General features: G+C 45.9%; 2 protein-coding genes across 3 annotated transcripts; one reads left to right on the top strand and one right to left on the bottom strand.

Annotated features, from left to right (window-relative positions):
* Positions 1–4,474: 4,474 nt before the first annotated feature.
* On the top strand, positions 4,475–93,153 carry LOC140467963 (C-type lectin domain family 10 member A-like). 2 transcript variants are annotated; one of them, XM_072564056.1, is made up of 11 exons: positions 4,484–4,879; positions 20,065–20,148; positions 29,556–29,600; positions 38,051–38,167; positions 42,903–42,974; positions 57,408–57,476; positions 63,748–63,801; positions 68,229–68,303; positions 80,254–80,405; positions 82,741–82,853; positions 92,221–93,153. In XM_072564056.1, the coding sequence occupies exons 2-11, from the start codon at positions 20,091–20,093 to the stop codon at positions 92,363–92,365; spliced, it is 900 nt and encodes a 299-aa protein (XP_072420157.1). In that variant the 5' UTR covers positions 4,484–4,879; positions 20,065–20,090; the 3' UTR covers positions 92,366–93,153. The 2 variants fall into 2 exon arrangements, with proteins under 2 accessions (XP_072420158.1, XP_072420157.1); XM_072564057.1 differs by lacking the exon at positions 29,556–29,600 and having other exon boundaries at positions 4,475–4,879.
* Positions 93,154–103,542: 10,389 nt separating this feature from the next.
* On the bottom strand, positions 103,543–106,814 carry LOC140468093 (zona pellucida sperm-binding protein 3-like). Its single transcript, XM_072564276.1, has 10 exons — positions 106,559–106,814; positions 106,097–106,443; positions 104,989–105,104; positions 104,798–104,901; positions 104,529–104,706; positions 104,319–104,445; positions 104,150–104,238; positions 103,942–104,063; positions 103,734–103,865; positions 103,543–103,658 (listed from the first exon to the last, which is right to left on the bottom strand). Exons 1-10 carry the CDS (start codon positions 106,812–106,814, stop codon positions 103,543–103,545), a joined length of 1,587 nt encoding a protein of 528 aa, XP_072420377.1.
* Between the last annotated feature and the right edge of the window lie 15,082 nt (positions 106,815–121,896).

Here is a 121,896-nt window from a genome sequence, read left to right as displayed (position 1 = left end):
CCTCTCACTCACTCTCTCACTTCCCCACACAGTCACCTCACCCTCTCACTCACCCTCTCCCTTTCCCACACACTCACTTCACCCTCTCACTCACTCTCTCACTTCCCCACACACTCACCTCACCCTCTCACTTCCCCACACACTCACCTCACCCTCTCACTTCCCCACACACTCACCTCACCCTCTCATTCACTCTCTCACTTCCCCACACACTCACCTCAACCTCTCACTTTCCCACACAGTCACCTCACCCTCTCACTCACTCTCTCACTTCCCCACACACTCACCTCAACCTCTCACTCACTCTCTCACTTCCCCACACAGTCACTTCACCCTCTCACTCACTCTCTCACTTCCCCAGACAGTCACCTCACCCTCTCACTCACCCTCTCACTTCCCCAGACAGTCACCTCACCCTCTCACTCACCCTCTCACTTCCCCACACAGTCACTTCACCCTCTCACTCACTCTCTCACTTCCCCAGACAGTCACCTCACCCTCTCACTCACCCTCTCACTTCCCCAGACAGTCACCTTGCCCTCTCACTCACCCTCTCACTTCCCCAGACAGTCACCTCACCCTCTCACTCACTCTCTCACTTCCCTACACACTCACCTCACCCTCTCACTCCCCCACACACTCACCTCACCCTCTCACTGACTCTCTCATGTCCCCACACACTCACCTCACCCTCTCACTCACCCTCTCCCTTCCCCACACAGTCACTTCACCCTCTCACTCACTCTCTCCCTTCCCCACACAGTCACTTCACCCTCTCACTCACCCTCTCACTTCCCCGCACACTCACCTCACCCTCTCACTTCCCCACACACTCACCTCACCCTCTCACTTCCCCACACACTCACCTCACTCTCTCACTTCCCCACACACTCACCTCACCCTCTCACTTCCCCACACACTCACCTCACCCTCTCACTCACTCTCTCACTTCCCCACACACTCACCTCAACCTCTCACTTTCCCACACACTCACCTCACCCTCTCACTCACCCTCTCACTTCCCCACACACTCACCTCACTCTCTCACTTCCCCACACACTCACCTCACCCTCTCACTTCCCCACACACTCACCTCACTCTCTCACTTCCCCACACACTCACCTCACCCTCTCACTTCCACACACACTCACCTCACCCTCTCACTTCCCCACACACTCACCTCACTCTCTCACTTCCCCACACACTCACCTCACTCTCTCACTTCCCCACACACTCACCTCACCCTCTCACTTCCCCACACACTCACCTCACCCTCTCACTTCCCCACACACTCACCTCACCCTCTCACTCACTCTCTCACTTCCCCACACACTCACCTCAACCTCTCACTTTCCCACACAGTCACCTCACCCTCTCACTCACTCTCTCACTTCCCCACACACTCACCTCAACCTCTCACTTTCCCACACAGTCACCTCACCCTCTCACTCACTCTCTCACTTCCCCACACACTCACCTCACCCTCTCACTTCCCCACACACTCACCTCACCCTCTCATTCACTCTCTCACTTCCCCACACACTCACCTCACCCTCTCACTTCCCCACACACTCACCTCACCCTTTCATTCACTCTCTCACTTCCCCACACACTCACCTCAACCTCTCTTTCCCACACACTCACCTCACCCTCTCATTCACTCTCTCACTTCCCCACACACTCACCTCACCCTCTCACTCACCCTCTCACTTCTCCACACAGTCACCTGACCCTCTCACTCACCCTCTCACTCCCCCACACACTCACCTCACCCTCTCACTCACTCTCTCACCTCCCCACACAGTCACCTCACTCTCTCACCTCCCCACACACTCACCTCACCCTCTCACTTCCCCACGCACTCACCTCACCCTCTCACTCACCCTCTCACTTCCCCACACACTCACCTCACCCTCTCACTCCCCCACACACTCACCTCACCCTCTCACTCACCCTCTCACTTCCCCACACACTCACCTCACCCTCTCACTTCCCCACACACTCACCTCACTCTCTCACTTCCCCACACACTCACCTCACCCTCTCACTTCCCCACGCACTCACCTCCCCCTCTCACTCACCCTCTCACTTCCCCACACACTCACCCTCTCACGCATCCTCTCACCTCCCCACACAGTCACCTCACCCTCTCACTTCCCCACACAGTCACCTCACCCTCTCACTCACCCTCACTTCCCCACACAGTCACCTCACCTTCTCACTCAACTGGTCATTCACCTCAGCCACTCACCCACCTACTCACTAACCTCACCACCACCACTCACCCGCCTGCCACCCCTGATTCTGGAACGTTCTCTATAGCCGTGCAAGATTCACAGATAAACCTTCTGATTCTGAATCGTTCTCTGTGCATTCCCAGGTAAGAGGAGATGCTGTTTATCACTGGGAAAAGGGAACTGCTGGGTGTGAGAACTGGAAGCCCTGAACACTCGATTGGTGGATTCTTTGTGCACTTTAGAACTTAGAAGAAAACATGCATCCTTAGTGTCACATCTGGCTGTGTGCAGTTCAACTAATTCCAGAATTTAACATTATTTCTGAAGTTACCCTGTTCCTTTTAATTTAATCTCAGGATATGGACATCTCTGGAAAGGCCCATTCCCAGTTACCTTGAGAAGGTGATGGGATACCTTCTTCCTTGTCAGGGAGGGAGGTTTTTTTAGTGTATCTGTTATGAGGGCATCGCTGACAAGGTCAACATTTGTTGCCCAACCTTAAGAGGGAGTGTAGCAGACGTTCACAAAGCTGATCCCAGGAATGGTAGGACTGTCCTATGAGGATAGATTGGTTCGGCTGTGCCTTTTTGCACTAACTTTTAAAAGGGTGAAAGGGGATCTGATTGAAACGTGTAAAATTCTAACCGGACTTGATAGACTAGATGTAGGGAGGCGTTTTTTCAAGGTTGAGAGATCTAGAACCAGGGAAGGATTGGGATGCGAAAACATCACTCAGGGAGTAGTGAACCTGTGTACTCTCTATCAGAGGAGAAAGTGAGGACTGCAGATGCTGGAGATCAGAGCTGAAAAAGTGTTGCTGGAAAAGTGTAGCAGGTCAGGCAGCATCCAAGGAGCAGGAGAATTGACATTTTGGGCATGAGCCTGAAGAAGGGCTCATGCCCGAAACGTCGATTTTCCTGCTCCTTGGATGCTGCCTGACCTGCTGCGCTTTTTCAGCTCTTATTCGCTACCATAGAAGGCTATGATGGCCAAGTCACTTGAGAAAGATTTTTTTTTAATTTTAAAGGCATCAAATGCTATGTGGTGAAAGTGGATGTATGTCATTGAGAAAAATGAGTCATGATGCTATTGATTAGCAAAGTAGGCTTGAAGAGTTGAATGGCCTAATGAGCTGGTCGGTAGGGAGAGGGAGGAGTGAGCTGGTCGGTAGGGAGAGGGAGGAGTGAGCTGATATGTCAAGGCATAGCCCAGAAGACGTATTCCTGCTGCTAGATTTGATGTATCTAATTTCCCTTGAATTGATTGGCCTGGTAGGCTATCTGAGAGGGCAGTTATGAGCCAACCAAAATTACTGGAGTCACATGTAGGCCAGACTGGGAGATTTCCCGGATTAGTGGTGCTGGAAGAGCACAGGAGTCCAGGCGGCATCCAAGGAGCAGTCAAATCGACATTTCTGGCAAAATCAGGAATAAAGGCAGAGAGCCTGAAGGGTGGAGAGACAAGCTAGAGGAGGGTGGGGGTGGGGAGAAAGTAGCATGGAGTGCAATAGGTGAGTGAGGGAAGGGATGAAGGTGATAGGTCAGAGAGGAGGGTAGAGTGGATAGGTAGAAAAAAATATAGGCAGGTAGGACAAGTCTTGGGGACAGTGTTGAGCTGGAAGTTAGGAACTGCAGTGAGGTGGGGGAAGGGGAAATGAGGAAACTGTTGAAGTCCACATTGATGCCCGGGGTTGAAGCGTTCCGAGGCGGAAGATGAGGCGTTCTTCCTCCAAGCGTCTGGTGGTGAGGGAGCGGCAGTGAAGGAGGACCAGGACCTCCATGTCCTCAGCAGAGTGGGAGGGGGAGTTGAAACGTTGGGCCACAGGGCGGTTTGGTTGATTGGTGCAGGTGTCCCAGAGATGTTCCCTAAAGTGCTCTGCTAGGAGGCGTCCAGTCTCCCCAATGTAGAGGAAACCGCACGGGAGCAACGGATTTCCTAATGAACATTAGTAAACAAACTGAGATTTTACAACAATTGCTAGTGGTTACATGGTCACCATCACTTAGAATAGCTTTATATTCTAAACTTGTAGCTTAGGACCAAAAGCGAAATTTGTCTGGTGGTGATCCATGACAGTGCTGTCTTGACAGTAGCAGTTGTGAGTTGCAGAGGAGCTATCAAATTAACTTCTGTGAGTCACTGGGGTCTGCGATGGCAGACATTGCAGTTGCTGTGAAGGGAGAGGCTGAATGCAGACTCAAGGTAAATTGTGACTGTGAAAGAATCCAGTTCTGCTTCCAAAGTTGCTCATGAAAACTGGAAAGCTGAGCCAGTAACAGCTAGCAGGAGTTGTCAAAAACTCCAAGGATTTATTAAGTTGGTGCGAAGTAGTGGGACTGTACAACAGGCGGGGAAATGCTCAGTGGGTGTGGCAGAGGCAGAAAGTGGGAAACAAAGGAGGAACGGGGCTTGGTGATTCAGTGTGGACTGACAGACAGATCGGAACAAGCTTGTATGAAATGCATTGTTAATGGTTGAACAGAACATGCTCATGTGTGAAAAAGTAATAATTGCCTGAAGAACTTTCCAATCTGACTAGCTCCTGTTAATTCAGACGAGAGAGAGAGAGAGAAGGAGAAAGTGACTTGGGACCTATTGGAAAACTCTTTGGTGTGGCAACCCTCACACACCAGGGTAAATCTGTAAGTATAAGATCATTTCATACAAAACTTACAACAATGCAAAGTTTTTCAAAAGATTGCAGTAAATTGTCAATGCATTTCAAAAGTCCTTCATTGAGACAGGAGTCTTTAAGCATGCTTTCATCAGGGGTAGTGGGGTGCCAAAGAGGGAACATTAAAAGATATTTTATGGCTTCCTGATTATACAATAGCATTTATATTAGCAGTATGAGGTAATGCTAGAAAATCTGCTACAGTTTACATCAGCTAGCATCTGAGAAAATAGTTTTTTTTAACATAAGGACTGGGATAATCAATTTTTCTGGTGGCAGCACTTAAAACAATCAAATGCTTTCAGTCGTATCTAACTGAACAGTTACTGAGCACGAGCAGGAATAATTTGCCTCATCCAGAGTTGATGTTGCTGGGTGTCTTTCATAAATGTGACTTTTTAAGGAGCTATCTGACACATTGCCTGAGGTATTCTCATCTGCACTGGTACAGGGAGGGGCATCTGACACAAACACAGAAGTAGCTGGAGAAACCCAGCAGCTGAGACAGCATCTATGGAGAGAAAGCACAGTCAGCGTTTCAGGTCCAGTGACCCTCTTTCTGAACTGATTATAGCCACAAAAAGATGAAGAATATGCTGAAAATGGGGTGGAGGGAGGTAAATGTGTAAATGATAGGTGGAGGTGGAACTTTGCTGGGTGATATTCCAGTCTGCGCAGTAGAGAAGAGATTCTGATATATTGCCAATGGTTTTTCAATCTGTGCTGGTATAGGGAGGGATACCTGGCATGTTGCCCATGATATTCTGATCAATGCTGGTACAAACCTGGCACATTTCCTGTAATATTCCAATTCATGTAAATGATGGAGATAGTGGAGATATTGCATTTGAGCTCTCAGAAAGGTTCGACACTGTTCTCCGAAGGAAGACAGTGATGGCATTGGCAGTCGAATTGCCACTTGTGTTGATTGGATAGATGGATGAAAAGTGTGCAATCAGTGGTGGGGGATGTTGTTCATTTTGTTTAGAATTAATTGCACATGTGAAAGGTAAATGCTTATATGGGCTGGTTGTGGCAATTGCGCTGTTCCATGTTGTAACTCCAATATAAAAGGAGTTGAGATAAGAGAGAAGTGAAATAACAGACTTTGAGGGACAGTGGACAGCACACCAGCTGCCATATTCACTGAAAATATGTGAGAGTGCATCTCGTTCTAACTTGAGAAGTGGGAAGAGTTCTGGCTGCCAGACGCTGTGTGGATCAGAGAGATCCTATGTCAGCTGAATGACTTCAAAGGGGCCTTTAAAGGGACAAGAGTTTCTTAAAACTTCCTAACCACTAGCCCCCATCCCACTGATACACAAGAAACGCAGAAGCACTTTGTCATATCTCTAACAGAAGCGAGAGGAAGCACCCTTACCATTCCCCACCATGAAATGCACTTCATCCAATACCTTTAAATTACCGTCACTCCCCAAGATGGAAGTGAGTGTGGGGGGCACTCACTGATGTGAACTCTTTCGGAGCAGGAGTCTTGCAAAGATGTAGCTGTTGGAGAAAATTCTCTTCTAATTGTGAGTAAAAATGAACAAATTGTATGGGAGCAGAGAAGGTAAGAGCAGAAGTAGATCATTCAACCCTTTGAGCCTGCTCTGTTGTTGAATATGATCGTGACTGATCATTCAAATTAGTCCCCATTTCTACCTTCTCCCATACCCTTTGATCCCTTTAGTCCTGAAAACTATATCTTGCTCCTCCCATCTCCAGTATTGTCTGTTCTTCCTAACTGAGCCCATCAGTTTTCAAAGAGTTTTCTCAGTGGAGTGTGACATCACGCAGCTACAGAATCAATTAACAGGAGTTGAAGATACATCACTGTCAGAACTCAGTTCTCCTTCCACAGTAAATCATAGAATCCCTACAGTGTGGAAACAGGCCCTTCACCACAAGTTCTCACCGGTCCTCCGAAGAGTATATCCCACCCAAACTCGTTCCCCTATTCTATTATATTTTACCCCTAGGCGAAAGTGAGGACTGCAGACGCTAGAGATTAGAGTCAAGAGTGTGGTGCTGGAAAAGCACAGCAGGTCAGGCAGCATCTGAGGAGCAGGAAAATTGATGTTTCGGGCAAAAGCCCTTTATCAGGACCTCTGACTAATGTACCTAATCTACACATTCCTGAACACAATGGGTAATTTAGCATAGCCAACGCACCTAATCTACACATTGTTGCATTGCGGGAGGATGCTGGAGCAACTGGAGGAAACCCACGCAGACACGGGGAGAATGTGCAAACTCCACACAGACAGTTGTCCAAGACTGGAATTGAACCTGCGTCCCTGGCACTGTGAGACAGCAGTGCTGACCACTGTGCCATCCAAATCTATGTTAAGTTACTTTAACACTTAAAGGTTGTGGACAGAAATCTTCCTTTTTAAATTCACTAGTGATCTTTTGGCAAGTTCTGTCTTAAGTGTTCCTCTCAAGCATGGCTGTCAGTCATCCTCCAAGATGTGCATGTCACAACAGACAGTGGGAGATACTGCTGTGTTAACTTATACATCACAGTGGGAACTGTACATTATTCAAATAGGCGTTTGTAGACCGCTGTATTGTACCGACCAGTGTTGTTATCCATATATGCAGTCTTTTCTTAAACCAGCCAAGTCTTAGTGAGCTCAGAGCCACTCCTGTCATCTTGAAGACCATGTGATATATTTCTTACAATTTGGAGAAGTAAATAATGACAGCAAGTGTCCGTGCATACTTCCATGTTTTGGTTGAGATCACAGGATTGTTATGGTGCAAAGGAGCCTTTCAGCCCATTGTGCTTGCACCAGCTCTATCACCTAGTTCCAATCTCCTGACTTTTCCCCATATCCCTGCACACTCTTTCTGTATCATCTCTCTTGAATGCCGCAATTGAACCTGCCTCCGTCACACCTCTGGAAAATATATTCTGTCATACTACAATATTCTTCTCTCTCTCTCTCTCTCTCTGTCCCTCCCCCCCCCCACCCGGGGAAATATCTTCTCAAAAACGAACTAAACTCAGCACCAATTTGAAGGAGAAGTCAAAAACTGCAGTTAGCTCAAGTATTACAGCAGCGGCCCAGCATAAGAGCCAAAGCTAGAATCAGGTCAATAAACATTCACCTCCTGGGTTAGGTACCGAGCAAGAATTCAACACAGCTGCCAGAGAACCACAACGTGTCCCCACCCTGGAGATATCACAAGTTTTGATGCAGATGTGGTCAGAGCTTGTGGTCTATTTAAACTAAAAAGGCAGATAGATGTAAAAAGTGGTATTGGGCACAACATGAGAGAGGATCAGTGGTGCGCTGGGGTATGAGGGGCTTAGGGAGATGTCAAGCTCATAATTTAGGCTGTCCAACATCACCAAAGCTACTCGTGAACTCAGTGGCTCGTTTTATAGAAGATTCATTATAGACACCCAAATTCAACATTCAGACCTCATGATCTTTTTCCATTCCTGCAGGGGGGAATCAAACTTAGCTGCCACTTTGTTCTTTTTTCCTTCTTTCTGCCTTTCACCTTCGGGGATCAATCTGATCTCCTCCCACTCCATGTAGAAATTCCAGTCATAACACCTCAAGCATTTGGATACCTCGCTCCCCATTCTCCAAACTCCTCCACAGCACCCCACATCCCTGAGGTAGGTTTCCCGTGCTAACCCTCTCACCCATCTCACTGTCAAAGAGACCCATCAAACTATCCTTCACTAGCAAAGAATTAGGGCTGAAGGAGGCCATTCAACCCCTCTAGCCTGTGGTTCCATTTAATTAGATCAAGGCTAATCTGATCGTTGTTTCAGCTCCACTTTCCTATCTACACCTTAACTTCCTCATCCATCAAAAACCATATTAATGCAGTCTTGAGTATATTCAATGATCCAGGCACCGTTGCTCTCTGCTGCAAGGAATTCCAAAGTCTCATGACCCTTTGGGACAGGCAATTCCTCCTTATCTCCATCTTAAATGGGAGAACTCATATTTTAACTGTATCAACAAATTCTAGACCCGCCAACAAGAGTAGACATGCTTACCACACCTACCCAGTTAAGCCCCACAGGATCTTGTGTTTTCAATAATTGTTCATTCTTCCAAATTCCATTGAGTACAGGTGTAGAAGACGTGACTGCCAGAACTCAGTGCTTCCTGCACAGTCAATTTACCACACTTACAATTCTAATATATTCAACCTTTCCTCAAAAGATAAAATATCTCATCCCCAGGAGTGACCTGAGCCAACCTTTTCTGAAATACTTCTAATTAAAGTGCACCTGTCCTTGAGTGAAGTGATCAAGACAGTACACAGTATACTAATGCAATCTCGTCAAGATACAGTACAGGACAAACTGATTTTTATAATCCATCCCCATACAGGAACAGTTAGCGTTCCCTTTGTATTCTGTTTGGTCTTCTCGTGGCTGGGAAAATATTTATAGCTCGATGTTCATGTTTGCAGTCCATTCAAAGGTTTCAGGGTAGGTGTATTATGAAGGTTGAAGTGTCATGGGGAATGGATCTCTCAGGGCAGGAGCTTGGTGAGTGGATGTTGGCCTCACCTGACTGTACATTGCTCACGATTTGAGCCATTCCACCACCACACTTCCAACACTCCACCATTACGACAGGGATGGAGCAAGTACTCACAGCTTCGCTAGCCCTGTTCTCATGCTTCAGAGGGCAGTCTAGAATTTCCTGTCAAAGGTTCAGAGCCTAGGACCTCACCACTTCAGCCAGTTGCCAGGTTACACTTGGCATTGTTTATCATTCAATGGGCATTATGCCAATGAGAGGTGAGACAAGAAAAAACTTGCAGATGCTGGAATCCAAGATTGACAAACAGGAGGCTGGAAAAACACAGCAAACCAAGCAGCATTGGGAGGTGAAGAAGTCAACGTTTCGGAGTGTCCTGAAGAAGGGTTATGCCTGAAACATTGACTTCTCCACCTCCTGATGCTGCCTGGCTTGCTGTGTTCTTCCAGCCTCCTGCTTGTCTACCTCTAATGTGGAAGTTGAGGCACATCCTCCAGTCAGGGATGTCAGAAAAATGCATGAGTTTTTTTTTGAGTACCACCAGGTAAAGAGAGCCTCCAAAATCTTGCGAACACTTTTTGAAATACAGCCACTATTTTAATGTAGGGAACACAGGAAGCAATCTGTCCACAGCAGGCTCCCACAAACAGCACCAAGATAAGTGTTTTGTTGGTTGATAATTATTGCCAGTTTTTTTTATTCATTCATAGGATGTTGGATGCTGCTGGCAAGATGAGTCTTTATTGCCCATCCCTAATTGCCCAGAGGGTAGTTTAGACCAGACCTGCATAGTTATGAAGTACATTGAGAGTTTAGTCATGACTCACATCAACTCTAGCCTCCCAGTCTGCCTTGATCCCTTGCAACTTTCCTGGTGCAACAGGTCCATGGTAGATGCCATTTCCCTCGCCCTACATTCATCCCTGCAATATTTGGATAATAAAGATACCTACACCAAGCTTCTACTTATTGACTACACTACAATCCCAAGCAAACTAATCTTCAAACTCCAAGACCTAGGTCTCAACTCCACTCTCTGCAACTTTGTGACCCATAGACCGCAATCAGTGAAGGTAGACAACAACACCTCCTCCACGATAATGCTCAACATCAGTGCACTGCAACATCAGCCCCCTATTGTACTCCCTGTACACTCCCTGTACACTCATGACTGTAGCCAAATTTTGTCCAAATGCTACCTACAAGTTCACTAAAGACACCACCATTGTCGGCCAGATATCAAACAATGACGGGTCAGAATAGAAGAAGGAGAATGCTTGATGTCGTGGTATAAGAATAACAATCTCTCTCTCAATGTCAGCAAAATGACAGAACTGATCATTGACTTCAAAAAGAAATCCATAACTCCATCAGTAGAGTTGAAGTGGAGAGGGTTGAGAGTGTCAAGTTCCAACAATCTGTCCTGTCACTTGGATGCAATGGTCAAGAAGGCACGACAATGCCTCTTCTTTCTCAGGAGGCTAAGAAAATGCGACATGTCCATAAGGGTCCTCACCAACCTTTGCAATGCACCATTGAAGGCCTTCTATCTTGGTGCATCATGGCTTGGTATAGCGGCTGCTGTGCCAAGGACCGTAAGAAACTACAGAAAATTGTGAACAGAGCCCAGACCATCACCCAAGCTCACCTCCCATCCATGGACTTCATCTACACTTCTCATTGACACAGAAAGGCAGCCACCATCATCAAAGACCCCTCCTACCTCGGTTATACTCTTTACCAAACTCTTCCGTCAGGCAGAAGATACAAAAGCTCAAACATACGTACCAACAAGTTCAAGAACACTTTCCTCCATGTTCTTAGTCAACTGCTGAATGGACCTTCCTAATTTCAAATCTAATGTTGATCTTGCTTTTGTGACCTCCTATGTGACTTCGTATGCCTTGCTCTGTTTAAGCGCCCTATGATCTGTATGTTCTTGTATGTTATGATCTGCCTGCACTGCTCACAAAATAGAACTTTAAACTACTTCAGCACATATGACAACAATAAATGAAATGAAATAAAAAATCAAAACTAAGTAAGGATGGAAGTTCCTTCTCCTAAAGGATATAAGTGAAACAGATTTTCTAACTATCATTTCATGATAATCATTAGACTCTTAATTCAAGACTTTTGTTACATTCAAATGCCATTGGCTGAAATGGTAGGTTTCACCCTCAATCTACAGAATGTTATCTGGGTAAAAACTAATAGGCAAGTGAGAATATCACCAGGCCATCACTTCCAAACGTATCGGTCACGGAATAGGTCTCTTTCAGAAAATGTGCAGAAGTGAGAGCAAAAATCAAATACCCACACAAAGAGGTTATTGTGAAAGAACAGCCTAGAACAAAAAAAAAGAGTTCTTAGGAAAAGTTAGTGAGTCAGACTTTGGCAAACTGTGTCAGTGGTCAACTTATAACTTTCAAATTCGACTCTGGGGTGTATGTCACTTAATTATCAGATAGTGAGTCATGTTTGCAAAAAGACTATTTATAACCAACACCAGTGCAACTGCATGGTTCAGGAGGAAAAACACTCAAGCTTAAAGTTTTTCAAATGAGAATGCTACAAGCAACAATGCAGTTTAGGAGCTGCCAAATAGCAGAACACTCCTGCATGCTTTACGCTCAAGCATTTTCACTATTCAGTTGGAAGACATGTCTTGATTTCAGTAATCTTTAAATGCCAGAGAGAATAAAACTATATAAAGTCATAGAACAGGTTGATGAATAACCACCCAATGGAAGATTTCACAGGGCTTTCTAGATTCATGGTGGAATCCAAGTAAAACACAGGTCACGTTGAGATTTTGTTGGCATTTGGAATGTGTTTCATACTGTCAATAAGATGAGAATCTATGACTATACTGGATAGTCAGGAATGTTTTCAACTACTGTCAACACCACAGTGAGTTCAGACTGCAAGAGCCAGTAAAGTTTGTGAGGAAACATAAGCAATGAGCCAGCCAATGAGCAGTATAACCCACTTACTGTTATATCTGATGTACATCAGATCTAATGTTGGATGCTGAGGTGGATTGGAAGAGACAGATTCAAGCAGAATACTTCACTTCTTGCGACTGCAGTACATGTTAAATAGAACAAAGGACCCGATACCCAACATGAGCAAAACCAATGTAGTGTACAAAATCCCATGCAAGGACTGCACAAAACACTACATCGGACAAACAGGAAGACAGCTAACAATCCGTATCCATGAACACCAACTAGCCACGAAACAACACGACCAGCTATCCTTAGTAGCCACACACACAGAGGACAAGCAACATGAATTCGACTGGGACAACACTACCATTATAGGGCAAGCCAAACAGAGAACAGCCAGGGAATTCCTAGAGGCATGGCACTCATCCACAGACTCTATAAACAAACACATCGACCTGGACCCAATATACCGGCCACTACAGCGGACAGCTGGAACTGACAACCGGAAACGGCAGAGACAGGCCACTATAAATGCCGGAGGAAACAGCACAGAAGCGCTTCACAGGAGGCTCCCAAGCACTGAGGATGTCACCTAGACAGGGGACGAAACGTTTGCAAGACAAATTCCCAGCTCGGCAAACAGAACCACAACAACATGTTAAATACCAAAAATTGTAGTGAGTGTTTTTGAATCTTTATTATCCATGTCCAGTTCCTATGTTAGGGGAGTTAACATAAACATTTCCTCATATTAGAGGCTGCCAGAGGCAAAAGCTCATATTGCCTCCATTAAAAGATCACAATTCAGGTTTCACCATCTGTCTGCACAATCTCAGCTCGTATTAATGCATTATTGAGGAAGTGTTTTTCAGTTGAGGCCTTTGGCTGTGAACTCCCAAAGCAAAATAGCACAGAGAGATGCATATACCTGTGCTTTCTGATAACTACCTAGCTTACCAATATATCTTATCTTCCCGAACCACTCCATCAAAACCCCTCACAATTGTAGATATCCATGTTAGCTCTCAACAGAACAATCCAGCTTTTATCATCAAATTCCTTGGAGGCAAAATTGGAATGGGTAAGAAACTAGAGTCAAGAGTGTGGTGCTGGAAAAGCACAGCAGGTCAGGCAGCATCCGAGGAACAGGAAAATTGTCGGTTTAGGCAAAAGCCCTTCATCAGGAATGAGGCTTGGAGCCTCAGGGTGGGGAGATAAAAGTGGGGGGGGGCTGGGGATAAGGTAGCTGAGAGTGCAATAGGTGGATGGAGGTGGGGGTAAAGGTGATAGGTCGGAGGGAAGGGTGGCACAGATAGGTGGGAAGGAAGATAGACAGATAGGATGGGTCATGAGGATGGTGCTGAGCTGGAAGGTTGGAACTGGGGTAAGGAGGGGGGAGGGGAAATGAGGAAACTGGGGGTGAAATCATCATTGATACCCTGGGCGGAAGATGAGGCATTCTTCCTCTAGGTGTCGGGTGGTAAGGGAGCAGTGATGGAGGAGGCCCAAGACCTGCAAGTTCTCGGCAGAGTGGGAGGGAGAGTTCATGGAGCAGTTGGGTTGGTTGGTACGAGTGTCCTGGAGATGTTCTCTGAAGCGCTGTGCGAGTAGGCATCCTGTCTCCCCATTGGAGAAGAGACTGCATCGGGAGCAACAGATACAGTAAATGACGTGTGGAAGTTTAGGTGAAACTTTGATGGTTGTAGAAGGCTCCTTTGGGGCCTTGAAAGGAGATGAGGGGGGAGGTGTGGGCGCAGTTTTTGCAATTCCTGTGGTGACATGCAAAGGTGCCAGTAAGGGAGGGTTTGTTGTTGAGGGGTGTGGACCTGGCGAGGTAGTTGGGAAGGATATGGTCTTTACAGAAAGCGGATAGGGGTGATGAGGGGGATATATCTCTGGTGGTGGTGGGGTCCATTTGTAGGTGGAGGAAATGGCAGAGGGTGATGCAATGTATACAGAGGTTGGTGGGGTGGAAGGTGAGGACCTTGTTGCGGTTGGAGGGGTGGGGTTCGAGGGCAGAGGTGTGGGAAGTGGATTAGATACACGGGAGGGTATCATCAACCACGTGGGAGGGGAAATTGTGGTCTTTAAAAGAAGGAGGCTATCTAGTGTATTCTGTGTTGGAATTAGTCCTCCAGGGAGCAGATGCGATGAAGGCGGAGGAATTGGGAATAAGGGATAGTATTTTTGCAGGAGGCAGGATGGGAGGAGGTGTAATCCAAGTACCTGTGGGGATCGGTGGGTTTGTAGCAAATGTCAGTGTTGAGTCAGTCACCGTTGACGGAGATGGAGAAGTCCAGGAAGGGGAGAGAGGTGTCAGAAATGGTCCAGGTGAATTTAAGGTCAGGGTGTTGGTGAAATTGATGAACTGTTCAACCTCCTTGTGGGAGCACAAGGTGACACCAATGCAGTCATCAATGTAGGGGAGGAAAAAGTGGGGAGTGATGCCAGTGTAACTGCTGAAGATAGACTGTTCCACATAGAAGTCCTTGGTTTGCGCCATGCTTCCCTGCCCCCCAAAAACCTACAGGTACCTTCCCCTGCAACTGCAAAAGATGTAAAACCTGATGGTACACTACCCCCCTCACCTCCATCCAGGGCCCCAGATAGCCCTTTCAGGTGAGACAGAGGTTCACCTGCCTCCCTTCCAACCTAGTTTACTGCATCAGGTGCTCCTGATGTGGTCTTCTCTACATCGGGCAGACCGAATGTAAACTTAGGGAACGGTTCACTGAGCATAGCAGCCAGGCCTGACCGGACCTGCCAGTCACCGCCCATTTCAATTCCCCCAACCACTCCCTTTCCAACATAACCATCCTTGGCCTCCTCCATCGCCACAACAACCACACCTCAGCTTGGAGGAATAGCACCTCACCTTCTGCCTGGGCAGCCTATACTCCGAATCTCCAATTTCAAATCTCCCTTCCTGGCCCCTCCCCCTCCCTTCCACTACTCCCTGCCACCAACTGGATTCATTCCACCCCTTGACCAACCAGGTCATACCCTCTACCTGTCTTCACCTATCCCCACTTCACCATCCTGCCCCCGTCACCCCCTTTATCTGCAGCTCTCCCCACACCCACCCCAGTCTTGAAGAAGGGCTACACCCGAAACGTCGATGTCTCCACCTTCTGGTGCTGCCTGGCTTGCTAGGTTCCTCTAGCCTCCTGCCTGTCTATTTTAGACTGTGACTGTGAAAGCGTTTTTCAGTTTGACCCTGTAATTGCAGATGGACAACAGACTGTAGCATGTAGCAAACAGAGAGAAAAATGGGAGACTGAAGAAAGTGATAATAAGACATGAGGGAGCCAACACGTAAAATATTTACTGATAAATCCAACAGGGATTCAGGCGAAACTTCTTTATTCAACCTCTGGTCAGAATTTGGCACTCGCTATTGCATAATGAATTAAGTTGAAGTGAACAAGTACATTTACAGGGAAACTGGACAGCGCATGAGGGCAAAAAGGACAGAAAGAAAGGATAGTAGGGGAAGATAAAGGAGAGGCAAGGTGAGGCTGATGTGGAGCAGCAAAAACTAGTTAGATCGAATAGCCTTTTCTAAGCTGGAACTGCTAGGTAAAAGGCTGGCCACATGAGAGTCGGCAGAAATGGAGAAGCTGAGGTGTGAGGGCAAATTACTCTCAATATCATATAGCATGCAGGTTCACCAGAGAGAATAAGCCCCACCTTTCCCATTTCCCATCCCTGCAGACTGGCTTTTAAAGCACACTGCTTTGTTCTAGCAAATACAATGTGTGGGCAGACTGAATAATCCCAGCCAGAGATAACAATCTGTCATCTAATAGGGAACTTAGAGGTCAGGAGAGACTAGAAATGTCTGGAGGTAGCTGCATCGGGGGCATTTTGCCCGAAACGTCGATTTTCCTGCTCCTCAGATGCTACCTGGCCTACTGTGCTTTTCCAGCACCACTCTAATCTTGCATTAGGGGCATAGTTAACTGATGGAATCGGCATCCCATAGCAAAGACTGTCACTTCAAGTAATCAGACCCTGTAAAGTTGGATTGAATACTGCACAACGCTTTGTTTTCAATAACTAAATTTTCATTTTCGTTACCTAAAAGCCATCCAGGGGTTAATGATTTTTCGATTCAGATGGTTGAATTGCTGCAAACAAGATATTCCAGATGGATGCTGCAGTTACATTGCAAGATTGAATGAGTGAGCTTTCTGGATGTGACTGTGTGCGTTAACTCACTGTGTCTGTGTGGGTGTGTCTACATGTTAACTCTGCATCTATGTCTTCATGTCTGTGTGTGTGTGTATCTGTCGGTTTCTGTGTGTGTGTGTGTGTGTAATTCACTGAGGTGAATACGGTCTTTTATTAATTGGCGCCATGAGAACCTTACTATCCACATTAACACAGTCAGAAGTCACACAAGATCAGGTTATAGTCCAACAGGTTTATTTGAAATCACAAGCTTTTGGAGCACTGCCCCAAATCACTTTACCTGATGAAAGAGCAGTGCTCTGAAAGTTTGTGATCTCAAATAAACCTGTTGGACTATAACCTGTTGTTGTGTGACTTCTGACTTTGAACACCCCAGTCCAACACCAGCACCCCCACACCATGGCTCACATTAACACAGGGCTCTGATCTTGTCTGAGTGCCACTCCCTCAGGATTGCACTGGAAACTTCAACCTGCAATTTGTGCTCAAATCTGGAATGGGGTTTAAACCCACAACCTTCCATCTGAAAGGCAAAAGTTCTGCCCAATGAGGCAATTTAGTATATCGCCTGCAGTGGGCTCCTTTTCAAGGGCAATTTTACCCATTCTGTGTTAATGGAGAGTAATTTTGGGGTGTGGTGTAAAACTTAGAATCTGCCTGGTTGGTTAGTTTACAGAATCTCCAGCATGGACAATGACTGAGGGAATAGTGGAGTAAAGAGTGATGGAGGTAGGGGTAAATGTGTGATAGAGAGAGGGGCAGTGGGTAAAGGAGTGAAAGTTGGAAAAAGATTGATGGAAGAAGGGAGAATGGGGTGAAGTGACTGAGGGAGGGAGAGTGGAGCAATGAGTGATGGAGCGAGGAGAGTGTGGGAATGAGTATGCAGAACTATGAGGTAAGATTTTGTGGAGGAGGCCACAGCTCACCAATAAGACAGAGTGTAAGTTCTCACTTAAATGGGACTGAGTTACTAAGCAAAACTGGGAGGAGACACTAAACTGGTAGGGGACAGAGGGTGGTGGTGGAGGGTGGCTTTTCACACTGGAAGCCTGTTACCATTGGTGTGCCACAAGGACAGGTGCTAGGTCCACTGCTTTTTGTCATTTACATAAATGATTTGGATGTGAACAAAGGAAGTACAGTTAGTAAGTTTGCAGATCACACCAAGATTGGTGCTGTCATGGCCAACAAAGAGGGTTACCTCAGAGTACAACAGGACCTTGATCAGATGGGCCAATGGGCTGAGGAGTGGCAGATGGAGTTTAATTTAGATAAATGCGAGGTGTTGTATTTTGGGAAAGCAAATCTTAGCAGGACTTATACACTTAATGGTAAGGTCCTAGGGAGTGTTGCTGAACAAAGACACCACGGGGTGCAGGTTCATAGCTCCTTGAAAGTGGAGTCGCAAGTAGATAGGATAGTGAAGAAGGCGTTTTGGTACGCAAACCTTTATTGGTCAGTGCATTGAATAAAGGAGTGAGGAGGTCATGTTGTGATTGTACAGGACATTGGTTAGGCCACTTTTGGAATATTGTGTTCAATTCTGGTCTCCCTCCTCAAGGAAAGGTGCTGTGAAACTTGAAAGGCTGAAGAAAAGGTTTACAAGGACGTTGCCAGGGTTGGAGGATTTGAGCTGTGGGGACAGGCTGAACAGGCTGGGGCTGTTTTCCCTGGAGCAACGGAGGCTGAGAGGTGACTTTATAGTGGTTTATAAAATCATGTGGGGCATGGATAGGGTGAGTAGACAAGGTCTTTCCCGTAGGGCAGGAGAGTCCAAAACTGGAAAGCGTAGGTTTATGGTGAGAGGGGAAAGATTTAAAAGGAACCTAAGGGGCAACTTTTTCATGCATGTGAAACGAGCTGCCAGTTGAGGTAGAATCTGGTACAACTACAGCATTTAAAAGACATCTGGATGGGTACGTGCATAGAAATGGCAAAGAGAGATATGGGCCAAATACTGGCAAATGGGACTAGATTAATTTAGGATATCTGGTCAACTTGTGAAAATGAGTCCAAAGCTTTCCTGAACAAATCCAACATATTTAGCAAAGGCCAGGTGATGTTCCATCTTTAGTGAGAGAACATTGATGACTACTGTTTGGGAGCGTGAGCCTCGACATTGGTGCTGGCCTGGAGCTACTGGTTGCACTCTGAAGCTGGGCTTTACAGTTTGCTTACTTGGTTTGGTGTGGGGAGCAATCTCACATCTGCCCTGAACCCTCGCTGAAGTGAATGCTTCCCTCTGAAGTGAACACTGGCCCAGTGCTCTCTGCTTCTGCACAAACTCTAAATTTTTCCCTCCCGCAGGCGGCGGATTCATTTCCTAATTAACAACTGGGGTCATTTGCAAATGTTTGGCCAAACCAAGGAGATTATTTGGCACCGGTGGGCGAAAGAATTTCCCCTATCTCCACTGTTGTTACAAATCACCAAGTGTTGCTGCAGAGTGTAAACGCTGGGGGAATTTTAACTGGTGGCAATGGGCATGGGATGGGGCAGAGCAGACAAGGAGGTTGATGGTCATTTTGGATGTCATGGCATGGCTTGGGGACAGGGGCTTCAGTGGCATTTCTCTCTAAACTGAAAGCACCGACATCCAAGAGCACAGATGTCAAGTCACGTTGTCCAAATGAATGCCAACCAAGTACAGAGTATGGGTTCTCTGGCCCCAACTAGATGATTAAAAGTGTGAAAGCAGGGCATAGAGCAGAGTGATGGGGTTGGAACAGAGCTGGTTGCTGGGGAAGAATGGAGTAGGGCAAGGTCATGGGGCTGGAGGAATGGCAGTGGGTCAGCAAGAGATCTAAATTCACAGTGTGACAGTAATAGAATGATGGTGTGAGTGACAATGTGATGGTGTGACGGTGATAATGTGATGGTGACAGGATGATAGTGACACTATAATGGTGACAGAGTGTCGGTGACACTATGGTGGTTACAGTATGATGTGCTGGTAACTGACAGTGAGACTGACAATGACAGTAATTGAGTGGTGGTGTGATGTGACATTAACAGTGGCACAATGATGTTGACAGTGACATTATGTTGGTGACAGTGTTATGATGAAGGTGTGACTGTCGATACTAGGATGGTGACAGTGTGACAGTGACAGCATGATCGTGACAGCATGATGGTAATGGTGTGACAGTAATACTATGATGTTAACAGTGATGACGTGATGGTAACAGTATGATGGTGAGGGTGTGACAGTAACACAATGATATTGACTGTGATAACATGATGTTAACAGGGTGATGGTGACAGTGACAGACTGACAGTGCTACTATGATGGTGACAGTGTGGTGGTGACAATGACAGTGACACCATGGTGGTGACAGTGTGGTGGTAAAATGTGACAGTAACACTATAATGTTGACAATGATGACGTGATATTACCACTGTGATGGTGTAGTGCCAGTGTGATAATGTCAGGAGAGAATGCAGGCTGTTGAGTGTAACTTACATCCCTTTCTTCTGTCATGGAGGGTCATCAATTCCTGTCACAAGTGAGATGGTGAAAGACGCTGGAGATCATCAGGAAGACATCAAGATGAAAGTCAGGAACTCAGGTAAGTGTCCATACTTCAAAGAAACATCACGGGAGGGATTGATGTCACACCAGGATGGGGCAATGACAGAAGAGTTGTAAATGTTTTAATTTGGAGGAATGTGGAGGTTTGGGTGTGGAGAATGGGAAAATCAATGTTAAATCTGGTAAAAAAAAATGTGCCAAACCATCTGCCTTACTATTTACTTCAGTGCAACAGACTGTGTGCCCATTACACTCTATGGAGAGAAGAGCTCTCTTTACCATGTAGTAATCATCCACTGAGGTTTAGAGGTAATTTGAGGAAAAGCATTTTCACCCAGAGGGTGGTAGCAGTCTGGTATCCACTGCCTGAAAGGGTAGTACAGGCAGGAAACCTCACAATCTTTAAAAAGCACTTGGATGAACATCTGAAATGTCATAACATTCATGCATGTGAGCCAAGTGCTGGAAGTGAAATTCATTTTTTGATTTGCTTTGATTTATTGTCACACGTACCTAGGTCCAGTGAAAAGTTTTGTTTTGCTTGCAATACAGGCAGATCATACCATACAAGGATCATAGGATTATAGAACATAGTGATGAATGCAGAATAAAAGCTGGAAGAACGGCAGATGCTGTAAATCAGAAAGAAAGACAGAAAATACTGGAAAAATTCGGCAGGTCTGGCAGCATCTGTGGGAGAGAAATCAGAGTTCACGTTTCGTGTCCATGACCCTTCCTCAGAACTTCCTCAGAATACAAAGTTATGCCTGCAAAGAAGGGGTACAAAAAGCAAGATCAGCACTGGATTTGAAAGTTGAGAGGTCCATTGAAAAGTCTAATAGTGGAGAAGAACCTGTTCTTGAACCTTTTGTAACTTGTGTTTCAGCTTTTGTATCTTCTGCCTGATGAAAGAGGTTGGAAGAGATTATGATCGGATGGGAGGAGGTCTTTGATGATGATGGCCACCTTTCTGAGGCAGTGAGAGTGTAGATGGCGTCAATAGATGGAAGGTTGGCTTGTGTGGTGGACTGGGTTGAGTTCACAACTCTCCATAGTTTCTTACGCCAGAGCTGTACCAAGTTGTGATGCATCCAGATAGAATGTTTTCTATGTTGCAGTACAGGCAACATCTGTAAAAGTTGGTGAGAGTTGGTGGGTTAGTGTGGATAGGTCAGTGCATACCCAATGGGCTAAAGGGCCTCTTCTGTGTTAAAGGACTCTATGACTCTCTAGCTTCTTACTTGATGATGGAGGGCTCAAGGATGGTCTGTTTGATTCCCTGAAGTGTATGGCCATGGGAAAGGCTCTGTGTTTGGGGAAACCACTGAGGAATTTGATTTGGAAGTTGCTAAATTCATAAATTTTCAACATCAACCCTTCAGGTTTCCCCTTTACCACTATCCTAACTCTAGCTGGAGGCAAGTCTCATTGGCACACAACTACCACACCCAAGTGACTCTCAAGCCTGCACAATGAGATTGCTTGTCGGATATTCAGCCACAAAACCAAGTCTTACTCAGGGGGTTACAGTCTGCCAACCACTCCCCATGCTTGTGCCACAGCCTGGGCCCTGAGCTCCCTTTCCCCTCCGTTTAAGGCTCATTCCTCCTTTTTAAGTAAGGCCTGGAAGTCTAAACACACAAACACACAGGGGAGGTACATCGTTCTTGGAAAAAGAAAAAAACAAATTTAAATACTTGCCAAAATGTTATTGGCAGGAGGCTCAAGAAACATAGAGGACACAAATTAGACACAATTGCCAAAATGTCTGTGGGAGAGAGGGATGAGGAGAAACTGACTTCACACAGTGAGATTTTAGGATCTGGAATGCAGTGCCAGAAAGGAAAATAAATGCAACAGTGGCTTGCAAAGAGGGAATTGGATTAATATGTAGAGAAACAGTTGCTGGGGAGGGAGAAAAGGCTGGGGCTAAGGAGCGGATTTTATTACATTGATCTTTCAAAGAGCTAGCAGAGGCTCAGTGGGATGAACAATCATTTCCTGAACAGAATAATTCTATAAGATCTATGCCTCACTCTGAACCAGGGTAATGACTAGGGCTGACAAAAGCTCCTTGATCTTCCAAAGGGTTCTGAGGTGGATTCTAGTCCATTCAACCAAAGCTCAGTGACAAACAGTTCAGCATCGTGTATGTCAAACTGAAGGAGCAAGGGTTAACCAAACTTCTCCTCCTGAGAAAATAGCAAGGTCTGGGTGACCATTGTAAGACTGGTGAGTGTGGGCTGGCAGTGCAGGAGTCCCCTGTGGCTGTACCCTTTCTCAAAAGAAGGTACATTGTTGATACTGTTGGGGAATGGCCTCAGGGAAAACAAGAAATGCAGGCAGGTCGATGAAACTAAATTAGTTCTGTGCACAGCAGGGAGGATTAAAGTGTAGGTGATAGAGGACATTTTATTCAGGGGCACAGATGGGCATTTCTGTGGCCGTAGGTGAGACTACAGGATGGTACATTGCCTCCCTGGTGCCAGGGTCAAGGATCACTTTGAGTGGGCACAGGACATTCAAAAGGGAGAGCGTGAGCAGCGAGGGATTATGATCCATTTTGGTACAAATGACAAAAGCAGAAAGAGAAATGGGAAATTAGGGATTTGTAGGAATTTGAAAAACAGAACGTCTGCAGTTATAATCTCAGGATTATTCCCTGTGCCACGTAACAATTAGGTCAGAAATAAGAAGGCAGTGCAGTTGAAAGTGTGACTACAGAGGGAATGATTCAGATATCTAGACCATTGAGGTCTCTCCCAGGGCAAGAAGGTTGCACTAAATTTTATAACTAGGAGAGAGCTCTTATGGTTAGTAGTAGTGTCACTATCTCTGGTCAGAAGATCTTGGTTCAAGTCCCATCTGCTCCAGAGATGTGTTATAACATTTCTAAACAGATTGGATAAAAACAATTTTAAATTTAAAAATTCACAATTAGTGCTGAATGGCAACTTGTAATAATCTACAGTTGTAACCTTAGAGTTTTGCAGGCAATTCCCACAATCTGCAGACTGATTAAGTGAAAGCTTGTCGAAAGCTTATGATAGAATCGTAGAGTAGATTCAAATACTGAGGAGGTCATTCAGCCCATTACATTTGTGCCAGCTCTCTGCAAAGACAATTCAGTCCCACTGCTCCATCTCTCACAGCAGATGGGAGTTAGATTCAGTAGTTCCCAGGTCTATGGGTGCAGGGGGCAGACAAAGCAGTCCATATTCTCTGGATAACAGACCACTGTGCTCTCACATTGGCCCAGTGTCTGTGGGTCAGCTGCACAATTTTTTTCTGAGACTCTGGCACCATTTCATTTTGGGTTGTTCTATTCTTCACTGTCTCATAGGAGCTCACTGCTTAACCTGATAGGTTGTGAATCCCTTTTAGTATTTTATATTCCTTAAATAGATCTCCTCTCGTTTTCCCTAAACTTGAGTGCCTACTACATCGTTCGTCATTATCCACAACTCCACCGACCTTAGTGTCGTCTGCAAATTTACTAACCCACCCTTCTAAGCCTTTATCCAGGTAATTTATATTGGCCTAAACTGCTCAACGTTTCTTCATAAAACACGTCTTTCATCTCTGAAATCAATCTGATGAACCTTCTCTGAACAATGCAAATATGTCCTGTACTATTTCGAGTTTGAGGGGGTGGGGCTGAAGACACTCAAAATCCCTCTGATGGTCACTTGTAGACATGTGGTCTGAGTTGGCATTCTGGTCAGTGGTGAAAGGGTTGTGACTTGCACATTATGGTGCTTATCTCCAAACCTTGACGAGAATCCCCATCCTTAATATCACAGCCAAGAACCAACAATCACCAAGGAGCGTTAAAACAGAATCAAATTAAAGAGTCCCCAGTTTGGACTGAAGTGAGGAGGAATTTCCTCCTGTCAGAGGCCAATTAATCTTCAAAATTCTTCTTTCTAGAAAAGTATGAGGGTGAGATGTTTGAATATGTTGGAGGCTGGATTGACAAAGAAGCTAGGGATTACTGGAGATTAGACAAATCAGATCAGCCATGATCTTCTATAATGCCAGCACAGGTTGAATGGGCTGAATGGTCAGCTCCTTCTCCTATTTCTTATGAGAAGAACATAATGGTTTAAACTGAAACACACATTCAGGATGATCAATATGAGAGGTGGACTCTTGGAGTTCTGTTTAGTTTAGTTCTAATAAACCATGTTTTGTATTCTGTGGAATCTTCTTTGTTTTATTAACCCGTACTCAGGAAGGTAAAGGACGTTGGTGCTGAAGATTTATCTTGTGTGGCGTGCGGTCTTTGCATTTTTATCCTACTCCTCTCTGAGTGGGCATGGCAGTTAGTGTAGGATTTGGTAAAGTGGGAGGTTGGAGTCCTGTGACTAGTAGTCTCTCGGTCAGGGCTGCTGAAATTCAATGCGGATAGAGGCCCAAAACACAACACCAGACACTCTCAGAGAACATGGTGGCCCAGATTCAGGACAGTGCTGAACATATGCTCCAACTCCCCCATAAATCTATCCATCATTACCCCACTACACTCCTGCATCCATCCCTTTCCCCCACCTACTCCCCTTCTCCTCCACCTATTTCCCCCTCCACTCATTCTTCTCTCTCTGACCCACTCTCCCTTTCCCCCACCTAAACACCCTTCCTACCACCTACTTATAGAAACTTTTAAAAGAGCAGGAGTAGGCCATTCAGCCCTTCAAGCCTGCCTGACCATTTAGTATGATCATAGCTGATCATGCAATTCCACTGTTCAACTCCCACTTTATCTCTATAACCTTTGATCCCATTAGCCGCAAGGGCCACACTCAGCGCCCTCTTGAGTATATCTAACGAACTGGCCTCAACAGATCCCTATAGTAAGAATTCCTCAAGTTCACAACTCTCCGAGTAAGGAAATTCTTCCTCATCTCAATCCCTAGTTCTGGACTTCCACCAACATTGGAAATATTCCTCCCGCATCTAGCTTGTCCCATCCTACAGTTCCCATCTCTGCTCTCCTACTCACCACCTACTCCTCGTCTCCACTCATCCTGCTCCCCACCTAATCTCCCTCTCTCCTATTAACTCCCTCTCTATGTTCATCCCTTTCCCCTCACTCTTGCCATGGACAATTTTCTCATGCAGCCTCTTTCCACTCCCCTCCCCAATGCACTATTATCCCTCCCCCTTTCAGCTCCCTATCTCTCACCCCCTCACCTCCTCCTCTCCACTTAACCTTCCCCTCCTTCCACATCTTCTTGCTCATCTCTACACTTCCCCCCTCTCTTGCCCCGCCTACTTTTCCCCCACCCAATATCTGAGCCCTTGCCCCTATATATTCGCCACTCTCACCATGCCACCTACACTTTCTCCATCAAACCCTCTCGCCACTTCCCGACTCCAGTCCCCTCCCCCCCCAGTTTTCTTCCTCCCCCTACCCACTCCTTTCCAACTCCTCCCACTCACATCCCCACTTCCCCTCCTCCACCTCTGCTCACCAACTTTACGGGAGCACTTTGAATAAAACAGCGGAAGCCTGTGTGACTCACTGAGAGGAGTCAGGAGTTATATATATTTTAAAAATGTTTCTCATTGTTCAGAATCCTGCCTTAACCATCTGGAACTCATTAAACACACAGGCCCACAGAGAGCTTCCCGGTTGGAGCTGAACCTAAATAAATGAGCAACAATACAACTGAGAGATTTCTGAACCAGGCGTTGTAAAACCAGCAGTTCATCGAGGAGGGGGTGGGGGGGGGGGGGGGGGAGGGGGTAGGATTTTGAAGTAATAACCTCCAAGTCTGAAGAATAATGGGGAGAATTTGAGCACAACTTCCAACATAGCAGTGTGTTTATTTAAAGTCCACTTAACTTTTGAAAGTGGATTTGAAATTCTCACACTGTCCTGTTGCATGTTGAGCCCAAATTCTCTTGTTTAAATGAAAGGCGTGATGAGAATGTTCTCCTTTCAGGAAGAGAGTTAACCATCCTTAACAAGTCCAGCTTGTATGTGGTCCGACCTTTGTCTTCAGCAGGGTGGCAAAGCCAAAGTTAACTCCCATAGTATAAGAAACTGGGCATTGAAGAGTCCAACAGAAATTTCTCACAAAGAACTATTTTGTGCAAATATAACATTTCTCAGACAAACAAGTGTTTGGAGTAATGTTAACTTATGATGTTACAACACAGCAGAGTACTTATAGTAGAATGTAATGCTCCAAGCAATTTCAGGTAAGATGAAATCTTTATATCATCAGGCCACATGCTGTGAACTGATGATGATGCCAGGAGCATAGAGTCATAGAGATAGACAGCACGGAAACAGACCCTTCAGTCCAAGTCATCCATGCTGACCAGCTATCCTAACCCAATCTAGTCTCACCTGCCAGCACCCGGCCCATATCCCTCCAAACCCTTCCTATTCATATACCCTTCCAAATGCCTCTTAAATGTTGCAATTGTACCAGCCTTCACCACTTCCTCTGGCAGCTCATTCCATACACGTACCACCCTCTGTGTGAAAAAGTTGCCCCTTAGGTCTCTTTTATGTCTTTCCCCTCTCACCCTAAACCTATGCCCTCTAGTTCTGGACTTCCCCACCCCAGGGAAAAGACTTTGTCTATTTACCTTATCTATCCTCCTCATGATTTTGTAAACCTCTATAAGGTCACCCTTTAGCCTATGATGTGCCAGGGAAAACAGAACTAGCCTATTCAACCTCTCCCTGTACCTCAAATCTTCCAATCCTGGCAACATTCTTGTAACTCTTTTCTGAACCCTTTCAAGTTTCTTAACATCTTTCCAAAAGGAAGGAGACCAGAATTGCGCGCAATATTCCAACAGTGGCCTAACCAATGTCCTGTACAGCTGCAACATGACCTCCCAACTCCTGTACTCAATGCTCTGACCAATAAAGGAAAGCATACCAAACGCTTCCTTTACTATTCTATCTATCTGTGACTCCACTTGTAAGGAGCTATGAACCTGCACTCCAAGGTCTCTTTGTTCAGCAACACTCCCGAGGACCTTACCATTAAGTGTATAAATCCTGCTAAGATTTGCTTTCCCAAAATGTAGCATTTCACATTGATCTAAATTAAACTCCATCTGCCACTTCTCAGCCCATTGGCCCATCTGATCAAGATTCCATTGTAATCTGGGATAACCTTCCTCGCTATCCACTACACCTCCAATTTTGGTGTCATATGCAAACTTACTAACTGTACTTCTTATGCTCACATCCAAATCATTTATATAAATGATGAAAAGTAGTTGAGTCCTTGTTGACAAAAAGTAGAGGACCCAGCACCGATCCTTATGGCACTCCACTGGTCACAGGCCTCCAGTCTGAAAAACAACCCTCTACCACCACCTTTGAGCCAGGTCTTCTACCTTTGAGCCAGTTCTGTATCCAAATGGCTAGTTCTCCCTGTATTCTGTGAAATCCAACCTTGCTCACCAGTCTCCCATGGGGAACCTTGTCGAATGCCTTACTGAAGTCCATATAGATCACATCTACCACTCTGCCCTCATCAATCCTCTTTGTTACTTCTTCAAAATACTCAATCAAGTTTGTGAGACATGAGTTCCTATGCACAAAGCCATATTGACTATCCCTAATCTGTCCTTGCCTTTCCAAATACATGTACATCCTGTCCCTCAGGATTCCCTCCAACAGCTTGCCCACCACTGAGGTCAGGCTCACTGGTCTACAGTTCCCTGGCTTGACCTTACAACCCTTCTTAAACAGTGGCACTACGTTAGCCAATCTCCAGTCTCCTAGCACCTCACCTGTGACTATCATATCTGTTAAAGGTAGACTGACTCACTGACCACGAAACATAGCATGATAGCAGGTGACTCCAATCCCAAACTGACTTGCCTTACTGAAGAAGAGATCAAGCAAGATGGTAAACTGCAGCAAACTCTGCCCCCAATGCAGTGGGATCGTATGGATTGAATGTTCTGTTCTTAAACAGCTATGACTCTGTGGTTCCATGGCCTTTCATAGTTTCATGGTAAGATTTGAACCCACGTCCCCAGAGCATTGACCTGGGCCTCTCAGAATCACAGAATTGTGATGATGCAGGAAGATGCCAGTCGGCCCATCAAGCGGAAGCTGACTATTTGAATGAGCATCATGACTCAGCATCATTCTCCAACCCTGAACCCAGAACCCTGCAAGTGGTCTATCCAAATAATCATCCAATGCTGTCTTTGAATGCCTCAATTGAACCTTCCTCTATCACATTTCCAGGCAGTGTATCCCATATCCTGACTACTCATGGGGTGACAACGTTTTTTTTTCTCACCTCACATTTGCTTCTTATACAAAACACCTTAACACTGCACATTTATTTTCGAACCTTTTACGAGTGGGAACAGCTTCTCCCTCCTTACTTTTGTTTACTAGTGACACTGGAGGTGGCACAATGTTATATTTGGGGAGATTGAGGGTGGCTCAGTGGCTAACACTGCTGCCTTACTGCGCCATGGACCTGGGTTCAATTCCCACCTCGGGCGACTGTCTTTGTGGAGTTTGCATATTCTCCCCTATGTCAATGTGTGGGATTCCTCCACGTGCTCTGGTTTCCTCCCTCAGTCCAAGGATGTGTAGATCATGTGGATTGGCCATGGGAAATGCAGGTTTACCAGGGATAGAGTAGTGGAGTCTGGGTGGGGTGCGCTTCGGAGGCTCGGTATGGACTTGATGGTGAGAATGGCCTATTTCCACACTATAGGGATTCTATGATTCTAATTTCCCACCTGTCTGTGAAGCTCTGGGCTTGTAATATACAAGTGACAATTACAGGTTTGCCAAATGTGTCTGAGCTCTGTCAAATCTCCCCCTCACTCGACCCCCTCCCTGTAAGAATAGATCAGAAAAAGTCTCCAGCCCAGGAGTCTGAGTTAGATTATAGCAATAACAGAATTTCTATTTCGGAAAATATCATTCCTGGGCCAATGATTATAAGAATAATATCAACATGTGGGGTGATGAGAAAAGGCAGAAGAATGTGGTTAGGTCATGATGCTGATCTGGAGCACCATTGCAGACAGAATGGGCTAAATCGGCTCCTTCAGCTCTCCAACGGTTCGCTGTCAAATTCTGTTTTTGTTACAGAATCAAAAATCTGGGAAAGTTCAGCAGGACCTCATTTCTGATGAAAAGTCATAGACCAAAGCGTTAACTCAGTCTCTTCCTCCATAGATGCTGCCTGACCTGCTGGGCATTTCAATTTGTTTTTCTCCTGTTCTTATTTCAGATTTCCAGCATCTGTCATAGTTTGGTTTACCATTTTGATCACATTTCACTCAAAGGTTGCTCCTGTTGCTGCGAGGATTGATTTAAAGTAGCCCATCAGTGACTCTGTGGGATGAGTGTGGAAGTGATGATCAATGGGTTTGTCTTTATCTCCATTCCTCAACTTACATCTTTTCCGTTCTTACCCCCACTTACCCCCACAGCTGACGATGCACAGCAGGAAGGAACACAAGATGCATCGGCTGGAGGTAAATCCATGGGATTTGTACTGGGCAGCAGTGGGAGGAGGGATGGTGCTGGACAGAGATAACAATGAGCGGAAAAGTGAGATGGGTGGGAATGAAGCTGGATTGGGGTAGGGACGAGACTGGGAGGGGTGAAGATGGGAAGAGTCGTAACAGGAAATGAAGAGCTGGGAGTGGGAGGAGCAAGGATGGGGAGGATGGGAGAGTGGTGAAATGGGAAGTGGTCCAACAGAATGCGACCAGGAGAGGGAGAGATGGGAGAGACAGGAATAGGAGTGTGAGGGGCAGGGAAGGGGAGGATGGGAATGAGAGATGGAAGGATGGGAGAGGGAAGGATGGGGGAAAATATGTTGGAAAGAAAGTGGAAGGAATTGGAGAGGAAGGGACAGAAATAAGAGTGGGAAGGAGTTAATGGGAGAGTAGAGTGGGAAGGGTGGGGAAATAGGGAAGATAGGATTCAGAAAAGAAGTGGGATGGAATTGGATAGGCAGGTATGGGAGAGAGCGATGGGAATGGGAGACTGAGCACAGGGAATGCAAGTGGGAAGGTCAGTATGGGATGGATTGGAATGGAAAAAGAAGGGGAAGGTATGGGAGAGATGGGAAAGGTGGGAATGGTAGTGGAAGGGATTTTGGAAGAGGAATAGGGCAGATGAGAAAAGGAAGGGGTAGGAATAGGTATAGAGGGAGGGGATGGGGTATTGAGGAGACAGGAATGAGTAAGAGGGGTACAGGAGACAAGTGGGTTGGAATACTGGAAGTAAAAGAGGGAGCAATTGGCAATGGGAGGAGTACTGGAAGTGTGAGTAGGTCAGGGAAGAGATATAGAAATGAAGGGGCAGAGAATAGGTTAAAGGTGGCACTGAGATGGGGTGTATAATTGAGAATGACTTAGCTTTGTTCTGACTGATGGCTCTGGAACTTTGGAGAACATTGAAAATGGCTTCATTCAGGGCCAAAGTCAAGAGAGTAGCAATTGTAAAACTTAATCCTTAGAATGTGGAGCAAGGATCAGTTGATGTTCCCCAGTTCCCCAATCATTACACTTCATCCAAGCACCTCCCAATCCAATCCCTACAACCATTCTGGGTTACCAACTCCTTTGAATGACTCCCCCTCCTCTCTCCACACCCTGTCGCAGAGGCTTCTTGAGGGCTCGAGTCTTGAATTGTAAATTTAAGTTTGTCCTGGCTGGGCTGACCTACTTCCCTCTGCCGGATTTAGGTTAAGAAGTAACATCCTGGGGACCTCAGAAAGAGGCCAAGGTTGACGATCCCTCTGTAAAGCACTGGATTGGTTAGGATTGTACTCACGAGAGTTTAGAAAAATGAATGGAAGTCTCATAGAAACTTATAAAATTCTAACAGGATTAGGCAGAATAAGTGCAGGAAGGATGTTCCCAGTGACCAGAGAGTCCAGAACCAGAGGGGTTGAGTTTAAGGTTTTGGGAAGGCCTTTTAGGACTGAGATGAGCAGAAATTCCTTCACCCAGGGAGTGGTGAGCCTGTGGAATTCTCTATCACAGTTGAGCTCAAAACATTGAAAGTTTTTAGGAAGGAGATAGATAATGTTCTTAGGGCTAAAGGGATGAAGAGCTATAGGGGGAAAACAGGAACAGGGGACTGAGTTGGATGATCAGCTGTGATCATTTTGGAAGATGGACCAGACTCAGCCTTCTTCTGCTCCTGTTTTCTATGTTACTCTGAGTCAAACTTGCTCAAAACAGGAGCTTAGTGGTTAATCCTTAATTCTAGGACATTGCAGGATTGTCCTGGTGGATTGGCAGTTTCTTGGTGCACACAATTTAGCCTGATATATCGCTGTAAAGGAGTAGGGAATGAGGCACTGCTATGTGGAATGTGAGCTCATTCAACGTCTTTTCCTCTATAAGGAATCATAAAGTAAACCTAAATCAGGATGGAGTCCAGGACTAAAATCTTAGTTCAGCCTGAATGGCTGCCAAAATACTTTTTTTTCTCTCTTCTGTTTTGGAAAGGCAAGAATTTGTTTCATTCTGTTATGATGAGGTCATAGAGGTGTACAATAATAAATCTGAGAGAAGCTCCCTGGCGTCTGCAACCCTTTCTTTCAGTGCTGAAGGATGTAATGTGATTGAGGCTTATAAGGGGTTACATTTCACACTAGGCCTCAACTTGAGAACGCTGTGTATGTGACTTAGGACACCAGCAAAGAGCAAAAGAGACCAATTCTCCTCCATATTTGTGTGAAAAACCAAACTGACACAAAAAAAGTGCAGAGGAAATGAATAATAGGAATATGAGTTGGAGAGATAGGTTTTAATAAATATGTAGACAAGCTTCTGAGGTATGCAATGAAGTAAGTGTCACCTTGGTAGTCATATCATTGAGACTCCGTTAGAAAGTTGGACCGAGAGCAGCAGAGGGCTGAGGGTTCTACTGCACATTCCTCTTGAATCCAAGTGGGTCAAAAATAGATTTGTGGTACGTTACCCTAACCCTTTCTTAACATTTACCCAGGAAAGGGGCAGTGAATGGAAAGGTGGGATTGATAAGGTAAAACAAAAGTAGATCTTCTTATTGAAGCAACAGAGCTGGCTGAGGTAAGAAAGGAGTATTTTTAAAAATGTATCCTCTTATGTTATGAGGCTCACTGGCTGGGCCATCATTTGTTGCCCATTCCTGATTGCCCTGGAGGAGTTGAAGCACTGCAGTCCTTTGTGTGTAGGTATACCACAATCACACTAGGAAGGGAGCTCCAAGATTTTGACCTCGTGACAGTGAAGGAACAGTACCCAGTCCTTAAGTTTGTCACTTCCTCAAAAACTCAATCACAACTTCCCCCTCACATTGCCATGCTGCCTATCGCTAATAAGTCCATAACTTTCCAAAGTATACAATCTCTATAGTGCGGAAGCAGGCCATTCAGCCCATCAAGTCCACACTGACCCTCCAAAGAGCATTCCAATCTGACCCACACCATCCCTGTAACCCTGCTAATCCACCGATCCTGTACATCTTTGGTGTGTGGGAGGAAACCGGAGCACCTGAAGGAAACCCACGCAGACACGGGGAGAATGTGCAAACTCCACACATACACAATTGCCTGAGGGTGGAATCAAACCCGGGTCCCTGCCACTATGATGCAGCAGTGCTAACCGCTGAGTCACCGTGAGTAAATTCTTTAGATTAGGTTACTTACAGTGTGGAAACAGGCCCTTCGGCCCAACAAGTCCACACCGCCCAGCTGAAGCGCAACCCACCCATACCCCTGCATTTACCCCTTACCTAACACTACGGGCAATTTAGCATGGCCAATTCACCTGACCTGCACATCTTTGGACTGTGGGAGGAAACCGGAGCACCCGGAGGAAACCCACGCAGACACGGGGAGAATGTGCAAACTCCACACAGTCAGTCGCCTGAGGCAGGAATTGAACCCGGGTCTCTGGCGCTGTGAGGCAGCAATGCTAACCACTGTGCCACCGTGCCGCCCACAAGAATCTGCCCCTAAGAATCTTCTCCAAAAATTCCCTACAGCTGACATAAGGATCACCAGTCTGTAATTTCCAGGATAATCTCTGTTGCCCTTAAACAAAGGAATAACATTGGCTATTCTCCAGTCCTTTGGAACCTCTCTAATGACTAAAGATACATGGATTTCATGCAAGACCCCCTAATTTTCTCCCTCGCCTCCCTCCGTATTTTAAGATAGATACCATCAGCTCCTGATGGCTTGTCTACCTCAATGTTTTTCAAAACCCCTAATAACTCCCTTTTTATATTGATTTGCTTTAGAATCAACATACTTCTTTCTAGACTAGTGTTAGTGTGTGTTGGTGGATGAGAGTACGTTGTGTGTGTTAATGTGGGTGGGTTTGACTGTGAGCAGTTGTGTATTGATGTGAGTCGGCGATTGTGAGTGGGTGTGTGTGTTGATCTGCATGAGTTGATGTGATTGTAAGTGGGTGGTCTATACTTGTGAGTGTGGGTGGAAATGACTGGGTGTTTGTTGGTGTGTGTGGGTGAGTGATTTAGTGTGAATACAGATGGGTGGTGTTGGTGTGTGTGGGTGTTGGTATGAGTTGATGAGTGTTGGTATGAGTGAGTGTGTGTTGATGTGGGTGTATGTGTGTTTGTTTGTGTGTGTGTATTGGTTTAGATGGTTTTGGTGTGTGCGTCTGTTGGAGTTAGTGTATGTGTGTGAATTATGCTGATGAATAGTAGTGTGTGGGTGTGGGTATGAGTTGGTGTGGCTGCATTAGTATGGGTGTGGGTCTGTGTGTGGGTGTCTGAGCGGGTTGGTGAAATCTCTTACTATTTTGCATATCGCAAATAAGCATACAGAATAGGAGCAAGAATGGACCATTCAGCCCCTCAAATCTGCTCTGCCATTTAATCGGGTCATAACTGTCATTGAACCTACAGCACAGAAAAAGACTCTTCAGCCCATTGAATCTGTGCCAGTCAAAAACAACCACCTCATCCCAATTTTCAGCATTTGGCCCATTTCCGTTTTAATGCCCTGGCCTTGCAAGTGCACAGCTAAATAATATTGATATGGTATATGAGGGTTTCTGCCTCGACCACCCTTACAGGCAGTGAAACTGATTGTGGTTCCAATTCCACATTCTTATCTAACCCCTTATATCCCTTCATTCCCCTGCCTCACAAGAATAACTAACTCTCCCTTAAAGATATTCAATGACCCCACTTCCATTGGCTCCAAGGTCACACAACCCTCTGAGAGAAAAGAAGGGCCATCTTTTCCAAAAGGGTGACCGTTCACTTTAAAACAGTGCCCCAAGTTCTGGACTGACCCACACGAGGAAACAATCGTTCTATGTCCACCTTAAGACTATTCAGGATCTTATATATTTCAATCAAGTCTCCCCTTGTCCTTCAAAACTCCAGTGAAAAGAATCTCAGACTGTCCAACCGTTACTCATTAGACAATCTACTCGTTCTAGGCGTCCAGTCATCCTCATGCTGTCTCCTTGGTGATATCATTCAAAAATACAGTATCGCTTTCTGCGTGTGCTCTAATAATATTTGGCTCTATCTCAGCCCAACCTTCACATCTCTTAACCCCTCTACTCCCTCCAACCAAGGGGAGGCCATCAGTTAAAGCAAAGCTCTGTGGCTAGCAGTGAACTGGAAGAGTGAAAGCAGCTGGTACTTACTGAAAGAGCTCCTTTCTTGTAGACATGCCGTGACTCAGAGATTGTGCATGTGCTCAGCTGGTTAAATTAGTAGCTGATTCTGAACTGGGAGGAGGCAATGGAATTACAAGCAGAGTCTCTGAAATGGCAGTGAAGTGGGTAAAAAAAAAGCAGGACAGGCTAATCAAATACAGATGGAATTTTATGTTCTAAATGCCACACATCAGACAGCCAAATTGACAACATGTGAATTCAGGAGTAGAGCAAAAATTGAGAAGCTGAAAGAGAACTTGGAAGAGAATTCCACATATTTATAACCCTCTGAGAGAAAGACAATCCTCCTTGTCTCTGTCTTAAATGGAGAACCCCTTCTTTTTAAACTGTGCCCTACCTTCCCAGATCCTGCCAAGAGGGGAATCATCTTCACTGCATCCACTTTGTGCAACTCATACATGTTTCAATGAAATCACCTTGCATTCTTCTGAGCTCCAATCAGAATAGGCCTAACCTGCTCAACCTGTCTTCACAAGATGAACCCATTATCCCAGGAATTAGTCGAGTGAATCTTCTAGATTAGAGTGGCGCTGGAAAAGCACAGGACGTCAGGCAGCATCTGAGGAGCTGGAAAATCGACATTTCGGGCAAAAGCCCTTCATCGATTTTCCTGCTCCTTGGATGCTGCCTGACCTGCTGTGCTTTTCCAGCGCCACTCTAATCTAGACTCTGATTTCCAGCATCTGCAGTCCTCACTTTTGCCAAGTGAATCTTCTTCAACCATTTAATGAAAGTGCATCCCTACTAAAGTAAAGATACCAAAACTGCACACAGTATTTTAGGCATGGCTGCATGCTGTGCAGCTGCAGCAAGACCTTCCTCCTGTTAGACCCAATTCCCCCTTGTGTTAAAGGCAAACATTGCATTGGTGTTACCAACCACATACTGCCTGCACATACTGACTTTCTGCGATTCATGTACAACAGCTATGAATTATATTCTGCCTTTCTATTCTTCCAGACTCAATCTGCAGCCTTACAGTTTCCCACAGTATACTCCACTTGTCAATGTTTGTGGCCCATCTATTTGTATCCCGTTATGCCCTCCTCACAATGTTCTCTCCTACCTGTTTCTGCAGCACCGACAAATTGTGTCTTGAATAAATGTAAGGACCTAACTGCCACTACCTTCCTTTAGAGAATTGCATATTTTAATTGCTCTTTGGCCACAGAGGAACTGCCAGAGGATCAAAGAATGGCTAATGTGGTTCCACTTCTTAAGAAGGATAGTAGAGATGAACCAGGAAATTAGACTGGTAAGTCTCACGTTAGTAGTAGGAAAAACTGTTGGAGAAAAGGAGCAAACTAATACCCACTTGGAAAAGCGTGTGTTAATTAGGAATGACCAGCATGGCTTTGTCAGAGGGAGATCATGCCTAACAAATTTGTTAGAATTTTTTTGAAAATATGATCAAGTGTGCAGATGAGAGAAGTTCCGTTGATGTAATTAATATGGATTTTTAGCAAAGCTGTTGACAAGGTCCAACAAGGGAAGGTTTTATATCTCATGTAATTGAGGGAAGGTTGGTGAGATGGATCAGAAACTGGCTTAGTAATAGGATACAAAGATAGTGGTGAAAGGCTGTTCCAGTAACTGGTGGCCGGTGTCCAATGGTGTAACACAAGGTTCAGTAGTGCAACCATTATTATTTGGTTTGTATATAAATGATACAGATGAAAATGTGGGAGAATGCTAAGCAAATTTGCATATGACACCAAGATTAATAGATGGTTAATAGTAAAGAAGATGGTTCTGGGTTATAGGAAGATATAGATAGTTTGGTCAAATGGGCAGACCAATAGTAGATGGCATTTAACCCTGATAAGCACAAAGTGATACACTTTGGAAGTAGATACAAGATGATTAGATTAGATTAGATTAGATTAGATTAGATTAGATACAGTGTGGAAACAGGCCCTTCGGCCCAACAAGTCCACACCGCCCCGCCGAAGCGTAACCCACCCATACCCCTACATCTACATCTACATCTACCCCTTACATAACACTACGGGCAATTTAGCATGGCCAATTCACCTGACCTGCACATCTTTGGACTGTGGGAGGAAACCGGAGCACCCGGAGGAAACCCACGCAGACACGGGGAGAACGTGCAAACTCCACACAGTCAGTCGCCTGAGGCGGGAACTGAACCCGGGTCTCTGGCGCTGTGAGGCAGCAGTGCTAACCACGGTGCCACCGTGCCGCCCACTAGGGAGTATTTAATGAATGGCAGAATGCTTAGAGAAGCAGAAGGATTTATAGATCCCTAAAGTCAGCAGAGTATGTGAAAAAGATAGTTAAGAAGGCATATGGGACACTTGCTTCCATTAGTTGTGACATCAGGTATAAGAGCAAGGAGGTAATGCTGGAGTTACCTGGAGCATGGATCAGGGCACAGCTGGAGTACTGTGTGCAGTTCTGGTCACCTCACTATAGGAAGGATGTGAAAGCACTAGAGGGGGTACAGAGGAAGTTCACCAGGATGTTGCCTTGTTTAGAGAAATAGAGCTATAAGGAGAGACTAGATAGGCTTAGATTGATTCACTCATGACTGGAGAAAACGGAGGGGACATAATTGAGATGTAGCAGATTATGAGGGGTATGGATGGGGGAATAGAGAGCTGCTGTTCCCTTTGGTTGAGAGCATAGTAAGGGGCAGAAGATTCAAAGAGGGTTTGGAAAAAAATGTGAATGCATTGCCTGGGAAGATAGTAGAGGCTGGAAACCTTACAAACTTTTAAAAAGGTATTTGGATGAGCACTTCAAATATCATAACATTCAAGGATATGGGAGAAGTGGAGGAAATTGGGATAACGCGCCATTAATGGCAGTTATATCGGGACTGATACGATGGCCCAAAGGGCCTTTTCTGCGCTATGAATCTAAAGGTCCTCTGAGGGCAAAAAGTCTCTCTATTTGTATCATAGAAGAGAAATCTCTCTTCAAGGTTCTAGGATGCAAGCCATCAGCTCTGGAGATTTTCCAAGTAGGTCTTATAATTTCCCATGTATTAGTTCTCTAGTAATTATTTCATCTCCTTCCCCCATTGTGTCTGCCAACTTTCAGTTATTCCTGAGGTGCTTCCAGTGTCTTCTACTGTGAAGCAGTTGTAAAATCCATTTTCAAAACCCATTCCCTATTACTCATTCCCCAAAATCACCCTCTAAGAGTAAATGCTCCAAATATTTACAAACAGGCAATCTGTTCCTTTTCAGCAAAAAAGTCACAATGTGTTTTCTCATTTCTGCGTCTCCTTTCAGGACTTGCCAAAGGGACAGCAGGAGCACCACAAAGCAATTTCTCGAAAATTATTGCCTACATTCTCCTGGGACTCTTTGTTCTGCTGATCATAATATTTGTCACTGGACTTCTGAAATGTAAGTTTCTGAACATGTGTGACATCTGGACAATTTGGGGGAGTCTCAGCAAAGGCGAGCAAACCTAGATAGAGTATCACAAAACTGTCGAGAAGGAATTGACCGGTGAATGATTTGCACAGCCCGAGGTAGGAGAGTCACTGTGAGAGTTAGTGGTATGATATAAAGCTGTGGAGAGAGAGATTAAAAGTTCTAGACACAATTTTCTCAATCCTTCTACAATATGATACAATGTTCCAAATATTTTATAGATCTCTATGACTAAACAAAAGTTGTCATTAGTATAGCATTCATTTTATGTTGGGAAACAACATCAATGCAAGCTGTTGTGATCTCCATGGAGACCAACAGATTTGTTTACAAGATTTCTGAATTCCCAGTGCATGAGTGAAAGGATCAGGATTTCACATTTTGAGACATTTATAGTAACAAATAAACTAAAAAGCAATGGCAATCATTTGTTAGTCATCTTATATTCTATAGAATATTCTTTAGTTGGCTTTTAGCAGGACCGAAGATCTTCCTAACAATTATACTTCACTCTGTCCCTTAAATAAACATTTCATTCTCCCAGCATCAAACCAAAAGCTATTTTACACACCTCATGTCCTGTTTCTTTCTTCCTTTCCAAGCCAGGTAAATGTTAATCCTGGAATTAACTTCCATTGTGAGTGTTACAGTGAAAATTCCTTCGTTAGCTCAGGCTTGTGAAATCTTTGAGCCTCCTTTAAATCCTCATGAACTCAGTCTCTTCAATCTAAGCCTGAGCTCCCAGCCATAGCCTGAGCACTGCTTTAGGTACAGGAAAAGCTGCCTCTATTTCTTCCCTTTTTCTCTCAGACTTCTGCATTTGTATCTATAGGTTTCAGGGATATTGTAGAAAAAACTGGAATCCAATACCACATTTGCTTTCTGTGAACCATTCAACTCTGAATGGTCATCTCCATGGCAATGTCAATCCCATGGACTTGCATCCAGGTAGGAAAGTACATAAGCTATCCTCTGGCTTCCTCCAAGTCTGTTCTTTCTTGTAATTAAGCAGACACCTCAAATAATTATTTATAAACTCTGACATTATTTGCACCCCCATCGGTTTTGGAAATGAACAAAATGCCCACAGTGGGTACGACTGCTCTCACCATTGTCATTGGGTGTGAACATCTATCACATTGTTGCCAGTAAGACAACCTGGGTCCATATTAATATTCAACAGCTATGTCATCCAGGCTTTTTTGGTTGACAGATATATGATCATCTTTATTCTTTTATGAATATTCAAATTAAAAGCAGGAGAAGGCTTCTTGAGTCTGCTCCATCATTCAATATGATCGTGGCCACAACTTCACTTTACCACTCACCCTTATGATCTTTGACTGTCTTGATGGTTGAGGATCAATCTTCCTCTGCCTTAAAAATACTCAATGACACTGCCTCCTCCGCTCTCTAAGGAAGATAATTCAAAACATTCACAGTTCTCAAAGGGAAAATAAATCCTTATCTGTGGAAGACGTTTTGTTTTTACATGGTGCCCCCTAGTCCCACAAGAGAAAAGTATCCTTTCAGCATTCATCCTATCCAGTCACCTCAGAATCCTGCATGTTTCAACAAGATCATTTCTTATTCTTCTAAACTCTAGTAGGTACGTATAACCACCATTGATTGTCATAAAAATGCATTTTGTTCACTAACAGACTTTAAGGAAGGAAATCTGCCATCCTTACTCAGTCTTGCCTACATATGACTCCATGAATGAACTGAAAGATGTTCTATCTGGTAAATGTTTGCCCACTCACTTAGCTTCTAATCTCTTAGTCGATTCTTTCTGTCCTCTTCACAGCTTACTTCCCCATTTATCTTTGATGTCATCGTCAAATTTAGCAATCATGTATTCAGTCACTAAATAAAATTTGGGAGGTCACATTTCAGCTGGACAGGACATTGGTTAGGACACTTTTGGAATATTGCGTGTAATTCTGGTCTCCTTCCTAACGGAAGGATGTTATGAAACTTGAAAGAATTCAGAAAAGATTTACAAGAATGTTGCTAGGATTGGAAGGTTTGAGCTATAGGGAGAGACTGATTAGGCTGGGAGGTGTTTTCCCTGGAGCGTCAGAGGCTGAGGGGTGACCTTATAGAGGTTTATAAAATCATGAGGATTATAGATAGGCTAAATAGACAAGGTTATTTTCCCTGGATTGAGGTAGTCCAGAACTAGAGGGCATAGGTTTAGGGTGAGAGGGGAGAGTTGTAAAAGGGACCTATCGGGCAATTTTTTCACACAAAGGATGGTGCATGCATGGAATGAGCTGCCAGATGAAGTGGTGGAGGCTGGTACAATTAAAACATTTTAAAGGCATCTGGTGGGTATATGAATAGGAAGGGCAAATGTGACGACGAGATTAATTTAGGATATCTGGTCAGCATGGAAGAGTTGGACCGAAGGGTCTGTTTCTGTTTTGTATAGCTCCATAAAGAGAGTGTCTCAACCAAAATAATTTTTAAAATCTCTAAGTGTATTTCTAACAAGATTGGTTAGTCTAATGCCCACAGTGAAAACTTATTTGGTCAACTTCATAATTCTGGAAGCTTCCTTTGCTTGTACCAGATCTCTTTCTGTCAGTTATTGAGACAGAAAATTCAGCTGCACAAATGGAGAACTGGAAATCTAGGGTGAGGGTGAAGAGTGTGAGATTGTTTATATTGAAGAGGAAAAGTTTCAGTTTCAGAGGAGAGTTTATGCAACTATTCCACATGCCTTCATAGACTAAGTTTCAACAAACTGATGCTGAAATCCTAAGGATGAAATAACAAGAATTTGTTAAATTGTATACGTTGTATAACCTGGGCTTGTATTTCCTTCAATATTGAAGATCAGTAGTGCTATCAGCAGCACCTACTCAGCGATAACTAGTTTATTCACGCTCAATTTGGTTTCGACTGACCTCATTACAGCCTTGGTTCAAACTAAATTCCAAAGGTGAAGGGAGAGTGATAGCCCTTGACATCAAAGCATTTGACCAAGTGTGGTATCAAGGAGCCAGGTCAAAGCTGGAATAAATGAGTTTCAGGAGGTAAATTCTCTGCTGGTTTGGGTCATACCTGACACATCGACATTTGGCTGTGGTTGTTCAAAGTCATCATCTCAGCTGCAGGGCATCCCTGCAGGAGTTCCTCAAAATAGTGTCTTAGGTCCAGCAGTCTTCAGCTGATTCATCAATGACCTTCTCTCCATCATAAAGTCAGAAGTGGGGATGTTTGCTGATTGCACAGTGTTCAGCACCATTTTCAACTCATCAGATACAGAACCAGTCCATTTTCAAATGCAACAAGGTCTGGGACACTATCCAGGCTAGAGGTGAAAAATTGCAATAATATTAGTGCTGTAACCTTGGCAGGCAATGATTACCTCCAGCATGGGAGGATCTAACCATCACCACTTGACATTCAATGGCATATCCATCACTGTATCATGCATTATTAACATCCTGAGTTTTACCATTAATCAGAAACTGAACTGGACTCGTCATATGAATAAGTGGCTACAAGAGCAGGTCAGGCACTAGGAATCTGCAGATAGTAATTAATTTCCTGACTACTGAAAGCCTTTCTGTCACCTACAAGGAGAAAGTGAGGACTGCAGATGCTAGAGATCAGAGTCAAGAATGTGGTACTGGAAAAGCACAGCAGGTCAGGCAGCATCCGAGGCGTAGGAGGGCTTATCCCCGAAACATCAATTTTCCTACTCCTCAGATGCTGCCTGACCTGCTGTACTTTTCCAGCACCACATTCTGGACATCATCTACAATGTGCACGCAAGAAATTTGATGGATTATTACCCTCTTGCCTGGATGGGTGTAACTCCAGTAACATTTAAGAAGATTGACGCCATACCCGACAAAGCAGCCCAATTGTTTATCACTCCCTCAACCACTGAAACACAACAACAGCATCTACAACATACTATCAAAAGATACACTGCAGAAAGATCTTCAGACAGCACCTTCCAAGCCCAAAACTACTTGCATCTAGAAGGACAAGGGCAGCAAATAGATGGGAGCTCCTTGATGTGCAGTTTCCCCTCAAAGCCACTCACCATCTTGATTTGGAAATATATCGTCTTCACTGTCACTGGGTGAAAATCCTCCTTAAGGGCACTATGGATTTGACTGCAGCACATAGACTGTAACAGTTAAGCAGGCAGCTCACTGCCACCTTTTCAAGGGCAAGTGGGGACCAGCAAAAGATACTGGTCCAGCCAGTGATACTCATCTCCCATGAACAAATGAAACAGGTACCAAACTGAGGAGTTTAAGATGATGAAAAGAGTTGACAGGGCCAATAGAGTGAAACTATTTTCTCTGGTACAAACGGTGCCAAACAATGGGACATAATCTTAAAACTAGAGCCAAGTTGTTCACGGCTGTCTTTGGAAAGCAATTCTTCTGGAATCACTCCCAAACCAACCCTCAAGTGAGGGCACAAATGTGAGGCTGATCAATTTTTATTCATCATGACTGTTAAGGGATACGGAGCAATAGCAGGTAGATGGAAGGTAAACATTTAGATTAGTCATTGCTGAACAGGGTGGAGACTGAATTGTCTGCTCTGTGATAACAGCCTGAAAGCTATCTTTAAAAACATCCAGCAATATTAGCTCGTCACACAGGCAGGGAGATGATTCTTTTCCTTGTCAAGATTGGAGCGTTGACATTGATAATTATGGTCTCCTTTCCAGTTAAACAGATATCCAATGAAATTAAAGATTTGAGGAATGATGTAACAGCCCAACTTGCAAACATGAAGCAAGGTAAGTGCTTGTCAACATACCTGTGTTTGAAATGGAACAAACAGCTGCATCAATGGGCCCCTCCATGTTGCCTGGCATTATTGGGGAATTCAGACTGACCTTCTAGTGCCCTGATGTCCCAATGAGTGATCACAATGTGTGTTAAATGGTATGTTGGCTTTCATTGCAAAAGGATTGGAGTTCAGAAGTCAGGGTATCTTACTGCATTTACACAAGGCCTTGCTGAGACCACACCTGGAGTATTACATGTAGTTTGGACTCCTTAACTATGACAATATATTTAGTGAGTATAGCAGAGGTTCTCTAGGCTGATGCTGGGATGCCAGGCCTGTCTATGAGGGAAGATTGGTACAACTAGGCTTGAATTCACTCATGTCTGAATTGAATTTATTGTCATGTGTACCAAGGCACAGTGGAAAGTTTTGTCTTGCGACCAATACAGGCAGATCACAGAGTTAAATGGCATAGATAGTAAATAATAGGGAAACAGTGGCAAAAACAAAAACACAGGTGCAGGTGAATGTTAAGAGTTTGTGAGTCCATTCAGTATTCTAACAACAGTAGGGTTGAAACTGTTTCGAAACCATCTGGTGCATATGTTCAGGCTTCTGTACCTTCTCCCCGATGGTAGAGGTTGTAGAAAAACATTGCCAGGGTGGGATGGATCTTTGAGAATGCTGGAGGCCTTTCCTTGACAGTGGGCCTGGTAGATGGATTCTGTAGATGGGAGGTTGGCCTTTGTTATTGTCCAGGCCGAGTTCACCACTCTCTGTAACCATCTCTGATCTTGAATGGTACAGTTGCCATACCAGGTAATGATACATCCAGACAGAATGCTCTCGATGGTGCACCTATAAAGGTTGGCAAGGGTATTCGTCGTCATGCCAAATTTTCTCAGCTGCCTGAGGAAGAAGAGATGTTGTTGGGCCTTTGTAATCAGTGCATCCACATGAAGAGTCCAAGAAAGCTTATTGCTGATGACCACTCCCAGGAGCTTGACACTCTCCACTCGTTCCACCTCTGCGTTGTTAATGTGTAGGGGGGCATGAGCAACATTCCGCTGAAGGTCAATAATGAGTTCTTTGGTTATGCTGGCATTTGAGAGCTAGGTTGTCCTCATTGCACCATTTTTCCAGGTCTGCCACCTCCCATCTGAGATTCGAACGGCTATGGTGGTGTCATCAGCGAATGTGTAAATGGCATTAGTCTGGTAGTTGGTGACGCAGTCACAGGTATACAGTGAGTACATTAGGGGGCTGAGTACGCATTCCTGGGGGGCTCCAGTGTTGAGTGTTAATGAGGATGGAATATTGTCCCCAATCTTCACTGATTGTTGCCTGTGGGTCAGGAAACTGAGGATCCAGTTGCAGAGAGTGGGGCTTAGTCCAAGATCACTAAGTTTAGTAACCAGTCTCAAGGGGATAATAGTGTTAAAGGCTGAACTATAGTCAATGAGTAGGATTCTTACATAGCTGTTCTTGGTGTCAAGATGTTCTCGGGAAGGGTGAAGGGCAAGTGATATGGCATCTGACATGGATCTGTTGGTCCGATAGCCAAATTGGAGTGGGTTAAGAGTAGTGGGGAGGCTAGAGTTGATTAACGCCATGACCAGCCTTTCAAAGCACTTCATGACCACCAAAGTTAGGACCACTGGGCGGTAGTCATTGCGACATGCTGCATGAGCCTCCTTAGGCACAGGGATGATGTTGGCCTCTTGAAACAGGCAGGGACAGGGGCCTGCTGCAGGGAGAGGTTGAAGATATTAGATTAGATTAGATTACTTAGATTAGATTACTTACAGTGTGGAAACAGGCCCTTCGGCCCAACAAGTCCACACCGCCCCGCCGAAGCGTAACCCACCCGTACCCCTACATCTACATCTACCCCTTACCTAACACTATGGGCAATTTAGCATGGCCAATTCACCTGACCTGCACATCTTTGGACTGTGGGAGGAAACCGGAGCACCCGGAGGAAACCCACGCAGACACGGGGAGAACGTGCAAACTCCACACAGTCAGTCACCTGAGGCGGGAATTGAACCCGGGTCTCAGGTGCTGTGAGGCAGCAGTGCTAACCACTGTGCCAACCTCTGCCAGTTGATCTGCGCATGCCTTGAGTGCACGGCCTGGTACTCCATCTGGTCCCATCGCTTTCCTTCGGTTCACACGAAGGAAAACTGATCTGACCGCTGATGCAGTGACTGTTGGGATAGGTTCGTCAGGACTTGTCGGAATAGGTGTTACCTCTCCACCGAAATTCTGCTCAAAGCCAGCATAGAAGACGTTGAGATGATCTGGGAGGGATATGCACTGTCTCTTTTTTGAACCTGTGATGTCATTCAGTCCTTGCCATAGTCGCTGGGTGTCTGTCTGGGTCTCTAGTTTGGATCAGCACATGGAAGATACAGAATGTAGGGAAATAGATGGTGACATCTTGAAACATGTCCATATTACAGAAGAGGAGGTGCTGGATGTCTTAAAACTCATAAAGGTGGATAGATCTCCAGGACCTGATCAGGGGCGCCCTAAAATGCTGAGGGAAGCTAGGGAAGTGATTGCTGGGCCCCTTGCTGAGATATTTGGATCATTGTTAGTCACAGCTGAGGTGCTGGAAGACTGGAAATTACCTAACGTGGTGCCACTATTTAAGAAATGTGGTAAGGAAAAGCCAGGGAATCCTGAGGGACAGGATTTATATGTATTTGGAAAGGCAAGGACTGATTCGGGATAGTCAATGTGGCTTTGTGCGTGGGAAATCGTGTCTCACTAACTTGGTTGAGTTTTTTGAAGGTATAACGAATAGGATTGATGAGGGCAGAGTGGTGAACATGATCTATATGGACTTCAGTAAGGTATTTGGTAAGGTTCCTCATGGTCGACTGTTTAGCAAGGTTAGATCGCGTGGAATACAGGGAGAACTAGCCATTTGGATACAGTACGTGTTCAAAGGTAGAAGACAGATGGTCGTGGTGGAGGGTTGTTTTTCAGACTGGAGGCCTGTAACCAATGGTGTGTCACAAGGATTGATGCTGGGCCCACTGCTTTTCATCATTTAAATAAATGATTTGGATGTGAAAACAGGAGGTACAGTTAGTATGTTTGCAGATGACACCAAAATTGGAGGTGCAGTGGACAATGAAGAAGGTTACAGATGCGCCAATGGGCTGAGGAGTGGCAGATGGGGTTTAATTTAGACAAATGTAAGGTGCTGCATTTTGGGAAGGCAAATCAGGCCAGGACTTATACACATAAAGGTAAGATAGTAAGGTCCTGGGGAGTGTTGCTGAACAAAGAGACCTTGGAGTGCAGGTTCATTGTTTCTTGAAAGTAGAGTCTCAAATAGATAGGATAGTGAAGAAGGCATTTGGTATGCTTTCCTTTACTGGTCAAAGTGTTTCATATTGGAGTTGGCAAATCATGTTGTGGCTGTACAGGACATTGGTATGGCCACTTTTGGGATATTGTGTGCAATTCTGGTCTCCCTCCGATAGGAAGGATGTTGTGAAACTTGAAAGGGTTCAGAAAAGATTTACAAGGATGTTGCCAGAGTTGGAGGATTTGAGCTACAGGGAGAGACTGAACAGGCTGGGGCTGTTTTCCCTGGAGTGTTAGAAGCTGAGGGGTGACCTTATAGAGATTTATACAATCATGAAGGACATGGATAGGATAAATAGACAAGGTCTTTTCCCTGGGTTGGGGAGTCCAGAACTAGAGGGCAGAGGTTTAGGATGAGAGGGGAAAGATTTAAAAGGGGCAACTTTTTCACGTAAAGTGTGGTGCACGCAGAGTATGGAATAAGCTGCCAGAGGAAGTGGTGGAGGCTGGTACAATTACAACATTTAAAAGACATCTGGATGGGTACATGAATAGGAAGGGTTTAGAAGAATATGGGCCAAGTACTGGCAAATGGGACTAGATTAATTTAGGAAAACTGTTCGGCATGAACAAGTTGAACCAAGGGTTTGTTTCATGCTGATCATCTCTATGACTATGACACTGGGTCACAAGGTGTGTTGGGGTACAGAAATGCAGTTACAGAATGATTTCATGGTATTATGGTATGGGCTACTCACCAGTGGGTCAGAGAGTGATTAGTGGGTATAGGGGTATGGGATACAGAGCATGCAGTCTCAGAATGAGTCAGGGATTGGGGAATAGGGGTACAGAGAACTGGGTCACTGAATTAATCAGGGGTTACTGGGGAATTAGGGTACACAATATGGGATTACAGAATGAGTCAGGAAGGTACCAAAGTATGGGGTATAGACCACCAAGTCACAGAGTGAGTCAGGGGATATTGGGGTATGGTGTACAGAATACTGGGTCACAGAGTGAGTCAGGGAGGTTTTGGGGTATGGGGTACAGAGTATTGGGCCACAGAGTGAGTCAGGAGGTATTGGGGTATAGGCTACAGAGTACTGGGTCACAGAGTGAGTCAGGAGGTATTGGGGTATGGTGTACAGAATACTGGGTCACAGAGTGAGTCAGGGAGGTTTTGGGGTATGGGGTACAGAGTATTGGGCCACAGAGTGAGTCAGGAGGTATTGGGGTATGGGGTAGAGTACTGGGCCACAGAGTGAGTCAGGAGGTATTGGGGTATGGGGTACAGAGCATGGGGACACAGAGTGAGTCAGATTGGTATTGGGGTGTGGGCTGAAAATGTGTTGCTGGAAAAGCGCACCAGGTCAGGCATCATCCAAGGAACAGGAGAATCGATGTTTCGGGCATGAGCCCTTCTTCAGGAATCACTTTCCTCACTTTCTCCATTGGGGTGTGGGGTACAGAGTACTGGGTCACAGAGTGAGTCAGGGAGGTATTGGGTTATGGGGTACAAAGTAATGGGTCACAGAGTGAGTCAGGAGGTATCGGGGTATGGGGTACAGAGTATTGGGTCACAGAGTGAGTCAGGAGATATTGGGGTATTGGGAAAGTGAGAACTGCAGATGCTGGAGACCAGCGTTGAAAAATGTGGTGCTGGAAAAGCGCAGCAGGTCAGGCAGCATCCGAGGAGCAGGAGAATCGACGTTTCGGGCATAAGCCCTTCTTCAGGAATGAGGCTGGTGTGCCAAGCAAGCTGAGATGAAAGGTGGGGTTGGAGGGAATTTGGAGAGGGGCGCTGGGAATACGGCAGGTGGAAGGAGGTGAGGGTGAAGGTGATAGGCCAGAGCGGGGGGTGGGGCGGAGAGGTCGGGAAGAAGATTGCAGATCAAGAAGGCGGTGCTGAATCCGGGGATTGGGACTGAGATAAGGTGAGGGGAGGGGAAATGAGGAAGCTGGAGAAATCTGCATTCATTCCCTTGTGGTTGGAGGGTTCCTAGGCGGAAGATGAGGCGCTCTTCCTCCAGGAAATGGAGAGGTCTAGGAAGGGGAGGGAGGAGTCTGAGACGGTCCAGGTAAATTTTAGGTCGGGGTGGAAGGTGTTAGTAAAGTGGATGAACTGTTCAACCTCCTCGTAGGAGCACGAGGTAGCACCAATACAATCATCGATGTAGCGGAGGAAAAGGTGCCAGTGTAGCTGCGGAAGATGGACTGTTCCACATATCGGACAAAGAGGCAGGCATAGCTGGGGTCCTTGCGGGACATCCAGTCCCTATACACTTCCATCCGCCATCACAAAGGCCTCAAACCCTCCGCTTCTTCCTTTCCCGCCGACCCAACCAGTACCCTTCCACTGACACCCTCCTTCGACTGACTGAACTGGTCCTCACTCTGAACAACTTCTCTTTCCAATCCTCCCACTTCTTCCAAACCAAAGGAGTAGCCATGGGCACCCGCATGGGCCCCAGCTATGCCTGTCTCTTCGTTGGATATGTGGAACAGTCCATCTTCCGCAGCTACACTGGCACCACCCCCCCACCTTTTCCTCCACTACATTGATGATTGTATTGGTGCTAGCTCATGCTCCCACGAGGAGGTTGAACAGTTCATCCACTTTACTAACACCTTCCACCCAGACCTCAAATTTACCTGGACCGTCTCAGACTCCTCCCTCCCCTTCCTAGACCTCTCCATTTCTATCTCGGGCAACCGACTCAACACAGACATTTACTACAAACCGACCAACTCCCACAGCTACCTAGATTACACCTCCTCCCACCTTGCCCCCTGTAAAACGCCATCCCATATTCCCAATTCCTTCACCTCCGCCGCATCTGCTCCCGGAAGGACCAATTCAACTACAGAACAACCCAAATGGCCTCCTTCTTCAAAGACCGCAATTTCCCCTCAGACGTGGTTGACGATGCTCTCCAACGCATCTCCTCCACTTCGCGCACCTCTGCCCTTGAACCCCGCCCCTCCAATCGCCACCAGCACAGAACCCCACTGGTCCTCACCTTCCACCCCACCAACCTCCGGATACATCGTATTGGGGTATAGGCTACAGAGTACTGGGTCACAGAGTGAGTCAGGAGGTATTGGGGTATGGGGTACAGAGCATGGGGACACAGTGTGAGTCAGGAGGTATTGAGCTGCCAGGGCTCAGTGGAAATCATTCCTTTGTCATGGTGTCATGTTGTAATGTGAACCATTGCCTTAAAGTTAAAAGCAGGGATACGCGAAGATATAAAACCCTAGATTATCACCCCACCATCGCCCATCCCAGAAACTGGGGCTACCAGATAAGAATGTGAAAGTCCATTCGGACAGTATCAGCAAGTGATCCCACTAAGGATTCAGTGTGACCTTTCCATGCAGGCTCTCAACACAAATCAAAAAGTTTAAATATTATTCCAGGTTAACAAACATTGGGATGAGCTACAGCAGGGTCACGTTTTGTTCGTGTTCATGCAGTATGCATGGACCGGACTGTGCAGAATATGTCTGGATCACACTACGCAGTGTATTTTTGGATCGCACTTTGCAGAGTGTGTTTTTGGATTGAACTATACAGTGTGTGTTTGGATCGCACTGTGTAGAGTATGTTTGGATCGCACTGTGTAGAGTGTGTTTGGATCGCACTGTGTAGAGAATGTTTGGATCGCACTGTGTAGAATGTGTGTTTGGATCGCACTGTGTAGAGTATGTTTGGATCGCACTGTGTAGAGTGTGTGTTTGGATTGCACTGTGTAGAGTATGTTTGGATCGCACTGTGTAGATTGTGTTTGGATCACACTGTGCAGTGTGTTTGGATCATACTGTGTAGAGTGTGTTTGGATTGCACTGTGCAGAGTGTGTTTGGATCGCACTGCGCAGTGTGTTTTGGATCGCACTGTGTAGAGCGTGTTTGGATCACACGGTGTAGAGTGTGTTTGCATCGCACTGTGTAGAGTGTGTTTGGATCGCACTGTGTAGAGTGTGTTTGGATCGCACTGTGTAGAGTGTGTTTGGATCACACTGTAGAATGTGTTTGGATCGCACTGTGTAGATTGTGCTTGGATCGTACTGTGTAGAGTGTGTTTGGATCGCACTGTGTAGAGTGTGCTTGGATCGTACTGTGTAGAGTGTGTTTGGATCGCACTGTGTAGAGTGTGTTTGGATCACACTGTAGAATGTGTTTGGATCGCACTGTGCAGAGTGTGCTTGGATCGTACTGTGTAGAGTGTGTTTGGATCACATTGTGTAGAGTGTGTATTTGAATTGCACTGTGTAGAGTGTGTTTGGATCGTACTGTGTAGAGTGTGTTTGAATCACACTGTGCAGAATGTGTTTGGATCGAACTGCGCAGTGTGTTTTGGATCGCACTGTGTAGAGTATGTTTGGATTGCACTGTGTCAAGTGTGTTTGGATTGCACTGTGCAGTGTGTTTTGGATCGCACTGTGTGGAGTGTGTTTGGATCGCACTGTGTAGAGTGTGTTTGGATCACACTGTAGAGTATGTTTGGATCACACGGTGTAGAGTGTGTTTGGATCACACTGTGTAGAGTGTGTTTGGATCATACTGTGTAGAGTGAGTTTTGGATCGCACTGTGTAGAGTGTGTTTGGATCGCACTGTGTAGAGTGTGTGTGGATCACACTGTGTAGAATGTGTTTGGATCGTACTGTGTAGAGTGTGTGTGCATCACACTGTGTAGAGTATGTTTGGATCGTACTGTGTAGAGTGTGTTTTGGATCGCACTGTGTAGAGTGTGTTTGGATCGCACTGTGTAGAGTGTGTGTGGATCACACTGTGTAGAATGTGTTTGGATCGTACTGTGTAGAGTGTGTGTGCATCACACTGTGTAGAGTATGTTTGGATCGCAATGTGTAGAGTATGTTTGGATCGCACTGTGTAGAGTGTGTTTGGATCACACTGTGTAGAGTGTGTTTGGATCGCACTGTGTAGAGTGTGTTTGGATCGCACTGTGTAGAGTGTGTTTGGATCGCACTGTGTAGAGTGTATTTGGATCACACTGTAGAATGTATTTGGATCGCCCTGTGTAGAGTGTGCTTGGATCGTACTGTGTAGAGTATGTTTGGATCACACTGTGTAGAGTGTGTTTGGATCACTGTGTAGATTGTGTGTGGATCACACTGTGTAGAGTGTGTTTGGATCGTACTGTGTAGAGACTGTTTGGATCGCACTGTGTAGAGTGTGTTTGGATCACACTGTGTAGAATGTTTGGATCGTACTGTGTAGAGTGTGTGTGGATCACACTGTGTAGAGTGTGTTTGGATCGCACTGTGTAGAGTGTGTTTGGATCACACTGTGTAGAGTGTGTTTGGATCGCACTGTGTAGAGTGTGTGTGGATCACACTGTGTAGAGTATGTTTGGATTGCACTGTGTAGAGTCTGTGTGGATCACACTGTGTAGAGTATGTTTGGATCGCACTGTGTAGAGTTTGTTTGGATCACACTGTGTAGAATGTGTTTGGATCGTACTGTGTAGAGTATGTTTGGATCACACTGTGTAGAGTGTGTTTGAATTGCACTGTGTCGAGTATGTTTGGATCGCACTGTGTAGAGTGTGTTCGGATCGCACTGTGTAGAATGTGTTTGGATCGCACTGTGTAGAGTGTGTTTGGATCGCACTGTGTAGAGTGTGTTTGGATCGCACTGTGTAGAGTGTGTTTGGATCGCACTGTGTAGAATGTGTTTGGATCACACTGTGTAGAGTGTGTTTGGATCGCACTGTGTAGAGTGTGTTCGGATCGCACTGTGTAGAATGTGTTTGGATCGCACTGTGTAGAGTGTGTTTGGATCGCACTGTGTAGAGTGTGTTTGGATCGCACTGTGTAGAGTGTGTTTGAATTGCACTGTGTCGAGTGTGTTTGGATCGCATTGTGTAGAGTGTGTTTGGATCGCACTGTGTCAAGTGTGTTTGGATCGCACTGTGTAGAGTTTGTTTGGATTACACTGTCGAGTGTGTTTGGATCGCACTGTGTGGAGTATGTTTGGATCGTACTGTGTACAGTGTGTTTGGATCGCACAGTGTAGAGTGTGTGTGGATCACACTGTGTAGAGTGTGTTTGGATCACACTGTGTGGAGTATGTTTGGATCGCACTGTGTGGAGTGTGTTTGGATCGCACTGTGTAGAGTGTGTTTGCATCGCACTGTGTAGAGTGTGTTTGGATCACACTGTGCAGAGTGTGTTCGGATCGCACTGTGTAGAGTGTGTTTGGATCATACTCTGTAGACTGTGGATTGCACTGTGTAGAATGTGTTTGGATCGCACAGTGTAGAGTGTGTTTGGATCGGACTGTGTAGAGTGTGTTTGGATCGCACTGTGTAGAGTGTGTTTGAATCGCACTGTGTCGAGTATGTTTGGATTGCACTGTGTAGAGTGTGTTTGGATTACACTGTGCCGAGTGTGTTTGGATCGCACTGTGTAGTGTGTGTTTGGATCACACTGTGTAGAGAGTGTTTGGTTCGCACTGTGTAGAGTATGTTTGGATCACACTGTGGAATGTGTTTGGATCACACTGTGTAGAGTGTGTTTGGATCACACTGTGTAGAGTGTGTTTGGATCACACTGTGTAGAGTGTGTTTGGATCACACTGTGCAGAATGTGTTTGGATCGCACTGTGTAGAATGTGTTTGGATCGCACTGCAGTGTGTGTTTGGATCGCACAGTGCAGTGTGTTTGGATCGCACTGTGTAGTGTGTGTTTGGATCGCACTGTGCAGTGTGTTTGGATTGCCCAGTGCAGTGTGTTTGGATCGTACTGTGTAGTGTGTTTGAATCGCACTGTGGAGAGTGTGTTTGGATCGCACTGTGCAGTGTGTGTGTTTGGATCGCACTGTGCAGTGTGTGTTTGGATCACACTGTGCAGTGTGTGTTTGGATCACACTGTGTGGTGTGTGTTTGGATCGCACTGTGCGATGTATGTTTGGATCGCACTGTGTGGTGTGTGTTTGGATCGCACTGTGTAGAGTGTGTTTGGATCGCACTGTGCAGTGTGTGTTTGGATCACACTGTGCAGTGTGTGTTTGGATCGCACTGTGCAGTGTGTGTTTGGATTGCACTGTGTAGAGTGTGTTTGGATCATACTCTGTAGACGGTGGATTGCACTGTGTAGAATGTGTTTGGATCGCACTGTGCGGTGTGTGTTTGGATCACACTGTGCGGTGTGTGTTTGGATCGCACTGTGCGGTGTGTGTTCGGATCACACTGTGCGGTGTGTGTTTGGATCACACTGTGTAGAGTGTGTTCGGATTGCACTGTGTAGAGTGTGTTTGGATCATACTCTGTAGACGGTGGATTGCACTGTGTAGAATGTGTTTGGATCGCACTGTGTAGAGTGTGTTTGGATCGCACTGTGTAGAGTGTGTTTGGATCGCACTGTGTAGAGTGTGTTTGGATTACACTGTGCCGAGTGTGTTTGGATCGCACTCTGTAGTGTGTGTTTGGATCGCACCGTGTAGAGAGTGTTTGGTTCGCACTGTGTAGAGTATGTTTGGATCACACTGTGGAATGTGTTTGGATCACACTGTGTAGAGTGTGTTTGGATCACACTGTGTAGAGTATGTTTGGATCGTACTGTGTAGACTGTGTTTGAACCGCACTGTGTAGAGTGTGTTTGGATCACACTGTGCAGAATGTGTTTGGGTCACACTGTGTCGAGTGTGTTTGGATCACACTGTGCAGAGTGTGTTTGGATCGCACTGTGTAGAATGTGTTTGGATCGCACTGTGCAGTGTGTGTTTGGATCGCACAGTGCAGTGTGTTTGGATCGCACTGTGTAGTGTGTGTTGGGATCGCACTGTGCAGTGTGTTTGGATCGCCCAGTGCAGTGTGTTTGGATCGTACTCTGTAGAGTGTGTTTGGATTGCACTGTGGAGAGTGTGTTTGGATCGCACTGTGCAGTGTGTGTGTTTGGATCGCACTGTGCAGTGTGTGTTTGGATCACACTGTGCAGTGTGTGTTTGGACACACTGTGTGGTGTGTGTTTGGATCGCACTGTGCGATGTATGTTTGGATCACACTGTGTGGTGTGTGTTTGGATCGCACTGTGCGATGTATGTTTGGATCGCACTGTGTGGTGTGTGTTTGGATCGCACTGTGTAGAGTGTGTTTGGATCGCACTGTGCAGTGTGTTTGGATCTCACTGTGCGGTGTGTGTTTGGATCTCACTGTGCGGTGTGTGTTTGGATCTCACTATGTGGTGTGTGTTTGGATCGCACTGTGCAGTGTGTGTTTGGATCGCACTGTGCAGTGTGTGTTTGGATCACACTGTGCGGTTTGTGTTTGGATTGCACTGTGCAGTGTGTTTGGATCTCACTGTGCGGTGTGTGTTTGGATCTCACTATGTGGTGTGTGTTTGGATCGCACTGTGCGGTGTGTGTTTGGATCGCACTGTGCGGTGTGTGTTTGGATCACATGAGTAGAGTATGTTTGGATCTCACTGTGCAGTGTGTGTTTGGATCACATGAGTAGAGTATGTTTGGATCACACTGTGCAGTGTGTGTTTGGATCACATGGGTAGAGTATGTTTGGATCGCACTGTGTAGAATGTGTTTGGATCACATGGGTAGAGTATGTTTGGATCTCACTGTGCAGTGTGTGTTTGGATCACATGAGTAGAGTATGTTTGGATCTCACTGTGCAGTGTGTGTTTGGATCACATGAGTAGAGTATGTTTGGATCACACTGTGCAGTGTGTGTTTGGATCACATGGGTAGAGTATGTTTGGATCGCACTGTGTAGAATGTGTTTGGATCACATGGGTAGAGTATGTTTGGATCTCACTGTGCAGTGTGTGTTTGGATCACATGAGTAGAGTATGTTTGGATCTCACTGTGCAGTGTGTGTTTGGATCACATGAGTAGATTATGTTTGGATCACACTGTGCAGGGTGTGTTTGGATCACATGAGTAGAGTATGTTTGGATCACACTGTGCAGTGTGTGTTTGGATCACATGGGTAGAGTATGTTTGGATCTCACTGTGCAGTGTGTGTTTGGATCACATGAGTAGAGTATGTTTGGATCTCACTGTGCAGTGTGTGTTTGGATCACATGAGTAGAGTATGTTTGGATCACACTGTGCGGTGTGTGTTTGGATCACATGGGTAGAGTATGTTTGGATCTCACTGTGCAGTGTGTGTTTGGATCACATGGGTAGAGTATGTTTGGATCTCACTGTGCAGTGTGTGTTTGGATCACATGGGTAGAGTATGTTTGGATCTCACTGTGCAGTGTGTGTTTGGATCACATGAGTAGAGTATGTTTGGATCTCACTGTGCGGTGTGTGTTTGGATCACATGAGTAGAGTATGTTTGGATCTCACTGTGCAGTGTGTGTTTGGATCACATGAGTAGAGTATGTTTGGATCTCACTGTGCAGTGTGTGTTTGGATCACATGAGTAGAGTATGTTTGGATCACACTGTGCAGTGTGTGTTTGGATCACATGAGTAGAGTATGTTTGGATCGCACTGTGTAGAGTGTGTTTGGATCACATGGGTAGCGTATGTTTGGATCGCACTATGTCGGGTGTGTTTGGATCACATGGGTAGAGTATGTTTGGATCGCACTGTGTAGAGTGTGTTTGGATCACATGGGTAGAGTATGTTTGGATCGCACTGTGCAGTGTGTGTTTGGATCGCACTGTGCGGTGTGTGTTTGGATCACATGGGTAGAGTATGTTTGGATCTCACTGTGCAGTGTGTGTTTGGATCACATGAGTAGAGTATGTTTGGATCACACTGTGCAGTGTGTGTTTGGATCACATGGGTAGAGTATGTTTGGATCGCACTGTGTAGAGTGTGTTTGGATCACATGGGTAGAGTATGTTTGGATCGCACTGTGTAGAGTGTGTTTGGATCACATGGGTAGAGTATGTTTGGATCGCACTGTGTAGAGTGTGTTTGGATCACATGGGTAGAGTATGTTTGGATCGCACTGTGTAGAGTGTGTTTGGATCACATGGGTAGAGTATGTTTGGATCGCACTGTGTAGAGTGTGTTTGGATCACATGGGTAGAGTATGTTTGGATCGCACTGTGTAGAATGTGTTTGGATCACGTGGGTAGAGTATGTTTGGATCGCACTGTGTAGAATGTGTTTGGATCACATGGGTAGCGTATGTTTGGATCGCACTGTGTAGAATGTGTTTGGATCACATGGGTAGCGTATGTTTGGATCGCACTGTGTAGAATGTGTTTGGATCACATGAGTAGAGTATGTTTGGATCGCACCGTGCAGTGTGTGTTTGGATCACATGGGTAGAGTATGTTTGGATCGCACTGTGTAGAGTGTGTTTGGATCACATGGGTAGAGTATGTTTGGATCGCACTGTGTAGAATGTGTTTGGATCACGTGGGTAGAGTATGTTTGGATCGCACTGTGCAGTGTGTGTTTGGATCACATGGGTAGAGTATGTTTGGATCGCATTGTGTAGGGTGTGTTTGGGTCAAATGGGTAGAGTATGTTTGGATCGCACCGTGCAGTGTGTGTTTGGATCACATGGGTAGAGTATGTTTGGATCGCACTGTGTAGAGTGTGTTTGGATCACATGGGTAGAGTATGTTTGGATCGCACCGTGCAGTGTGTGTTTGGATCACATGGGTAGAGTATGTTTGGATTGCTCTGCTGGGTATGTTTGTATCATACTGTCATCCAAATCTAACACCTAGCCTGGTTCATTACCCAGTACCAAATCCAATGTGGCCTCTCCACTTGTTAGCCTGTCTACATACTGTGTGAGGGAACTGTCCTGCACGCATTGGACAAAGACTGGCCCATCTAAAGTACTCAAACTGTAGTATTTCCAGTCATACTGTGTAAAATATGTTGCTATTGCACTGTGCTGGGCATGTTTGGATTGCTCTGTACTGGATCAAGGGTGTGGTGCTGGAAAAACTCAACAGTTGAGGCAGTATTCGAGGAGCAGGAGAATTCCTTCTGATGGGCTTATGCCCAAAGGTCGATTCTCCTGCTCCTCAGATACTGCCTAACCAGCACCACACTCTCGAATCTGATCTCCAGCATCTGCAGTCCTCACTTTCTACTTGCTCTGTGCTGGCTTGCTTTTGTTGACCAATGATCTGAGCCACTGTTTATCTTCCTTTGCAGAGTTGGCCAATGATATACACAGTAGCCACAAACAGTTATTCCAAAGGCAGACAAATATACTGCAAGCTGGTAAGTCCATACTCTTCATAGTTTCATCATATCATATTAAGGAGTAGGCCATTTAACTCGTCAAGCTTGCTACGCCATTCATTAAGATCATGGCCGATATGTCCATTGTCTCAGCTCCTTCTACCTGTATTATCTCCATACCCCTTAATTATGCTCTTAGCTCTCTCTTCAGGTCTTTCCTAGCAAACTTGTAACTTTCGAGCACCCTAACTGAGCCTTCACGTCTCATCCTAACATAAGTCTTCTTTTTACTCTTGACAAATAATTCAACTTCTTTAGTAAACCATAGCTCGACTACTTCCTCCCTGCCTGACGGGTACATACTTATCAAGGACCCGCAGTAGCTGTTCCTTGAATAAGCTCCACATTTCAATTGTACCCATCCCCTGCAGTTTCATTCTCCATCCAATACATCCTAAATCTTGCTTAATCGCATCATAATTGCCTTTCCTCCAGCTATAACTCTTGCTCTGTGATATATGCCTTTCCCTTTCTATCACTAAAGTAAACATAACTGAATTGTGGTCACTACCACCAAAGAGCTCACCTACCTCCAAATCTAACACCTAGCCTGGTTCATTATCCAGTACCAAATCCAATGTGGCCTCTCCCCTTGATAGCCTGTCTACATACTGTGTGAGAAAACCGTCCTGCACACATTGGACAAAGACTGACCATCTAAAGAACTCAAACTGTAGTATTTCCAGTGAATATTTGGAAATCTAAAGTCTGCCATAACAACTACCCTGTTACTCTCACTCCTATCCAGAATCATTTTTGCTATCCTTTCCTCTACATCTCTAGAACTATTCGGAAGCATATAGAAAACTCCCAACAGGGTGACCTCTCCTTCCTTGTTTTTAACCTCAGTCCATACTCTGTAGACAAGTCCTCAAATGTCCTTTCTGCCACCATAATACTGTCCTTGACTAACAATGCCACACCACCATCTTCTCTGTTCTTACTGAAACATCTAAATCCCGGATTTTGCAACAACCATTCCTGTCCCTGCTCTATTCACGTCTCTGAAATGGCCACAACATTAAAGTCCCACGTACCAACCCATGTTGCAAGTTCACCAACCTTATTCCGGATGCTCCTGGTGTTGAAGTAGACACACTTCAAACCACCTTCCTGCTTGCTGGTGAACTCTTGCGACTTGGAAATCTTATTTCTGACCTCACTACTCTCAACCTCCCGGACACTGGAGCTACAATTTAGGTTCCCATCCCCCTGCTGAACAGCATTAGGAAACTTCTGGTTCAGGTACCCCTCTGGTTCAGGTGTAGACCATCCTGTTTGTAGAAGTCCCACCTACCTCAGAATGACCCCCAATTATCCAGGTATCAGAAACCCTCCCTCCTGCACCATCCCTGTAGCCATATGTGCAATTCTCTCCCATCCTCATCCTCACCTCACTAGTACGTGGCACGGGTAACAACCCAGAGCTAACAACTCTGCTTGTTCTAGCTATAAGCTTCCACCCAAGCTCCCTGAATGTCTGCTTTAAATGCCCACTCCTTTTCCTACCTATGTCATTGGTGCCTATGTGGACCATGTGGACCCTTCCATCAAGGATCCCAAAAACAAGATCCGAGACATAACGAACCTTGGCACCTGGGAGGCAACACACCAACCATGAGTCTCTCTCATTCCCACATAACCTCTTATCTGTCCCCCTAACTGTGGAGTCCCCAATGACTCGTGCACCACTCATCTCCCCCCTTCTATTCTAAGCAACAGGGACAGACTCTGTGCCACAGACCTCTACCCCTCTAGCTGACCCCTGGTAAGTTGTCCCTCCAACAGTATCCAAAACGGTATACTTGTTGAGGGGAACAGCTACAGGGGATTCCTGCACTGCCTGCTGGTTCCCTTTCCGTCCCCTGACTGTAACCCATTTGCCTTTTTCTTATACCTGAGGTATAACTACCTCCCTGTAACTCCTCTCAATCACCCCTTCACCTCCCGAATGATCCGAAGTTCATCCAGCTCCAGCTTCAGTTCCAGTTCCCTAATGCTGGAATTGGGTGCACTTCCTGCAGATGCAGTCAGCAGGAACACTCGTGGTGACCTTTACCTCCCACATTCTGCAGGAGAAACATTCAACTGCTCTCACCTCCATTCCCAATATTCGAACTTCCCAAAGAGACTATTGAAAAATAAAAAATAACTAGTTATCTTACCAATCCAGCACACAGGAGTCTTTTCAGTTAGTTAGAGGAGGAGGATGGGTGGGAGACAGTAGTGTTTCGGTTAACACAACCGCCCAAAGATATTACCTCACTTACACAGCAGTACCGTGTCCGTCCCTGCTCAACATGCGCTCCACCTATTCATGAGGTACATTTTTAAAGCAGTCATTTACCTTCTGGGCAGCCCCCAGTCGTCACTGCTGCTCTTCTTGCTGCTAAATAAAAATGGAGGGCCCTGACACTCAAGGTAAATTTTTAAATCAGTAATTCACCTTCCCGGCTGCCCCCAGTTGTTGCTCCCACTCCCCCAACTGTTAAACAAAAATGGAGGGCCTTGATACTTGAGGTAAGTTTTTAAAGCAGTATCTTACCTTCTTAGCAGCCCCCTGGTTGTTGCTCCCAATCTTCCTGCTGCTAAACAAAAATGGAGGGCCTTGAGGTAAGGTTTTAAAGCAGTCATTTACCTTCCTGGCAGCCTCCTGATCATTGCTCCCAATCTTCCTGCTGCTAGACAAACAACGTTGTGTTGGCTTTCATTAGCAGGGGGATTGAGTTTAAGGTCCACGAGGTTATGCTGAAGATCTACAAATCCCTGGTTAGACTACATTTGGAATATTGTGTTCAGTTCTGGTTGCCTCATTATAGGAAGGATGTGGAAGCTTTAGAAAGGGTATAGAGGAGATTTACCAGGATGCTGCCTGGACTGGAGGGCATGTCTTATGAAGAAAGTTGAGGGAGGCTTTTCTCATTGGAGCAAAGAAGAATGAGAGGTGACTTGATAGAGGTGTACAAGATGATGAGAGGGATAGATACAGTGGATAGCCAGAGACTTGTCCCCAGGGCAGAAATGGCCATTCACAAGGGGGCATAATTTTATGGTGATTGGAGGAAGGTTTAGGGGAGATGTCAGAGGTAGGTTCTTTACACAGAGAGTGGTGGGTGTGGAATGCACTGCCAGCGGTGGTAGCAAAGTCAGATACATTATGGACATTTAAGTGACTCTAGGATAGGCACATGGATGATAGTAAAATGAAGGGGTGTGGGTTATTTTGATCTTAGAGTAGGATAAAAGGTTGGCACAGCATTGAGGGCCGAAGGGCTGTACTGCACTGTACTGTCCAAGTTCTATGTACTTCCCTGCCCATTGCTATAATTCTTTCATCCATTACTCATTAAAAATCTGTCTATCTCCTCCTTAAATTTACTTCATGTCCCAGCGTCCACCACACTCTGGGGTAGTGAACCCTTTGAGAAACCCTTTTCCCTGTTTTAAATCTCTGGCATCTTAGCCTAAAACCGTGAGCTCTTGTTATCGATTGCCCCACAAGGGGAAACATCCACTCCAAGATCATTTTGTCAATCCGTTTTGTACCTCAGTTAGATCTCCTCTCATTCTACCAAACTCCAGAGAGTATAAGGTTACACTGATTAATCTTTTTTTCATTGGACAAACCCCACATGCTTCAAATTAATCCAGTGAGCTTATTCTGAGCTGCCTCCAACCCAATTACATCCCTCCTCAGGTTAAAGATCCAAAATTGTACGCAGTGCTCCAAGTGCAGTCTCACTAATGCCTTGTAGAGTTGAACCAACACTTCACTACTTTTATACTGTATTCCTTTAAAATGAATGTGTAAATGCCTCTCCTTTCCTTCTGTGTTTCTTTTATAAATGTATGGACAAATGTTGACAATATCCTGTGAATAAAAAAAAATAGATCAGCCTCCTCACATGTTGCCATGTTTAACCTCATTCTATCTAATTTAATTTCTTTTTATAGCCATTTCTTCAAATTATTTTGACCTTTTCAGTTTAACATCATTGCCCCCGACCCTAGTCTTGCTTCCCATGCCCGAAAGACAGGATGCCAACTTGCGGAACATTTCAGAGAACACCTCTGGGACGCATTCATTAAACAACCCCACCATCCTATGGCCGAACATTTTAACTCCCTCTCCCGCTCCGGCAAGGACATGCAAGTCCTGGACCTCCTCCCCCACCAAACCCTAACCACCTGATGCCTGGAGGAAGAACGCCTCATCTTCCGCCTTGGTACCCTTCAACCACATGAGACCAATGTGGATTTCACCAGTTTCCTCAATTCTCCTCCCTCCACCCTATCTGAGATCCAACCTTCCAACTTGGCACCGCCTTCTTGAACTTTCCTACCTATCCACCTATCCCATCTATTCACTCCACCCTCCTCTTCGACCTATCACCATCACCCCCCACCTTTATCTACCTATCGCATTCCCAGCTACCTTCCCCAGCCCTATCCCCCACCCATTTATCTCTCAGCCCCCTTGGACCACCCCCTCATTCCTGATGAAAATCTTATGTTGAAACGTCGATTCTCCTGCTCCTCAGATGCTGCCTGACCTGCTGCGCTTTTCCAGCACCACACTCTTCGACTCTGATCTTCAGCACCTGCCGTCCTCACTTTCTCCTTACCTGCCACTGCCAGGCCTTGCCTCCTTCTCACCCGCCTCCCCCTTTGCCATTAACCTGTTTGATTCTGTCAGCTACCATTCTTATTATTCTCATTCCCAGTGAATAGTCCCATAATAGTGAGACATTGGTGGGTGGAGGTGGTGCCTGCACCAACCAACCTCTGCTAGTAGAAGGACCCTGTTTAACCTAAAAATATACTGTGCAAAATATCAATGTATATTTTAAATATTGTATTGCTGTTATCTTAAGTAGCGTATTAGTTTGCAAGTTAATGCAGTTGGGAATGCATAATGATGGCTTTTTCCAAGCAAGAAAATATCCATAGGATAAGAAAATATTAATAAGATCCTAACTCCAGTTTGAAAACCAATTCCCTGTGGGAACCCTTGATTTGTCTAATGTCAATAAATGCATAGGAGCAAATTTGAAGATTTCAGTATGCTCCTGAATTTGTGCAACCTTCAGCTAGAGAGTTCAAATTCATTTTCAAGAATTGCACAATCTCAGGTTTCCCTGGGTCCCAATTAACTGAGTATCCCTTTGTTGATAAGTTTAAAACCGCATACTTTGCTTTGCAGCCTCCTCCTCCATGCAGCCTACCTTTCTCCACCCTGCAGCCTCTCTGTACTCCTTCTTGCAATCTCCCCTTCCCCACATGCTGTGCAATCTCCCTGTGCTTCTGTCTGCCTCACTCGTGAACTTATCAAGTTCTTACCAACTAGCAGGTGTGGGAAAGAAACAGCTTATGATCAGGTTTTACACCATCTGTGAAGTCTGGTGACTTTTCTATGATTGGTCACCAGTATGACTTTTTTCCCAACAGTTCAATGGCAAGGCTGCCTGCCACCAAGTTATTTTGAGAGCTGGATCCTTGCTTAGCATACATCGACCAATATCAGTATTGAAGTTCTCATCTGACAGGTTTTCAGATTTCTACTTATGCAAAATGTTTGCTGACATTAGCCCCCATTTTGACTCTCCCACCATGGGTGATCATACTTCTCGATCTACCCTGACAAATAATTTAATCACTGTAAACACTTCAAACAGATTCTTCAGTGCTAAGTATGAGCAAACAGTCCTGGACTACTGAGAAACCTCCACTCAGATTCTTGTTATGTCTGACAACACTTAGTTCTGTCAAAGTGCACCTACATTCTGAGGTCAGATCCATAGAATCCATCAGATTAGAGTCAGTATGGTGAGTGGTGGTAAGAGGGGAACCTGCCTCTTCCCATGTACCTGCTGCCTAGCTTCAGTGAATTGCTGCCATGTCTCTTGTAGATAGTGTGCACTGCTGCTTCTGAACATTGGTGGTGGTGGTGGTGGTGGAGAGAGTAGATGTTTATGAATGTGATGCCAATCAAATGGTCTGCTTGTCCTGGATGGTGTCAAGTCTCTTGAGAGTTTTTGGAGCTGCACTGATCCAGACAAGTGAGAAGTATCCCACCACTCTTTCTCACACTTGCACATCAAATATATTGAAAAGGAGGATAGTGGAGAAGTCATCAGTTCTGGAAGATGGGTGCATTGTAGAGGGAAATCAATTCTACCCACGTGTAAATTGCACAATTGTCTTATTTTACAACCAACAGATCTTGCATAAAAAATTCTTCTTTTTACAGTTGCATCAGTCTCCGAAGATGTGAAGCAGAGTCAGTCAAAGATAAAAAATGACAGTGAGTAAAAGATTTATTTTCTTTCTGTTTCATTCAGCCTGATCATGTCTGAGTTGTAGAGCTAAGGTTTTATTCAGTTTTTCATCTGTGTGAATTACCATCAACTCCATTTTGTTTAATATCTTGTGCGTCCACTATTTGCATTTGGAATTTCATATGTAAACCAGTCACAACATAATCCTGCTCCCTGTAGAGGTACTGCAGTGCCAGAGTAGGGAGTGCTGGTCGATTTATTTGATGACAGCACCCTGGGTCTGACACTGGGCTTTATGCAGTGAGATGTGGTGCCACAAAAAACACAGGAGGCAGATCAGAGGCAAAGGAAACTCTGATTTTATTAAAACAAGCAAAATTGAGAATATATCTATAATCCCTGACAAGAAAATTAATATTTGGAAAAAATCAATGCTATGCGTCAAGTGAAATAAGACTTGTCTGGCAGCTACAAACACCCCAACTAACCCTTGCAGCTCCAACATGGTACAGTTTTGAATTAAGATTAGAGTGATGTTGGAAATGCACGGCAGTCAGGAAGCATCCAAGGAGCAGGAAAATCGACTTTTCGGGCAGGAGCCCTTGACTCTAATCTCCAGCATCTGCAGTCCTCACTTTCACACAGTTTTGAATTACACAGCTGTTAATTGCTGGGTGACAGGGGAAAAGAGAGAAAAAGAGAGTGAACGCAAATCCCGGGGTCCTATCCTGTTACCCTTCCCTGAGGAGTGCCCTGTACTGTTGGCCCCAAAGTCTACCTTCCTACTCTCTCTTACTGAGCTGGGACAGTAGGTCTCAATGACCTTATGCTCACCACTGGAGTAGCTCCTGTTGGCTTGGACAGGGGTGGATGTCGCTGGCTTTACCCAGTCGGTCTCTCAGCTCTCCAGTCTCTGCTCATCAGAACTTGGAGACTTCAGGATGAGAAGATTGCTCTCTCTTCTTTTCCCAAGTCTGCAACTGACTGTGGCTGACTCTCTTGATGCTAGTCGGACCTCTTGCTGAACAAACCGCAGAGAGCAGGGTTACCCAGTTATACTGACTGTCAGTTTCCCTTATCTCCCGCCAAATCTGGATTGAATCACTGAGCTGTTGTTCCTCCTCTCAGGGCTGAGTGAGCTTCCTGAGTGTTAGATGAGGTGTGAATGGTTTTCCAATTGAATTGAGTGGGTTTCCGATAGCTTTGAGTGTCCATTATTTCTCTTAGACGGATGTAGGTTAAGGTGATGCTGATAGTGTGAAGGTCTTCCCATTCATGGCAAATGGGTTTGCATGTTGTACAATGGTGTGGAATGTTCACTATCACTGTGGCCAAGCAAATGTTGAAAAGTTGAATGGTTTTGTATTTTTATAAGCTCCAGAATATCTCGGTTGTATGCTCTGCTGGTTGATGTTAAATTGTCTTTTAGCTGAGGCATTTGTGGGGGTCTTCTTTTTACAAGCTAAACCCTTGTTCCAGACAGCTGCCCCTAGGCTTGCATATTGCCAAGTCTGTCTCAGCCTCAGGGCTCAGTGACTTTTATTTCAAATGTGACTTCCACTAAACTCATGTCCCAAATTTAGAGGGTTTTAGTCCAGGGTATCTGATGGGAATTTTTGCTCCACCTTACAATCCCTCTTATGTAGACTATCACTTCGGATGGGCAAAAATCATTGAGACCTCAAAACCAGCTTCGCAGATAACCAAAACTAATCTGCCACCCTCTCACCTCACTTTCCCCCGCCGCTCCAGTTCCCCGAGAAGGGCAAAATGCAAGTTTAGGAAAGGGTATAATATATACAATCACAAACTTAACAGCAAATGTTTGCATTGATCAGGCCTTATACAAAACCATCACATCCATAGTACAGTTTATACACGAGGAGAAAGTGAGGACTGCAGATGCTGGAGATCAGAGTCGATAGTGTGGTGCTGGAAAAGCGCAGCAGGTCAGGCAGCATCTGAGGAGCAGGAGAATCGACGTTTCGGGCATAAGCCCTTCTTACACTCCCTGTCCATGGCTTAGGACTCACACTGGGGTCTCGAGGAGGAGCTTAAGTGCTGGGATCACAGTGTTTCATGTACACCCCAGTTCAAAAACCCTGACAGGTCAATCCCTGTCATAGAGTGCTCTCCACTTTTGACCATTGGGCGGGACTACCTTGAAACGGACATGTACCCCTCCACGAATGACTCCAATATTCACTCGCCCCTCCAAGGGTCCCTGTGATTGTCCAGTGGGCGTCACTGTCCAGTCATTCCCAGACAATGGTCTGGTCCCTGGTGTCCCTGCTCAGTCTCCTGAGCCACCACCAGCTACCCAGAGGGACATCCCCCCCCTTACAACTGAGACATACCTGTTTACCTTCCACCATCCTAACCCAGGCAGCCACTATTTTAATCCTCGGGCATGAAACGGACACCTCCCCATAGGTGAAGCTGGCATGACTGAAGTACCAAGTCGAATTCGACCCCAGCCACCCTGGCCACTTTCCCCAGTTGAAGTAGGAGATGATTCCTTCCGTGCTGGGTGTGCCACCTCTGGGTGCTGCTGCTAGGGGCTCTCCCTGCTCCGCCCATCGATAGAAAAGTGATTCCTCTCTGTCACTCCGTGTACAATGCTGACTCTGATCAGAGTGACCAGCACTAATATTCAGTCCATTTCCGAGGGTTTCCTCCTGTAAGACACAATGCAAACATGGCTTCGCCCTTCAAGCATTCCCAGGCTCGGCTCCCAATTGCCCAAACTTAAACTTACAAAAATGACACAAAACTCCATAAGATTTGCCCAAACACTGGCACATCAAATAAAAGCAAAGTAGTTCCAAAATACTACTATAGACATAGCTCAAACTATACAGTGCCACCTGTCTCCGGGTGGCCAGGCTAGAATCTGACCATGCTGACCCTGCTGTAGCCTCTGGTTAGCCAATTCTCTGGGGACCATGGAGTCCTTGGCTTTGGAGTTCACAGGGTTCTCCACAATGCTCCCTCTTTGCTTAACAGGGTCCCTCTTGAGTCTCATACTACGGTTGGGCTGGCCTGTGCCAAGGGTGTTTTTGGCTGGCCCTAGCTCTGCGGCCAGTGGGACCGTGTCCTCCTGACAGTAGTACTGAATGGAGAGCATCTGAAAGACAGCATTCTGGCACTGCAGCACTCCCTAAGTATCACACTGGAGGGCAAGGCTGGTTTAAAGGTGAGACGACGACCCACTGAGGCACTGACCACATAGAGAACCGCAGCCACTTTAAACATTGTCTTGTCATTAGATATCAAGACCTATCAGCAATTGCAGAAGGTGCAACACCTGCCCCTTTATTTCTTCCATGCTCACCATCCAAGGCCCCAGACACTCATTTCAGATTAAGTAGCATTTCACTTGTACCTCTCACAATTTGGTCTATTGCATTCGTTGCTCCCAATGTGGTCTCCTCTGTATCGGAGAGACAAAATGCCGACTGGGTGATCGCTTTGCTGAGCACCTTCGGTCTGTACGCAATCAGGTCCCGGACCTGTCTGTGGCTTACCACTTCAACACCCAATCCTGCTCCATGCCCACATGTCTGTCCTTGGCCGGCTGGAATGTTCCAGTGAAGCTCAATGCAAACTGGAGGAACAGCATCTCATCTTCCGAAGAGGCACGTTACAGCCTGCCGGTCTCAACACTGAATTCAACAACTTCAGATAATTTTATTTCATTTATTTTATTTATCCTTTTTTTAATTTTTTTTTCACTGTTCTGTACCTCTTATTTCTTGATTGTCTCTCTCTCTTTCTCTTGCTCCCCACTCTCTCATCACCTTTTTCCTCTCCTCTTCCCCATTTTCTACCCTTCTCCCCTGTTTTCCATTTTACCTCTGCTTCACCCATCCACTCACCCCCCCCCATCCCCCACATATTTTGTCACACAGCACTGGCTTCAGCCTTGGTCACTCACAGCTCCTAATCTCCCTATAATCTCTCTATGCACTGTCATTACCATCTCTTTATTGCTACCTTCGCTTCTGGAGCCATGACTCACCTTCTCTCGGCCTCGTATAAATACCTCCCTATTTCTCCCCTTTTTTTTAGCTTTGACAAAGGGTCAGTTAGACTCGAAACGTCAGCTCTTTCCTCTCCTTACAGATGCTGCCAAACCTGCTGAGATTTTCCAGCATTTTCTCTTTTGGTTTCAGATTCCAGTATCTGCAGTAATTTACTTTTACCTCCTATCAGGATGTCATCTTGCAAATGTGGATCTGGAATTCACAGATTATCTCCATTGTTTAATTGCTCGTTCTGATATACTGTATCGTGTTCCCACCATCCACTAGGCTTGACAGCAGAAATCTGAGTTTAGAAGGTGCCACAAGTCTTCTTCTTACCTTGGGGACTCTGCTGATACCCTGTCTCAGTAGAGAGTGCTGTTAACAGTGCATGCAGCATTACCATTAACACTGCGTTTCATTTTCAGTTGCAAATCTGGCCTATCAAACACGCCGAGGACATGACGACATTACAGATCAGCTGAAAGAGATGAAGGAGAACTGTAAGTAGCTCTGGGGTGGCTTGGTACAAACACTGAACTATTTTCAGCCATTTTGTGTGTTAATATGCAAAGTGCATTAGACAATTCAGACACTTGTTAAGTGAAGAAACTTAATAAATCATCTGAAAATTGCTCACATATTCCACAAGGCTCAGTCTTCTTAAAATTTGGAAGATACATGATCACAGTTACCTAATATAAGTAGTCATCAATTTGTAAGCAATTTTCATATAGTTCATTAAGTTTTTTAAAAACAGTTTAGATAGGATACAAGAGTTAATTAGACAAAGAATATATATGACTGTTACAATTGGGGAAGGTTCACTGACGGGAGATAGTGAGAACTGCAGAAACTGGAGAGTCAGAGTCAAGAAAGGGTGGCGCTAGAAAAGGCACACAGGTCAGGCAGCATCCGAGGAGCAAGAGAGTCGAGATTTCGGGCAGGACTCTTTATCAGCACTGGGGAGGGGCAAGGGGGCTGGGAAATACATAGAGGGCTGGGGGATAGCGATAGGTAGATGCAGGTAGGACTTGGTTGTGATAAGTCAGTGGGAAAGATAGATGGGAAGGAAGATGAACAGGCAGGTCAGGTCAAGAGGTGGTGCCAAGTTGCAGAGTTGGGTCTGGGATGAGGTGGGGAGAGGGGAGATTTGGAAACTGGTGAATTCAACGTTAAGGCAGTGTGGTTGTATGCCCATGAGGTGGAAGATGAGGTGTTCCTCCTCCAGTTTGTGGGTGGTCTTGTTTAGGCAGTGGAGGAGGTCCAGGATAGAATGTCCTCAGGGGAGTGGGAGGAGGGAGTTGATACGGTTGGCCATGGGAAGGTGGGGTTAGTTGGTGTGTACGGATCAGGGATGTTCCCTAAACCGGTCTGCGAGTTTGCACTCGGTCTCTCTGATGTAGAGGAGACCACATCAAGAGCAACAGATGCAATAAATGAGGTTCGATGATATGCAGGTAAATCTCTGCCGGATTTGCAATGATCCTTTGGGGCCTTGGACGGAGGTGAGAGGGGAGGTGAAGGCGCAGGTTTTGTACCTCTTGCAGCAACAGCAGGGGAAGGTGCCAAGTGTGAAGGAGAGAGGGGTGGGTTTGGTGGGGAGTGTGGACCTAACAAGGGAGTATCAGTGGAATGGCCCCTACAGAATGCAGTTAGGGATGTGGAGGGAAATGTATGAGGTGGTGAGGTCTGACTTTCGGTGATGAAAATGGCAGAGGACGATGCGCTGAATTTGGAAATTAGTGAGGTGGAATGTGGGGATTAGGGGAATTCTGTCTTTGTTGGGGTTTGGAGGGTGTGGGGTTTGAGGGCAGACATGTTGGAAATGGAGGAGATACAATTGAGGGCATTATTGTTCACGGGAAGAGGAAATGATAACTGGGATGCCCTGGAGTGTAATTGCTCATCCTGGGAGCAGATATGGTAGAGGAATTGGGAGTGAAGGATCACGTTGTTACAGGATGGAGGATTGGGAGATGTAGTCAAGGTAGCTGTGAGAGCCGGTGGATGTGAAGTAGATGTCAATGTTGAATCAGTCGCTGAAGATGGAGATGGAGAGGTCCAGGAAGAGGAGGGAGGTGTCAGAGATGGTCAGGTGAATTTGAGGTCAGGGTGGACAGTGTGCATGTAGTTGATGAACTGTTGAAGCTCCACATGGGAGCATAAGGCAGCACTGATAGTTATTGATGTAGGGAGGAAAAGTTGACGGATGGTGCCAGTGTAGCTGTGGAAGAGGGACTGTTCCATGTATCCTACAAAGAAGCAGGCACAGCAGGGACCCATGTGGGTACCCATAGCAACCCGACTGGTGTGAGGGAAGTAGGAGGATTCAAAGGAGAAGTTGTTAAGGGTGAGGACTAGTTCCACTAATCGAATGAGAGTGTTGGTGGAGGGGGACTGATTGGGTTGGTGGGAGAGGAAGAAACTGAGGGCATTTAGGCTTTCTTCATGAGGGATACGGGTGTAGAGGGACTGGTGAAAATGAAGTGTTGGGGGCTTGGGAATCAAAAGCCATGAAGGAGGTGGAGGGCATGGATGGTGTCTTGAACATATGTGTGGAGATCCTGGACTAAGGGGGACACTGATACCAGTGGACAAACAGGCATTTGGTGCAGTGTTTTGATCTTGTCAAAATCGTAAGGGATCCTGCTATCTAACCAAAGTTTTACTCTTCCCTTGGTCTTCTGCCTCTTCCTTTGCTCCATCATCCATCTGGGGAGACTAGTTCTCGACAAGGCCTGTCACATCTACAATGAACATCCATTGAGGACTCCCCTCTGCCCCGGAGCACTTGTTGATATATATTGTTGATAGGGGCTGGAGGCTAGCGCTGCGTCAATAAACTGTCTGGACCCCTTTGGTCAATGACCATATGATCCACAACTATTCCTTATGTCAAATGACCATTGTCCCCTTTCCCACCTCCATTTGGGGGTTTGTTTTCATTCCTTCAAAGACCAAAACATTCCATTGTCGCAAATACTGCATTGTAGTAATTTGTAATTATCACAATCTGTAATTTGTTTGTTTTCGAATGATAGAGATTTGTGTTTCTAGAAGGCCAGTTGCTACTGTAACACAGTTAAATGGGATCTCAAACTACACAGGCAATACTAAATATTCAACACTGAAAGAATTGAGTTTTAAGAAGCGGGACCCCTATTTCCAACAGTTTCCAGAAGGAAAGACCAGAAAAGTGAATGATGCGTAATAGTTTGCCACCCACAGTACAGTGGCCCAGTGGTGAGCACTGCAGCCTCACAGTGGCTGGGTTATATTCCAGTCTTGGACAATTGTCTGTGTGGAGTTTGCACATTCTCCCCGTGTCGCGTGGGTTTGCTCCGGGTGCTCCTGTTTCCTCCCACAGTCCAAAGATGTGCGGGTCAGGTGAATTGGCCATGCTAAATTGCCCATAGTGTAAGGTGCATTAGTCAGAGGGAAATGGATCTGGGTGGGTTACACTTCAGAGGGTTGGTGTAGACTTGTTGGGCCGAAGGGCCTATTTCCACACTGTGAGGAATCTAATCTAAAGATCGTGTGGAACTCCACTTCACTTCCAAGCATTACTGTTTGCTCACAGTTTCTTCTGTCTGGGTAAGGAGACCTTCCTGGGGAGAGTTTGTACCGAAAGCCTGTGGTATAATTCTGAACTCTTTATATCCACCTTGACCTGACATATCCAGCACCACTATGATGCTCTGTGCTAACCTGGGATATCTTCTGCACTAACAGCTGGTGAGAAGATCATAGCCTCTATTTGTATATTGGGTGCAGGCCTCACTGGCTGAGCCAGCACATTTCCCAACCCTAACTGCACTTGAGAAGTTAAAAATCACACAACACCAGGTTATAGTCCAATGGGTCTATGTGGAAGCACTAGCTTTCAGAGTGCTGCTCCTTCATCAGGTGGTTCATTAGACAACTACGTGATGAAGGAACAGAGCTCCAAACGCTAGTGCTTCCAAATAAACCTGTAGGACGATAACCGGATGTTGCTGTGATTTTTAACTTTATAAACCCCGGTCCAACACCAGCACCTCCAAATCATGCACTAGAGAAGATGGTGCTGAACCACCTTCTCAAACCACGGCAGTTCTTGTGATCTTAAGTTACAAGTGGGGGTAAATATTCCAACAATCAGGTTACATTTGCTAGTTTTGTGCATGTGTCGTTTTGCTGGAATTCAGGAACAGGGAGGGGGCAGCAGGGAGAGATCAGGAACAGGCAGAGACAGCAGGGAAAGACCAGGAACAGGGAGGGGACAGCAGGGAGAGATCAGGAACAGGGAGGGGACAGCAGGGAGAGATTAGGAACAGGGAGGAAGCAGCAGGGAGAGACCAGGAACAGGGAGGGGACAGCAGGGAGAGATCAGGAACAGGCAGAGACAGCAGGGAAAGACCAGGAACAGGGAGGGGACAGCAGGGAGAGATCAGGAACAGGGAGGGGACAGCAGGGAGAGATCAGGAACAGGCAGAGACAGCAGGGAAAGACCAGGAACAGAGAGGAAGCAGCAGGGAGAGATCAGGAACAGGGAGGGGACAGCAGGGAGAGATCAGGAACAGGCAGAGACAGCAGGGAAAGACCAGGAACAGGGAGGAGGCAGCAGGGAGACATCAGGAACAGGGAGGGAACAGCAGGGAGAGATCAGGAACAGGGAAGAGACAACAGGGAGAGATCAGGAACAGGGAGATACAGCAGGGAGAGATCAGGAACAGGCAGAGACAGCAGGGAGAGATCAGGAACAGGGAGATACAGCAGGGAGAGATCAGGAACAGGGAAGAGACAGCAGGGAGAGATCAGGAACAGGGAGGGGACAGCAGGGAGAGATCAGGAACAGGGAGGGGACAGCAGGGAGAGATCAGGAACAGGCAGAGACAGCAGGGAAAGACCAGGAACAGGGAGGGGACAGCAGGGAGAGATCAGGAACTGGGAGGGGACAGCAGGGAGAGATCAGGAACAGGCAGAGACAGCAGGGAAAGACCAGGAACAGGGAGGAAGCAGCAGGGAGAGATCAGGAACAGGGAGGGGACAGCAGGGAGAGATCAGGAACAGGCAGAGACAGCAGGGAAAGACCAGGAACAGGGAGGAGGCAGCAGGGAGACATCAGGAACAGGGAGGGGACAGCAGGGAGAGATCAGGAACAGGGAAGAGACAACAGGGAGAGATCAGGAACAGGGAGATACAGCAGGGAGAGATCAGGAACAGGCAGAGACAGCAGGGAGAGATCAGGAACAGGGAGATACAGCAGGGAGAGATCAGGAACAGGGAAGAGACAGCAGGGAGAGATCAGGAACAGGGAGGGGACAGCAGGGAGAGATCAGGAACAGGGAGGAGACAGCAGGGAGAGATCAGGAACAGGGAGATACAGCAGGAAGAGATCAGGAACAGGGAAGAGACAGCAGGGAGAGATCAGGAACAGGGAGATACAGCAGGGAGAGATCAGGAACAGGGAGGGGACAACAGGGAGAGATCAGGAACAGGGAGGGGACAGCAGGGAGAGATCAGGAACAGGGAGATACAGCAGGGAGAGATCAGGAACAGGGAGGGGACAGCAGGGAGAGATCAGGAACAGGGAGGGGACAGCAGGGAGAGATCAGGAACAGGCAGAGACAGCAGGGAAAGACCAGGAACAGGGAGGAGGCAGCAGGGAGAGATCAGGAACAGGGAGGAGATAGCAGGGAGAGATCAGGAACAGGGAAGAGACAGCAGGGACAGATCAGGAACAGGGAGGGGACAGCAGGGAGAGATCAGGAACAGGGAGATACAGCAGGGAGAGATCAGGAACAGGGAGGGGACAGCAGGGAGAGATCAGGAACAGGGAGATACAGCAGGGAGAGATCAGGAACAGGGAGGGGACAGCAGGGAGAGATCAGGAACAGGGAGATACAGCAGGGAGAGATCAGGAACAGGGGGGGGAAAGCAGGGAGAGATCAGAAACAGGGAGATACAGCAGGGAGAGATCAGGAACAGGGAGGGGACAGCAGGGAGAGATCAGGAACAGGCAGAGACAGCAGGGAAAGACCAGGAACAGGGAGGAGGCAGCAGGGAGACATCAGGAGCAGGGAGGGGACAGCAGGGAGAGATCAGGAACAGGGAAGAGACAACAGGGAGAGATCAGGAACAGGGAGGGGACACCAGGGAGAGATCAGGAACAGGGAAGAGACAACAGGGAGAGATCAGGAACAGGGAGATACAGAAGGGAGAGATCAGGAACAGGGAGGGGAAAGCAGGGAGAGATCAGGAACAGGGAGGAGGCAGCAGGGAGAGATCAGGAACAGGGAGGGGAAAGCAGGGAGACATCAGGAACAGGGAGATACAGAAGGGAGAGATCAGGAACAGGGAGGGGAAAGCAGGGAGAGATCAGGAACAGGGAGATACAGCAGGGAGAGATCAGGAACAGGGAGGGGACAGCAGGGAGAGATCAGGAACAGGGAAGAGATAGCAGGGAGAGAGCAGGAACAGGGAGGGGACAGCAGGGAGAGATCAGGAACAGGGAGGAGGCAGCAGGGAGAGATCAGGAACAGGGAAGAGATAGCAGGGAGAGAGCAGGAACAGGGAGGGGACAGCAGGGAGAGATCAGGAACAGGGAGGAGGCAGCAGGGAGATGTGTAAAGTGACTTCAGGAAGATTTGGACAGGGCAAGAACATGGCAGCTGTAGTACAATGTAAGAAATATCTGGTTATTTAATTTAGTTGGGGAGCCAGATGTGCAGAATATTTCTTAGATGATGAGAGGTTGAAAAGTGTAGATATATAAAGGACCTAGACATCCTTGTCACTAAACCATTCCGTCGGATTCATTCCTATCGAATCGACTTGGTTTTACATGCCATCTGTATTCACCTATCAACATCTCACCTCTCCGCCCAGCTCCCCACCCATAACCTACCCCCCCGCTCCCCACACCACCATCTGCGTTCCCCCTAACCCCATCTAAATTCCTAATGAAGGGTTTTAGCTGAAATGTCAACTTCTCCACCTCCTGATGCTGCCTGACTTGCTGTATTCTTTCCGCCTCCTGCTTGTCTGTTTTGGATTCCAGCATCTGCAGGTTTTTTTGTTTCTAACTAAATCATTAAAAGCTAACATGCAGGTACAGCAAGCTGTTAGTAAGGCTTATGGAATATTAAGTCTTGCTTCAAATTGATAGAAGATTAGTTAGACCACAGCTGGAGAACTGTGTGCAGTTTTGGTCTCCTTATCTCAGCCACAGAGAGTGCAATGAAGGTTTACCAGATTCATTTCTGTGAATGCAGGGATGTTCTATAAAGAGAGAGTGCGCAAAGTGGGCCTGTATTCTCTAGACCTCCAAAGACTTAAGAGATGATCTTATTGAAACTTACAAAATTCTTCCAAGAATAGGCAGAGTAGATACAAAGATGTTTCTGCTGACTGGGGATTCTGAAATTAGACTAGATTAGATTACTTACAGTGTGGAAACAGGACCTTCGGCCTAACAAGTCCACACCGACCCGCCGAAGCGTAACCCACCCAGACCCATTCCCCTACACCTAACATGGCCAATTCACCTGACCTGCACATTTTTAGACTGTGGGAGGAAACCGGAGCACCCGGAGGGAACCCACGCAGACACAGGGAGAATGTGCAAACTCCACACAGTCAGTCGCCTGAGGTGGGAATTGAACCCGGGTCTCTGGTGCTGTGAGGCAGCAGCGCTAACCACCGTGCCACCATGCCGCCCACGATGAGGGCACAATTTAGAATAATGGAGATGGCATTTAAGACTGGGATGAGAAAAAAATGTATTTACCCAGAGGATTCTGAATGTTTGGAATTGTCTACTCCAGAGAGCTATGGAAGCTCAGCCTTTGAGTATATTTAAAAATGACGGTCTGGGTTAAAGGTACTGAAGAGTTTGATCACCCGTGATTGCGCTGAATAGCGGAGTAGCCTTGATATGCTGAATGGTCTGCTGCTATTCCTATATATACCTACAATGCTGTTAAGGATGGAGTTATAGGATTTCGTCTGAGTAATACTGAAGGAACAGCGATATATTTCCACTTCATGATGGTGAGTGAGTTGGAGGGGAACTTGTAGGAGGTGGTGTTCCCATGTACCTGCTGTCCTTGCCCTTCTTGGTGGGAGAAATTGTGGATTTGGAACATGCTGTCTAAGTTGCCTCAGTGAGATGCTGCTTATGCATCTTGTAGATAGTACACACTGCCTGCTACTGAGCATTTGGTAGTGCAGGGAGTGGATATGTATGAATGTGGTGTCAATCAAGCAGGTTGCTTTGTCTTGAATGATGTCATACTTCTTGAGTATTGTTGGAGCTGCACCCATCCCAACAAGTGGGGAATATTCCATCACAGTTATGACCTGTGCTTGGTAGGTGGTGGACAGGTTTTGGGAAGTCAGGAGGTGAATTACAGGATTCTGACTTATTGTTGTAGTCATAATAATGGTCAGTGGTAAACCCCAGGACTTGACAACAGAGGTGGTAATATCAATGAATTGTCAATAGCAGATGGCTTGACTCTCTCTTGTCGGTGATTGCCTTTGCCTGACATTAGTTTTATGTGAATGTTATTTTGCGGTTATCAATCCAACCCTGGATGTTCCTTTCTACATATAGTCATGACTGCTTTTGTATTGCTTTTGTAATGAATGAAGGAATCATGAATGGTGCTGAATGCTGTGAAATCATCAGTAAACATCTTAAATGCAGAGCTGTTGTGGAGGATAACCCAGTTACCACTGCCATTCCGAATCCCCGCTTTCAGGTTATCACATTCATGCCCAGGCCCCGTTACCAGGTTAGCTCAATCTTCCCAGACCAATTGCCAGATTAGCATTGTCATTCCTAGTCTCTATTACCAGATTACCCCAAGCTTCCCAATCCATGTTACTGAGTTACCATGGTAACTTCTAGTTAGCCTGCTGTGGTTTAGAGAAACAGTTGGCCCCAGCTTGGGGTTTTCTTCACCCAATTCCAGCACCAACGCCATACAAACAGGAAAAGAGGCATCTACCAGGAGCTGGTCTCTTACCCACCCGTCACCCAGTTAGAGGGTTCGATAGGGTAGACAGTGAGAGCCTTTTTCCTCAGATGGTGATGGCACATACTTTAAATTGAGGGTGATAGAAATAGGACAGATGTCAGAGGTAGTTTCTTTACCCAGAGAATAGTAGGGACATGGAACGCACTGCCTGCAACAGTTGTAGACTCGCCAACTTTAAGGGCATTTAAATGGTTATTGGATGAACATATGGATGAAAATGGAATAATGTAGGCAAGAAAGGCTTCAGGTTGGTTCCACAGGTCAGCGCCACGTCGAGGGCCGGAGAGCCTGTACTGCCCTGTTATGTTCTATGTTCACCTTTGCCTTTTGGGTTGGGAAACAGACGTAATTGAAGCAAGTAGTGGTGCTGGCAGAGGGGTGAAATACAGCACCCCATTCACCCATTCTCTCTGTCACTCCATCTCATCAGTATTCCCTGACAATTCACTAAGCTGAGTATTTGCTCACATTCAAAGTTTAGGTTGTGGGTAAGGAAGTGACCTGGGTGTAAAGCCCGTGGAGGTTTGTGTATAATGTGGGTTCCAGTGCAGGTTGGTACTGACTTGTTGAGAATATGAGTTTGAAGTAGTTTATTCAGTTATATAGATAGAGCGAAGAGGTTAGAACTGTTTGCCTCAGGGTAGACAACATTGTGAGGAGATTTGTTACCTTCTGGAGTTCTACAGACAGAGACAGCAGCAGCAAATATGGACGAAGATCAGTGTCAGCTGGAGGTCTGGTGTGTGGAAGAGGCTGTGGGCCTGAGTGGTGTCGGCTGGAGGCCCGGTGTGTGGAAGAGGGTGTGGGCCTGGAGCAGTGTCAGCTGGAGGCCCGGTGTGTGGAAGAGGGTGTGGGCCTGGAGCAGTGTCAGCTGGAGGTCCGGTGTGTGGAAGAGGGTGTGGGCCTGGAGCAGTGTCAGCTGGAGGTCCGGTGTGTGGAAGAGGCTGTGGGCCTGAGTGGTGTCGGCTGGAGGCCCGGTGTGTGGAAGAGGTTGTGGGCCTGGAGCAGTGTCAGCTGGAGGTGCGGTGTGTGGAATAGTGTTTGGGCCTGGAGCGGTGTCGGCTGGAGGTCTGGTGTGTGGAAGAGGTTGTGGGCCTGGAGCAGTGTCAGCTGGAGGTCCGGTGTGTGGAAGAGGCTGTGGGTCCAGAGCGGTGTCAGCTGGAGGTCCAGTGTGTGAAAGAGGGTGTGGTCCCGGAGCGGTGTCAGCTGGAGGTCCGGTGTGTGGAATACGGTGTGGGCCTGGAGCAGTGTCAGCTGGAGGTCCAGTGTGTGGAAGAGGCTGTGGGCCTGAGCGGTGTCGACTGGAGGCCCGGTGTGTGGAATAGGGTGTGGGCCTGGAGCGGTGTCAGCTGGAGGCCCGGTGTGTGGAAGAGGCTGTGGGCCTGAGCGGTGTCAGCTGGAGGCCCGGTGTGTGGAATAGGGTATGGGCCTGGAGCGGTGTCAGCTGGAGGTCAGGTGTGTGGAATAGGGTATGGGCCTGGAGCGGTGTCAGCTGGAGGTCCGGTGTGTGGAAGAGGGTGTGGGCCCGGAGCAGTGTTGGCTGGAGGTCTGGTGTGTGGAATAGGGTATGGGCCTGGAGCGGTAGTGGCTGGAGGTCCGGTGTGTGGAAGAGGCTGTGGGCCTGAGCGGTGTCAGCTGGAGGCCCGGTGTGTGGAAGAGGCTGTGGGCCTGAGCGGTGTCAGCTGGAGGCCCGGTGTGTGGAAGAGGCTGTGGGCCTGAGCGGTGTCAGCTGGAGGCCCGGTGTGTGGAAGAGGCTGTGGGCCTGAGCGGTGTCAGCTGGAGGCCCGGTGTGTGGAAGAGGCTGTGGGCCTGAGCGGTGTCAGCTGGAGGCCCGGTGTGTGGAATAGGGTGTGGGCCTGGAGCGGTGTCAGCTGGAGGCCCGGTGTGTGGAATAGGGTATGGGCCTGGAGCGGTGTCAGCTGGAGGCCCGGTGTGTGGAATAGGGTGTGGGCCTGGAGCGGTGTCAGCTGGAGGCCCGGTGTGTGGAATAGGGTGTGGGCCTGGAGCGGTGTCGGCTGGAGGTCTGGTGTGTGGAAGAGGCTGTGGGCCTGAGCTCAGTTTGGTCAGACTGAGCTGAAGTGACACTGACAGAGGTTAACTGGCATCAGTGGCATCAAGAGCAGGAAGCCAAAGGTTTCCAGAGAATGGCCCAAAGCAGAGGAGACCGGGCCCTTGCAGAAAGTGCACTTAGGAAAGACCGTTGAGCTATTACCTTTGTTCTTTTATTTTTCCACTTACTGTTAGGAAGGACTGTAAAGTTAACTTCTAACTTCATTTCTTTATTTTTCCTCTCATACTAGGAACAACAGTAATATTTTACTTTTAACTTTGTTTCTCTATATTAGTACCATCATGTGAGGTGACATTATACACTTTTCACTGTATTCCTGTACATCTGTACTTGAGTACGTGTGGTAATAAAGCTTAAATCAAATTAAAATCAAGCAAAAACACTCCCTCTGGTGGCTGCAGTGGAATATTGTGAATAGTTTTTGTCCCCTTATCTAAGGAAAGGTGTAATGGCATTGAAGGCAATCCAGAGATGGTTTGCTCAACCAACACCAGGTATGGAGGGAATATCTTACGGGGTGAGGTTGAATAGTTTCAGCCTATATGCACTGGAATACAGAAGAATGGACAACGACTTTATTGAAACGTACAAGATTCTCAGGCGGCTTTACAGTAGATGTGGAGAGGTTGTTTCCCATTGTGGGACAGTCTATGCTTAGAGGGTATAATCTAAGTAAGGACTCACACATTTAAGACCCAGATGAGGAGGAATTTTTTCTCTCAGAGGGTAGTGAATCTGTGGAGTCCTTTACTGCAGAGGGCTTTTGAAGCTGGGTCATTATATAGGCTGAAGGCTGATGGAGACAAATTTTTAGTCAATGAAGGAATCGAGGCTAATGAGGAAAAGGCAGTAAAGTGGTGTTGAGGATTATTAGGTCAGCCATTATCCCATGAATGGTGGAGCAGACTTGACAGGCTGAATAGCCTACTTCTGTTCATACATCTCATTGTCTTGTGATCAACAACATGTGGGCACAGGTTTAAGGCAATTGGCAAACAAATTGATACAGACACTTGGAAAAGCTCATACATAGCGAGTGGATAGGATCTAGAATGTGCTTCCTGAGAGTGTGGTAGATGTGGATTCAGTCGAGGCTTTCAAGAAGGAATTGGATCATTATGTGGAAAGGAAAAACATGGACCAAGGGCAGGCAGAAGGGATTAGTTTAATTTGGCATCATGTTCAGCACAACATCATGGATCAAAGAGCCTGTTTCTGTGCTGTACAGTTCTATGTTCTGTGTAAAGCTGCAGAGAGAAGCCGGGGTAGTGACACTAAGTCCAGGACACAAATGGAGGACTGAATGGCTGCCTTCTATTCTGTAATAACTCTGTGTTTAATTCTCCTTCACAGGTCAGCCCCAATTCGAGTGTCCTGACCAATGGACAGAATTCCACCAAAAATGTTACTACTTTTCACCAAACACAGAAGATTGGTCAACATCGCAGAGATTCTGCTTATCGAAGATGTCCAATCTGGTTGTTATTAACAGTGCTGAGGAACAGGTTAGAATTCTTCTGGAGATCTTTCAAAGTGACGTCAATGGCCTGAAAAGTCCCTAGCAGCTGCTCCCACCCAGTCCCTGCAAGGCAGATGACTCCCTAGCTCCTGGGTGTAACCAGGATTGCTACTACAGTCTTGGTGAAAGAAGGTCAGGAGAGAGGCATCTGAGGATGTCCCATATACCTACACACAGTAGAACTAATTGTCTATGCAGATGGTCGAGACAGTAACATGTTAAATATATCAAACCCACATGTTTCTGGGTATAATGCAGGCAGGACAGTGGGAGCAGCTGACCAACCTGCTTTCAGGATAGGCCAGTCACCTCGCTGTTATAATAAGGCTCCATGCCTTAGATTCTTTCATGGGCTGTGGCATCACTGACAGCTTGCATTGACTATCCCTAATTGCACTTGAACTGAATGGGATCCAGAGTCCATTTCAGTGGGCAATTTAGAGTCAATGACACTGCTGTATGTCTGGAGGCACATGTAGCTGGGCAAGACCTGGTAAAGATGGCCTAAAGGACACTAGTGAACCAGATGGGCTTTTATGACAATTGACGATAGATTAGTGCTCACCATCACTGAGATTAGTTTCAATTCCATCAGCTGTTATCGTGGGATTTGAATGTACATCTTAAAACCATTAACTCAGACATAGGTCAGACATTCCCAGACCTATTTACCACTACATCACCATCTCCTCACGTAACTCTTGCCCCAGTCTAACATTGGCTGGTTGGATTTTACAGGCCTCAGGAAGCTCTGCAGCTAATGGGAGGTGAGACTTTCTGAGTGGAACAGTCAAATATATTTTAAACACTGCTTGGTGGCCAAGAAGAGCAGGTGAACTACATCCTTGATCACCTCCCCTTCCCCAAAACTTACTTCCCTCCTTCCATCACTCCCTCCCACCCTGAGTCTAGTAATGAGGGTGTGTGGGACAAGCCTGTCAAGCTGGCTTCCTGAATAGGAAACAAAATCTGCGGGGAGATATTGGTAATGTGGTAATGTCCCTGGGACTAATGACCTGGAGCCAGATCAATTCTCTGGGGATATACGTTTAAATCCCACATTGGAGCCAAGTGGGAATTACATTTAATTATAAACTCTGGATGTTTAAAACAGGTTTAATTAATGATGACTATGAAAATTATTATTGATTGTAGTAAAAGCCTATCTTGTTCAGTAATGTCCTTTAGAGAAAAAAAATCTGTCTGTTTGAAGTCACATAATGATATGATTGACACCGAATAGCTCTCGAAGGACAATTAGGGATGGGCACCAATCATTGGGAGTACCCATGATGACCGCATCCCATGAAAAGATAGAATGAGAAATGAAGCATTTCCAGACCACAACTCATTTGCCCTCTAAAAAATCCTGTCGAGATTTGGGGCAGTGCTTTTGTCTGTTGTCTATTATTGTTGATCCTCTGCGATCACAAATCCATTCACATAATGATAAATATCATTGCTCCCCCCAGCCTGTCATAAACACACAATGACAATTCCTTGTGAGTACACAAGTGAGATGTTCCAATTGTTGTCTACCCTTATCCTGTTCTTGTAGAAATATGGACTGAATCTCTGTGTGAAGTTCTCTTTGCTACTCAACGTAATGAGTGTCAACTTGAAAGTTGCTATTGATGAGGCCTCGGAAGGGTCAGCCTGAATTTAAGCTTTCATTCCTCAGGCTTCCCCAAGATTCTTATGTGCACGAGATGGCGGGCAGGAAACACATGTTCATTGATCTTAGCCTGTGTTGTACTCGCCGACTTATCAGAAAAGGAGGAAATGAGATGTGTCCTTGCCCCAAGTCTAGAGCAGGTATAGGGCCCAAGGACTTAGTTCAAATCTTACTCCGAGTCTGATTTTCCTGGGAGACACTAGCTTCCCTCTGGCCAAAAGCTCAGTCTGAAGGGAACTGAGAAGCGAGAATGATAATCTAAGTGAGGAATTAGAAGGAGAAGGAATGGTCACCTTAACCCACAGTAAATGAACCTCTTTGCCCCCTAACTTCATCCTTGATTTGTGACTTTTGATCTCCCTGTCCCTGAATCACACACACACACACACACAGTCCCTAGGCCATCGCTCACCAGTAAGTCTCAGACACGCTAATAACCTTCATACACTCATCATCCTGCAGTTTAATAAGCTCTAAGACCAAACATCCAGATCATGTCTTTCCTATACAGGTGTACTTACTTGCACAGCTGGTGATCACTTACGACATCCTAATGGCTACTACCAACTTATGTGACACTGACATAGTTTTCACATAGTTTTGTTAAAACTGTACTTACATTGAGATTTTATTTGGACCCCCACAGGGATTTTTGAATAAAGGAATTGAATCAAATCGACACTGGATTGGACTCAATGAGACAAATAACATGGATAATTGGGGTTGGGTGGATGGAACACAATATAATACTACATTCAAGTAAGTAAGCTTTTTATACACTCAGTCTTTGTGTTAAAATGGCCTGCATGTTCTCTTTCTGTTAAGCTCCATAATGCTAAGCTGTGTACATCAAACAGAAACCAGCTTTTGGCGGTCAATTCCCAATGCCATTTGGTTTTGGCCATGTCCAGTATCCAAGCCAAGCATTTCCTCACCCCCGCACCCCCCACCAAGCTCTACTAAGAGCAACTGAAACTGGAACTGGAGTATATGATGTGGACATGCTGGTGTTGGACTCGGGTGAACAAAGTCAGAAATCACACAACACCAAGTCATAGTCCAGTAAGTTTATTTGAAATCACAAGCTTTCGGAGCGCTGCTCCTTCGTCAAGATCTCATTTGATGAAGAAGTAGTGCTCTGAAAGCTTGTGATTTCAAATAAACCATTGTTGGACAATAACCTGGTGTCGTGTGACGTCTGACATTGTAGCTGGAGTAGATCATTCCACCCATCGAACCTGCTACACTAATCAATATGATCACACCTGACCCTGGGGTCAACAGTTGCCTGCTGGCTCACTGATAGCCCGAGACATCAAAGATCTGTCAATCCCAATCTTCAATATATTCAACAGTGGAGCATCCACAACCCTTTGAAGGAGAGAATTACAAAAATTCAGAAGCCTCTGAGTGAAGCAATTTCTCCTCATCCCAGTCCCAAATAATTGCCCTTCTCCTGACACTTGTGCAACTATCATCTCCTCCAAACCTCATCTCCGGGGGGACCCAGGTTTGCTAGTGCTTCAAGGGAGGGTTTAAACTAGATTGGCAGGGGACGGGATCCCCAACAGCAGGAGGGCAAGTGCAAGGCTGGAAGGAGACACCGTAATCAGAAACTGTAAAGAGAAGAGAGAGGTCAGGCTGGAACATGACAGGGAGCAAGGAGCGCCTGTTGGATTAAACTGCATCTATTTCAATGTGAGAGGTCTGACAGGTAAGGCTGATGAACTCAGGGTGTGGATAGGTATGTGGGACTGAGATATTATAGAAACATGGCTAAGGGAGGGACAGGACTGGCAGCTTAATGTGCCAGGGTTCAGGTGCTTGAGGCAGAACAGAGGTGGTGGAAGGAGAGGACAGGGAGTTGTATTTTTGATTAAGGTGAGTGTCACAGCAGTAATCAGAGATGAAATAATTGAAGTATCATCCAGTCAGGTTTTGTGGGTGGAACTAAGAAATAAAAAGGGGATGATGATGTTGTTGAGGTTGTACTATCAGCCCCCAAATAGTCAACAAGAATTAGAGGAACAAGTATGCAGGGAGACTTGCAGGAGCAATAGAATTGTCATAGTAGGGGATTTTAATTTTCCAAACATAGACTGGGACTGCCGGAGTGTTAAGGGCTCAGCTGGGATGAAATGTGTTCAGTGCACTGAGGAAAGTTTCCTCAAGTCCTACTCGGAAAGGGGAAAACTCGACCTACTCTTGGGAAATAGGGCAGGATAGGTGATAGGTGACGGGGGTGGGGAGCACTTTGGAACCAGTCACCATAGTTCCATTAATTCTAAAACAGATATGGAGAGGGACAAAACTGGTCCACAGGTTCAAGTTCTAAACTGGAGCAAGGTGAATTTTGATGGAATTATGCAGGACCTTCAAGGGGTTGTTTGCAGACAAAGGGACCACCAGCAAGTGGGAGGCCTTTAAAAGTTATGACACGGGGTAAACCACTCCACGAATTTAAACCAGCAATACAGATAAAATTCACCCTGTGCTGTAATCTATTAAAATTCGAGAGGCAAAGAATTTTCCCAAAAGTCACTATTTAAAGTAAAAACTAACAACTTTATTCTTTAAGTCTAACAGAGAATATTAACTAACAACTATTTACAACTCCTTTGTCTTAAACCTATCTTTTACCTCTCCCTCTACAATAGTAATCCAATAACAAAATCCTGATTACGATTTACAAAAAAAAAATCATGTTTCAAAACCAGTCAGCTTTGTTGAGTTTCCTCTGTAGATTTTTCTGTGTTCTTTTCTGCTTCTTAGTGATTCTGCTTCACAGATCTTTGATAGACAAAGGTACCTTTTAGAGAGCAGATCTGCTGACAGTCTGTACTAGTTGGTGGCTTGCTGCTCATACACTGAGTCATAGAGATGTACAGCATAGAAACAGACCTTTCGGTCTAACCCGTCCATGCCGACCAGATATGGCTAGTTCACAATGTCCAGTTTTATACCTCATAACATCGGATCATTTCATTGGTTTTAATATTGTCAACATACTAAATTCAAACTTGATAGGAGTTTGGTGTCTTGGGGCACAATTTAAACTGATTGGCCGAATTTGTATTTCTTTTTGTCTCATAGCAATCCAGCTACTGTTAGCTGTTCAACCAAATATTACATTTTAAATTTTCCAGCACTCTGTGTGTTTGCTAAGTCCTTACCAGCCTTTCAACTCTCTTAAAGATACATTACACCTCAACTTAATAACAATATTAAAGGAAAAAGAATATCACAGAGAGAATAGTACCCCTCAAGGACCAAAGTGGACATGTACGTGTTGAACCGCAAGAGATGGGTTAGGTTCTCAATGAATATTCCTCCTCTGTGTTTACCATGGAGACAGACATGAAGACTTGGGAAGGTTAGTGGTCTATCTTGGGGACATCCATATCACAGTAGAGGAGGTGTTAAATATATTAGATTGTATGAAGGTGGATAAATCTCCTGGTCCTAGTCAGATATATCCAAAAAAACTGTCAGAGGCTAGAGAAGAAATTGCAGAGGTCCTGGCTAATATTTTTGCATCAATGTGAGCCATGAGTGAGGTCCTGGAAGACTGGAGGGTAGTGAATATTGTGCCCTTATTCAAGAAGGGGCTACAAAGATTACCTGGGAACTATAAACAGTAAGTTTAACATCTGTGGCTGGTAAGCTACTTGAGAAAATTTTGAGAGCTAAGATACATGTGTATTTGGAAAGACAGGGTTTGATTAGGAGTAGTCAGCATGACTTTGTGAGTGGATGATCATGCCTCACAACTTTGTTAGAGTTCTTTGATGAAGTGACCAGAAAGGTTGACGAGGGCAGTGCAGCAGACATTGTCTATATGGATTTCAGTAAGGCCTTTGATAAGGTTACATATGATAGGTTGCTCTGGAAGGTTAGATCACATGGAATCCAGTGGGAGTTGGCAAATTGGATACACAATTGGCTTGATGGTAGGAAGCAGAGGGTAATAGTGGAAGGATGCTTGTCGGACTGGAGGCCTGAGACTAGTGGAGTGCCTCAGGGTGTAGTGCTGGGCCCATTGCTGTTTGTTATCGATATCAATGATTTGAATGATTAGTAAAGTTTGCAGATGACATGAAAATAGGTGGTATCATGGACAATGAGGAAGGTGATCAGAAATTGCAGGACATTGATCAGCTGGGAAAGTGGGCTGAGAAATGGCAAAGGGAGTTTAATAGAGATAAGTGTGAGTTCTTGCATTTTGGAAAGTCAAATCAAAGTAGGAGCTTCATAGTGAATGGTAGGGCCTTAAGGAGTGTAGTGGAACAGAGGGACCTTGGAGTTCAGGTGCATGGTTCTTTGAAAGTGGAATCCCAGGTAGACAGGGCAGTGAAGGAGGCTTTTGGCACATTGGCCTTCATCAGTCAGGGCAGTGAGTATAGACGTTGGGAAGTTATGTTGCAGTTGGATGCTCTTGAGGTATTGGTGAGGATGCTCTTGAAGTATTGTGTTCAGTTTTGGTCACCTCGCTACAATGAGGATGTTATTAAACTGGAAAGGGTGCAGAAGAAATTTACAAGGATGTTGCCAGGAGTCAAGAGTCTGAGTGCAAGGGTGAGGTTGGACAAGCTTTCTTTAGAGCATAGGAGATTGAGGGGGGAGTCTTATAGAGCTGTATTAGAACATGAGAAGCATGGATAGGGTGAATGCACTCAGTCTTTTTCCCAGGGTTGGGGAATCGAGGACTAGAGGGCATCAGTTTAAGGTTAGAGGGGAAAGAATAAAAGGGAACCTGAGGGGCAACTTTTTTATGCAGAGGGCGGTACACATATGGAATGAGCTGCCAGCAGAAGTGATTGATGTAGGTACATTAACAACATTTAAAAGGCATTTGGATCAATACATGGATAGGCAAGGTTTAGAAGGCCAAGTGTAAGGAAATGGGGTTAGAGTGGATGGACATTTTGGTCAGCATGGACCAGTGTGGGCAAAAAGGGCCTGTCTCTGTGATGTAGGACTCTATGACTCTAATCCTGGCCCCTGAAACAGTCTGGATTTCAATCCATAGATTATTTACAGCGATGAAAGACATGCCTTTTGAGGAGAGATTGAGCAGTTTAGGTCTATACTTGCTGGAGTTGAGAAGACTGGGAGGAGACCTAACTGACGTATATAAGATGCCAAAAGAGATTGATAAGGTAAATGTAGAGCAGCTGTTTCTCTTTGTGGGGCAACCCAGAATGAGAGGTCATAGTTTTCAGCTAAAGGGGGAGCAGATTTAAAACAGAGATGAGGGAGAGTTACTTTTCTCAAAGGGCTCTGGATGTAGTGGGTGCTGGAACATAGAGGAAATTTAAGGAGGAGATAGACAGATTTTTAAGTACTGATAGATAAAGGAATTTGGGAAGTGGACAGGAAAGTGAAGTTGGGGCTAAAATGAGATCAGCCATGATTACGTTAAATGGCAGAGCAGGCTCAAAGGGCTGAATGGCCTATTCCTGCTCCTAATTCTTATACATGTTTGTGGGTGTTTCTTCAGCTTCCTGGGACTTGAGCTTGGAGTTCCCTCTGTAGCCTGTATGTCTCTCGACCTTAGATTATCACTTTTTGAAAGAGCTTTCTCATGCTTCTGTGTGTACCTTGCCACTGAATTCCATTTGATAATGCCCTTGTGAAATCTTTTGGATATTTTACTACTTATGGTTAGTGCCATTGTTCATAAATCACTGTAAATTAGTATTCAAATGGAACAAGCAGTTCTGAAGATAAATGACATGTTAGCCTTTATCATAAGATGATTTAATATAAGATTAAGCAATTCTTGCTTCAAGTGTATCAAACATTGGTGAGGCTGCCCTTGGGGTATTGTGTACGGTTCTGGTCCCTTTCCTCAAGAAGGAAGGGACTTATCTACTCAAGAGGAATGAAGCAGAGGCCCAGCAGACTGATTCCCGGAATGATGGGACTGTCCTGTCATTTGATTTGATCTGATTTATTATTGTCACATACCAAAATACAATGAAAGGTATTGTTTTGCCTGCTATGAGGAGAGATTGCGGAGATTAGACCTGTATTCCTAGAAAAACTAATCTTAAAGTGTTGGACAGAGTAGATGCAGAAAGGATGTTTCCTGTGAGTGTAATGTGTAGAAACAGTAAACAATCTCAGAACAAGGGATTGGCCATTTAGGACTGAGACTGGGAGGAATTTCTTTACTTGAAGGGGGGTGAATCTTTTGGAATTTTCAACTGCAAAGGCCAGTAGAGGCACAGCCACTGAGTGTGTTCAAGAAAGAGACTAATCAATTTCAGTTATTAATAACATCAGGGTGCAGGGATAATGTGGGGATGTGGTGTTGAGGTTAATGTCCGGCTGCAAGCTCGAATGGTAGAGCGTGATCAAGGAACTGAATGGCCAATACCTGCACTTCTGTTCCTAATGACATTAATGGCATTATATTAATGTAAATTGCTGATCTGAGCCACATCCTGCTGAAATTTTGGAGTTACACATCTAAAATCAAGAGAAACCTAGTACAGGCCAGCTCCCCAAGCAGGAAGCCCAGTGAGTCAGATGGAATGCTCCTGTCCAATGTGGCACCAATCACCCATCTCAGTACACTCCTGAAGGAGTATGTATTTCACTCACAACCTCAGGTTGTCCTCGCAGGTGGACGTCTTTCTGTTGTCCTCAACAACATGTTTTTATTCCTTCACGGGATGTAGGCATCACTGGCAAAGCCAGCATTTGTTGCCCATCCTTAATTGCCCTTGAGTGGCATTTCAGAGGCAAGTTAAGATTCACAAGAGTCACATTTAGGCCAGACCAGGTAAAGATGGCAGATTTCCTTCCTGAACTGACATGAGTGAACTTCTTTACAACAAGCAATGCTAGTTTCACAACATTATTTTAAATAGTCCAGATGTCTGAATTGACTTTAAATTCTACCAGCTGTCACAGTGTGAAATCATTGAGTCATGCAGCACAGAAACAGACCCTTCGTTCCAACCAGTCCATGCTGACCATAATCCCAAACTAAACTAGTCCTGCCTGCCTGCACTTGGCCAATATCCACCCTAACATTTCTCGTTCATGTGCTTATCCAAACGTTCTTTAAATGTTGTACCCGCATCCACCACTTCCTCTGGAAGTTCATTGAACACACGAACCACTCCCTGTGTAAAAATAGTTGTCCCTCATGTGTTATTTAAATCTTTCTTCCTAACTTTAAAATTATACTGTCTAGTCTTGAAATGTCCCACCCTAGGGAAAAGACTATACCTCTCATGATTTATTAAACCTCTATAAGGTCACCCCTCAACCTCCTTCATTCCTATGGAAAAGGTCCCAGCTTATCCAGCTCCTCCTCATCACTCAAACTCTCCATTCCCAGCAACATCCTGGGAAATCTCTTCTGTATCCACTCCGACTTAATACCATCCTTCCTATAACGGGCTAACCAGAACTGGACACAGACTCTAGAAGATGCCTCAACAACATATACAAATTCTACATGATGTCCTACCTCCTGTACTCAAAGTTCTGAGCAATCAAGACAAGCCTGCTAAATGCCATCTTAACCACCCTATCTATATGTGAAGCAAATAATTATGTACCTGCACTCCAAAGTCTCTCTATTCTATAACATGACGTAAGGCCTTACTTTGAATTATATAAGCCCTGCCCTTATTTGTTTTACCAAAATGTAATACTTCACATTTATCCAAATTAAACTTCATCTGCCACTCTTCAGCTCATTGATCCAGTTGATCAAGATCTCTTTGTAATCATAGATAACCTGATTAGGGATAATCAACACGGCTTTGTGTGTGGGAAATCATGTCTCACAAACTTGATTGAGTTTTTTGAAGAAGTAACAAAGAAGATTGATGAGAGCAGAGCAGTAGATGTGATCTATATGGACTTCAGTAAGGCGTTCGACAAGGTTCCCCATGGGAGACTGATTAGCAAGGTTAGATCTCACAGAATACAGGGAGAACTAGCCATTTGGATACAGAACTAGCTCAAAGGTAGAAGACAGAGGGTGGTGGTGGAGGGTTGTTTTTCAGACTGGAGGCCTGTGACCAGTGGAGTGCCACAAGGATCGGTGCTGGGTCCTCTACTTTTTGTCGTTTACATAAATGATTTGGATGCGAGCATAAGAGGTACAGTTAGTAAGTTTGCAGATGACACCAAAATTGGAGGTGTAGTGGACAGTGAAGAGGGTTACCTCAGATTACAACAGGATCTTGACCAGATGGGCCAATGGGCTGAGAAGTGGCAGATGGAGTTTAATTCAGATAAATGCGAGGTGCTGCATTTTGGGAAAGCAAATCTTAGCAGGACTTATACACTTAATAGTAAGGTCCTTGGGAGTGTTGCTGAACAAAGAGACCTTGGAGTGCAGGTTCATAGCTCCTTGAAAGTGGAGTCGCAGGTAGATAGGATAGTGAAGAAGGTGTTTGGTATGCTTTCCTTTATTGGTCAGAGTATTGAGTACAGGAGTTGGGAGGTCATATTGCGGCCGTACATGACGTTGGTTGGGCCACTGTTGGAATATTGTGTGCAATTCTGGTCTCCTCCCTATCGGAAAGATGTTGTGAAACTTGAAAGGGTTCAGAAAAGATTTACAAGGATGTTGCCAGGGTTGGAGGTTTTGAGCTATAGGGAGAGGCTGAACAGGCTGGGGCTGTTTTCCCTGGAGCGCCGGAGGCTGAGGGGTGACCTTATAGAGGTTTACAAAATTATGAGGGGCATGGATAGGATAAATAGGCAAAGTCTTTTCCCTGGGGGCGGAAAATCCAGAACTAGGGGACATAGGTTTAGGGTGAGAGGGGAAAGATAAAAAAGAGACCTAAGGGGCAACATTTTCACACAGAGGGTGGTACATGTATGGAATGAGCTGCCAGAGGAAGTGGTGGAGGCTGGTACAACTGCAACATTTAAGAGGCATTTGGATGGGTATATGAATAGGAAGGGTTTGGAGGGATATGGGCCGGGTGCTGGCAGGTGGGACTAGATTGGTTTGGGATATCTGGTCGGTATGGATGGGTTGGACTGAAGGGTCTGTTTCCATGCTGTGCATCTCTCTGACTCTTTATGTCCTCTATACCACCAAATTTGATGTCATCTGCAAACCTACTAACCATACTTTCTACATTCTCGTCTAAATAATTTATGTAAATAACAAACAAAAGTGGACCCAGCACCAATCCCTATGGAATGCTGCCGGTCATAGGCCTCGAGTTTGAAAAACAACCCTCCACCACCTGTATTCTACAATCAGGCCAATTCTGTATCGTATTGGCAAGTTCACTCTGGATCAAATGTGATATAACTTTACTAATTAGTCTACCACATGGAACCTTGCCAAAGGCTTTACTGAGGTCCAAGTAAAGTTGTCTATTGCTGTGCCCAAATCAATCTTCTTAGTTACTTCCTCAAAAAGCTCAATCAAGGTTTGTGAGACATAGAGTCATAGAGATGTACAGCATGGAAACAGATCCTTCGGTCCAACCCATCCATACCGACCAGATATCCCAACCCAATCTAGTTCCACCTGCCAGCACCCGGCCCATATCCCTCTAAACCCTTCCTATTCATGTACCCACCCTGATGGCTTTTAAATGTTGCAATTGTACCAGCCTCCATTCCCTCACACAATACCACAAATTGACATCCCCATAATATTAGCCTGGAACCTTCAGATTACTAGCTCAGTGACATTACCACCTGGCCACTGACTCCACTTAATCAACCAGTAACAAATTATATGATAGTTATCAATTTACTGCTTCCAGCCACTTTCTTTCCCACCCCAACATAACTGGTACTCCTCATCCTTGGTGCTCCCTTAATCAATTTGCCTGATGTCCTCTCTGAAGTTTCAATATCCTTCCTAAAATATGGTGCCCAGCCCTGGACAAAATGTTCCAGCTGAAGTTAAGTTAATGATTTACAAAGGTCCCATAACATTGTAATGTAAACCTTTCTTAATAAGTTTCAGGATTGCACACACAACAGATAGAGGAGAGACAATGGACTGAATCTTAATGGGCTTTTCTTTTTGGTGATGTGTTAGTTTTTAGGAGTTGCCAATCAGGATGGCGCCTGCTGGTGAAGTCAGTGTAAGTCTTGCTCATGGAATCTTTTTATTACTGTTTAGGTTTTGGGCCCCCGGTGAACCAAAAGACCTTGGGAGTTATGAAGCTTGTGGCGGTATGAAGAGTGATGGGAGATGGAATGTCTACTCGTGTAGTCAGAAACTGAACTACATTTGTGAACGCCCAGTTTTCTGTCATTTCAAATAACGTGCTGCCCAGTCATCAGGGAAAAACCTGAACTTATTTTTGTTTCCATGTCTACCTTCTGATTTTAGATATGAATCTTGGCCTCACCACTCAGGCTAACTCCCTTGCCCAAGGTACAATAACCTCTAATCTCTTTAATTTCAGTTGTTCAAAATACCAAAACAAACAGCACATCTTACCCCTACCTTTAAGGCACATCAGAAAGAAATACATGACAGAGTTTAATTCTGCCTGTTTTTTTTCCTGCCTAGAAAACTTATTTCAACCAATTTTATTGTATTATTCTGCTTAATGTTGTGCTTTAGTAATTGTCTGAACCAGGAATGTGTGTGTCTGTGAGAATTTTACATTTTCTATTCAATGTCCATTCTGCCAGAGATGAGCATGTGCTATAAATTCTGAACACCAGCCACTTCATGGCAAGCTTAGCTTTCTGTTTGTATTCACCCTCCTCAAGTATTTTCCAAGTTGCAGATCTTTTTTGGGGAATCCAAGCAAAGAAGGGTCACCACAGCTATCTAATGACACCTCCTCCCTGCTCTGAGGCACCAGGGCATTTTTGCTCTTCATCTTTTGAATTCTGGAGCCCAGGCTGTGAGTGCTAGTTATGCTGGAACAAAACATCAGCTGACTCCACTGCAAAATCCTCCCTGATGCCTTTTCTCATTTTGAATCTGGAATAGCCCCTCTATGTGATAAATGTGTGCAAGAATTTAAACCTTTGCTTGTTTGGAATGTTTACAGTGTGGATCAGACCACTTCAAATAAAACAAAACACAGTTCTTTCATTTTATTGTCTTGTGGTCAGAACAGAAATGTTAGCCTGAGAGCAAGGTGATTTATTGAAAAGACAAGCAACTGGAAGGTAACGGTCATTCCTACAGACAGAATAAAGGTGCTCCATAAGGTGGTCGCCCAGTCAGTATTCATCTCGCCAGCATAAAGGATACCATACTCTGAACAGTGAGTAAAGTAGACAATATTCAAATATGTAAGCTATTGCTGCTTCACCTAGAATGTGTGTACTGGTCATTGGAGAGTGAAAATGGAGAAATATTAACAGTTGCTAACTCTATTGTACAAAAAATCACATAATTACAGGATACAATTCTAAAGGGAGTGCATGAGTGGAGGGACTTGGCTGTATATATACACAGATCACTAATGGTGGGAGGACAGGCAGGGAGAGCAGTAAATCAAGCATTCCGTTTCCTCAGCTTTACAAATGGGAATGTATAGTACAAGGTACAAGTTGTACCAGAACCTTGTTAGACCTCAGGTAGAGTATTGTATACAGTTGTGGGTGCCACATAATAGGAAAGATGAGAATTAGAGAGAGCACAGAAGTGATTTACAAAAATGTTTCCAGGAATGAGAAAGTTATGAAGATAGACTGAAAAATGTGGGACTGCTCTCCTTAGAAAGAAGATGGCCAAAAGGAGATTTGATAGATGTTTTCAAAATCATGAGCATGCTGGATAGAGCAGATAGGGAGAAATCATTCCTGCTCAAAGAAGGAACATAAGAAGTCAACACATTTAAAGTGATGCTTGATTTCATCAGTCAGAGCTTGAGTACAGGAATTGGGATGATTTGTTGCAGCTGTCCAAGATGTTGGTGATGCCACAAAGAATAACAGAAATTGCTGGAAAATTTCAGCAGGTCTGGCAGCATCTGTGGAGAGAAATCAGAGTTAACATTTCACGAGGAGTGACCCTTTTCAGAAGAGATGGTAGCTGGAAAAATGTCAGATTTTATACAAAAGATACAGTGGAGGAAGAAATAAGGAGAAAACTATAGGTGGAGATAGAGCCCAGAGACAGAGAAAAGGGGGATTTATTTTAGAGCAGTCACGGACTGTATGCGAAAAGAACTCCTTGAGGAAGTGGTAGATGCAGGTACAGTTACAACGTTTATAAGACCTTTGGACAGGTCCAATAGGAAAGGTTTTAGAGGAAATGAGCCAAATGCAGGCAAATGAAAGTAGTCATTGTGAAACTTGGTCAGCATGGACGAGGTGGACTGATTGAGTGTCTGTTTCTATGCTGTATGTCTCTGCTGGACAGACAAAGGAGTGGATAATGATCTGGCTGGGAGGGTGAATAGCTATTAATAGCGACTGTTCATGGTTAACAATGAGCTGTGTGTAATAGCAGACTGTGATAACAAGGCCTGGTGTGTGGGGGTAGGGGTAAGGACAAGAATATGTGACACCTCCAGACCTAAAGTTGTTGAACTCTACATGGAGTCCAGAAGGCTGCAGAGTCCCCAAGTGGAAAATGAGCTTGCACTGAACTTTGCTGGAGCACTGCATCAAGCCTGAGACAGATGGTGGCCAGGGAACAAGGTACTAGGTGGAGGCAGACAACTGTAAGCTCTTTTAGCTGGCAGAGCATAGCTGTTCTGCAAAGCGATCACCCAGTCTATGCTTTCTTTCCCCAACATAGAGGAGACCGCAATATGAGCAGTGAATGCAGTAGACTACATTGAGTAAAATGCAGGTAAAGCACTTCCTCACCTGGAAGGTGTACTTGGACCCTTGGATACTGAGGAAGTAAATGGATAGGTGTTACAGCTTTTATAGTTACAGTAGAAGGTGCTGGGAGTGAAAGAGGAGTGGATCAGGGTGTCTGGAAAGAATGGTCCCTGCAGAAAACTGACAAGAGAAGGGAGGGAAATGGGTCTGGTGGTGGGCTCACACTGGAGGTGGCAGATATGGCAGTTTCTGATCCTCTGGATGAGGATGGTAGATGAGGACATGGGGATCCTATCATGGAGTCATAGAGACCTACAGCACAGGCAGGCCCTTTGGCTGAAACTGGTCCATGCCGACCAAAAAGACCATCCATGCTGACTCCATTTCCCTGCACTTAGCCCATATCCTTCTAAACCTTTCCAATCCATATATTTGTCCAAGTACTTTTAAATGTTGTTAATGTACCCACTTCAACTGGCAGCTCATTCCATGTGCATACCACCCTCTGTGTAAAAGAGTTGCCCCTCAGGTTCCTTTTTATTTTTTCCCCTCTGACCTCAAACTGATGACCTCTAGTCCTTGATTCCCAACCTTGGGGAAAAAAAACTGAGTGCATGCACCTTATGCATGCCTCTCATGATCTTATGAGACCATAAGAAATAAGAGTGGAAGTAAGGCCATTCGGCCCATCGAGCCCACTCATTCAATCATGGCATTTCTATAAGATTATCTCTCAGTCCCCTATGCTGTAATGAAAGAAGTCATAGCTTGTCCAACCTCTCTCTATAACTCTTGCATTCTGGTATCATCCTTATAAATTTCTTCTGCACTCTTTCCATTTTAATAAACTCCTTCCTATAGCAAGGTGAACAGAACTGAACACAATACTCCAAGTGCAACCTCACCATCACTGTTGTGGGAGAGAAGAGAAGGGGGTGAAGGCTGAAGTGCAGGAGATGGAGCAGGTCCAGCTGAGGGCCCTGTCAACTATGGTGCTGGGGAATCCTCAGTTGAGGAAAAAAGTGGATATTTTGGAACAAATGCAACACACAAAGGAACTGGGAGAATGAAATAGAGTCTTTGCAGGAAGGATTGAGGATGTACAATAAAAGGTAACTGAGGGAGTCAGCAAAGGAACAGATGTCGTGAAAACGAAAGGAAGGGAGGAGTCAGAGACGAACCATGTGTAGGTGAGAGCAGGGTGGAAATTGGAAACAAAATTGAGAAACTTACTGAATTCCAGATGAGTGAGGGAGGAAACACTGATAGTAGAGATACTGGAGAAAGAGTTGTGGGCGAGGACTAGAACTACGAGCGTTCCACATACCCCATAAAGACAGGCATACCTGGGGCCAATGGCCACCTCTGACCTGAGGTGAGAGGTGTTTCAGAGTGAAGATGAGTGAGAAAAAAGTGAGGACTGCAGATGCTGGAGATCAGAGCTGAAAATGTATTGCTGGAAAAGTGCAGCAGGTCAGGCAGCATCCAAGGAACAGGAGAATCGACATTTCGGGCATAAGCCCTTCTTCGGGCTTATGCCCGAAACGTCGATTCTCCTGTTCCTTGGATGCTGCCTGACCTGCTGCACTTTTCCAGCAACACATTTTCAGCTGAAGATGAGTGAGCTCAGACAGGCAGAAGTGGCTAGTGCTGGAAAGGGACAGTTAAGGCCTTTTTGTCCCAGGAAAAGCAGAGAGCCCTGAGACCAACTGATGACGGAATGGATGTGTAAAGGAATTGCATGTCCATGGTATAGAGGTGGCAGCTGGAGCCTACAAACTGGCAATTCTGAAACTGGTGACAAAGTCTCAGAGAAATCACAGATGTAAGTGGGCAGGGACTGGATGAGCGTAGAAGAAAAACGAGTTCAGGTAGAATGAGATGAGTTCTGTGGGGAAGCAGCAGGCAGAAACATCACGCCTCTCCAGGTAGTCCTGTTTGTGGATTTTGGAAAGGAGGTAGAAGCAAGCTGTGCAGAGTTGGGAGACTGTCAGCTTGGAGGTAGGATCACCAGATGAAATGAGATTGGTGACTGTAGTGGACACAGTGGTCTGATGTTCTATGGTGGGTTCGTGGTCCAGGGGAGGTCCAGTTGGTGAGGCCACATTTGAAGTACTGCATGCAATTCTAATCTACTATAGGAAGGATATTAAAGTAGAAAGATTGCAGAAAAGATTTACCAGGATACTACCTGGACTGGAAGGCTTGAATTATAAGGAGAGGCTAGAACTTTGTCCTCCCCAGAGAGTAAAAAAATGATGGGTGACCTTGTAGTTGTCTATAAAGTCATGAGAGAACACAGATAAGGTAGCTTGCCAACAGCTTTTCCCATGGTAGGGGAGTCTAAAACTGGAGGGCATTGGTTAAAATAAGAAAGGAAGTACACAAAAGGGTCTAGAGGGGCAATGTTTTCCCACACAGGATGGTGAGTGTCTGTAACACTGCCAGAGGCAGTGGTGGAAGTGAGTAACATATAAGGAAGCTTTACCTATGAGGAGTGTTTGAGGATGCTGGGACTATACTCGATGGAGTTTAGAAGGATGAGTGGGACCTGATTGAAACATACAGAATACTGAATGGCCTGGACAGAATGGATGATGGGAAGATGTTTCTATTGGTAGGAGAGACTAGGACCTGAGGGAACAGCCTTTAGAACAGAGATAAGGAGAAAATTCTTCAGTGAGAATGGGGAATCGATGGAATTCATTGCCACTGAAGGCTGTGGAGGCCAGGTCACTAAGTATATTTAAGACGTTCAGATAAGTTTGATTGATCAAAGGTTTTGGAAAAAAGTGGGAAAATGGGATTGAAAAACCAGCCATGATTTAATGGCGGAGCAGACTCAATGGGCTGAATGGGCAAATGGCCTAATTTCTGCTCCGATGTCTTACGGTCTCATGAGTATAATTGTCATTTTAAAAACATTTTGACAGGGACATGGCAAGGAGAAGTATGGAGGGATATGGACCAAATGCAGGCAACTGAGACGAGTTTAATTGTGAAAACTGGACAGTGTGGCAAGTTAGGCCAAAGGGCCTGTTTCCATACTGTAAACCTCTGACTATGGCCATCTGAAAACAAAAACAAACCAAAATAGATAAATGCAGAAAATAGATAAAGTGTCCAGCATTATAGTCATAGATTCATACAGTGCAGAAAAGGCACTCCAGTCCATTGAATCTGCACCAAATACAACTACCACTAAACATGCACTAATCCCAATTTCCTGCACTGGTACCGGATCCTTTATGGTTATGATACTTCAAGTGCTCAACCAAATCCTTAAAGATTGTAAGTTTTCTGGCCTCCGCTACCTTCCCAGACATTCCCACACAACCTGCTCAACACAGGGTGGTGCATCTATGGAATGAGCTGCCAGAGGAAGTGGTAAAGGCTGGTATTGCAACATATAAAAGGTATCTGGGTGCGTATATGTATATCCCATATTCAGAGGGAAATGGGCCAAGTGCTGGCAAATGGGACTAGATTAGGTTGGGATATCTGGTCGGCATGGAGGAGTTGGACCAAAGGGTCTGTTTCCGTGCTGTGATCTCTATGACTCTATCAAGTCACCTCTCATCCTTCTTCGCTCCAATGAGAAAAACCCTAGCTCCCTCAACCTTTCTTCATAAGACATGCCCTCCAGTCCAGGCAGCATCCTGGTAAACCTCCTCTGCAACAGCTTGGTCAGATGGGCAGAGTGGTGACAGATGGAATTTAACCAAGAAATATGTTGTCATGCACTTTGCAAGAAGGAACAAGAACAAGGGCGTGATCAAATAGCAAAACCCTAGAAAGATCAGAAGCAGAGAGATTTTGTCATGCTTGTCTCCAGACCCCTGAAGGTGGCAGGACAGGTTAACAGGGTAGTTAAAAAGGTATGTGGGATGCTTGACTTTTTCAATCAAGATATGGATTATAAGAGCTGGGAGGTCTTGTTGGAGCTGTACAGGAATTTGTTTAGGCCATAACTGAAGAACTGAGTGCAGTTCTTTTCTGTGGTGTGGTGACCAGCTGTGATTGCACTAGAGAGGGTGTAGAGGAGCTTCACCAGGATGTTGCCTGGGATGGAGCATTTCAGTGATGAAGAGAGGCTGGGTGAGGTCAGGTTGTTGCCTTTGACAGTAGAGATCACTGAGCGGGACCTGGTAGGGGTGTATAAAGTTACAAGGAGCAGTGACAGGGTGAATAGTTGTTGAAGCTGTTCTTGTTAGTTATAAAGTCAATACTGGAGGGAGCATAATATTAAGGTGAATTGTAGGACGTTTAGAGGAGATTTTAGGGCAGATATTTTCACTGAGGGTGATGGAAACTACTGTTGTGGTTCTGTTCGCCGAGCTGGGAATTTGTCTTGCAACGTTTCGTCCCCTGTCTAGGTGACATCCTCAGTGCTTGGGAGCCTCCTGTGAAGCGTTTCTGTGCTGTTTCCACCGCCATTTATAGTGGCCTGTCTCTGCCACTTCCAGTTGTCAGTTCGAGCTGTCCGCTGTAGTGGCCGGTATATTAGGCCCAGGTCGATGTGTTTGTTGATAGAGTCTGTGGATGAGTGCCATGTCTCTAGGAATTCCCTGGCTGTTCTCTATTTGGCTTGCCCTATAATGGTAGTGTTGTCCCAGTCGAATTCATGTTGCTTGTCAGCTGTGTGTGTGGCTACTAAGGATAGCTGGTCGTGTCGTTTCGTGGCTAGTTGGTGTTCATGGATACGGATCAGCCAGGGAATTCCTAGAGGCATGGCACTCATCCACAGACTCTATCAACAAATACATCGACCTGGACCCAATATACTGGCCACTACAGCGGACAGCTGGAACTGACAACCGGAAGCGGCAGAGACAGGCCCCTATAAATGGCGGAGGAAACAGCACAGAAACGCTTCACAGGAGGCTCCCAAGCACTGAGGATGTCACCTAGACAGGGGACGAAACGTTTGCAAGACTAATTCTCAGCTTGGCGAACAGAACCACAGCAACGAACACCCGAGCTACAAATCTTCTCCCAAACTTTGAATCTGGAAACTACTATCTGGGAGGGTAGTGGAGATAGGAAACCTCACAACCTTTGAAACGTACTTGGATGAGCATGAAGTGTCAGAACACTTAAGACTGTGGACTTATTGTGGGACAAGTGGAAGTGAAAATGTACTTTTTTTCAGAAATTGAAGGGCCTCTGTATTGTGATTCAATGACTTACTTGAAGTCTATCCCACTTAATAAAATGGAGATTATCACCAATATGAAGACAGGAGTAGGAGATGGTCACTCTTACTGATAGTCATTGACAGATGTATCTGCAGCTAACAGATTGGTGAGGATGGAGTCAAGTATTTTTTTTCCCCGCTCTTAGTGGTCCCTCACTAGCTGTTGCTGAACCAGTCTAGCAGAAATGTCCTTTAGGACCTGATCAGCTCAGTCAGAAGTGAGGCTGCTAAGCCAGTCTTGATGCTGGTCATTGACATCCACAGCCAGAGTCCATTCTGCCATCTTCCCACCCTCTGTGCTTTCTTGAAATATTGCTTGACCTGGAGGAGCACTGATTCATCAGCTGGCAGTGTGTGTTTTGTAGGAACCAGCAGGTGGTTTCCTTACCTATGCCTTCCCTATGTTTGACCTGATTGCATGAGACTCCATGGGCATCCATATTGACAACTCTGACTGTTTCCCACTTTGCTGCCACCCCTTAGCTATGAGGCAGAACATGGATGGGGATAGTAGTATCTAAGATGTTGTTATGTATAAAAGGTAGGATGCAGTAATTGTCAGACTGTTTGACTAGCCTCATGTTGCTGAACTTTGACAGCATTGAGGGACTTGCAACAAACTTCCCAATAGATTTGGGTCACCACTCACGCTCTCCATCTCCATGACTTTCGTTTCCCTGGACTCCAACCCCTAATCTTCACTATGGATGTCTAGTCCCTGTACACGTCCATCTGCTGTGGTGAAGGCCTCCAGGCCCTCCGTTTCTTCCTCTCTTGCTGACCCAACCAGTACCCCTCCTCGAACACATTCATTTAATTGGTGGGACTGGCCCTCACCCTCAACTTCTCTTCAAACCCTCCCACTTCCTTCAAACCAAATAGTAGCCATGGGTACCCACGTGGGCCCCAGTTATGCTTGCCTCTTCATAGAATACGTGGAACAATCCATATCCTGCAGTTACACCAGCACCATCCCCCACCTTTCCCTCTGCTACATTGATGACTGTATTGGTGCCACCTTGTGCTCCCACCTTGTGCTCCCACATGGAGCTTGAACAGTTCATCAACTTCACAAAACACCTTCCACCCTAAACTTAGGTTCACATGCATAATCTCTGACATCTCCCACCCTTTCAAAGACCTCTCCGTCACTATCTCTGGTGACCGACTCAACGTGGACATCTATTTCAAACCCACCAACTGGAGGAAGAATGCTTCATCTTCTGCCTTTGACCACACAACATCAACATTGACTTCATTGGTTTCTAAATCTCCCCTCTTCCCACCTCATCCCAGATCCAACCCCCCAACTCAGCACCACCCTCTTGACTTGTCCATCTTCCTTTCCACCTATCCGCTCAAACCTCCTCAAACGATCACAACTACCCCACCACATACAACCTTCAGCTTTCTCTTCTCTCTTTCCCCACCCCGGTATTTATCTCAGCCCCCTTCCCCCTTCATATTCCTGCTGAAGGGCTTAGGCCCAAAACATCAATGCTCCTGCTCCTCAGATGCTGTCTGACCTGCTGTGCTTTTCCAGCACCACACTTTTTGACTCTGACAGTGCTGTTTGTGGCAACTAGAGTAAAGCCAGGTTCTCCATCCAGTTTTATTCAAGGCTTTGGCTGGTGGATACACGTGACCTGCTGGTTCTCAATTGCAGAGGATAAAATACAACTCCCTTCTAATGGGACTGGAGTCAGATGTAAGGCTGCAGATTTCTTTCCCTGAAATGGTATGAGGTAGATGCTATTCTGCAGTTAAACATTTCTAATGATCCTATTTCAATTAAGTTAACTGTATCCAGTTTCCACTCAGGGTAGCCATGTTAATGCTCATTTTCCTGAGAAACTATACCTCCTTCACATTCTCACTGATCACATACAGGTGAGAACACACTGGTGTAACCCAGTGTCCATCCTCTGAAGGCTGCAGACATTGTGTAGTTAACTACATTTTTCCCCCACTGCTTGTCATTAACTTGGTGATAGAACTAACCTTACCTAGATCCCAAGCTGACTGAGGCAGTCACAAGCAGAGAATCCACTACAACTGTTTCTCTTCCTATTACAGCACCATTCTCTAGGCGGTTTTATCCTCATGACTCCACAGCCACCCTCAGCATCAGATAGAAACCTCAAAACCCTAACGCTTTCCACATTTACCCTGACCACACCCAGCTTCCTTCCCCTCTCATGAATCAGGCTCCCACTATGGAGACCAACTCAAAATTAAAGACTGCAGACATTGATTTCAGTCCTTTTATTAAAATCAGTTTCCCCAACTGATACATTACTGACTGAACTGAACCAGACTTTAAAATAACACACCAGAAAACACCTCCCTGTTCTAGAGGTGCCAGTGCAGTCAAAGGAATTCAAAGAATGGAACACTGGGTCCATCAATATTCCAACATGTGGTTGTGATCATTTGACTGTCCTGGAAACAGGTCTTTTGAGGACTCACTGACATCAATTCCCAAACAGCTCCCCCACCCCATGTTGTTTAAATTTCACACCAAGTTTAGTTCAAACTCATTTTCCTCTAGATTAGGTTTTTGAACAGCAAGTGCTCAATGACTTTCCATTTGTGAGTTAGATCTAAAACTGGCTTTGAGCAGGATTGGGAGGATTGTGGTAGAATGCAGTTTGTGTGGCTGGAGTCCAGTGTCCAGTGGTGTACCACAGGTATCAGGGCTGGGTCCTGGATTATTTGTTATAAACGGAGATGAGAATATGGTAGAGATGATACAAAGATTAGCCGAGTGGCTGACTGAGAAGAAACGTGTAAGGATACTAATATGCAGCTGAGTGACAGATGGGAATTACCCCCAAGAAATGTGAACCAAAGCACTTTGGAGGAAGGAACAACTCAATGAATGGCAGGATAGGCATTTCAATGATGGAGGAAGGCTGCATAAGGTCAGGCTGTTGCCATCCAAAGAGAGAATGGTCAGTAAGGACCTGGTAGCAGTGTATCAGATTTTAGGGACAGGGACAGCTCCTCCAATCCCAGAAACAGGTGCTGTTTCTGACACCCAGCACTAAGGCCAACTCTATATGGAGAAAGCTGCAGGAATTTCTCAGACCCCTGCAGAGGATCATTTCCTAATGGATGCCTCACACTGTCTCCATAGTTCAATCAGCCAGAAACAGTGGGAATCCCCTTGGACACTTCTGAAGAGAATCAGAACAGACTGGAAACACCAGCTGTTTCACCCTCAGATGCTGCATCGGATCAGTTCCTCCAGCATGTTCTGCAAACAGTGATTTCATCAAATTCAGAAACCCCTTTCCAGCGAGGTCTACAGCCCCCTGTACTCACTGGATAAAGCAAACTGCAAACAATATCTTCAATATCCCAATCAATCATCCTGGAAGCTCAATGCATGGATTGGACAGGCAAAGCCCAGAGACTGTACCCAGGAATATTTTAAGAGGATGCAGAAAAACCAGCTCCAGACAGAAGACACCATGAATCACTGCTTTATTGACCATGTCATCACAGGTTGGTGGGTGTTAGCTTGTGTTTCCTGGACAGGACCAAGGCCAGCAATGAAGCAGAGATCAGACAGACCACTGTCACAGTCAGGGTCACCATCACAACCAACTCCACACCTACAGAAGGAGAAACCAATGGTTACGAGAGAAACAGGGACAGAAAGGGAAACTAGCGGGTAGGCAGCTCCCCACCTGGAGACCTCTCCTGTATCCTTCCTTCAACCTCAGGCAGGGGCTCAGTTGCCAGGTTGGTCAGCCCAGTATCCAGGATGATCAGGGGGCCAAGTGAGGCCTCCCCTTCCCACTTCAATCCAGCTTCACTCTCTGCAAGATCAAACATTCCAGTCAGGGAGAGATGGAGGGGGGAGGATCCCCAACATCAAGATGGTCAATGTCCTACCAGCTTCAGGACCAAGGTCTCTCCTTCCTCTGGAGGGGAACAGGATCTCCCTTGTGCTCCCACAGTTCCCCACATGGCAACAGGCACAAATGTCACTGTCAGATTCCTCCAATGGGGTCCAGCTAAACAAAGAAACAGCCCATCAACCACATGGTGCATCACCTCTCCCAAAAACAACATCCCTGAGGGACAGAGAGAGGGAACTTACATATTCTGCAGCTTCTGGAAAGTACAAGCTTTGTTCCTGGAATCTCCCTGATCCACTGCAGCAACCTTCAGGTGACAGGTGATGAAAATCTGAGGGACACATTCAGAACAAGTCAGTATTTAGTGACTCCCTCCCACTATGGAGAAGCCAATCAGCAGCTTCCTCTTACCAAAGAATTCTCATCTCCATAGAAACGAAAGGCATCCAGGTCAAACCTGAGCTTGTCTGGCTCCTGCCCGTCTCCCAGCAATACAAAGGTTGAAAAGGAGTCCTCAGCTTTGCTGTCCAGGAGGCAACTGTAGATGGACAAAGGGCCGTGAAGTGAATGGAGGAAAGTCATGGAGATGGGAGCAGCTGGAGATAGCAGAGAGCTCCTTACCCATTGTAGTCAATGATCCTGTATCTTGGGGTGGAGTCCTTGTCTGGGCTCAGCATAGCTACACAGCGATCAATGTACAGCTTCAGGGGCATGTGATTGGCCATTGAAACAGATGCCTCAATGTGAATGAGGTCTCCCAGTGAGTAGACAGTGGAAGGGCGCTCTGTAAGCCAGTCACCTGAAGTACAGGAGGACAAGGGTTGGAGAGAGTGAATGTAAGTCACAGTGACTGGCACCAGGAGATCCCTCCCCAATCACCCATCACGTACCATTCATTAGACGCAGGGAGAATGACAGATGGCCTTCTCCAGACCTGGTGGAGCTAAATGGGATCCAGGTGGGATTGATGGGGTTACTGCTCACATTGCCCTTCCTGGGGAAGAGACAGGGCAGCCATTTTAGGCCAGGGTCAAACAACAGCAGCAGGGGATCATATTGACAATCAAGTAAAGATTCTCACCTCAAATAACGACACTCAATGGGAACTACAGCCCCATTGGTTCTCACAATGACAGATCCAGGATAGTTTGGGATGTGGGTCAGGTGGGTGGTGTAGATCAGGAAATCCCCAGTGATCTGAAAGACACCAGGTTAAGGAATGAGAAACTGATTCTTCATGAGAAGGATCTACACAGGGTTCACAACAACAGCATCACATTAAATGACTTCTTTACAGAAGGTGACAGCCTCCAGGCCCTGAGCCCGTCTCTTCACCCGAGAGCTGGAGGGACCATTACTGGAGTGCAATAGATCACAGGTCAGGGGTTAGTCTATTAGGATCAATTTAAATATGGTATTGCATAATTCCAAAGATCAGGAATTATTGCAATTCCATATCCAAAGGCCAGGGAATGCTCACTTGGTCAACAGATTTGAAGATCACAGCAGAATTACAGATAGATGGAACAGGAACATGGCGATCCTTTATCTACAAGGGAAAACAGGAAGCCTTCAGATTATGGGAAGAGATTACAGACAAAGTTAGTGAAACATCAACTTCAGGTGAGAAGCAAAAACAAGTTCAAAAACAATTGACCAGAATGGAACCCAAACACTTTCCAACAGGTCAGATATGGAGCTCAAGGACTAGACAAGTCAATTTATTCACAACAGGCCCATAATTGGGATGAAACTAGACTGAATGAGTCAAAAACCAATCTGAGGATAATAGACTGCTCACCACAAAACTAAGCACATCATTCTGCTATAACATGACAGCTGTGTTCTTCTGTGACTTCACTACAGAGAAGGGTCATGCTGGAAGGCACTGATAGAAAGTGTAGTGTTCTGTTCACATTCAGGGGAAAGATCAAACCAGTCACACTTCACCACAATTACAGCTAATGCACAGACAAAAACATAACAGAACCACCTGTATAATCAGAAGCTTCCAAACCAATGTCAACAACAGCACAAGTTTTGAGATAGAGACCAATTAAGGTCTAGTCTAATCCAGCATAGGAAACTAGCAGGAGACAGACCCTCAATAAGTCAATGTTCCTCAATGTAACCCTCACTGGAGCCATCTACAACCCAAGCTTCCTGCAAGTGGGGAGAACTCCCATTACCTGCAATCTGCTGCCACACTCATGCAGCCCATAGTCAAAGAGGACAGTGTGGTTCTCAGGGTACACCCTGGTTGGCTGACATCCTACTGTCCCCAGGGTCAGGTCAGCAGCTTTAATCAGGTGCCCAGTTCTAAATAAATCCAGCTTGGCCCTGACCAGCAAGTTGTGCTCTCCACACTGCACCATCACAGTCTGTAGTAGGGACACACTCACAATCTTAGACACTGGGAAACTGAAACCCCCAGGAGAAGGGACTCGCTCAGTAACAGGGCTGGCTCTCACAATTCCCCATGGAAACCTCTGGTTCAACAACTGCTGCCATGTGTCAGAGCAACAGACAACTCCAACTAACATTAGCACAGGGAACAAACCCCTCATTACAAAATCACCCATGATCCCAAATAACTCAACCATCCCCACATTCCCCAACCAGCTCCTTTTATACACACAACCCACACTCACCTGATACCAATGTGACTAGGAGCAGCAACATTGAACCAATCAACCAGCCCCAATCTCGACAATCTCCACCAATGACTGAACTCATGGGTTTATTCTCAGGAGGATCCATTTCATTTTGACGAATAGGAGTGGCTGTGAGTTCCTGTGCTGTCACCTGACTGGATTCAGCTCCACATGATCTCGTGGAAGGCTCCATGACTACAATCATCAAAGGTAACCTGTTGAACTTGGAGAGGGTCTGCTGTATTGTGCCCATCTTGATCTGGGGAGTCTGATACTGAGAACCATGGAGAGATTGTATGGGAATAGGAATTGGAAACAGGGTTTGAGCAGAATGAAGAGATTTCCCTTGGACTGTACTATCCTTGGGAGTATATGTTGGACGAAGCTTTATTCTGTCTATAAATCTGTCCTTGTCTGGGGCACTGTAGGGAGAATGTAACTTTCAGTTTATTTTTAATTCATAGAGTAGTGGCAGTTTTACTCTGTATTTCACGTTGTGCTGTCTCTGTCCAGGGGGACAACTTTCCTTCCAGTTTTCAAGAATGGAGGAAGCTTTTGTTTCAGTTGTAAAGAGTAGGGTCACTTACTTTGTTTCTAACTCTGTGATGTTTCTGCATTGTTCGTGTTTGCTGTAAACAGTGTAGCTTTACATTTAGTTTACAAGTGTAGCAGCAGCTTTACTTTCAGTGTAAATGTGCAGGGGAAGTTGTATTCTGTATCTAATCCCACGCTGACCTTGCTTTTGGGAGAGATTGATTGGTTGGGATGATATTGAGGGTGAAAGTGAGGACTGAAGAGGCTGGAGATGAGAGTCGTAAAGTGTGGTAAAGCACAGCAGGTTATGCAAAATCCAAGGAGCAAGTGAGTCAGTGTTTCAGGCATCAGCCTGTTATCAGGAATGTGGGTTGGGAAAGGGGGCTGAGAGATTTATAGGAGGATGGGTGTCGGGGTGTGGTGAGCGAAGGTAGGTGGGATGGCAGAAGGTTAGGGGTGTTGAGGGAGCTTTACATTCATTTTAAAAAGGAAGATTGAGCTTTACTTTGTTTCAAAGAGTAGATTGTGTTTTATTTGGAACAATTTAGTGGAGTCAAGGGGTATGGAGATAAGGCTGGAACAGGATACTGATTAGGAATGATCAGCCATGATCGTATTGAATGGCGGTGCAGGCTCGAAGGGCAGAATGGCCTACTCCTGCATCTATTGTCTATTGTCTATTATCTAATCTCATCGCATCATGTCCCTGTTCTGAGAGTGTTTGATATGAATAGTGTTGAGGCAGGTTCACTTTCAGCTTAAAAGAGAACAGGGAGCTCTATACAGTATAAATCTGTACACTGTCCCTGTTTGATGGGGATAGGGTAGGGGGAGTTTTTGCTTCAGTGTAAAAGTGTAGAGGGACCATTCCTTTCAGTATAAAGGAGCCCTCAGTCTGTATCGGAGCCTGATCTGTACCTTCCTGTGGGAGTGTTGATGGGGACAGGATTGAGGCCTATGGCCTCCAGCTGTGCTGGGATAAAGCTCAGTGTAAACACAAGGAAAAGCCTGTTTCACTGAGTCATTTTGCAGCTTTTCACACAACATGGTGTTCAACAAATCCCGGACATCTCCTCAGCCCCGTTTTGCTTAATTTCTTTCTGTATGTTTTGGTTCAAACTCCTTTTCCTCTGGATGTTGTTGTGCTCATTGTCCTTCCATTCACACCCCCCTGGGGGCTCCTCTCTTGGTTGGTTACTGCCTGCTTATTTTTATTGGTTACTGGGCGGATGTGGGCAGTGCTGGCCATGCCAACATTTCCTGACCAATCCCCAGCTCTCCTTGAGAAGGTGTTAGGGAGAGTGGTACAGGAATGTGTGAACCCAGTTTCAGTGACGTTCCAACTGTGTAACATGGGAGGAAGGTGTGAACTTTCTGGGTGCGAGAGGTCACAGGTTTGGAGGTTGCTGTTGGAGGAGCCTTGGTAAATTGCTGCAGTGTATTTTGTCAGTGTTGACCAATGTTGGAGTGAGGGAATGTTGATGGGGGCGAAGTAGACAATGCAGTTTCTATAGATTTCAGTAAGGCCTGAGACAAGGTCCCACACGGGAAGCTAATAAAGATAAAATCTCATTGGATCCAGGGTACGTTTGGAAGTGAGATCCAGAACTGTCTTTGAGCAGGAGACAGAGGGTGGTGCTTGAAGTTTATCTGTGAGACTGGAGCAGGGGTGTACCGCTTGGATTGGTGCTGGGTCCCACGCTGTTTGTCATATCCATAAATGATGTCCGAGAGTGCGGGCGAGGATGATAAGTTAATTTGTGGGTGACACAATGATTGGCCGGGTGGTTGACAATGCAGAGGGATGTGTTAGGTTGGAGGAGGATACAAATGGATTGGTCCAATGCCCGCATTAGTGAGAGGTACAAATTGGCTTAGGGATGAGGAAATTAGAGAAGGGAAAATGTGGTCAAGAGTGATGTGGGAAGGGAACGAGGGGTTCCATTTCATGGGGTATTGGCATCAGTTTTAGAACAGGAGGGATCTGTGTAGAAGGGATGGTCTCCACCTAAACTGATGAAGTTTATCATTCCTGATGAAGAGCTTATGCTCAAAACGTCGACTCTTCTGGTCCTTGGATACTGCCTGCTGTGCTTTTCCAGCACCACACTGTTTGACTCTGCTTTCCAGTATCTGCTGTCTTCTCCTTCTCCCCCCCTTAACTACAAGGCAGACAATGAAAGAAGGAAAAAGGAAGGATAACTCGAGAGACATTATCAGAGATGTTGGAAATCGTGAAGGTATGAAAACTAGCATAAGGACATTTTTTAGCTGAACGCTCGTAGCATTTGTAACAAGATCGATCAGTTAATGGTACAAATCGTCACGAATCAATATGCTTTAGTAGCCATTATGGAGACACGGTTACAGGATGGTCATGACTGGGAGTTAAATATCCAGGGATATCAGGTATTCGGAAGGACAGACAGACAGACAGGAAGGTAAGGGAGGTAATGCCGCTCCTGATATCCAAGGACGACATCTGGGTGTTGCTGAGAGATGATATTGCTTCCATGGAGAATTCAAGGAAGGAAAAAGTCACTGATAGGTGTAGTCTATAGGCTACCAAATTGTACATCACATTGTAATAGGAATGAGGAGGGAGCAAGCTATCCTAGATCAGGTCCTGTGTAATGAGACAGAAATAATTAAAGACTTCATATTTCGGAATCTTCTTGGAAGGAGCGATCACAGTTTGGTTGAATTTAGAATAAAGCTGGAGAGCGTGAAGGTAAAATTCGATACCAGAGCCCTGTGATTAAACAAGGGAGGCTATCGAATCAAATGAGAAGTCATGGGAAAGCACAACATTGGGAAAGTTTAAAAGATCAACAGAAAGCCACAAATAGAGCTATAAAGAAAAAGTAAGATCGTCTATGAGAGGAAAAAGAACTAGCCCAGATTATAAAGACAGATTGCAAAGGTTTCTATAAATGTATGGAATGAAAAAGAATGGCTAAAGTAAACATTGGTGTCCTAGAGGATGAGAAGGGGCATTTAGTCATGGGATATGATGAAATGGCTGAGGCATTGAACAGTGTATTAGGTGTCAGCCTTCACAGTGAAGGACATGAATAATGTGCCAGTAATTGACAAAGAGACAAAGGTAGGGGAGGACCTGGAAACAATCACGATCAGGGAAGAGGTATCTTTGGGCAAGCTCATGGAGCTAAGATGACAAGTCTCCTGGCCCTGATGGAAGGCATCATAGGGGGCTAGAAGAGATGGCAGGAGGAAGAGCAAGTGCACTTGTGGGAATGTTCCAAAACTTGCTGTTCTCTGGGGCAGTTCCAGCAGATTGGAAAACAGCAAATGTTTAAACACAACAGTAGACAAAAGATGGGGAATTGTAGACCGATTGGCTTAACCTCTGTAGTGGGGGAAGATGCTTCAGTCTTGCAGGAAGGAATAGTAAGGTGTCAAGATACAAATTGTCCCATTGGGCAGATGCAGCATGAGTTCATGAAGGGCAGGTCACTCTTAACTCATCTTTTGGAATTCTATGAAACCATGATGAGCACGGTGGAGCACAGGGAGCCAGTGGATTTCCAAAAGGCCTTCAACAAGGTGCCACACAAGAGGCTGCTGCATAAGATAAAGATGCATGGCATTATGGGTAAAGTATTAATATGGATACAGGATTGGTTGACTAATAGGAATCAAAACGTGGGGATGGGTGTGTGCTACTCTGGTTAGCAAACAATAACTAGCGCTGTGCCTTAGGGATCGTTGTTGGGGCTGCAATTATTCACAATTTACACAGATGATTTGGAATTGGGATCGAGGTGCAGTGTGTCAATGTTTGCAAATGACACAAAGATGCAAAGTGTGTGGAGGACTGTGAACTTTACAGAGGATCCTAGATACTTTCAGTGAGGGGCAAAGGTCAGGCAAATGGAATACAATGTTAATAAGTGTGAAGTCATCCATTTTGATAGGCGTAACGGTAAAATGGACGAATACTTGAATGGTAAAAAGTTGCAGCATGCTGCCATTACAGAGGGACCTGGGTGTCCTTGAGCATGAATCCAAGTTGGTCTGTAGGTACAGCAGGTCATTAAGATGGCAAATGGAAAATTGTCCTTTTATTGCTAAAGGGATTGAGTTTAAAAGCCGGGAGATTATATTGTGGCAGCACAGGGTGTTGGTGGGGCCATACCTGGAGTATCGCGTGCAGTTTTGGTCTTCCTGGAGAAAGGATGTACTGACACGAGAGAGGACGCAGAGGTGGTTCACTGGGTGGGTTCCAGCGTTGAGAGAGATGGGTTATGAGGAGAGATGGAGTAGACTGGGATTATCTTCATTGGAATTCAGAAGAATGAGGGATGATCTTAGAGAAACATATAAAATGATGATAGGAATAGATGTGATCGACATAGAGAGGATGTTTCCACTGGCAGGTGAAACTAGGACAGGTAGATATAGCTCAATTAGAAGGAACCGATTTCAGACTGAATTGAGAAGGAACATCTTCACACAGAGGGTTGTGAATCTATGGAATTCCCTGCCCCAATGAAGTTAGTTGATGTTACTTCAGTCAATGGTTCGAAGGCTGAGATTTTTTTTTAACAATAACAGAATTAACGGTTACAGTGAGAGGGCGGGTAAGTGGGGCTAAGGCCACAAAAAGATCAGCCAGATGGCCGCCTACTGCTCCTTGTTCTTATTCTGTCCCTGAGAAATGTGAAGGGATGCACTTTCGAGGGAACAAAGAAGGAAAGGAAGTACTCAATGAGGCAGGACACTAGGAAGCTCAGGAACAGAGGGATCTTGGGATACGATTCCACAGACCCCTGAAGGGGGCTGGACAGGTTTATAGAGTAGTTAAAATGACATGTTGATGCTTGCCCTGTGTCAGTTCAAGTATAAACGGTAAGAACAGAAGAGGTCATGTTGAAGCTGGACAGATCTTTGATTAGAGGACACAGCTGTAGTACTGTGTGCAGTTCTGGTCACCCCACTACAGGAAGGGTGTGGTTATACTGGAGAGGGTACAGAGGAGATTCACCCGAATATTGTCTGGGATGGAACATTGCAGCTACGAGGAGACCTTGGATAAGCTCGGAAGGTTGTTCTCTTGGAGCAGAGAGATTGAGAGGAGATTTGGTGGAGGGGTATAAGATTAGGAACCAGGTGCATAGAAAGCTGCTGTTCTGCTTAGTTGAAGGATCAATGTCCAAGGGAGAGAATTTTCTAGGGTAATGCAGGAGTTTGTGAGGGATTGTGATGAGAAATGTTTTCACCCAGGTGTCAGGAATACACTGCGTGAGAGGGTAATCCAGGTGGGAAACCTTCAACCTTTAAAATCACGCAGTGTCAATAACATTCAAGTGTGGGCCCAGAGAGGTAAAGTGGGACAAGTGGTGGTCCATGGGTTTTGTGGTGTATAATCAATGGGCCTCTTCTGTCTTCGGATTCAATGAGCTGTTTGAAATCTATTCCTATTTAGCATTAGGGAGATGACTGTCCACATGGAGGAGCACTGATTCACGAGCAGGCACTTGCCATACCTATCTTTGACCTGGTACCATGAGCCTCCATGGATTGCAGAGTCAATAGACAATAGACAATAGGTGCAGGAGTAGGCCATTCTGCCCTTCGAGCCTGCACCACCATTCAATATGATCATGGCTGATCATCCTTAATCAGTATCCTCTTCCTGCCTTATCTCCATAACCCTTGATCCCACAATCCCTGAGAGCTCTATCCAACTCTTTCTTAAATGAATCCAGAGACTGGGCCTCCACTGCGCTTTGGGGAAGAGCATTCCACACAGCCACCACTCTCTGGGTGAAGACGTTTCTCCTCATCTCTGTCCTAAATGGTCTACCCCGTATTTTTAAGCTGTTTCCTTTGGTTTGGCACTCGCCCATCAGCGGAAACATGTTTCCTGCCTCCAGAGTGTCCAATCCTTTAATAATCTTATCCGTCTCAATCAGATCCCCTCTCAGTCTTCTAACCCGAGGGTATACAAGCCCAGTTGCTCCAGTCTTTCAGTGTAAGGTAATCCCGACATTCCAGGAATTGACCTCGTGAACCTACACTGTACTCCCTCAATAGCTAGAATGTCTTTCCTCAAATTTGGAGACCAGAACTGCACACAATACTCCAGGTGTGGTCTCACCAAGGCCCTGTACAGCGGCAGAAGAACCTCTTTTTGCTTCTATACTCAATGCCTCTTGTTATGAAGGCCAGCATGCTATTAGCCTTCTTCACTACCTGCTGTACGTGCATGCTTACCTTCATTGACTGGTGTACAAGAACACCCAGATCTCTGTACTGCCCCTTTTGCTAAATTGTTTCCATTTAGGTAGTGATGTGCCTTCCTGTTCTTGCCACCAAAGTGGATGACCATACAATTATCCACATTAAACTGCATCTGCCATGCGTCTGACCACTCACCTAACTTGCCCAGGTCCCCCTGTAATCTGCTAACATCCTCATCACATTTCACCCTGCCACCAAGCTTAGTATCATCAGCAAATTTGCTAATGTCATTGCTAATACCATCTTCTATATCATTAACAGATTGTAAAAATCTGCGATCCCAGTCCTGATCCCTGCGGTACCCCACTGGTCACTGCCTTCCATTCCAAAATGGTGCCGTTTATCAGTACTCTTTGTTTCCTATCAGCTAACAAACTTTCAATCCAAGTTAATACAATGTAGACAACTCCTTCCTAACTGCAGCACACTGTGTGCTGCCATATTTGTGTGTCCTGTCTGTGGGACAGGACACACCCAGGGATGGTGATTGTGGTCTTTGGGGCATCCTGTGTCATGTACAATGCTGTAATTATGGCAGGGTCAGCCTGGGCTTGTCTGATAGCACTGGCCCTGAGATGGTGCAAAGGAGACCCTTGCAGGGCTGCCTGTACTGTTAGTTTCTGGTTACTGGGGTAAGGCCACGATTCCCAGCCAGTTTTATTCTGGCTTTAAGCTGTTAGATACACCTCAGCTGCATGCTCACTCATTTCAGTGGGTTAAATACAACCCCATTGCTGTCGGCCTGGAGTCACATGTTGGCCAGACTCAGCAAGAATGGCAGATTCTGGATTAGTGGTGCTGGAAGAGCACAGCAGTTCAGGCAGCATCCAAGGAGCTTCGAAATCGACGTTTCGGGCAAAAGCCGTTCATCAGGAATAAAGGCAGTGAGCCTGAAGCGTGGAGAGATAAGCTGGAGGAGGGTGGGGGTGGGGAGAAAGTAGCATCGAGTACAATGGGTGAGTGGGGGAGGAGATGAAGGTGATAGGTCAGGGAGGAGAGGGTGGAGTGGATAGGTGGAAAAGGAGTTAGACAGGGTGGACAAGTCCAGACAAGTCATAGGGACAGTGCTGAGCTGGAAGTTTAGAAATAGGGTGAGGTGGGGGAAGGGGAAATGACGAAACTGTTGAAGTCCACATTGATGCCCTGGGGTTGAAGTGTTCCAAGGCGGAAGATGAGGCGTTCTTCCTCCAGGCGTCTGGTGGTGAGGGAGCAGCGGTAAAGGATGCCCAGGACCTCCATGTCCTCGGCAGAGTGGGAGGGGGAGTTGAAATGTTGGGCCACGGGGCGGTTTGGTTGATTGGTGCGGGTGTCTCGGAGATGTTCCCTAAAGCACTCTGCTAGGAGGCGCCCAGTCTCCCCAATGTAGATGAGACCACATCGGGAGCAACAGATACAATAAATGATATTAGTGGATGTGCAAGTAAATCTTTGATGGATGTGGAAGGCTCCTTTTTTTGGGCCTTGGATAGAGGTGAGGGAGTTTTTCAGTTCCTGTGGTGGAAGGGAAAAGGGTCAGGATGGGAGGGTGGGTTGTAGGGGGGTGTGGAGAACGGCAGATTTCCTATCCCAAAGTACATTAATGATCCAAATACATTTTAAACTAACAAAACATCACATTGACCCCAAGGTCCCGTACTTCCTGCGGGAGCCTGTGCCCCACAACCTGAGCCGCCTCCGGAATTTTAATGTTGTTCCTTTCAAAGATATAAAAAGGAGGGCCCTATACAGACTGCTGCTGCACACCGTCCACCTCTTCTCCCTCATTCTGCGTAGCCAACAAAGAGACAGGCATAGCTGGGGCCCATACGTGTGCCCATGGCTACCCCTTTGGTCTGGAGGAAGTGGGAGGATTCAAAGGAGAAATTGTTAAGGGTGAGGACCAGTTCGGCCAAACGAATGAGAGTATCAGTGGAATGGTACTGTTGGGGACCTCTGGAGAGAAAAAAAATAGAGGGCTTGGAGGCCCTGGTCATGGCGGATGGAGGTGTAGAGGGATTGGATACCCATGGTGAAGATGAAGCGTTGGGGGCCGGGGAAACGAAAGTCTTGGAGGAGGTGGAGGGCGTGGGTGGTGTCTCGAACGTATGTGGGGAGTTTCTGGACTAGGGGGGATAGGACCGTGTTGAGGTAGGTAGAGATGAGTTCAGTGGGGCAGGAGCATGGTGAGACAATGGGTCGGCCAGGGTGGTCAGGCTTGTGGATCATGGGAAGGAGGTAGAACCGGGCAGTGCAGGGTTCCCGGACTATGAGGTTGGAAGCTGTGTGTGGGAGATTTCCTGAGGTGATGAGGTTCTGTATGGTCTGGGAGATGATGGTTTGGTGATGGGTGTGGGGTCATGGTCGAGGGGGCAGTAGGAAGCGGTGTCCTCAAGTTGGTGTTTGGCTTCAGCAGTGTAGAGGTCAGTGCGCCAGACTACCACTGTGCCCCCTTTATCCGCTGGCTTAATGGTGAGGTTGGGATTAGAGCAGAGGGATTGGAGGGCTGCGCGTTGTGAAGGTGAGAGTTTGAAGTGGGGGAGGGGGGTCGACAGGTTGAGGTGGTTCATGTCCCGGCGGCAGTTGGAAATGAAGAGGTTGAGGGCAGGTAATAGGCTAGCGTGGGGTGTCCAGGTGGATGCAGTGTGTTGGAAGTGGGTGAAGGGGTCCTTGGAAGGTGGGCGGGAGTCCTGATTGTGAAAGTAAGCTCGGAGGCGGAGGCGACGGAAGAAGTGTTCGATGTCACGGCGTGTACTAAATTCATTGATGCGTTGTCGGAGGGGGAATGAAGGGGAGTCCTTTGCTGAGGACTGATCGATCGAGGTGAGTGGCGCTGGTGGAGGCGGAAGTGGTGGTGATCATGCAGTACGGGTGATGGAAGTCACTGAGCATGTGGCATCAGCAATGATGTGAGGGCTGGAAGTGGCTGTGGGAGTGGCCATGATGGGGGCGGAAGTGACATCATCACTCAGCGTGGGGGTGGTAGCTGCATCAGCCGCCTGGCTAATGGCATTTCCGAGGCCAGGGGAATCTTCCGGAATGTTTGAGGAGCGCTGGTTATGGAGGTGGGTGGATAAAAGTTTGTTGTACTTACAGTTTTTGATGTTTGAGATGGAATTGAAATACTGTTTGTTGAGAGTATGAATTCTCCTGAGGATGTCGTACAGAGTGGGTCCTTTGCAATTCTGAGAGAGTGTGGCCCTCAGCTGAGGCAGGACTGACTGGAGAGAGGTTAGGTGCTGGCGCATTGCTGCAAGCATGGAGCGGAGGATCTTGAAGGAGAACTGTTACTGGTGTTTATGAATCTGTAGTCTGTACTGTTTGTCCTGTTCGGGTCCGAACTCTGCTGGTTTAAAGGTGGTCCGGAGTCCGTGTGGGATGAGTTGGTTACGGAGGCATGCACTGAGGAAGCAAATGTGGCTGTGGTAGCAAGTTTGTTTCAGGACATGGTCTCAGGTCCACGCCCCCCCTACGACCCACCCTCCCATCCTGGCCCTTTTCCCTGCCACCGCAGGAACTGTAAAACCTGTGCGCACACTTCCTCCCTCACCTCTATCCAAAGCCCTAAAGGAGCCTTCCACATCCATCAAAGTTTTACCTGCACATCCACTAATGTCATTTATTGTATCCGTTGCTCCCGATGCGGTCTCCTCTACATTGGGGAGACTGGGTGCCTCCGAGCCGAGCGCTTTAGGGAACACCTCCGAGACACCCGCACCAATCAACCACACCGCCCCGTAGCCCAACATTTCAACTCCCCCTCCCACTCTGCCGAGGACATGGAGGTCCTGGGCCTCCTTCGCCGCTCCCTCACCACCAGATGCCTGGAGGAAGAACGCCTCATCTTCCACCTCGGAACACTTCAACCCCAGGGCATCAATGTGGACTTCAACAGCTTCCTCATTTCCCCTTCCCCCACCTCATCCTAGTTTCAAACTTCCAGCTGAGCACTGTCCCCTTGACTTGTCTGGACTTGTCCGACCTGCCTAGCTCCTTTTCCACCTATCCACTCCACCCTCCCCTCCCTGACCTATCACCTTCATCTCCTCCCCCACTCACCCATTGTACTCTATGCTCCTCTCTCCCCACCCCCACCCTCCTCTAGCTTATCTCTCCACGCTTCAGACTCACTGCCTTTATTCCTGATGAAGGGCTTTTGCCCGAAACGTTGATTTTGCTGCTCCTTAGATGCTGCCTGAACTGCTGTCCTCTTCCAGCACCACTAATCCAGAAAGTAGCTACACAGCGATCAATATACAGCTTCAGGGGCACGTGATTGGCCATTGAAACAGATGCCTCAATGTGAATGAGGTCTCCCAGAGAGTAGACAGTGGAAGGGCGCTCTGTGAGCCAGTCATCTGAAGTACAGGAGGACAAGGGTTGGAGAGAGTGAATGTAACTCGCAGTGAGTGATACCAGGAGATCTCTCCCCAGACACCCATCACGTACCATTCATTAGACGCAGGGAGAATGACAGATGGCCTTCTCCAGACCTGGTGGAGCTGAATGGGATCCAGGTGGGATTGATGGGGTTACTGCTCACATTGCCCATCCTGGGGAAGAGACAGGGCAGCCATTTCAGGCCAGGGTCAGACAACAGCAGCTGGGTATCATATTGACAAGTGAAGATGCTCACCTCAAATAATGACACTCAATGGGAACAACAGCCCCATTGGTTCTCACAATGACAGATCCAGGATAGTTTGGGATGTGGGTCAGGTGGGTGGTGTAGATCAGGAAATCCCCAGTGATCTGGAAGACACCAGATTAAGGAATGGGGAACTGATCTGAAATGAGAAGGATCTACATGGGGTTCACAATGACATCATCCCATTACAACAATTCTACAGGGAGCGTGGCCGGCTCTGAGCCAGGAGACTTCTTCCTTCCAGAGCTGAGGAGTGTAGTATTAGAGGCAATAATCTCACGGTTAGGGGTTAGTCATTTACCTCAGCAAGGTGGTTCAATGCCTCACAGTGTAAGGGATCTTAGTTCAATTTCACCCTCAGTCAACTGGCTGTGTGGAGCTTGCACATTTTCCCTGTGTATGTCTAGGTCCTCGCTGGGTGCTCTGCTTTTCTCCCACAGTCCAAAGATGTGGAAGTCAGGTGAATTGGCTATGCTAAATTTCTATCAATGCTCAGAAATATGGAGGCTAGGTGGGTTAATGATAGGAAATGCTGTGTTACATGGAGAGGGTAGGTGAGCAGGTCACTCTCCCCAGGGTTGGTGTGTACTCAATGAGCCAAAGGGCCTGTTTCCAACTATCGGAATTCTATGGTTCTCGATCAGTTGTCATTGGAATACCGGCTGCTAGAGCCTGGGAAAACTCAGTTCATCAAATGGATTGAGGTTTTTTCTGTAAACTCAACAGAACAGAATAGGGCCCCTAACAGATCAATAAGGCTGTCCATATGTGAAATGACTGGAGGTGAGTCAGATCTGAAAGCAGTATTTTGCTTCGGTATTTACTGGGAGAGACACATGGAACAGAGGCAACTTGGTGGTAAACAGGGATGTCTCGGAAACGGTCAACATTGCAGCAGTGATGCCAGAAGTCTCAAAATACAAAGCTCGATAAATCCATGTGACCTGATCAGATGAATGTCAGGATATTATGGGAAGCTAGAGAAGAAATTGCAGGACCTGTAGGACAGATATTTGTATCGTCGATAGCTGTGGGTCACATGCTGGAAAACTGGAGGGTGGCTAATGTTGCAACATGGAAAAGCCACAACACTACAGGTTGACGTCAGGAATGGGTTTGTTGTTGGAGGAAACTCTGAGAGACAGGATCCAGATGCATTTCCAAAGGCAGGGATTGATTAGGGATAGTCAGTGTGGTTTTGTGCATGGGAAGCCATGTCTGTCAAAATTGTTTGACTGTTTTTTGGAAGAGGTGACCAAAGAGAGAGATGAAGGCTAAGTGATGAAAGTTGTTTGCATGGATTTTAACAAAGCCTTTGACAAGGTTCCACATGGTAGACTAATTTGTAAAGTTAGGTCACATGGGTTTCAGGGTGAGCCTGCCAATTGAATACAAAATTGGCCTCACGACAGGAGACAGTCATGGTAGAGGGTTGCTATTTGGATTGGAGGCCTGTGACCAGCGGTGTTCAGCAGGATTGGTGCTGGGTCCACTGCTGTTTATCATTCACATAACTGACTTAGCAGAAAATGTAGGAGGCAGGATTAGTAAGGTTGCTGATGACACAAGAGAAGCAAGTTGGGCCAAGGAATGGCAGATGGAGTTTAATGTCAAGATTAGAATGGTGCTGGAAAAGCACAGCAGGCCAGGCAGCATCCAAGGAGCAGGAAAATCGGCGTTTTGGGCAAAAGTCCGTCATGAGGAAAGAAAGATGGCGTTTAATGCAGATAAATGTAAGGTGTTGCATTTTGGGAAGATAAAACAGGGCCGGTCTTACACAGTTAATGGTAGGGCACTGAGACGTGTAGGTGAACACAGGGAGACCAAAGGGTTCAGGTATCCTGTCCATTGACAGTGGTATCACAGGCAGACATGGTGGTGAAGGTAGCATTTGACACATTTGCCTTCATTGATCATAACATTCAGTACAGGAGCTTGGGTGTCATGTTGCAACAGGACAGAACATTGATGAGGCCATTTTTGGAATACTGTGTACCGTTCTGGTTACCCAATGGGAAGGATGTTGTTAAATCGTTTATACATCCTTTCCAATTTATCAGGATGAGACTAGGACTGGAGAATTTGAGGCATAGGAGAGGCTGGGACTTGCTTGATCCTGCAGCATAGGAGGTTGAGTGTTAACCTTATCGAGGTCCTTTTCCCCAGGATGGGTCAGGGGAGTCGTAAGCTAGAGGGCTGATCTGGGGGTTTGGGCTTCAAGAGGCAGTTGTGGGGTAGCTGTTTCAGACAGACTGTGGTGCAAATATGGAATAAACTGCCAGCAGAAGTGGTAGTGACAGGTGTGACTGTATGACTTGGACTAAGATGCTCATCAGGAAACATTCAGGGCAGAGGAACATTGAGGCAGATGGTGATGGTTTTCATTAACAGGAGAAATGAGGCTGCAAGTATTTTTTGGCCTCGTCATATTAGGATATGCAACCCCCACATTTTAGGAGGAGAGGTTGTTCACACAAGAGCTGGGTTGATTAATCGGAACGTGACTCAAGAAAAGGAGAGCGTCAGGGACCAGGGAAAGGAAGCAGTAGTAAGCGAAAATATTGCTTTCATTCAGGAGCCCGGTTATTTCACAGAGAGAATAAGTTGGAAATCTTCCAGCACAAGGCACTTCAACTCGCCCCTTCTGCTTATTTAACAAAGAACAACCCGTCAGAATGAAGCTGGACAGAGTGACCCCTCCATTCAAATGGATCTGTCCACGGGAAGTGGAGCTAAAGCAGGGAAGAACTATACAAGAAGTTCAGAGGAATCCAAATGTTCCAGACCAATGGGGATGACAACGCAAGGGTAGGGACAGAAAAGCAGTTGAAGCAAAGTCCAAAAGACAATGTAAAGGAAGTCTGGAGTTTGAGAAAGCTGGGGTCAGACCCTCCCCCAATCAATATTCATGTCCATCCCAGCCAGGGTCACAGTGAGGAACAATCACCAACCCAAGCTGACAGCAAGTGACCAGGACTCCCATTACCTGCAATGTTCTGCCACATTGATCGAGGAGGGTGACTGGTGGGTCTGAACCCAGGAGTGTGACAGTGAGAAATACAGACAGATGGTCATAGGCTGCAGATTGGAGACAGGGTTTGGGCAGAACAAAGTGCGTGTTCCTCATATTTACATCATACTTCACGTCCTCTTGGGAACGTGTGGTTGGGACAGTCTTAGTGAGATATTTGCTGTGTATTTTTTAGCAAGATTAGATTCCGCTACAGTGTGGAAGCAGGCCCTTTGTCCCAACAAACCTGATCTTCCAAAGAGTAATCCACCCAGACACATTTCCCTCTGCCTTATGCACCTAACACTACAGGCAACTTAGCATGGACCAATCACCTGACCTGCACATCTTTGGACTGTGGGAGGAAACTGGAGCATCCGGAGGAAATCACCACAGACAGAGCGAGAACGTGCAAACTCCACACAGCCAGTTGCCAGAGGCTGGGAACTAGCCTGGGTCTGTGGTGCTGCAAGGCAGCAGTGCTAACCACTACCCCATACTGTATCTGTCCTGGGAGAGTGTGACAGACAGATTTGGAAGGATATTGACATTCAATTTAGGGCTAGTGTCAACTTTACTGTCCATTGAAGTGGGGAGAGGACTTCACTGTGTATCTAACTCCATGCTGTCCTCCTCCTGGGAGTGTTTGATGGAGAGACTGAAGGTAACTTTACTCCGTATCTAATCTTATTCTCTGCCTCTTTGGGAATGTTTTATGGTGACAATGTGTGGAGGGTACTTTGCTTTCAGTTAACCTTTAGCTCAAAGCAGCAGAGCAGGTTTAAATCTGTACTAAACCATGTGCTGTCACTAGCTGGGAGTATTTTATGGGGAGACACTGTCAAGGGAATCTGTAACCATGGTTACTGTGACATTCCAAGTGTTGAGCTTGGAGGGAAG

This window comes from Chiloscyllium punctatum, chromosome 46 (genome assembly GCF_047496795.1).
Source record: "Chiloscyllium punctatum isolate Juve2018m chromosome 46, sChiPun1.3, whole genome shotgun sequence".
In the NCBI taxonomy this organism is placed as follows: Eukaryota; Metazoa; Chordata; class Chondrichthyes; order Orectolobiformes; family Hemiscylliidae; genus Chiloscyllium; species Chiloscyllium punctatum.
The sequence above is the reverse complement of the archived record's forward strand: the minus strand, read 5'-3'. Positions and strand labels throughout refer to the sequence as shown.

Excerpts from the sequence above, each read along its gene's own strand:
- LOC140467963 (XM_072564056.1), top strand. The coding sequence starts at position 20,091 with ATGGTGAAAGACGCTGGAGATCATCAGGAAGACATCAAGATGAAAGTC. Across the intron at positions 29,601-38,050 it reads ACAAGATGCATCGGCTGGAG|GACTTGCCAAAGGGACAGCA; the intron begins GTAAATCCATGG and ends GTCTCCTTTCAG. Across the intron at positions 68,304-80,253 it reads GAAAGAGATGAAGGAGAACT|GTCAGCCCCAATTCGAGTGT; the intron begins GTAAGTAGCTCT and ends TCTCCTTCACAG.
- LOC140468093 (XM_072564276.1), bottom strand. The coding sequence starts at position 106,814 with ATGGGCACAATACAGCAGACCCTCTCCAAGTTCAACAGGTTACCTTTG. Across the intron at positions 104,446-104,528 it reads AGGATCATTGACTACAATGG|TTGCCTCCTGGACAGCAAAG; the intron begins GTAAGGAGCTCT and ends GTCCATCTACAG. Across the intron at positions 103,659-103,733 it reads GATACAGGAGAGGTCTCCAG|GTGTGGAGTTGGTTGTGATG; the intron begins GTGGGGAGCTGC and ends CTCCTTCTGTAG.